General features: G+C 38.5%; 6 protein-coding genes and 1 long non-coding RNA gene across 11 annotated transcripts; 2 read left to right on the top strand and 5 right to left on the bottom strand.

The window, feature by feature from the left end:
- Positions 1-333: 333 nt before the first annotated feature.
- On the top strand, positions 334-16,028 carry LOC139145182 (15-hydroxyprostaglandin dehydrogenase [NAD(+)]-like). Its single transcript, XM_070716175.1, has 7 exons — positions 334-420; positions 10,058-10,184; positions 11,954-12,060; positions 12,477-12,573; positions 12,927-13,018; positions 15,202-15,341; positions 15,899-16,028. The coding sequence occupies exons 1-7, from the start codon at positions 334-336 to the stop codon at positions 16,026-16,028; spliced, it is 780 nt and encodes a 259-aa protein (XP_070572276.1).
- A 16,999-nt stretch (positions 16,029-33,027) lies between these two features.
- LOC139139373 (uncharacterized) lies at positions 33,028-51,130 on the bottom strand. 3 transcript variants are annotated; one of them, XR_011553790.1, is made up of 2 exons: positions 50,474-51,130; positions 33,028-33,573 (listed from the first exon to the last, which is right to left on the bottom strand). XR_011553790.1 is itself a non-coding variant. In XM_070708277.1 (2 exons), exons 1-2 carry the CDS (start codon positions 39,078-39,080, stop codon positions 33,344-33,346), a joined length of 828 nt encoding a protein of 275 aa, XP_070564378.1. In that variant the 5' UTR covers positions 39,081-39,169; the 3' UTR covers positions 33,028-33,343. The 3 variants fall into 3 exon arrangements, 1 of the variants encoding a protein (XP_070564378.1); XM_070708277.1 differs by lacking the exon at positions 50,474-51,130 and adding an exon at positions 38,483-39,169; XR_011553787.1 differs by lacking the exon at positions 33,028-33,573 and adding an exon at positions 45,845-46,261.
- A 7,932-nt stretch (positions 51,131-59,062) lies between these two features.
- Positions 59,063-108,830, bottom strand: LOC139139700 (uncharacterized). Of its 3 annotated transcripts, none has more exons than XM_070708562.1 (2): positions 63,966-64,667; positions 59,063-60,474 (listed from the first exon to the last, which is right to left on the bottom strand). In XM_070708562.1, the coding sequence occupies exons 1-2, from the start codon at positions 64,603-64,605 to the stop codon at positions 60,251-60,253; spliced, it is 864 nt and encodes a 287-aa protein (XP_070564663.1). In that variant the 5' UTR covers positions 64,606-64,667; the 3' UTR covers positions 59,063-60,250. The 3 variants fall into 3 exon arrangements, with proteins under 3 accessions (XP_070564663.1, XP_070564676.1, XP_070564669.1); XM_070708575.1 differs by lacking the exon at positions 63,966-64,667 and adding an exon at positions 107,247-107,954 and having other exon boundaries at positions 60,117-60,474; XM_070708568.1 differs by lacking the exons at positions 59,063-60,474; positions 63,966-64,667 and adding exons at positions 102,935-103,432; positions 107,247-108,830.
- Positions 89,110-94,783, bottom strand: LOC139139364 (uncharacterized). The gene is made up of 2 exons (XM_070708264.1): positions 94,019-94,783; positions 89,110-92,469 (listed from the first exon to the last, which is right to left on the bottom strand). Exons 1-2 carry the CDS (start codon positions 94,614-94,616, stop codon positions 92,339-92,341), a joined length of 729 nt encoding a protein of 242 aa, XP_070564365.1. The 5' UTR covers positions 94,617-94,783; the 3' UTR covers positions 89,110-92,338.
- Positions 108,831-111,624: 2,794 nt separating the features above from the next.
- LOC139139721 (uncharacterized) lies at positions 111,625-117,326 on the bottom strand. The gene is made up of 2 exons (XM_070708583.1): positions 116,578-117,326; positions 111,625-114,951 (listed from the first exon to the last, which is right to left on the bottom strand). The coding sequence occupies exons 1-2, from the start codon at positions 117,170-117,172 to the stop codon at positions 114,821-114,823; spliced, it is 726 nt and encodes a 241-aa protein (XP_070564684.1). The 5' UTR covers positions 117,173-117,326; the 3' UTR covers positions 111,625-114,820.
- A 12,214-nt stretch (positions 117,327-129,540) lies between these two features.
- Positions 129,541-132,756, bottom strand: LOC139139360 (uncharacterized). Its single transcript, XR_011553784.1, has 2 exons — positions 131,995-132,756; positions 129,541-130,117 (listed from the first exon to the last, which is right to left on the bottom strand). It is a non-coding gene; the product is annotated as an uncharacterized lncRNA (long non-coding RNA).
- Positions 132,757-134,217: 1,461 nt separating this feature from the next.
- Positions 134,218-141,047, top strand: LOC139139356 (uncharacterized). Its single transcript, XM_070708242.1, has 4 exons — positions 134,218-135,091; positions 137,266-137,417; positions 137,987-138,055; positions 138,797-141,047. The coding sequence occupies exons 1-4, from the start codon at positions 134,823-134,825 to the stop codon at positions 139,099-139,101; spliced, it is 795 nt and encodes a 264-aa protein (XP_070564343.1). The 5' UTR covers positions 134,218-134,822; the 3' UTR covers positions 139,102-141,047.
- Positions 141,048-144,063: the final 3,016 nt, after the last annotated feature.

The raw sequence follows: 144,063 nt of genomic DNA, 5'->3' as shown, positions 1-144,063 counted from the left end.
TCTCAGTTAGAGCAAAAAATTTTTTAGACGTTCTGTGCCAAAATTTCAATATACTGTTATTATACAATAGCAATAAATCACCCCGGCGACAGTATACTTCTCGGATTTGCAATTCGTGGCAGGTATGGTGCACCTATGAAAGTTTGAGCCTTGCCTTCATTAAAAACACACTGACCTACCCGCTATTGAGCATTTACCCCATTACGAAAGTCGAAATTGGGTGACTTCCCCTGGATCCTCGTCCCCCACGGGCTGAAGAATCTGACAAGCCCCTAAAGTTGACATACATGCCCTATATATGCTTAAATTGATTACGTAACTACTGACGGCAAAATGGACGGTAAAGTTGCGATGATAACTGGTGGCTGTGGCGGAATTGGAAGGGCACTGGCTGAAAGATTTCTCCAGGAAGGGGCAAAGGTGAGGCATGTAGAAATACACATTGCCGAACAATATTCTGTAGAAATAAGCCTTCTTGTGATCTCTTGGCATGTTTTGTAACAATTACGTATTGGAAGTAGGTCAGGGCGTCTACCGAGCCCTGCCTTTGTACAACGACCTGACAGTAGTGCAATGCGGGTCGTCGAAGCAGATTTTTCGGCACTCTACTTTGGTCGATTCCATCAGTCTCCTCTCTCACAGTTGTAAATGTTCAGTTGAGACACTGGCAAGGTGCAGGAATTGACGTTAATATTCATGAATCACAAATCTTGCAAATGGAAGGTGTCGCGTTATCTGACAGTGATCTATTGCTTCAAATATACTGACACTGCACGGGGTACCTTTCCATTGTAATGAGTCATAACATGACATGCTCTTTTCTCTCCTAACGATCTGTAAAATGTTATGAACCTTATAGTCTACATTGAGGAGACTAATTTTGAAGACTTCTCTCCTTGTTCAACCTATTGGGCCCTTTATCGAATTTGCTGTCCTTGTATTTGAGTTAATTCATATGATTTTAACTGGTTTTTAACCTCTTCAATATCACTTGCGGATTGATCTGATGTCATCATATTGTGCAGTCTTTTTTCCAACAGATTACGATGTTTCTTATTACTTCTGTTTTTCTATAAACTATACGAAATGGCCAATTCCCGAAGTTTATCCTTGCCTTTTTCCCACCAAACTGAAATGTCATCAAAAAGAGGTTTTCGAGTTTGCCAAAATTTCCAGCGGTTTTCTACTTGGTTTTTGAAATGAGAACATGACAGGTGACTGTTATTGAATTTCCATGTCCCTTTCCCACGTTTTACACCTTCTAAATATTCCATATCAACTACAACTGCTTGATGATCTGAAATAATACACGATAAAATTTCACACTTTTTAACCTCAATAAACAAGTCGCTCGTGAGCCACCGGTCCAGTCTGACCTTTGTCTGATAGTTCTTTTTGTCTTTGCAAAGTCTCTGCCACGTGTATTGGAGATGATGTGGGTGTAGTCTTCTCCAAACATCAGTCAGATTGAACTGATTCATCCTGTACACTACTATCATTACACAACCTAGCTGAGGATATCTTATCTTTGGATGTATCTACAACGCAGTTGAAATCACCGCCACATATTATGGAATCTGATACATGATCTCGTGAGGCTATTTCAATTTCCTTACTGAGTAATTGAAATAGTTTTTTCGTTCTTTAACAGAGTTTGGAGCATAGATGTTCAGAAGTAAAATATTAACATTGTCATATTTTAACATAGCAATAATAGTTCGTCCTTCGTGAGCCATTTTAATTACCTTAATGTCAAGTTCGCAATCTTTCTTCCAGAGTATGGCTGTTCCTCTGCTATTGTTTTTATAGTTGTTCCATATTCCCTCACCACCCCATTCTTTTGTCCATGCGTCAGATTCAATCTGTGATGCACAGTGTGTTTCCTGTAGAAATATGATGTCTGCTCTCTGTCTTTTTATGAATTCAAAGCATTGCTTCCTTTTTGTTGGGTTTCTTAACCCATTTGTGTTAAGTGTTATTAGTCGTTCTTCTTTAATCTTAGTAGTAGTTGTTATGTTTGTTTTTTTGGGTTTTTTTGCTTTATTCCACCATTTTCATTTTCTGTATCCACACTATTCACACTTTCGGTGTAGATGCTGGCGGTCTAGCGCCCTCTATTGGACTTGTTGAACATTTGCTTACTTCTGGGTTCTCCAATGCTTTGAGGCTGTATATATAGTTGTAATGGCGATTTACAAGCGTGGTTGATGTTGGCTGAATAAAGCAATCGGAACGAATACACTTTATGTGACACGTCATCGTTCCTTTACCGCGGGCAGGAAACTGAGATACACTCAAGGATTTCAGGCTCAGAACGTTGTGTTTGCCCTTGATGTTTTGCCCACTCTTTTCTCTCTCTTCCCGCCCACAGGTCAATTTCTTTACTACAACTTTCTAAAGTTTGTAGATTGAAAATTGGCCAGTTTAGAATCGAATAGCGGGCGGGGCCAGATATCACTGAGTTAGATGACGTAAGAAGTCAGGCAAAGTACACGACAAAATAGGAAACTCGATAATGTGTTAGACCTGAGAGACAAACAGCTGAAATTTGATGGAATCGGAAGATGAGAAAGAGAACATCATGAACATCGTGACCTTCGCCTCCGAGTGCACCGTTATCGTCTGAAGAACCACCACATGACAGTTGATGTAAAGAAATACAAAGTTAGGATATGTGCCATCCATATCCGAGTTTCTCGTTTAGGTTTACAACCACAGGGTTTGAAGAAACAGTTTGCTCGTAAGGGAACCTTAAGTTGTTATGAGGGAGTTGGCCGGAGAAAATTGAGGCTGGTTCATCACGTAAAATGACACCCTGATGCAAGTTTCTAAAACATAACCCTCCCCCTGACGGCCCTTTCTTAAATGTGACCCTCCCTCTCCCTCCAAAATGTGAGTGTAACCTTGAATAAACTGCTGACGTTGTTATATTATAAGCAAAGATATCAAAGGGAGATTTGCTATAATAATTTTTGTCATACTTTTAGTTTTCTTCTTCTGTGTATCCCATGCTGTTTCTTGTCCAACTCCCTACAGCATTTTAGAATGCCAAGTATTCTGCTTGTCAACAAACCCATGTAGGCGTAATGACTATTGCTATTGTTGACAAATTGATTCTTTTCTGGACTTGAATTCCATTTTCAACAATAACAATGCTGACTCCACAAATATGGGATGTGTTAATAGGCTACATGACTGGACTTCGGAATTTAACAAAAACTGTGGATTCACTATACATATTTGAATTTAATAGTAATTGGATAGTATTAATATTACCAAATTAGTTATAAATATGTTGACACTATTAATTGTAAGATTTGTATGGCAGGATTTGTAAATAAAATTTGTTTTTATGATTTTACATGGGTTTACATATCAAAAAATTATTTAAAATTATTTCAAATTTCAAAATGTGATTTTTCAAAAAGTGCTTCAAATACAGGAAAATTGTGCCATACATATCTTATCTGTAACCTTGTTATTAGGCTGTAAAAATTCCATGTCTATATCTCATTTCAAAGGTTGGATTAAATTGTAATATAATTATGTAGGAAAACTGTTATTCTGTCAAAATATTGAAAACAAGCCATATTTGCACCCCTCTTTTGAAGTCACAGAGCAGTCTTTTTGGTTAATCTCACTTTTGACACCTCTTTGACACTCAAAGAATCTAAAAATGCATTTACAATAGCAGTCACTCACTCTGAATGCAAGCACCGCCTTGTCAAACTTTCCTGAAAAACAGCATATAATGACTTTCCCTTTTTAAACATTTTAATAAAAGCTAGGGGACCTCGACTATAGTTAATACACTCAGAAGTTTCAACAGCCTATAACTCTGTAATGCCTTTGTGCCCAAATGTCTAGTTTTTTTATTCCACAGAGAATGTTCACTACTTTTATATTTTAATAGTTTTGTTGAAGTTTATAACTGACGCTCTAGCCTTTCCAACCACCTTAACATTTTGTCGAGTAGAAACTGACTATATCTGTGCATTTATCGACATTGGATAATGGAAATAAATGTGCTTGATGAGAGTAGGGTGATTACAAGTGTGTATGGGTACAAGAAATTTGATTTTGGAATTTTACCAAAAATGTGGATCAACTATGGGAGTCTATGAGAAAACTATGAGTTTTGTTTCAGTGTTAAACTGACAGTATCTGTGCATTTATAGACATAGGATGACAGAACAGGGAATACAAGTGTATGTATGTACAATCACGGTCCCTCCACAAAAGAGGGACCGTGAGGGACCGTGGTACAATAAATTAGATTTTGGCATTTCACTGAAAATGTGGAGCCCATATACATGACATTCTATGAGAAAATTGTGAACACTTTTTTACAATATAAAACTGGCAATATCTTTGTATTTATAGATGTTTGATAATTGGCATAAGTGTGCTTGGCTAAAATATGGTGGTTACAAATGCATATGTGTACAAGAAATTCGATTTTGGAACTTCACCGAAAAGTGTTCATTCTTGGTATGTTATACAAGGTAGTCTATGGGAAAACTTTGACTAATTTTATCGATATAAAACTAGCAATACCTGTGGAAGCGTATTCGTGCCATTTTTGTAAGAAAAAAATTTAAAAAATCTCGTAATTACGAGTTTTGATTCTCGTAATTACGAGTTTTTGATTCTCGTTATTACGATTTTAAAATCTCGTAATTACGAGTTTTGATTCTCGTAATTACGAGTTTTTGATTCTCGTAATTACGAGATTTCAATTCTCATGATTTCTAGTTTCTGACTCTCTTAAGTATGAGCCTTGATTTTACTACATATTATGAGACATAAACTATAATAACTCATAGTCTTTCTATGGTGTTTGAGCTCTTTAGTGTGAACCTCTGCTCATACGTATTGTTGATCATAATTCAACGAATACAAAGGTTAACGTGAATCTTGACTCGATCAGGTGTAGTGAGCAAGTATAGTAAACTTGTTAATGAATAAATGAATGAATAAACTTGGGGCTGTTACATGGCTTATAATTGTAGATATTCAGTAACTTATCCAGCAGATCAAAAGTCACGCAAAGCATCATGCCAAGCATGGCCTATAGATTTTGTCTGTCCGGATAGACAATACATTCAGAGTTAAAGATGCAATGCATAAGTATGCTATTATGCCAAACTTCACTCCTATAAACACCTATATTTGGGTCTTCTCCGACAAGCTGAAAAGCTCCCCTCTCAGGAGATAACACCGATACTACATGTGCCTGCCTAAGTGGTGTTAACTTTTTACATTTAGTACAGACCGTCAGTTTTTTCATTTTGTGTCTACACTAGAAATCATAATGAGAAACCAACATCTTCTGAAATATTTGAACTATCCTACTGTATTCTATGTGTCTGTCCGACATCCCCCTCATGTACGAAAAGCATATCTAAAACAGCAGTAGGCCTCAACAAGAAAGTTGGAAAGATTTCAAAGCTTCATTTCATGTAAAAATAATGTACATAGACAGATAAGAGAAGTATGACTTGTGTATGATGAGTGTCCTTTCTTTGTTTCCTCTCAACATAAAATAACACTACACGAAAAATGTGTATTATCTATTTGATGAACTAATTGACATTTACATAAAATCCCTTTCAAGAACACAGGAAAATGGCAAATAAAAGCGAAAAAGTGATGATGAAATGATAATATTTAAATGGAAATGAAAAGGAAATTTCAATTAGACAATCAGATGGAATCATATAACACAATGAAAAGTAAATTTTCACTTGACTCGTGACGTTACGACATGATCATTATGCTCACATGCTGGCTTTTTGATAACTACTACACCATTTAAAAGTTTAGGAATTTCCGATTTGCCTACTAGAAAAAAGCTTTTGATCATAAATATTCAATCATAATGACAATTACAGACTTTACATTTTCATGAAAGATAATTATAAAATATGTTTCAATATCCATATTTATGAGTTTCCGATTCTCATGATTACATGTATTAAATTCTCGTAATTACGAGTTTTTGATTCTCGTAATTACGAGTTTTTGATTCTCGTAATTACGAGTTTTTGATTCTCGTATTTACGAGTTTTTATTCTCGTCATTTCGAGATTTGAACTCTTGTAATTACGAGATTTGAAATCTCGTAATTACGAGATTTGAAATCTCGTAATTACGAGAATCAAAAACTCGTAATTACGAGTTTTTGATTCTCGTAATTACGAGTTCTTAAATCTCGTAATTACGAGATTTGAAATCTCGTAATTACGAGAAATAAAAACTCGTAATTACGAGAATCAAAAACTCGTAATTACGAGTTTTTGATTCTCGTAATTACGAGTTTTTGATTCTCGTAATTACGAGATTTTGATTCTCGTAATTATGAGATTTTAATTCTCGACATCACCTTTCTTGTGATATTTCTGCTCAGCAAATAATATTTGCGTGGGCTCCTTGGGGTTTTGTTTTATTTAACACTTCTGTGCTAAAGCGTCTATTTGTAGCCGACTTCTCCTTTTAATGACACGTGGTGAAAGAGAACGCAACATGCTTCAAAGGGACGAGTCCTTCCATGCCAGCCATTTGACCACACCAACAGTGCGACATGTTCGAAGTCAGTCAACAATTACAAACATTTTAAGAAGCAGGAACTTCATTGGGCAGTTGTTTGAGTGTTACAAAACGGAAAGGTAAGATCTGCAATTGAACGGAATTACATGAGCATACTACATCGTCGACTGTTTTCAATGACGCCATTATCAGTGAATGTAGTGTTGTCAAGGTCACTCACAGCCACAGCTAAGCTAAGGGCGGACGGAAAGTTCTTGTCGGAAACGCGGTGTAGTTGGCCTGAATTTTCACTGAAATGTTTCTTTCTAGATTGGTCAGTTTCCTGTTATGGATAAGAGACCTATGCCATCCAATGATCACCGATGTGCTAGCCACGAATGCGCGGCATAAGAGTGATTGACCTGTATGACCCCTAGTTCAACAGCAACCCACCATGCATATGCTAGCCCTGCGTACAGGTCTGTGTGTACCCGGCGTTATACGGCCTCCTGGGGGTCCTTAGGAGGTAAAGGTAGGCAGGGAAAGGATTTTGCCCTGATAGAGAAGAATTTCGGCCAAAAGACCGTTTTTTCGTTGCGATCCGGATCCGGACCGCAGTCGCCAGTTATCTCCATAGACCGTTGCAGGGCTGTGGTGGAGGCCTTATAACGCCGGGAATACACAGACCTGTACGCAGGGCTATGCATATGCATGCTGTATGAACAGCTCCATGTTTGCTGTGCGCTCACATCTAAGTTGATGCAGGGCGATCTGTTTAATGTCCCTATCAGTTGATAAGTAATAACAGGAATTAATTGAAAGAAGTCAAGTCAATTCCTCTTAAAGAGCATTGTACATATTACCTACTAATTCTGCTTAATATAGTTGCAAAATATTTTCATTGTACAGCTTGCCTTGCATTGTGCGTTCATGCGTGCAGTGTGCGTTGTATCGATGGGTTTGTTAATACATCATGTTGTGATGGAATTATGTTCTAAAATATCTTATTTTCCCATCAGTTTCAGATTGACCGGATAGTGATCCAAAATATGGATGGTGAACTTTGAGTAAATCACATGGAAACGTATTGCGATAGGCTAGACACAATTTAACAAACGCACCTGTTTGAGAATACCAATGCCATTTGCAATCAATATTTGACTGTTTTCTTCTTGTAAGTTTGTTAGTCATCAATTGTAGTTCAGTTTAATTTTATTTATTACATTTATGCTGTGAATAAATGCATTTTTTCAAATATGGTCGCGATGTATCAAACTTTTTGACATTCGGTGCAAGTGAGAACTGTAAATTTTAATTTTGATTTGCTGATCCACTAAGTACAGAGTTTACAGATTACAAGTTGCCCTTAAATTGGCAAACTAAGCAACATGGCTGAAGTGTTTTGTTTCTATACAGGCACAGACTTCCTTAACACTATTGCAACATTCTCATGTTAATGGCTATGATATATCATGCCCCCAGACTGACCAAAGTCTTGTAATAATGTTAGATAGAGGTAATAATGTAGCTGGAGGAAAACTACAATGTGTAGAGGCCATGATAGTACGCCATTTGAGTAGATAACGAGAATGAAGACACATGATTACGAGAATTAAAACCAGTAATATCGAGATTCAAAAATTCATAGTTACGAGAATTAAAACTCGTAATTACCAGAATTAAAAACTCGTAATTACGAGAATTAAAACTCGTAATTACGAGAATTAACTTGTCATGAGAATCTATAGTCCGTCATTGTCATTGCAAATAATGAATACATCGTCAAAAACTACAGTCAAGTAATCGCAAATTTCTAAAAATCTCAAAATTATGAGGTTTTCAAATTGCCAGAATGTTTGCATAATGATGATTTTGTAATTTCAATGTTTATGGAAGCATATGAAAATTTAACTATCACTGCGTTATTTCAACTCATCGTCTATTTTGAGATTTACTTATCACTTCTACTTGATAACACCTGTGATAAAAATAAACATATTTTCGCTGTTATTTGCCATTTTCAATCATTTCTTGGGTTCTTGAAATGAGTTGCACTTCAATTCGGTCATTCATCTTGATCATAATCATGTTTGTGTACTATTCTTTTACATTAGGAGGAAGCAATGCAAAGACACAGATTGCTAAACATTCTTTACTTTATCTGTCCCCATACAAACTTTGATTGTGTCAATCTTTGTCAGCAAATAATACTAATCTGGAAGTTAGAAATCTGTCCGACTTCCTCATTCACTGCTGTTTTTGATGTCTTTTTCAGACATGAAGGGGTATCAGAAGATGTCAGTTGTTCGTCATAGTTTCTAGTGCAAACCCAACATGATGACAACTGCCAATCTATGCTGGATGTAAAAAAAATAACTCACATCGGCAGGTATTCGTAGTTCGGGGATTATCTCCTTAGGCGGGGAGGGGGTGTTTATCAGGTTGTGAGACTCTAATAAAGGTGTTGACAGATGTGAAATATTTGCATAATGTCATACTATCGATATTTCACCCTAAAAAGAGTGTTTATCCAGCCAGACAAAATCTACACGCTATTATGCTTGACTTTTGATCTAATGGATAACATACTGAATATCTACAATTGTAGCTATGTAACAGTCCAAAGTTCATTCATTTATTTATTCATCTACGAGTGTATTATAATTGCTTACTACACCTTATAAATCAAGATAATACAATATTGAAAAACACCATATTGAACAATAACCAACAATATGTATGAGAAATAAGAGCTCAAATCTGTATAAGGACTGAGTAATTAAGGATTGTCTGATAACTAAGAGAATCAGGGCTTATAGTGTCGAGAATCAAAAACTCGTAATTACGAGAACAAAAACTCGTAATTACGAGATTTTAATTCTCGTAATTACGAGAATTTAAAACTCGTAATTACGAGAATCAAAAACTCGTAATTACGAGAATCAAAAACTCGTAATTACGAGATTTTTAATTTTTTTTTTCTTACAAAAAATGGCACGAATACGCTTCCGTAAATACCAGTGCATTTTTAAACGTTCGATAATTGGCATAAATTTACTTGTGATTAGGATAATTAGGCTACAAGTGCATAGTGTGTATAGGAAATTTGATTTTGGAATTTCACCAAAAATGTTGATACATGGTAGTTTTGTTTTTAAATTTCTCACAAAACTCATTTATTTGCATCTATCATAAACTTGGCAAAGTAGATTGTGACCCTCTGCCAGGCTACGTTTTGAAAATGTGACCGTTCCGACCAAATACTCTGGCCCATCCCCTCATAAATACTGAAGGCCCCCTAACGTCCACTTATGGCATGTGTCATATAATGTGTTTATTGTATAAATAGACAGTAGTAAGGCCCTTAGATTGTGTAAGCAATAACAATTAGAGCATGTTATGATTAACTCAAAGTCGCTACATGACTCCTTAACACACTCTCTCTCTCTCTCTCTCTCTCTCTCTCTCTCTCTCTCTCTCTCTCTCTCTCTCATATTACATCCTAATAATTATTTAATTTACATTGCAGGGCGTATCCATCTTAGATATCAATGATGAACTTGGTAATGACGTCGTGAAGGAGCTAACCGAAGGCCATGGTATAGACAGAGTATCCTACATTCACTGTGACGTCACGTCTGAAACGGAATTTAGAGGTGGGCAAGTTAACATTTAATCAAGTCAACGTTGCTTTCCACATAACGTAGTAGAGAAAATATTTTTTTTATATTTACGATTTTCTGTTTCTAAGATGTCTAATTGGAGAAAATATGTCATCTTTTGAAAAAAGATACATGAGTTCCAAAAACAAAACTACATAATTGTGAATGTGTCAAGAGCACTCCTAAATAACGAATGCCACTTTTCTGATAAAAACAGGGCATATAACTAGAAATAAGATAATATGAAATCTTTCACCCCTCTCCTTCACGTTTTACAAGGTTTATAAACCTCGAGATAAAATTATCAGCATATTTCACCATCTTATAAGTGAATTACAATTTATTCATGTGTGAAGAAAAAGCATTTGAGTTAATCACAGACAAATAGAGAAACAGACTAGCAACGGGTATTGTTCAAGGTGTGAAGCGGTTATATAAGCCCGCCATGTACGCCTCGCCTCCCTCAGGTCGCTCTCGACTCTCTGTTCCGAAGAGTGCGAACAATGCACCCTTCGGTAGTTTCGGGATTTTCTCCAATTTTTGAACGAAAGTATGTGTTGTTGTTATCCTGTGGCACTGAGCAGAATTGGCGTGCTGGCGAAAACAGGAAAGTTTTGAGCTTCGGGAAGGTGAGTTTTACAATTTTAAAAATTCCTTTCACATTTTTATGAATATAATAATCAATACTGTCTGATTTTACTCAATGGTTTACGGTCTCTCATAACGTCTTTCACAATTTCGTCATGGAAGTAGGTGTTAATGAAACCTCTGGCGTGTTATGTTTTGATTGGCGTGAAGCTGTCTTTCTGCCCTGAGAGCACACAAAGTAAGTACGCGACATGCAGCACGATGCAATCTCGTCGTACTTTTCGCATAATCTCGTGCAATTATCAACCACGAACGAAAAGGTTAACACCTGTGAAGCCCATTTTAATATGAAAAGGCCATAAATTACCGAGACGACCATGAAACAAACGGCGTGCCACGTTGCTAGTCTGTCTTTCTATTTGTCTGTGAGTTAATGCATAACATATACATTGTACAAAGTGTGCCATGAATGGATCAGCAGTGTAGTGCGCAACCAGCAGTTGCAAGGAGGAAAGAAAACCCAATTTTTATGTATGCGCTATCATACGTATTCTCGTATACAGGTATATACAGTGTACTAAGGGGCGACATCAAAAGTTCAATGTCTGATAAAAAACTTGATTCTTTAAGTTTTGCACACCCCGCCATGAAACTTAATTGTTGAATGTTGATTAGAGGTTACCATTTTTTCCTTACTGTGATACATCTTCAGGACGTGTGATATTGGAAAAGACAACATCATTCAAATGAAAACAGCTGTATTTCATTCATAACTTTCTTGGTCTGTTACAGTAAATATAACACCAATATCAAAGTATCAAAGGGTTCGATCGACTTTGCCAAAACAGGAGCGAAAATGCGTAATTACTACGCAATGTTTTAAAATTCTTAACGAAATAAAAGCAGGATATTGTTATTTTGTTTTTGTCGGATAGAAAACTTTTGAGGTTACCCCCCTCGCTTTACCTAAAGAATTGTCATTTTTATCAGACATCGATCTTTTAACGTTGTCCCCAACGATATCAAGTATGGACAGTATTAAATTTGATACTAGGCATTTAAGGGTTTCACCGTTCAGTATATTTTTAGTATCTTTCTGTTAAGATTTGGTCATGTACCGGCAGATTATTTTAATTACTCACATTTCTACCGCATAATCATTTTTATCGTTATAGCGGCGTTCGAGGAAACGAAGAGAAAATACGGCGCCATCAACGTCCTGTGTAATAACGCTGGGATACTGAACGAGATCGAATGGGAGAAAACCTTGGACATAAACTTGGTAGTTTCATTACCATTCAAGTTGTATGTTCATTTAATTAGAGTGTATAGGTTCATTCTCTAGCATAGCTATGGTATTCTCTCCTGAAATACTGAGTCATTATTCACACGGCCAAAACACCAAGGGCGCCGCCATCGTCGCCAGAGTGATGGGCATAGTCTATCAAGGGAATTAACACATTTTTGGAGTCTGCAAACGTATAGTAGTCCCTTTGACGCTTTCCAAAATGAAATTGTTAAAGAGGCAAGAAAAAACCTAATTAGTACATTTTCAAGGAAAGATTTCAAATAGTGACATGAAATAATAGTGGTCCGTGTGAACAAGTATAATCAAAATATGATCACCTCCAAGCATTGCGACGTTCAAACATTAAAGCATTTTATTTCCCCTTTTTCATGTATATTTTGAAAACAAAGACGTCCGTCATCAGGGGTACTCATCTTGCTCTGGAATATATGGGCGTCAAGCATGGAGGAACTGGTGGGACTGTCGTCCATACATCATCATGCGTTGGTACAGACATTTGTTTATTTGTATATTTGTTTATTTGTGTCATTATTTGTTTATTTATTTGTTTATGATTTGTCTATCTTTTTGTTCCTCTATCACTCCCTGAATCATTGTGTAGTTTGTTTACAGTTTTATTCATTGACTTTTTCCTTATTACTAGTTATTATTTATTCCTTTTTTCCTTGCTTTTTGTGCGAGATTTTTGACGACAATCCTAAAAGGCTGGCGAAAGCCATATCTATAATAATACAAGCATACCTTTCTTCAAGATGCCCGTGACCACGCTATTAAGTAAGAGGCATTTCCGTAGAAGTCACAGGAATGAAAACTAACGTAGTGTACGTCGTTGATTACAGACAGCTTAGATGGACGAACAGACAGACGAGTTGACAGAGAAGGAGAAAGCGAAAGAGACAAGGAGAGGGATTACAAATATGGCGCGATTCATGTAATCTAATAAAATCCAACATTCTATTACTTTCTAGCACTGATACCAATATTCTTGCAACCAGTTTACAACGTTACAAAAGCTGGAATTGTAACGTTGGTGCGCTCCGTCTGTGTAAGTCTTTTTGCGATCAATATATTATTAATTTGATATTAATAGTCGCCATAGTAAACTTTTCTTCTACTATCCATCTTCTATCAAATGGTAAGAAATGTTCTTGGCTGTTCGGAATCAGGAATCGGGGTCTGACCACAGTACGCGTAGATGGAGTAAATATATAGATCAGGCGACACAGGAATTAACGTTGCGCTCGAAACTTTATTTCCCCAGGTCAGCCTGATGGCTGCCTGGGGCAACTCTTCGCTCCGAGAGCCTGGAGAAATGCTCACTCCATTACACAGGACGTTGATGGCGCCGTATTTTCTCTTCCTACCTCCATGCTCATTCCAAGGCCCCCAAAGTCCGACTCTCAAATTTACAATACTTTGTCGACAAGAAAACTTGCCAACGCTTGTTTCACAATGATTAATACATAGTATGCATGAGACATGTCACAACACCATTGTTTTAAATCCAAGCTGTGAAATATGAAAAGCGATACTTAACAGCTACAGTTCTGATAAAAGTTCGACTACATTGTCTTTCTATTGTCCAACCTTGCGTGAGACATTTCATGCATAATCATAGGAATTCACGAGACATGCGGGTGCCTGGAATGGCGCTGCCATTGAATTTAAACAGAAGAGACTTGGAAATGTAAATTTGCCGCCAATTTTGAAGAATTACACCTCCGGCAAATCGTGGGAATTCAAGCCCAAGTGGCGAAATGTTGAAATTTGGCGAATCACTAGAATGAAAATTTACAGTAACCGGTACAAATTATAGAAACATGACATAACTCTCAACAGATAAAATCATCCATCTCCTCACCCTTTATTTATTCTTCATACGTTTAATTATTCAGGATCATACCATTCAAAATTTCTAGCTATGTTATATCATGTTTCCTCTGTGTCACTTGAGTTAGTCTCAGCTAATCACGATTAATAAATGATACGTTAGGCATGATAGTGTATATCGAAATGCATCTTTTCCTAATTTACCGAGTATCTCTACCGCAGTTTAAAAAGCCGGATGGTCTGACAGGTTGATCAGATCTGGTTTCGATTTCTCTTACATCAACACGCTGTTACCAAGGTCATAGCCTGAACAACTTGCCAAAGAGAACTGAGCCTTAGCTTTAATTTGGGTAATTTACATCAATTTACATAATGGCAATATGGAAAATTCAGTTTTGCGGGTGACTCCCAACCCTGCAGGCTACGGCCTTGATTACCCTTACTCTGGCTAGAAACATGATAACTGCTTACCGCTAATGCTTAAGATAGCTGTTTGAAGACAGCAAGGTTGCAACAATGGATGTCATGCGTCCTATGAGTAAGATCACCCAAAATATTTGTATTTATTATCTCATTATCGCTTAATTATCTATTCCTTTTTTTCAATTACTTGTTTTCATATTATTACATTTATTAAATGTTATCATACAAAGTATGAAATAATGCCATGATAATGAAAAAATAATCAAATAATTATAACTGTCTTTTGGCGGCAACCTCTCTCCCCTTACATACTGCATATTGTTATCAATATGATCATGATCACTGCCGATGCAGCCGCAATCATTGATGCATGTAATAATTTAAACGGTTCAGTGGTTCTGCGCGTTGTGCGTTGAGTGCACGCTGACCTGAACAGGGCGACGCCCTGTACTGCAGTCATACGTCACTGATATGATTTCTCACCAACCAGTACAACGGACTGACCATTAGCACATCGTAGAGGTTGGTGACCTTGAACATTTGAAAAAAAGCAGAATCTGCAGGAAATTATACTCACTACAAGCTAGTTATTCAAAAAAATATTCACACGAAATTCAACTATAAGAGTGTCTAAAATTCAGAAAATATAGCTTGCAATGTCGGAAGGTGAAAAATATTTGTACATCCCCATAATCAGTTGCAAGGATCTAACAATCCATCCAAGACTATCCAGCACTATTTCCACGGCTTAATCGTTATATACTATAGATAGTATATTAAATTTAACGATACAGCCGGAAACAGTTCCCATCTTCATAGTTAGCTTTAATCTAGCTCTATGATTTATTTGTTTTTCGACAGAAGGAGCCAAGGTTTCTGGAAAATGATATTTGCGTGTCAGCAATTTGTCCCGGCAAAATAGACACCGAGCTTCAAACAAACCTCGTCACGCGCTATCCAGAACTGGTTGTCAGTACCACTAAGAATATAACAAGTACACCGTGAGTATTGCTTGTTCTTGGAAGAAAATTGAAAACCTTAAGGAACGGCAGCCCGTGGCAAACTTTTAATTATTTAGCATTAATCAAGTAATGTATTTGAACTGCTAAGAGTTTAAACGATTTTGCATGGCCCATACTAGAAATACAGTCGATCGAACGGCTTACTCGGCTGTCTTTATATACATAAAATATATGATATATAATAAAAGTTATTTGCATTTTTACATCGAGCCAGACCGCTGTTGACAAAGCGTAGGTAAATAACCGAGCTAAGGTGTTGCAGTTTTCTGACCCCAAACCTTGCATACGATTTCGACTCATGCAGCACTCTCACATACATCACTCAATATCATACGGAGCAAACAAACTTGATAATTCAATAATATGACAGCAGTGAGAGAAAGTTAGCATTTTCATTTCAGCTAATTACTAACTTGAATACTTTACGATGTTTGCGGTTGAAGATACACACCGTAAATATCGCTCTTGTTGTTGATTATAACAAAATTAATGAAGTTTTCCATATTTTTCCATGTGTTATTCCATCATTTCCATAGAATGTCCTATGTCACCGATGCAGTCTGTAAGCTAATTACCAATGCCAAGGAAATGAACGGTGCTGTTTGCTTGGTCCTACCTAACAAACCAATGGAAGTAGTAGAATTCCCAGAATACGACTTGGTGTAGAAGGAGAAAAAGAAGTAGAAGGAGAAAAAGATTTTTGATTTTTCAAATAAACGTTTATTACTAAAAAATAGTCTCCTGTACAGACAAGTACATATCAAAACAATTCAAATTTTGAGACAAAAAGCAAAAATGAAATCTGACAAATGCTTTAGGGCAAATGATGGTCAATTACTGAAAATACTAAACAAAATTGGACTGTAAAAATCAGCAAAAACTGCAAAATGGCTATGATACTGATGCTGGAGCGAGACGGAGAGAACTGGTGAAAAGGCAAACAGGTAGCTATTTCACTTTCAACATGGGAAGGAAACCAATTAAATCTGAAAAAAAGCACAATTTTGTTAATGACAAAAGGCAAGATGCGAGGTGCATGAAAAATCTCCACTGAATAGGAGAAAGCGAACAAACATCCGAAACAAGAAAAAGTGACAGAAATTTGCGAGGAATAGGACAGGAACACCTTACATCTTGCAGAAAAAAGCCACCTAACCGCCAATGAGAAGGGGTATATTGAGAAAACTTTTCGTTGGCATGTGTACATGCTTACGAAGAATCCTCCCAACTGACCACCCCCTTCCATTCCGTGAGGAGTACGGTGCCCAGGACGAGATAGGATTTGGCAAAAGGGAAAGTGTGCTTAGAGGTGAAAGCATTTTCTTTACAACAAAATTGAATCAATAGTAAAAGTTCCATCAATGTCTAGAGAAGCAATGACGTTATTAATACACCAAATGTTTTTGAAAGCACTTATGTTTGAATTGAGCGTGAAGTAATTATATTCTTCTAAAATGCGAGCACAAACTCGCCTTTTAAAAACAGAAACAAGCATATTACTGATTGAGGGATCATGACCATTAATTGCATTTCGTCTTGTTACATGAATTGCAATTTTAGCTGTCGTAAAAAGGAAATTTAAAAGCGCAAAAGTATTCTTGTCCATGTATGATTTATCAAAGGGTGGGCCTAAAACAAACCACCAGAATAAAATCTTGCATTCCTGACCAAGAAAAAGGTGACAGAGTTTACGAAGGAGAATGAACAAGGGAGAAAGACGAGGGCATTCTAAAAATATGTGTAAAAGGTCATCTCTGGCACTACAGAAAATACAATCAGAGGATGAGCTATACCCAGAATGGAACATAAACGAGCCAGTTGCGCACGCACCGTGGAGAAGACGCCATTGAAGATCTCCTTCTTTTTTGGGAATTGGACTGAGATAACAAGAAGTGAATAAAGGTTTTATATTTTCCGTAAGTGAAAGCAGATCTCTCCAAACTGTATCTTGACGTTTATTGTTCCTATGAAAATTTGACATAATCAAGAATTTATAAATGCTACCCTTTTCAAATTTATACAAGGGACAATTCAAAATAATATGGTCATCAGTGCCTTTACAAATAAGTTCGAAAGAGTACGAAGGACGATGACAAGAATGAACGTCATCCAAATCAACTTCCTCTTCAAAATAACTGTGGATTTTGTTTTTCAAATCACCGGAATAGAGTCGACCAACGTCTTGACAGTATTTGTTAAAATTCTATCCCATTCCAACTTTTCCCCACACAGAAACTGGGCAGTTTGGATTATTCATACCTATCTTAATCCTACTGTTCGTAATGTTTATGTCGTATCGCACACTTTTAACACCTTTCCCGGGTTCTTGAACCCGGTTGGTCAAAATTGGCTGTTCTGGCCTTTTTGATCACCCCTCTCAAAATGCTTGGATAGTTGACTTGGAAACAATTAACATTAAAAGTTTCATTAGCAATTAAGCCAAACACCGGAGACATCGTGAGACACGAACAATCGCAACAACACCAATTCAAAGAAAAGTGAAATTGGACTCCACGAACAGCAAAAAATAACAAAAACCTGAAAGCTATCTGAAGCTGCTAAACTCGCACTTCTAGAGATACCCTTTCAAACAAGGAAACAAAACATGTCGCGTGCCCAAAGAATCGCGATAAACCAGCTTGCAAACAGTAGACAAATTACCGTAAAAAACCTTTGACAAGGGTCGGGTTTTGTCTTTGTCAACACAAAAGATTACGTACACGAATGCGAAAGGCAATTACGCAACACTAAGTATTATACACAACTAGCCAGTGACGACACAGAACAAATAGTAAACAAAGTACACGAACTATTAAACAAAATGTACGGAAACAAACACATCGATCATGATACTTGTAAGTATCTTGATCAAGAAAACATAAAATCCGTACCCCGTAATTATTGCCTAAAAATTCACAAACCTCGGCAAAATTCTAAAAGACACACTATTCAAAACAAAATTTACTGAAGTAAAGAAACATAGAACAAACAAACTGAAACACCAAACGGACTCACAACGAGACCCAAACATTAATATACTTGCCTCGCTACTCGAAGAGCAAGACCACTAAAATGCATTAAAATAATTTTTCACAAACACAAACTAAGGAAAGAATCTACACTGCGACTGATGAGAAACCACACTCGGGTTTCGAAACGCAAGCGTCAAAGGGCCACTCTATCAACTCTGTAACACAATAGGTCCGGCTGCGTCTCGCCATAAGCTTTCCCCACACAAACAAAACATTACCGTACACACTGATCCAAACTTCCCTACAAATATCCGAGGCGAAAAAAACATTTTTGTTAACACAAACAATCGGATAAGAATGTAGGAACACATTTTTGAAACGAATCAAACACAAACTCGACACAAAAACATTTTGGATAGTTAGGTGGGAGCGTCTTTCACACTTTTTACATTCATTGCTCTCGTGTGGGGGGTTGTCAACCTGATGTAATCGCAAATCCTCAGATTTCCATCTGATATAGGTATGTACGTAAACAAGAAAAGTAAACTCATGAATTTTAATAGACGGGGTGGCTGAGACCAATTTCAATAGAGATTGGTCTCAGCCACCACGTCTAAGTCTGTGTGGGGAAAAGTTGTCATGCGAATGAATAGAAACAATGTTTTTAAAATGGCTGGGGAGCGCCAAGATTTTTGGAAAGGGTCAAAAAGATCTCCAACTTTTGTAATGCCAGCATTGATAAAGTGATTAACAAGAGTACTATCAAGAGGGTTTGTAAAACTAACACAATCGTTGAAAAAAGGGCTTCATGGAAGATATCTTTGATTTAAAAGGGGTCCACCTTTTCTCAGGAAAATACATGACTTCCAGACTCTCAAAAGTTCAAGATAAAAATTAGGAAGATAATCTGGAACAGACTGATAATTCACTGTAAAAAGTTGAGAGGTGTACTTGAGATTACCAACATTCCGAAAATAAAAATCAGCAAACAAAAATGAAGGATGATCCAGACCTGAATACAAGTATCTTTGAAGATAATTTAATCTGAAAGCTTTCACACGTGAAGAGAGATCGATGAGACTTTGCCCTCCTAACTTCAATGGAGCAAAAATTGTACGACTTGGCAACCAATGTTTTCCTTGCCAGAAGAAATCAAGAAATTTGTGCTGAATTTCATCAATGATAAAAGCAGGAGGACAGAGGCAAATTAAACGGTGAAAGAGTTTAGTTGCAGCAAGTTGATTAATAACGATAACACGGCCTTGGAATGACATAGCAGGAGCATATCTATTCCACCAAGATAACTTATTGTCAATCTTTGTAACACACTTACTCCAGTTTTTTGAAAAATACTCGTTACTGTTGCCTAAATAAGTACCAAGGACTTTGAGACCTTTACTATTCCAAAGAATTTCAAGCGGATGATCAGCACGCCCACGCCATGAGCCGACCCAAAGACCTTGGGACTTACGATAGTTAATTTTTGCATTACTGGCATGCTCATAGACAGAAAACCAATATTTAAACCTCAAAAAATCAATATCACAAGTAACAAGAGTATTAACGTCATCAGCATAAGCTGAAAGTTTACATTTACGATCACTTGAATTTGGAATCATAACACCTTGAATACTGTCATCTTGTCTTATTCTGTGTAAAAGAGGTTCAATAACAATTGCATACAGCTGCCCCGATAATGAGCAACCTTGCCTTATACCACGTGAAAATTGAACTGGAGCAGTAAGGGAACTGTTAACACGAACAAGACTATCAGTTTGAGTATACAGAAGTTTAATAAAATTGATGAAATTTTCACCAAACCCGAACGCATGCAGAGTTTGAAAAAGATAATGATGACTGACACGATCAAAAGCTTTTTCCTGATCTAAAGAAAGAATACCAAGAGGAAGATTCATATCATTATGAAAATGAATGCAATCCCTAATTAAATGAATATTGTCAAAAATCTGTCTGCCTGGAACAGTATAACTTTGATCTACATGAATGATATCTTGTAAAACCTGCTTTAAGCGAAGCGATAAAGCTTTAGTGAAAATTTTATAATCAGAGCAAAGCAAACTGATAGGTCTCCAGTTCTTAAGAAGGGAGTTATCACCTTGTTTCGGAAGGAGTGTGATAACAGCTCTACGACAGGACGTTGGAAGAAGGCCATCGGAAATTGACTTTTGAAAAACCTGGTGAGAATCGTTCCCCAATAGAGACCAGAATTTTTATAAAATTCACAAGGAATGCCATCAACACCAGGTGTTTTACCATTCGCAATGTTCTTGAGTGCAAAGGTGTACTCATCAAGACTAATGGGTTCATCAAGTTGCGTAACTTTGTCAGCAGGTAATTGAGGGAGATCATGAAACAAAGTATTTTGTGCTTCAGGTGAAACAGGCTCAGCAGTAAACAGGTTTTGATAAAACTGGCGAGTAAGTTGACGAATTTCTCTCTAATTTTCAGTAATTGTATGATCTTCACGTTGGAGATGAGTAATGGATTTACGACAGCCTTTGTATTTTTCAGAGAAAAGAAAACTGTGAATTAGTATCAGAATCATTGAGCTGTTGAAAACGAAAACAAATAACTGCACCTCTGGTATATTTTTTTCAGAAAACTGTCTAATAGGTCTTTTTGCTGATGATATCTTGTTTCCAGGGAATGCTGTGTATGAGTCAAGGATACCTTAATACGAATTTCCTGAATAATAATTGTTTAGAACGTTTAAAATAATGAACTCGTTCAAAGCTCTACTGCTGACTTAGTTCTTTAATGGTTTGTTTTCCTATATCCCACCAAGACTAAAGAGACGAAAACCTATCCTTCTCATTACGCCAACCTTCCCAGAATTCCTTAATTAAAGTACAGTAATTTTCATCGTTAAGAAGACTGGTATTGAGACAACCAAACTGGATTTTTGTTGACACTCGAATTCATAGTTAAAACAAGAGAAACAAGAGAGTGATCAGATAAATCAGTAGGAGAGTCAATAGACACAGATTTAATTTTCGAAGTCAACCTCTTGTTGATGAAGAAAGTATCAATGCGACTTTTTTGCTCTCCTCTCTGCCACGTAAAATTTTGAGCCTGCTTATGAAAATAACGCCAGGCATCAGAAAGCTTACAGCGATGAACAAGAGAAGAAAAAACTTGCGAAGACTTTAAATGTGGTTCAATATGAGACGACCTATCTAAATCAGGAACAAGAGTACAATTAAAGTCGCCCCCTATGACAATATTTTCATTATCAAGATCAAAATCAAGGAGAAATTTACGAAGACTTTCAAAGAAAATACAACGATCATCTCCACTTGAAGGAGCATAAATATTAAGCAAATGAAAGGAAGTGTCATCCATTTTATTATGCAAATGAAGTAGACGACCTTGGACGACACTTTTTACAGAAACAACATCAACATTTTTGTTACGTGGAAACAGCACTGCAACCCCAGCAGAATTACTAGTACCATGTGAGAAATAAATAGGCGCGCGCCAAACTACTTGCCATTGCGCCTGATTAGCCACTGTAGAATGGGTTACTTGTAAAAAATAAAAATCAGCATAATGATTGGACTTCAACGAAGACAAAATGTTATACCGTTTCAAAGAATCATGGCAGCCATTTACGTTCCAAGAAATGAAACTTGCCATCACTAGACAAGCAAAAACAAGAACGATTTTACTTCCCATGTTTCGTAATAGCCAAGCTTTTACATTGTCTAACATGTTGTTGTAACTTTGCCACAAGTTTATGGATACGAACTTTTGTTGACTAGTGACAATATCTGACCTGCGTAAGTTAGCAAATGACTTTATGAGAACCTTAAAATCTGAGCAGTAATCTTTACATTTTTCTATCATATTTTTAGAGCCTTTAATGTCTTCTAAAAACTCAAGCAAATTAGACGGCTTGATTTGTAGCTTTTCTTGAAATTCTGATAAGTCAGAATTTCAGACGCAACAGACTCATTGTCATGATCAGACATTTCGCTGAGAACATCAAAGGAGTTTGATGTTTTCACTCCTGACCAAATAAGCTGATTTTGAGAAGCTTTTCTTGGAGACTGTGACTGAGAAATAAACAAATCCTGAGACTCATTTACATTGATATCTGAAAAAGGAGTCTAAGGAAACTCAAGCGATTGAGATTCAATAAGTGAAGATGATGACGAAGAAGGAGGGTCGAAAGATAAACGGGAGTAGAGGGGAGCCGAGAATATGAAGGCGAAGCAGGGGTTCGTACCCTGTCTTCATCGCATGGACGTTAACGTTTGCAGCAGAGTTAACACCTTTTTCTTTCTCTTGAGCGTCAGTGGGTTGACTGTTTTTACTGGTGAGAGGTCTTTGATCGACAGAATTTTCATCAACAGATGTGACTTTATGGCGGACTCTGATTGTGCCTCATTGTTTTCGACAAAGCGAGTTGACGTTGAGGCGTTACTTGAAGTTGAGGTGTTAATTTCTGTGGTATTGATATGCTGATTAACACCTTCATTTGCATTTGCTTCACTTTCGACAACATCCATTAAACCTGAGTTTTCATCCACACAATTATTGTCTTTTTGAACATTTTCAGTGTCATTATCGTTGTTTTCTGACGATCTATGATCATGATAGTTAGGACAACGTTTACGGATATGACCTTTAAGTTCACAGTGAAAACAACGCAGTTCATCTACAGATACATAAACGGAATAGAAACGGTCATCATATTTGATCTGAATTACACCACTGATGTTCTCATTGTGTAGCAAAACATGAACTTGTCGTCTAAACGACTTCACATGTTTCAGCGAAGCAGTTTTACAACCAAGAGGGGTCGCTCTTAAATGTCCAACAACTCTGCCAAGTTTCCATAAATGTTCCTCCAAAACTTCATCAGGATGAAAGGAGGAACATTTGACAGACTTAATTTTGAAGCCGGTTTCACCATGTGTTCCACATCGACTAGTTCATCAAACAAAGCAAACTTTGATTCAACAATACTTTCAACATTACCGAGTGTTGCTAAGAACACAACAACGGACTTATTCATTCTAGAAGCAGCAATAACATTTTCACTTCCGACTTTCTTTGCAATCTCTTCAACATAGCTTTCGACGGGAACACCTTCAATATTAGTACACCTGACAGCATGCTTGCGTGTCAGATTCCGAAATGGCTTGTCCTCCCGGGCGGCCATATTGCCGACCACGGGTTAACAAATGACAAAAAATAAAATCGAAGGAAATCCACCTAATCGGAGATGAAACCGGACCGGAGACAAGACCCAAAAGAACTAAATACTACTCACAACATAAACTGATGACAATTGACGAAGGATGGCACTTCTCACTTGTAGAAAAACAAAACAAATAGGAGCCCTTCTTCTGTACGTCTATCCAATATGGCGGAAGAAGAAGAAGAAGAAGAAGAAGATTTTTCAAATAAACGTTTATTACTAAAAATAGTCTCCTGTACAGACAAGTACATATCAAAACAATTCAAATTTTGAGACAAAAAGCAAAAATGAAATCTGACAAATGCTTTATGGCAAATGATGGTCAATTACTGAAAATACTAAACAAAATTGGACTGTAAAAAATCAGCAAAACTGCAAAATGGCTATGATACTGATGCTGGAGCGTAACGGAGAGAACTGGTGAAAAGGCAAACAGGTAGCTATATCACTTGCAACATGGGGAAGGAAACCAATTAAATCTGAAAAAAAGCACAATTTTGTTAATGACAAAAGGCAAGATGCGAGGTGCATGAAAAATCTCCACTGAATAGGAGAAAGCGAAACAAACATCCGAAACAAGAAAAAGTGACAGAAATTTGAGAGGAAAAAGGACAGGAACACCTTACATCTTGCAGAAAAAAGCCACCTAACCGCCAATGAGAAGGGGTATATTGAGAAAACTTTTCGTTGGCATGTACATGCTTACGAAGAATCCTCCCAACTGACCACCCCCTTCCATTCCGTGAGGAGTACGGTGCCCAGGACGAGATAGGATTTGGCAAAAGGGAAAGTGTGCTTAGAAGTGAAAGCATTTTCTTTACAACAAAATTGAATCAATAGTAAAAGTTCCATCAATCTCTAGAGAAGCAATGACGTTATTAATACACCAAATGTTTTTGAAAGCACTTATGTTTGAATTGAGCGTGAAGTAATTATATTCTTCTAAAATGCGAGCACAAACTCGCCTTTTAAAAACAGAAACAAGCATATTACTGATTGAGGGATCATGACCATTAATTGCATTTCGTCTTGTTACATGAATTGCAATTTTAGCTGTCGTAAAAAGGAAATTTAAAAGCGCAAAAGTATTCTTGTCCATGTATGATTTATCAAAGGGTGGGCCTAAAACAAACCACCAGAATAAAATCTTGCATTCCTGACCAAGAAAAAGGTGACAGAGTTTACGAAGGAGAATGAACAAGGGAGAAAGACGAGGGCATTCTAAAAATATGTGTAAAAGGTCATCTCTGGCACTACAGAAAATACAATCAGAGGATGAGCTATACCCAGAATGGAACATAAACGAGCCAGTTGCGTACGCACCGTGGAGAAGACGCCATTGAAGATCTCCTTCTTTTTTTGGAATTGGACTGAGATAACAAGAAGTGAACAAAGTTTTGATATTTTCAGTAAGTGAAAGCAGATCTCTCCAAACTGTATCTTGACGTTTATTGTTCCTATGAAAATTTGACATAATCAAGAATTTATAAATGCTACCCATTTCAAAGTTATACAAAGGACAATTCAAAATAATATGGTCATCAGTGTCTTTACAAATAAGTTCGAAAGAATACGAAGGACGATGACAAGAATGAACGTCATCCAAATCAATTTCCTCTTCAAAATAACTTTGGATTTTGTTTTTCCAATCACAGGGAATAGAATCAACCAACGTCTTGACAGTATTTGTTAAAATTCTATCTGAATGAATAGAAACAATGTTTTTAAACTGGCTTGGGGAGCGCCAAGATTTTTGGAAAGGGTCAAAAAGATCTCCAACTTTTGTAATGCCAGCATTGATAAAGTGATTAACAAGAGTACTATCAAGAGGGTTTGAAAAACTAACACAATCGTTGAAAAAAAAGGGCTTCATGGAAGATATCTTTGATTGAAAGGGGTCCACCTTTTCTCAGGAAAATACATGACTTCCAGGCTCTCAAAAGTTCAAGATAAAAATTAGGAAGATAATCTGGAACAGACTGATAATTCACTGTAAAAGTTGAGAGGTGTACTTGAGATTACCAACATTCCGAAAATAAAAATCAGCAAACAAAATGAAGGATGATCCAGACCTGAATACAAGTATCTTTGAAGATAATTTAATCTGAAAGCTTTCACACGTGAAGAGAGATCGATGAGATTTTGCCCTCCTAACTTCAATGGAGCAAAAATTGTACGACTTGGCAACCAATGTTTTCCTTGCCAGAAGAAATCAAGAAATTTGTGCTGAATTTCATCAATGATAAAAGCAGGAGGACAGAGGCAAATTAAACGGTGAAAGAGTTTAGTTGCAGCAAGTTGATTAATAACGATAACACGGCCTTGGAATGACATAGCAGGAGCATATCTATTCCACCAAGATAACTTATTGTCAATCTTTGTAACACACTCACTCCAGTTTTTTGAAAAATACTCGTTACTGTTACCCAAATAAGTACCAAGGACTTTGAGACCTATACTATTCCAAAGAATTTCAAGCGGATGATCAGCACGCCCACGCCATGAGCCGACCCAAAGACCTTGGGACTTACGATAGTTAATTTTGCATTACTGGCATGCTCATAGACAGAAAACCAATATTTAAACCTCAAAAAATCAGTATCACAAGTTACAAGAGTATTAACGTCATCAGCATAAGCTGAAAGTTTACATTTACGATCACTTGAATTTGGAATCATAACACCTTGAATACTGTCATCTTGTCTTATTCTGTGTAAAAGAGGTTCAATAACAATTGCATACAGCTGCCCCGATAATGAGCAACCTTGCCTTATACCACGTGAAAATTGAACTGGAGCAGTAAGGGAACTGTTAACACGAACAAGACTATCAGTTTGAGTATACAGAAGTTTAATAAAATTGATGAAATTTTCACCAAACCCGAACGCATGCAGAGTTTGAAAAAGATAATGATGACTGACACGATCAAAAGCTTTTTCCTGGTCTAAAGAAAGAATACCAAGAGGAAGATTCATGTCGTTATGAAAATGAATGCAATCTCTAATTAAATGAATATTGTCAAAAATCTGTCTGCCTGGAACAGTATAACTTTGATCTACATGAATGATATCTTGGAAAACTTGCTTTAAGCGAAGCGATAAAGCTTTAGTGAAAATTTTATAATCAGAGCAAAGCAAACTGATAGGTCTCCAGTTCTTAAGAAGGGAGTTATCACCTGTTTCGGAAGGAGTGTGATAACAGCTCTACGACAGGACATTGGAAGAAGGCCATCGGAAATTGACTTTTGAAAAACCTGGTGAAAATCGTTCCCCAATAGAGACCAGAATTTTTTATAAAATTCACAAGGAATGCCATCAACACCAGGTGTTTTACCATTCGCAATGTTCTTGAGTGCAAAGGTGTACTCATCAAGACTAATGGGTTCATCAAGTTGCGTAACTTTGTCAGCAGGTAATTGAGGGAGATCATGAAACAAAGTATTTTGTGCTTCAGGTGAAACAGGCTCAGCAGTAAACAGGTTTTGATAAAACTGGCGAGTAAGTTGACGAATTTCTCTCTGATTTTCAGTAATTGTTTGATCTTCACGTTGGAGATGAGTAATGGATTTACGACAGCCTTTGTATTTTTCAAGAGAAAAGAAAAACTGTGAATTAGTATCAGAATCATTGAGCTGTTGAAAACGAGAACGAATAACTGCACCTCTGGTATCAAGTTTCTGAAAACTGTCTAAAAGGTCTTTTTGCTGATGATATCTTGTTTCCAGAGAAGGCTGAGTATGAATCAATGTTTCCAAAGTACGAATTTCCTCAATAAGCTTTTGTTTTGAACGTTTAAAGTGATGAACTCGTTCAGCGCTGTACTGCTGACTCAGTTCTTTAATCTTTTGTTTTCCTATATCCCACCAAGACTGAAGAGAAGAAAACCTATCCTTCTCATTACGCCAACCTTCCCAGAATTCCTTAATTAAAGTACAGTAATTTTCATCGTTAAGAAGACTGGTATTGAGACACCAAACTGGATTTTTGTTGACACTCGAATTCATAGTTAAAACAAGAGAAACAAGAGAGTGATCAGATAAATCAGTAGGAGAGTCAATAGACACAGATTTAATTTTCGAAGTCAACCTCTTGTTGATGAAGAAAGTATCAATGCGACTTTTTTGCTCTCCTCTCTGCCACGTAATATTTTGAGCCTGCTTATGAAAATAACGCCAGGCATCAGAAAGCTTACAGCGATGAACAAGAGAAGAAAAAACTTGCGAAGACTTTAAATGTGGTTCAATATGAGACGACCTATCTAAATCAGGAACAAGAGTACAATTAAAGTCGCCCCCTATGACAATATTTTCATTATCAAGATCAAAATCAAGGAGAAATTTACGAAGACTTTCAAAGAAAATACAACGATCATCTCCACTTGAAGGAGCATAAATATTAAGCAAATGAAAGGAAGTGTCATCCATTTTAATATGCAAATGAAGTAGACGACCTTGGACGACACTTTTTACAGAAACAACATCAACATTTTTGTTACGTGGAAACAGCACTGCAACCCCAGCAGAATACTAGTACCATGTGAGAAATAAATAGGCGCGCGCCAAACTACTTGCCATTGCGCCTGATTAGCCACTGTAGAATGAGTTTCTTGTAAAAAATAAAAATCAGCAAATGATTGGACTTCAACGAAGACAAAATGTTATACCGTTTCAAAGAATCATGGCAACCATTTACGTTCCAAGAAATGAAACTTGCCATCACTAGACAAGCAAAAACAAGAACGATTTTACTTCCCATGTTTCGTAATAGCCAAGCTTTTACATTGTCTAACATGTTGTTGTAACTTTGCCACAAGTTTATGGATACGAACTTTTTGTGACTAGTGACAATATCTGACCTGCGTAAGTTAGCAAATGACTTTATGAGAACCTTAAAATCTGAGCAGTAATCTTTACATTTTTCTATCATATTTTCAGAGCCTTAATGTCTTCTAAAATCTCAAGCAAATTAGACGGCTTGATTTGTAGCTTTTCTAGAAATTCTGATAAGTCAGAAATTTCAGACGCAACAGACTCATTGTCATGATCAGACATTTCGCTGAGAACATCAAAGGAGTTTGATGTTTTCACTCCTGACCAAATAAGCTGATTTTGAGAAGCTTTTCTTGGAGACTGTGACTGAGAAATAAACAAATCCTGAGACTCATTTACATTGATATCTGAAAAAGGAGTCTCAGGAAACTCAAGCGATTGAGATTCAATAAGTGAAGATGATGACGAAGAAGGAGGGTCGAATGATAAAACGGGAGTAGAGGGGAGCGGAGAATATGAAGGCGAAGCATTGATTCGTACCCTGTCTTCATCGGCATGGACGTTAACGTTTGCAGCAGAGTTAACACCTTTTTCTTTCTCTTGAGCGTCAGTGGGTTGACTGTTTTTACTGGTGAGAGGTCTTTGATCGACAGAATTTTCATCAACAGATGTGACTTTGTGAGCGGACTCTGATTGTGCTCATTGTTTTCGACAAAGCGAGTTGACGTTGAGGCGTTACTTGAAGTTGAGGTGTTAATTTCTGTCGTATTGATATGCTGATTAACACCTTCATTTGCATTTGCTTCACTTTCGACAACATCCATTAAACCTGAGTTTTCATCCACACAATTATTGTCTTTTTGAACATTTTCAGTGTCATTATCGTTGTTTTCTGACGATCTATGATCATGATAGTTAGGACAACGTTTACGGATATGACCTTTAAGTCCACAGTGAAAACAACGCAGTTCATCTACAGATACATAAACGGAATAGAAACGGTCATCATATTTGATCTGAATTACACACTGATGTTCTCATTGTGTAGCAAAACATGAACTTGTCGTCTAAACGACTTCACATGTTTCAGCGAAGCATTTTTACAACCAAGAGGGATTGCTCTTAAATGTCCAACAACTCTGCCAAGTTTCCATAAATGTTCCTCCAAAACTTCATCAGGAATGAAAGGAGGAACATTTGACAGACTTAATTTTGAAGCCGGTTTCACCATGTGTTCCACGTCGACTAGTTAATCACACAAAGCAAACATCGATTCAACAATATTTCAACATTACCGAGTGTTGCTAAAAACACAACAACGGACTTATTCATTCTAGAAGCAGCAATAACATTTTCACTTCCGACTTTCTTTGCAATCTCTTCAACATAGCTTTCAACGGGAACACCTTCAATATTAGTACACCTGACAGCATGCTTGCGTGTCAGATTCCGAAATGGCTTGTCCTCCCGGGCGGCCATATTGCCGACCACGGGTTAACAAATGACAAAAAATAAAATCGAAGGAAATCCACCTAATCGAAGATGAAACCGGACCGGAGACAAGACCCAAAAGAACTAAATACTACTCACAACATAAACTGATGACAATTGACGAAGGATGGCACTTCTCACTTGTAGAAAAACAAAACAAATAGGAGCCCTTCTTCTGTACGTCTATCCAATATGGCGGAAGAAGAAGAAGAAAAAGAAAAGAAAAAGAAAAAGAAGACGACGATTTGATTTTTCAAATAAACATTCCTAGATATCAAATCAATTCAGTTCGATTCAATGTTAGACAAAACAGGAACAAGGAAATAGGACAAAAAGATGAAAACTTATGATGATTAATCACTGAAGAATTGAAAAAAAATGGGAAACTAGAAAAAATGAACAGCAATAACTGAAAAAAGCATACGCCTTGGTATCACCATTCAGAGCGTTTCCGCCATTTTGTCGAATTGGTCGTTCCTCACAAATGCTCTTAAATTTTATTCTTAGATTTGAAAATCATTTATTGTCATGTGTCGTAATTGTCTCGCCAATGTTTTAACATAATGTTATATTTCTGAATACAAATGAAGAGATGTTAAATGCGAAAATGACAAGCTCCAAGTTGACGAATAAAGTCAAGATGATATGTTCTGTCTTTGCCAGTTGTACTGTATGACTTTGTTAGGATTGGGTTATAAAAGTAGTCTAGACTACGAGCGGAGCAAACATAAAGCGACCTAGCCAGCTTTTGCATGTGTATATTACAACTTATTTTAATCAGATTGGTACAAACCAGATTTGTCTCAAAATCAAGGAGCAAGAAAAACACTAAGTACCATTCCAATTAACTTAAGGTAGAGACACACGTTAGATGATACTTATTTTAAACTCACTTTTTCTCAATAAATTTCACTTTTGGACCCTACACATTATATATGTTCTTTTAGCCCTATATCTCAACATTATGAAAAATGTTTATTTTCCAAAATCACTGTGTCTGTGTCCATTTCTCTCAAAAATATGCGTTTTTGAGTTTTTTTACTTCAAAAAATTAGCTGTTCAAGGATTATGGCGACTTGAGATCTTTGAACAGAAATCAGCAATTGAGTACTCTGGGAAAAACGGTGTCCCAGATTTTTTTTATTCCCTTTATTTTCAGCACAATAAGGTGTGAAAGTAACAACTCTGGGTTTTTGAATAAATTACCGGGTTTCATTCACTTCAGCAAGAATTTCTCTTGTTCCAGAAATATTACCGAAAATCTGAGATACTGTTTTACAGATATGTATTGCTACTGTGATCTGGTAAAAAATCAGACCGATCTGTGCACCCTACTCCAACCTCATTTTTTTTGGAGTTACGCTTGTCAGGCCAAAATCGGAAGAGAGATAATCAAAGAATGGTGTAAACACCACTATACGTTCAAAACCGATCGTGATAGGACTTTCCGGGCGATTTTTATTCATGTTGACGAACTTGCATCAAGCAGGAGACTAGATGTTTTGTATTTACATCAAATACTCTTCCGAAGATCATAAATGGCGAGAAAATCGGGAGAAACACACACAAACTGTTGAGATGTACGAGTAATGAGCGTTTTATTTACATAACGAACACTGCCACAGCTAATCTGTTTTTTCTCAAATTAGAGTCTAAGCTTGTTACCGTAACTGGCAATATACTAAGGGACCGTTCAGTTTTTTACGGCCGGAGGGGGGCGGCAAAATCCAGGGGGGTCATTGTAATTTTGGAATCCGCGAAGGGGGGTCATCGCTTTTTCACTGGTAGGAAAGGGGGGTTACCACATTTTCAAAAACATAATACCTACAATAAAGTTCAATTTATGCCATGGCCATGATCGACCCTCTTTACCGGCGGGCCGCCTTCGGCGGCCCACTACAATAAATTGACTTTATGTAATGGCCCATGACCCTCTTAACAGGCGCCCGCCTTTGGCGGCCCACTCCAATAAAGTTTACTTTACGTAATGGCCCATGACACTCTTTACAAGCTAGAATAAAGTTGGCTTTACATAATGGCCCATGACATTCTTAACCGGAGGGTTGCCTTTGGCGAACCATTCCAATAAGTTCACTTTATACAATGTCCATGGACATAAGTTGTCTATGGAAATGAAGTTAAAAATTGCCTTACAGTTGTCCTAATTAACAGACGTTTGCATGGATGTGGCTGAGAAGTTTGTGCACTGGCATCTCTGCTACAGGTATAAAGTGCGCCGCGTACCGGAGTTCAAATCTGAACCGTGCGGGTAAATATGGGTTTTGGTTATTTTTCAGCGAAGGGGGGTCATCAATTTTTTTCGTCTGACAAAGAGGGGGGTCATCTTTTTTCACGAAAATTGCAGGGGGGTCTATATTTTTTTGAACACCGGAGACAAGATTTTGCCGCCCCCCCCCCAGGCCGTAAAAACTGAACGGTCCCTGAGCATAATTGTTGCGGTATTATAGTTTTAATAAACTATTGTAGTTAAAATAAACTAAAATATTTCCACTATACAATCGGGTGATCAGTAATAGCCATTCGCTCGGTATTCGCTCTAAATGTTAACCTGTCAACTTTAAGAAATCACAAACGAACATATTCAATGCATCGAGTGCCCTGGCACGATGTCCGCCGAATTCACTTCAGATCGTTCGATTTTTCGGAAAGTATTGTGTTATGACTCTGCAGTCGTTACTCGGGAGGGGGAGGGTTGAGGGCGGTCCTGGCGAGAAATACACGTGTGATTTTTATTTGACAAGTGTTCTGAATCGATCGAGCCTCTATTTACTTGATGAGAGGAAACTCTAAAGACAGTCCCTCCATCACGCCATGAAATACGAAAGCCCGCAATTTATATGTCTAAAGTGCTAACGACAGATGGCTATCTCATTATCGCACGGAGTACAAGTAAGCTTATATATGAAATAAAGGCAACGGCGCAGTGTCCCCATCAATACCGCCTTGATATTTTGCCGACCCTATAGTGTTCTGCAGTGCGGGTGAAAAACCAGTAAAAATTGCATAACTATAACAGCTTGTCTTTGTCAAATATCTCAGTCTGGAGATGATAGCTTTATCGATTTCAGCCCGATTACACGAACCATCTCACCGTACCGCTGATTGTAGTTATCAATATTAACGCCATGGATCAAAGCATCAAAACACAAAACTACCAATAGATACATATCAATATTATACAAACACTTAACTTGGTCAAGCATTGATAGAAATATACAATGATTTACCATTTATTTAATTTACTAGTATTGAAGTTTTGCCATACATTTATATAACACTCAAATTCACATCTATCAAAGAAATATTTATCCTTCAATAAATTTATCCAGTTTCTGTTTTGCAACGTTGAAATGAACATTCAAGCAGATTTAGAACAGTGGTTCTACATTGTTCGGAGAGATGTGGCAGTGACTATATGACTATTGACTTGGGAAAGCTAGTCTTTGTTTATTTGAGAAGTCCTTCATATTATGCATTGGTAGATGTACGCATGCCCTATAGCTTATACATTATTGAGACACTCGCCATGTTCAGAACCCGTTTTCACGTCGTCCGAGGTAGCCGATTTGTGACGGCGATCAGTATTCCCCGGACACGACGTCGACTGTTTACGACATTGTTGCTCCTCGTCGTCTCCAGTGTTGACGAGAGTTTTGTACCCCTTCATTTCATCGACTTTGTCCTTGACCGCGTCGACTAGGAGATTCGGGATTGTGGTCGGCAAATTTCGCCCTGAAAGGAAAGCGAGAGTATACGTCATCAGTGGTTTGTGTTTTTTATGTCAAATTTCAAAGAATGAACGTTTTGTTTCTAATAGTCGAAGAGTGTTGTTTAAAGGAATCGGAAAGTTCCATTACATCATATATCGAAACTTTCAACTCTAGCCTGTACTGGCTGCATATTATCGAAACAAATATTGCATCTGTATCTCGTCTGGACATGCAAAGTGGAAAGTACGGAGTGGCGTATTTATCCGAATCGTGACTGAGTTTACCCAATCGCTACACCGGACATAGACTTGGTTCAAGTCGGTGAATTTTAAAAAAATAAAATCATTTATAATAGTTTCTCTTGTGTCTCTCCTATTTCGTACAAACCTATCCGGACTTTGGCAGCTCACGCCAGGTTTTCCAAGCGATTGAATGCGTCACGTTTGAGTCTGCGCAGTAGTGAGTTAGTTTCTGCCGGACCCACCGACTTGGACTTCTTGCAAAGTACAGGCGGTGAGACGGACTGTGTACACAGTGACGTAGAGCAAATATAAAATGATTGACAGCCCCCGCCGTTATTCTGGCCAATAAGAAGAACGCATTGCTAATAAGCTCTGCATGCATTAAAAGTTTGTTGTGATCTCCGTGCAAAGCTAGACATCGAGTACTATACGTTTTATATCTGGGCGAATAATGGCATCAAGTTCGTACATCAACCGCGTTTTACTACTGATCGGTCGACCATCGCTAATCATGCGAGATTACCAAAGAAAGCTTGTTGAGAGTTACATTGAGGGAAAAGATGTGTTCGTCTGCGCACCAACCGGCAGGGGAAAATCACTGACATACGAAGTCGCCCCACATTGTTTTGGAGTGAACGAGTCACTCACTCAGCTCCTGGCGTGATGTGTGCGTTAAATGCGAGAAAGCAATCCCATGAGGTCATAAAATGCTTCACACGATACGTTATTAGTAATTCTAAGCTGTGTTTAATCTATGAGACAGAAGACCCGGTGAAATTTGATCATTCATACATTTGTAAATTGGCGATTATATGTTTTACATGTAATTTTTCATGAACAGATGAAGGCAACCCCTATTGGCGTTGTTCCAAAAATGCATGCTGTGACCCAGAGCCGGGAACGCCCTTGTTTCAATCGTTACATGCTGTCTGTTAAATAAGTGACATTTTCGACTGTGAAAAGTAATTTCGTCTCCGAATTTAAACAAAACGCAACTGTTTTACCTATTTGTTTTACTCATTTTTAGTCATCTGTTCTTTGACATCACGGGGTAGCGATTTAAGGGGAAGCAAGCCAGACATTTATAGTCTCAAGTTACTAAATATCAGTGTACGGGATAAAGTGAATTGCACCTGTTACAGCGGCCATGTGGTTGAGTTCTTTCGAAATTAACTCCAAATTTCGGAGCTTTTTTGTGAGTGTTTGTCTTTGGGCGTCAAGAGTAATATCGTTTCGGCAGTTCTTGTCATATATCGGCGAACTTTGTGATGAAGAAACGTTTTAAGATCGCGTAGGCGTAACTTTGCATATTTCAATCATACGAAACAAATAACATGTTCAACTGATAATTTGTTTATAGTACCAATATGACATTGCTTGGCCTAGTAGAAAATGTGTTGGTGAATAAATAATGGGAGTTTTCGAGAGTTTACGGAAAACTCGCGTGCGGTTTTAACAAATAAATGACCTACAGGGTACCAACACCACTGCTACTGCTGTCTCTTTGATATTTATAACAGCTATGTAGCACACATTAAGATGACATCATCGTGAAAAAATGCAAAGTTATCTCAATCCTTACAAGGTAGCTAAATCCGTCGTTGTTTGCATTGCAGAATATCAAGGAGAACAGTTCAGTACTTCGACACCTCATGATAAAATGTTATAGATTTTCAGATTTTCCAGATTCACCATATTTATCGCTGTAGAGAGTTTTAAACACTGCAGTGTGGATGAAGCCCCAGTAGCTGTTACTTCAGGCGCATTTCTAGTAATTTTGTATGTTCCGTTTGTCAAATTCAGTTTCTTCTCCTTCGCCTACAATCACTTCGAAATGCCCAGCGTTCAACTCGTTATAATAACATTTACTGTTGACATATCAATTTCAGCCAGGGTCAGCATTCATTTGCTCGATACGACATTTCACTCTAAACACGAAGCACCGTACTCATAATAAAATCACCATCAAATGTTCAGCTGCTATCCCTTGGAGTGTCTAATACTGTAGTCTCCTGTAATACCAAGCGATAGAGAAGATCGCCGGGTATATGGACGAGAAGAAATTTTGACCTCATATTGTTTCAACTAACAGCCCTATTGTATTGACACTAGCGCGATAGTCTTGGACAAATCCAGAGATCGTATAATTTCCATAAGCTGTATCTTTTGGCTATTTTTTCAGAACTTTTTTTGTGGTTTCCCTACACTTTTTGCATTGAATCACTAAACTGTAATTAATGCCAAGTATTTAGCATATCAACACATCCTATATGAGTATAATCTCTATTGTTATTGTTGCAAATTGTATTCAAGTCCGGAATTTCAGCATGACAAACGGATTAGGGTCAGACACGGTAGTTGATATACAGGAGCAGAGTACTGAAAAACTTGCCACAAGTTACAGCTTATGTCCCTTTAATGCAATGCTTAGTGTGAGGCGAATTAACCTATTGCGCTCAATATTTGGTATATTGTAGAAACGGTAATTTTATGTAAAATTCTCAAATTACTATACGTGATACATTGGATATTCAACACTTAGTAATATTGATAAAACTTATGATATAATGATGAGAAATTGTTGTACCATAACAATAAGCACACTGAAATGACTATGGGGAAATAATTGTGACATTTGCTCTCGGTAGGAGATCTCGCAAGAATTTGGTATTCTCCAGGAAAATATGGTCGCAGGCGACACAAATTAAGTCAAATTTCGGATCGCAGTGGACGGATTGTGTATGATAAGTTGATTTAGCTGAAATGTGTATTTTGACCTCTTAATCTCTATGACCGTTGTTAGAGAATTTCATCACAGCCACGCGAAAGACCTCCATTGTGTATGGTGAATACAGGTCAAGTGACACTCATGTCATAGTCACAGGGGGATAGGGGCGTTCTTTTTGTTTATTTTATTGCAACCTTATCGACCTTCCCAAATACGTCCGATAAGGTCAGGCACCCTACTAACCCTCACAGGGGGTGGCCTACGTGTCCGTCCCCAGGGGTGGGTAGGTGTTTCGTTGTATTACTAATAAAGATATATTCTACCAACCTTTGGTATTTTGGTCTTAACTTAGCACTGCCCTTGACAATCTTGCGTAAACGTTTTATCAACATACTGCGTCTATTAAGGTGCGTTCGTTGTTGACTTTGTCAAAGTTAATCCGGTGATAATCTGGTGACAGCGTCCACAGATTAGTAATTTACCTTGCTTACTTTGGCGAATTAGGCACTCAAACTCATCAGATAATTGACTAAATTTCTACAACCTTTGCTTGCCTTGGCTAATTAGGCAATCAAACTGGTAAGATAATAGACGCAACACAGTGACAAAACTTCGCTAAAGATTGTCAAAGGACGTAAAAACGAAAAAGAAATCGTTACAAAACCAGCGCTAACATAAGACAAAGACACCAAAGCTGCAAAGAAAGGTTGGTAGTATAACTCTTTATTGGCAATAAATAAAATAAACATAGCAAGAAGAACGTTGTCCTGAGACAAGACACCCCTACCCCTGGGGCGGACCTTTGGTGCAGTTCCCTATGCTAACCCTATGATCGTCTATGAATAGATAAAATTTGCATCCGCGTTAGTGGGACTCCGAGTACACCATCAGAGGTGCAATCATATTCGTCGTAATAATCACAACTGAACTCTCCGAAAGAGCACAGAATACTAGCTTCCTTATTAACGCAAACTCCTGAACATGATATCTGCGCATGCTCATCTCTATATGACAATTCGCTAGCCTATCACACGGCGCAGCGGAACTTCCCTGTCATTCTCCTTTCATGTCGCAAAACCGTGATCGTCCTGACACTGCTGACAGTTCATGAACTATTTGTCGTTGCGTTCAAAATTGTTTTTCAGCGACACACAGACTTGTGAATGAAGGTCCCCGGCAGCCCTTTTTTGGCGTGCGTGTGTTGGGAAACAATGCAGAGCGAAAGGTCATCACGTGAGTGACTCAAACTCTCCCTCCATTATGTGCAAAGCATTGAGTGCACTACCTGTGAGGTAACTCGTTGTCTAGTTCCTGAGGTCATAAACGCTGATTTTGAAATTTGACACCGTCTCTTTATCATCTTGTTATCGGTGGGTCGGGACGCCCACCTGGCTATTTTTAACTACATTCTTTAAATTGACACACGTGCCTTAAAATAGACAGGTTTATGGTAGACGCCCTACTTTTTGACTCACTGTTGGCAAAAAGGCTCAATAAGTGTGAACTAGCCATTGTAACACATGCCTAAATCGTTACGCAGGTGAAATAATCAATGTGTATTGTCTTATGTTGGATTGCTGACTGATTTTCTTGTTGTACAACTCACTACTGCAGTACATTTCCGTGAAAGTTGTGTCTGGATGTCAACACACAAATAAAATTACCATACAAAGCGTTGCTTACGGAAAAAAGACGAATTGCATAATTAACTGAAGACGCAAGAAATCTATGACTATGATGTCACACTCCACAATACTGCGGATTAAAGCTTTGAGCTTAATTATTTTCTTTTTGTGTGTGAACCGGGGTAAAACTAATTAAATGCGATTGACAGCTCGTTAAAATAGTCGGCACACTTCTGTTTTTTCCTGTTTTAGTACCCTGGTAATTGGGACTTCCCCTGCTGAATCAAAATGACTGAATTTTATATTTTTAACTTTCCATACGGAAAAATTATTCACCTTTCTTTACTGCTTCTTCTTCTTCCCCTTTAGAATTTATTATCTTTTCTGTTCGTCTCGCTACTGCGCTCATGCACGCCACGATCACCAAGACAACGGCGGAGAACAGCACGATGGCGAAGAGCGTTGCAGCAACGACAAACAGCACTTCAACTTGTTTTGTAGAGACATCCAGCCTTCCATCATTAATTCCATTACCACACTCTGGCGATGTTCTAGGTGTTGTCTTCCCAGTCACCGATTTTAATCTCTCTTCCGTATAGCTTTGCAATCTCCCTTCAACGATATACAGCGGTTGGCAAGATTTCGTCCCCTCGTCAAACACATGCCCCTCTTTAATACACCCTCCACATATGGTGTCAGCAAACATCGAGCATTTGGCGATGACCTTTGCCCCGATCGGACATATTCGGCACTGACGACAGGCATAGCCGGGGTCAATCGCTTGGTCAACTCCATCGTCATTTCTGTATCTTCCAGATGGAATCTTGAACACAAACTGTCCGGGCAGGCAGTCGAGAGTCGGAATTTCGGAACCGGTCGTGACGTGTGCTGCTAGGGCTATAGCACATATCGAAAAAATAATCTTCGGGCACATCGAAATCCTCAGATATAATACGTTTGTCCAAGAAAGCCATATAACCTAGCTCGGTTGAGCTTTGGTACGTACTAGACCAGTCACAAGACAATCTATGCCAAAAATAAAATGTTGAATTACATTTTACCTGACCAGTTGGGTAATCCCCTAATATATAAATGTTTATATATGTAGCTGATTGGGCACTGTATCCTGAAGGGTAATCCCGCCCATTATCTATAGAAACGCAGTCTCTACATGATGAGAAAGTATTGGTGTCAGAAATTGATGTATCTGCCCTGGCACTTGTTTCAAAATATTGAGGCCAACGAGTCAAGCACAATAATTACAATAATTCACATGCAATAATTCGCCAAACAAACAAACATTATAAGAAGGAAGTGTATTGTAGGCCCACCATGTTATTATACATGGAGTGCGGTTATACATCTGTTGACCCATATACAGCGATGTCCAATGACCTTTAAAACACACCATCTGTAGGCCTACACGTATGCGTCAGGAAGCGTCCGTGATGTGAAACAAATATTGCCCGATACATGTTCGATGAACTAAACCGTTATCAGGAAAGCTAAGGGAGACCTCGGGAAAGATTTTATACGGTAAGCGTAACTCTCAGTAAACGTCATCAAAATGGAAACCGAGAGAATCAGTCTGAGTAGGTAGAGTCATGTTTGCACATGTCTCAATGGCTCAGTGTCGCAATTGCAGCGTTTGACCTAATTTGTTACTTTTTTACGTTGCGCGGTATTCTATTCTTGCACAATGCTGAACATGCTCGGACTCTCTACGTCACAGCCCTCGCTGGCTACACACTATAGTGTAGTGTGGTCTGGCTCAGTCGGCATTGCCGGCTCAGCGAGCTGGCGAGGTCTGCGCGTACCGTGACTGAGCTTGAGCAGCCACATTTTGTAGCCAGCGAGGGTCTATGAGAGAGTCGAGAAACATGCATGTGCATTTGTTTGCGTCGTGTTTTACATTTCGCAAGCATGGACATTACTCTTAACAATACAAATTATTCTTATGCTCAGAAACATTTTTGATTCTTATCTTGAATTGCTGAAGAGGTTTTGGGGACGTTAAGATCTATCAATGATCTATCTCTTTGGGCAAAACACAAAGCAGGGGATGTACGTATTTTCCTCTTACGAAATGTGGATTTAACCAGCAGGACAGGGAGAAGATTACTCGCAAAAAAAAAAACAAGTTAAGTCTCAAATCCGTCACGTGACACTGGTCTACTATTAAAAATTGGTTTTCCATCGCATAGTATGGTCTTGAATTATCGTACAACTACGATTCATCTTGTTTTTCATTAATTTGCAAGCCTTCAGAAGTATAAACATTTGACCGATCCACAAGTTACAAAAACACCAACCAGCACAATTAGACTTTGGAAAACGGTTTAGCAAATCGTTTATTTTAAAAAATTAAGTAAAGTCACTAAAAGTAAATTTCAAACATTATAGAATTATAGAATACGTCATAGAATGAATAGAAACTGACAAAACCTTCATAAATTAAGTCCTCAATGTTTTATTTCCAAATGCCCCCTTTCGATAGGTTGTTGTATATTACACGTAGAACGAAATTTAAAGTTTTGCTCATACTTTGCTCAAGGAAACTAAGTCATGTAAGGGCTCTCAGGCCGCGCCAAAATTCCAAGCAACCATTTTTTAAAGACTAGATTTATTCCACTGCAAAGTGACAAATAAAACAACTTTAGATACCTATGAATGTGTCTAGCTAATGAACAAAATTACAAAGCAACGTGTCTGAAAAAATAAGGTATTCAACTTAAAAGAAAAGAAAGAGAAATATCAGGGAAAAACATATCAACATGTAAATTCGTTCACGACGCATCCTTCTTCAAGTCTTACAAGGCTGCCAACTCGGCAATCTTGTGCATGTCGCGGGGGCTGGGACTAGCGCCGCACACGACAGACTCTCCTCAGTCTGTGTGATTGCATGTCTGAATTTATTTTCGGCCATTTAAAGTGCGATCCCGCAAGAAATGTTCAGCCGAGGCGATAAGCATGTAATCTGACATAATCTAAATTAGAAAGTCTGCTTTTTATTGGTGTTCCTTGAACTTCGTATCCGAAAAACGCACTCATACGTATATGCTGAGGAATACAACTTCCATTCGACTGCGCGGCCCCTGAACACCAGGGGTCGTCCATGTAGTCCATCGATGGATCTATACCTAGTAATTTAAAGCTACATTAATTTGTAAACGCAGCCTGAGTATGTGTGTTAAGTCTACTGCAACAAATACATACCTTGGTGCGAACTGGAAAATCATCATCATCATCATCATCATCTGCGATCAACAAAAATATCGCATATTGTACACTAATCGTTGAAGAGATGTTAAATGCGAAAAATGACAAGCTTCAAGTTGACAAATAAAGTCAAGATAATATGCTGTCTTTGCCAGTTTTTGCTGTATGACTTTCCGTACTAGTAGGACTCACTAACGATGAAAATAGTCTTAGAACGGAACAAACATAAAGCGACCTAGCCAGCTTTTACATGTGTATATTACAACTTATTTTAATCAGATTAGTACAAATCAGACTTGTCTCAAAATCAGGGAGCAAGAAAAACACGATGTGTATCATTCCAATGAACTTAAACCTTATGCTTTATGCAATATACTGAGCATAATTGTTGCTGTATTGCACTTGCTATAAACTGAAAAGATTTCAACTACACATTTGGGTGATCGGTTTCCTTTGTACAGTCTACACAGCAACTAACAGCCACATTCGCTTGGTATTCTCTCTATCTGTTAACTTGTCGATTTTAAGAAAGCACAAACGTACATAGTACGTGTATATGTATAGAATGCCCGGCACGATGTCCGCCGAATACACTTCAGATCGTTCGATTTTCGGAAAGTGTTGTGTGATAACTCTGCAGTCGTTACTCGGGGAGAAGGGTTGAGGGCGGTCCCAGCGAGAAATAGCTGCATGGTTTTTTATTTGACAAGTATTTGTGAATCAATCGAGTCATTATTTACTCCATGGAAGGAAACTGTGAAGAGACCCTCCACACGCCACAAAATACGAAAAAATTCAAAATTTATGTAAAATGGTAACGTCAGATAGCTGTCGCATTTTAGGACGGAGTATCAGCATGTATAGGCAACGGCGTAGAGTCTTCACCAATATTTGGCGGACCTTATGAGTGTCCTGCTCGGTGGGTTAAATGTTAGGTGTCGCACAACTATAGAATTAAGTTAATCTTTGTCAAAAATCCAGGTGATACCTCTATTTCAGCCCCAAATACGGGAAACATCTTCTCTTGTCTCTGATTTTGGTTATTTACATCGACGCTATGGATCGAAACAGCAATATACGCCCAAAAATATTTCATTTTATTATATTATTTTTATTTTATTAAACTTTATTTAACGAGGGTATCCTGGTAAGCTTCAGTAAAGATGCGTATCTTCTCTAGGGTCCTCAGATTGATATACAAACTGATACAAAGCAGAACAACATGAAACATGACAAACAAAGCTAGCACAAAACAATGCACAAAAATACAATGTGAGTGAAGCAGCGAAAACTGAGATAAATGAAAGCACACGCTAAACGACAACAACAAACCGACAAGACAACTAAAAATTAAGAACACAAAAATTATTTCCAATAAGATGTTTTAAAAATTACTGAATGGGTTAATAGATCTTATCTGTCATCATGGGGACATGTCACATCAGGTGTACCCCAAGGGTCTATTTTGGGTCCGCTCCTTTTTGTACTTTATATCAATGACATGTCTGAATGCATGAACCATACAAATTTATCTTTGTATACTGACGATTCCAAGTTATTTATGGCCATTACTGATATGTCCGATTGCATCAAACTACAACAAGATATCAACCAGGTTGTGAAGTGGACGAGCAAATGGAAGTTGTCATTAAATGTAAAAAAATGTTCATGTATTTCATTCACTTTGAAAAAAACGTCAAAATATTTCCTTACAGATGTGCTAAGCAAACTATCTTGACTCGCACCAACTTTGTAAAAGACCTTTGTGTATTTTTAACAAGTAAACTTAACTGGAGTATGCACATTAACCATGTTGTTTCAAAGGCTTTTAAAATGCTTGGATTTATCAAGCGTTCTTGTAAATATTTTAATAGCATCAAAGTTTTAAAAACATTGTATGTCTCCTACGTCAGAAGCCACGTTGAATACTGCTCACCCATCTGGTCCCCTAATCAATTATATTTAAATTAGAAAGAGTCCAAATAAAATTTATCAAGTATCTTTGTTTCCGTTCATCGATGGCTTACTCAAGGGCTCTGTATAGTAACCTATGTTATGAATTTCGCCTTCCCACATTGGAGAACAGGCGAAAATTTTTAGACACTCTTTTTCTTTATAAAATCCTTCACTCAGTTTATAGTGTACCAGATGTTCTTGCACAGATTCATTTTAACGTTCCTGCTTTTACATTGCGTCGTGCTGTTGTTTTTAGACCAGTGTCAGCACGTACGAATATCTTGAAAGACTCATTTTTATCACGATCTCAGACATATTTTAATTCTATCTGTAACAAGCAAAATTTAGATATTTTTAATAACTTCAGTAATTTTCGTTATGGATTATGTAAGATCCTTTTTTCTGAATAATTACTTTTATCTGGATGTATTTCTGTGTATCTTTCGCTTTATTGCTGTTTTTTGGCTTTTTCTTATGTGAATTCTCCTGTCTGTTTGTTTACGTTGTAACTGTTATATACTTTTCGTTTTTAGCTACTATAGACTATAGTCTATAGAAGCTATTGGGATGGGTATCCGTCCGGCGTCCGTCGTCAGTCTGTATGTATGTATGTATGTATGTATGTATGTATGTATGTATGTCCGTTTGTGAGGCGTCCGTCCACTCAAATATCTTGAGAACCCCAGTACTTACTGATTTGATATTTGTTGTGTAGATGACAAATATGATTTTGAGAAACTATTTTTTTTAATTTTTTGATATTGTTGAAAATAGGCAAATTAATGCCAAAAAAGGTGTTTTTGGTAAAAAATCTTCTTCTTCATAACCGCTGGTCAGACAGCTTTGTTATTTGGTATACAGGTCCCTAGGGGTAACCCAACTTAGATTTGTTCAAATTGTGATGAAATATGCAAATCTGTATTTTTAAGGAATTTTTTTGTCATTTTTGGTCAAAATTTGACTTACATTGTATGTAATTCTTGTACTGTATAAACTCTATCAATTCACCCAGAAAAAAATAATTAATATAATTTTAAATAATTGAATTAATTAGGAAATCATCAAAGCCAAAATAATTTTAGTGTAGAATTATCAGAAAGTTCAACTTTTTTTGACAGTACATAGTGAAATGCTTACCATCTTGGAGGATTAAACATGTAAAGGCAACTTTCCTGAATCCCAACTTTGACATATTCTGAACCGTCATTTATTGTGCCCTGTATGTTATCTAAAAGAAATTGCTCAAAATAGTCAATAGAGATAAAGATAGAGATAGAGAAAGTTCTAATTTCCATTTATGGTTGACTTGGTAAGGATAAAATAAAATTACTTTTTGAGGAAAGAAATAGAGTGGTCAATTAAAAGAGTGGTCAAAGTGATAGGGTTTTTATGGTAAAGCTGGGCTGTTGAAGATTCCTCATGTGCTATTTATAGCAATTATGCAATCTGTGTAAACAGTGTAAGGAAAGTTACATGATTCCTTATAATGCTTTTAATGACCTTGAACTTCTTAAGTTTCAAACATTTGTCTCTTCAGTGTGCTTTCTCTGAGTATGTACAGTCTCAACTTATTCAACAGAATTCACTTACAATGTTAATCAAAGATATCCACCTTCTTCATCAATTCATGTGTCACAAAAGGTTATTCTCTACATAACACAGCAGAGCTCTGTCAACTGTTGAGTTGCTTGTTCTTCAAAAACGCCGGTCAGACAGCTTTAATATTTGGTTTACAAGTCCATAGGATGACCTAAGTGAGATAATTTCATACAGTCAGGAAATACTTAATTTTGTATCCATGTCTATAGTAGCTTCAGGGACTTTGGCCCTATGTTTGTATTATATTTTTATTTTCAAACGAACCTGTTATTGAGGCAACCTGTTGGTTCGAGATTAAATTAAAAAAAATATTTAAATCAATATTATTCCACTGATTGGCACTATTTATAATATATCCTCTTACAGAACCACTAACAATTTTGCATCTTAGATCTTGTAACTCTTTTATAATCAATTTCGGTAAAAAGACTTTTCATATATTGTGGCGCAAGATAAACATTTAAAAACCACTCTTATAAACTATTCTATAATCATTGTTTTAAATAAATCCTTGGTCGAGGCATTATACCTTGCATCACACATCACTCTGATAGCACGTTTGTGAATCATGTGCAACCCTTTCATAAACGGTGCTGCTCCCCATAACTGACAACAGTGATCCAAGTCTGGTAGAATATTGTTATTATAAAACGTTTTCGTGTATTCATATGTTAAAGCTGTCGCATTCTCCTGAGCAAAGCAATATTACTATTTACTTTTTTAAAAGTCTTGTAACAGTAGTGTTTCCATGGAAGATTTTCATCGACAAGTGTACCAAGAATCTTATCTTTTCATAATGAACTGCTCGCAATACCAATAGTTACATATCAATAAAACACAAACACTCAATATTGTCAAGATTCAATAGACATATGCAATGATTTACCATTATCGAAGTTTTGTCATATATTTATTGAACAGTGACTTAAGTTCGCATCTACAAAAGAAATAGCTTCAGTTGTGCAAAGTTGAAGTGAATATTCAAGCAGATTTATAACACTGGTTCTATATAAAACGGGGAGATGTGGCAGTGACTATATGACTGTTGACTTAGGAAAGCAAGTCTTTATCTACTTGAGAAGTCCTTCACATTATGCATTGGTAGGCGTACGCATGCCCTATAGCTTACACATTATTCGCCATGTTCAGAACCCGTTTTCAAATTGCCCAGAGTGGCTGTTTTAACACTGCTATTAGTATTCCCCGGACATGACTGTCTACGACATTGTTGCTCCTCATCGTCTCCAGTGTTGAAGAGAGTTTTGTACCCCTTCATTTGATCGACTCTGTCCTTGACGGCGTAGACTAGAAGATTTGGGATTGTAGTAGGCAAATTTCGTCCTGAAAGGAAAGTGAGAGTATACGTTGTGAGCTGTTTGTGTTTGTATGTCAAATTTGAGGATTGTACGTTTTTTACCTGATAGTTGAAGAGTTTTTTAAAGGTACCGAAAAATTCCATTACATCATCTATCGAAACTTTCAACTTTGACCTGTACTGATTGCAATATTATCGAAACAAATATTGCATCTGTATCTCGTCTGGAGATGCAAAGTAGAATAGAAGGGCGTGACGTAATTATTTGAATCATGACTAATACTTCAAGTATGAGTTTACCCAGTCGCTACCGTATATAGCTTAAACACATTCTCAAGTATCGAAAGGTAATCTCTAAAATGAGTGCTGGTTAACGGATAAAAGCCATACCACAGTATAATAAATATATTACAACCATTTTCAGTAATAGAGCGCGAAGCCACTGCAGTGAACTGCAATAAAACTGCTCACACTAATTAGTTTCAGCTGTAGCCAGCTGGCAAAGTCGACAACATTGTATGTCCCATGCAGACAGTTTGTCTGGGGAAGTTGAAATAAAAAAGATTTGTACATGGACCAGTGCATGGTAATGTTACATTGTATCTTAATCTTGAACACAGGATGCCAATCGTAAACTTTCATTTACAACTCGAGCCTCAGACAGAGCTAGTTTTGCCTTTGTACAAGCAGACTTTTTGTATGTATCAAGTAGCCTTGTTCAACACCAAAGTGGCCACGGCTACAGCTGAAACTAATTAGTGTAAGCAGTTTTATTGCAGTTCACTGCAGTGGCTTCGCGCTCTATTACTGAAAATGGTTGTAAATAAAACCTGAAATAGATTAAAGTGCGCGATTGGTAAAAATGACAAGGCCAGTTGAAAGACGAGACAATTAAAATGCTTGAATCTTTGTTGCAATTGATATCATCAAGACCATCACCACCACCACCCTCTCCCTCCCTCGCTCCCTCCCTCCCTCTCTCTCTCTCTCTCTCTCTCCTCTCTCTCTCTCTCTCTCTCTCTCTCTCTCTCTCTCTCTCTCTCTCTCTCTCTCTCTCTCCCCTACCGGTGTCATTGATGTTGCAATTGAAAGGGGTGAACAAGTCACTTCCACTTGTAGTAACTCACACTACTTCTTGCGTGATGTGTGCGTTAAATGCGAGAAAGCAATCCCATGAGGTCGTGCATAAAATCCTAACACGATACGTTATTTGTAATTCTCAGCTGTGTTTAATCTATGAGACAAAAGATACGGTGAAATTTAATCAAACAGAGAAATCCTGCCTGTTCATATTTTTGTAAATTAGGGTTGACATGTTTTACATGTAATTTTTCATGAACAGGTGAAGGCAAGCCCTATTGGCGTTGTTCCAAAAATGCATGCTGTGACGTAGAGCCGGGAACGCCTTCTTTTCAATCGGTACATGCTGTCAGTTAAATATGTGATATTTTCTTCTTTGAAAAGTAATTTTGTCTCCAAATTAAAACGAAAACGCAACTGTTTTACTCATTTGTTTTGCCAATTTTAGTCATCTGTTCGCTGACATCACGAGTTGGACGATTCAAAGGGAAGCAAGACATAGTCTCAAGTACTGGTTACTAAATAGCTGTATGGAATACAGAGAAGTGCAACTGTTACAGCGGCCATTTGGTCGAGTTCTTTTAACATTAACTCCAAATTTCGGAGTTTTTTGTCAGTGTTTATCTTGAGGGCTTCAAGAGTAATAGTCTCGGCAGTTCTTGTCACATATTGGCTAACATTTTGATCATGAAACTTTTTCTAAGATCACATAGGCGTATCCTTGCATTTTAATATGATGAAACATTATAGTACCGACATGACATTGCAGGGCTTAGAACAAATTGTGTTAATAAATAAATGATGTGATATTCCGAGAGTTTACGGAAAAATAGTGGGCGATTTTAGGAAATTAATGACCTAAAAGGTACCGCTACTGCCGCTGTCTCTTTGATATCTATAACAACTATGTTGCAAAAATAAAGATGACATCATCGTGATAGTATGCAAAGTTATTTTATCTCAATCCTTAAGTAGCAAAATCTGTCGATGTTTGCATTGCAGAATATCAAAGAGAACAACAGTTCAGTCATTCGACATTTCATCATCAAATGTTTTAGATCATCAGATTTTCCAGGTGTCATCATCTTTATCGCTATAGAGAGTTTGAATACTGGGATGTGGATAAAGCCCCACTATCTGTAGTACTATTGGTGAATTTCTAGTAATGTTTGTCAAATTCAGTTTCTTCTCCTTGGCCCAAAATCACGTCAAAATACCCAGCGTTCACTCATTAAGATAGCATTTACTGTTGGCATGTCAATTTCAGTCGGAGTCAGAATTCATTTCATTGATATGACATTTCACACTGCACTCAATAATCACCTGCTTTCCCATAAAGGGCATCTAATATTGTAGTCTCCTGTGACGCCCAGCTGTAGAGTAGTTCGCAATCTATAAGAACGTTAACGCAGCGAAATTTTGATCCCACATTGTTCAAAGCCGTAGCCCGATTATCGTGACACCAGCGCGATAATCTTGGACAAGTCAGAGATCGTTAACTACATTCTGCGTTTTGAGGCGAATGAACCTATTGCGTATAATATTTGATATGTTGCAGAAACAGAAATCTTATGTAAAATTATCAACTTTACACGTGATACATTGGATATCTAATACGTAGTAAGATTGATAAAAGTTATGACTTAATGATGCGAAATCAATGTACCACAACGATAAATACACTTAACGGACTGCCAGAAAATAAAATTTGTTATGTTCCTTTCGATAATTCTCACGAGAATTTGGTGTTCTCTGGGAACTGTTGGTCGCCGACCATACAAAATAAGTCAAATTCTGTATTGCGTTGGAGTAATTGTGTATGGTTTTGCTGATTTAGCTGAAATCGGTGTTTCTGTGACCCCCTCACTTCTGTAGATGACTATTGTCAAAGAATTTCATCACAGGCGCGCAAGACCTCTATTTTTTGTATATGCTGAATATAGGTCAGGTGACTCACAGGTCATATATATAGCCACTGGGGCGCCCTTTGTTTATTTATGGCAACCTTATGGCAACCTTATCAAACTTCCCAAATAAAGAATAGATAAAATTTACATCGGCGTCAGTATGAGTCAAATACGCCATTGAAGGTGCAATCATATTTATTGTATTATTAAAACTGTACCCTCCAGAAGAGCATAGAATACTTATTATACAAGCTTCCCGATCGGTAACTCCTGAACATATCTGCGCATGCTCATACAGGCTGCTCATGTTCGCCAGCCAATCGTTCGGAGCAGAGAAACTTCCCTAGCATTCGCCCTTCATGTCGCAAAACCGTGATTGTACTGACAGCTTATGGACTGTTTTTCGCTGCGTTCAATTTTTTTTTCAGCTACACACAGACTTGTGAATGTAGGTCTCCGTCAGAGCATTGCGAGCTTGCGTTGGTGGGAAACAATTTTAATGCAGAGCGAAAGGCCATCACGTGAGTGATTCAAGCTCTCCATACCTTCATGAGATATAAAAACATCTGCACTACGCTGTGAGGTAGCTTTTTGTCACGTCGCTGAGGTAATAAACGCGCCCATTTTTAGACATGACAGCGTTTTTCATCACTTGACAGCGTTTTTTCATCACCTTGATACCTGTGGCCCAGTAAGCTTATACCTGGCTATTCTTAGCTCATCCATTGCAAAATTACTTAAAATAGACAAGTTTTGTGGTTGACTCACTGTTTGACAACATGGGTAAACAAAAGTGAGCTAGCCCTCGTAACTCAAAACCTGAAGCGATACGTCGGTGAAATCATGAAAATGTGCATTCTTTTATGTTGGAATGCTGGCTGATTTCTTGTTGTGCAACTCACTATAGTAGATTTCCGTGACGTTTGTGTCTCGTTACCTATCAACTAAAATTACTATACAAAACGTTGTTTAATATTGAAATATGGATTGCGTCACTAACACGTAGATATCTATGACTATGATGTCACAGTTTCCGAGCACTGAAATTAAAACTTTCGAGTTCAGTAAATTTCCTTTTGGCGTTACCAAGCTAAAATACGACTATGGTGATTAATATCTCATTAAACTGGGCCGTACTCTTCAGTTGATGTGTAGTTTTAGCTACCCCTGGTGATTTGGAATTTCCCTACCGATTCAAAATTATTGCATTTTATATTACAACTTTCCACATGGAAAACGAATTTACTTCACCTTTCGTTATTTCTTCTTCCCCTTTGGATTTATTTTGCTTTCCTGATCGGTTGACCATTGCGTTCACGCAAGCTATAATCACCAAGACAACGGCGGAGAAGAGAACGATGGCGAAGAGTGTTGCCGCAGCGACAAAAAGTGCGTTAACCGTATGTGATGAGACGTCCAGCCTTCCATCATGACTTCCATTACCACACTCTGGCGATGTTCCAGGTGTTGTCTTCCCAGTCACCGATTTTAATGTCTTCTCTTCCTTATCGCTTGACAACCTGCCCTCCACGATATACAGCGGTTGGCATGATTTCGTCCCCTCGTCAAATACATGCCCCTCTTTAATGCACCCTCCGCAAACGGTGTCAGCAAACAAAGAGCATTTGGCGATGACCTTTGCCCCCATCGGACATATTCGACACTGACGACAGACATAGCCAGGGTCAATGGTTTGGTCAACTCCATCGTCATTTTTGTATCTTCCAAATGGGATCTTGTACACAAACTGTCCGGGCAGGCAGTCGATGGCCGGAATTTCATCGGAATCGGCTGGTAGGGCTACAGCACTTATCGTAAAAATAATTTTTGGGCCCATCAAAATCATGAGAAATGATATTTTTTTCTGAGAAAGCCATATACGCTGGCTCAGTTGAGCTTTGGTACACACAAGACTAGTCACAAGATTATTTGTGCTCAAATGAAATGTTTGAATTACATTTAACAGACCTGTGGGTAATTCCCCCACTATGTTTATTGCTGACCGAGCATTATAGCCTGTAAGGTAATTCCCGCCCACTTTTTTTAGAAACGCTGACATGTGTCTAAATGTGGTGAATGTATTGGAGTCAGCGATTTCTATATCTAATTAGCACTCATTTCAAAAGTTTGACTCCAACGAGTCAAGCACAAAAAATAAAATAATTCACATGTAATAGTGGACCGAACAAACGAACATGAAAAGAATGGTGTCACATTTCAATGAAAGTAAGGCCTATGCATCTGTTGACCAATATACAGTGATGTCTGATGGCCTCTTATTTTTAGATATTCAATACATCTTGAATATCTGTACATTTATGCGAGTGTGTGACTCATCGATATAGGGATCACTTCATAAGGAGGCCTCAGAATAGACGGTATATCCAAATTTTGATTCCATAGTGACTGTGTTACTAATATATTATTATGGTTGTACCTCGTTTCGCTTTAGCTCGCTGTCTGATATTTTATCGGGCTTTTAATTTTTAAAATACACTAAATGTATGGCTTACTAGCAGTATATCGAATGAGCAAATATATTTTTGACTTGCGAAATATCGCTTAGAAGATCCTCGACATCAAACAGATCTAGATATGTGTTCGATACATGATCGATGACATAAACGACGGACCTCGTGAAAAGACAGTGTACTCGGACATAAATTTCGGTATTTTGTGAATAACGTTATATTCTACAAGTATATTGATAATATCTGAAGAAGTCAAAAGCATCATTACACTTTTTCACGATTCTATCGTCTCTAAGAGTTACATTTAATGGTACGGGGTGGTAGTTCTTTGCGCCTAAACAATTTTATGTTATTAATGGCGATTCTCCTCTGACGTTTTTCCCATGGAATGTTTTATGTGTCTTGCAATATTTTAAGGAGAGTTACGGCCAAAATAGTTACTATTTGGAAATACTTGCCGATGTCGATGTAATAGACACAATTAAGCGATGTAGGTGTCAGTACAAAGCCGGGCGATGAGATACAAGGCACATGACCCAAATTTAAACGACAGACATCACTGGTTCAAAATAGCGACATTCTTTTTTCCCCTATTGTTCCCACTTGTTTGCGAATGACCTATTGTTTGACTCATTGTTGTAACAGCGGAGGTAAACAAATACCAGCTTTACCGCATTCTCTCTGTGGGTAACCTACGGTCCACTTGTTCTACTTCAAAAAATTCTGACGTCGAAATGCTTAATGTTCAACTTTTTAACATAGCCTGTAAGTGTGTAATTCCGAATAGCCATTATTGCTAGCCGAGAATTCTTTTGTCATAAACAACTTTGCATTTGGTGCGTAACTTATTGTGTTTGCAAGGTTGATATACTTTTGGGGAGAAGAGGAATAAAAATGCGCTTGCTTTGTAGGACCAAAAATAAAATATTATATGAAAAATTACATGTATTATACCTTAACGTGGAAATGTTAATGTAGAGACACTGGTATATTTTCGCCATGAACGACCCTTGGTATAGTGTCACACTTCTCTTTATTCATAACAATGAAACAAGTGGTAATATCGCCGTGACAAAAAAGCGTAGTTTTACGGAAAACGGTATAGATTACATCATCAAACGATACGGGTTACATCATCAAACGCTATGTATGACTATGATGTCAGAGCTTGGACATCACTCTTCAAATTTTACTATTACCATTGTCCTGGTTTACCTAGAGTAAGATACACGGTTATCATGGTTATTGTCACCAAAGTTCCTGCACGATGCGCAATAAGACAGAGAGGTTTACACATCTCTAAATACGGTCTTATCATCCTGGTTATGGGGTTTCCCACGAGATAACTTTGTTTCAGATCTGACAAAACTAGATATCTCAATTTACCACAAAGGAGCAAAATTCCACTTCACCATTTCTGAGTTCCTCTTCCCTTTTCGAATTCTTCTTCTTTTCTGCTCGTCTCGCCACTGCGCTAACGCACATCACGATCACCAAGACAACGGCGGAGAAGAGCACGATGACGAAGAGCGTTGCAGCAGCGACAAACAGCACTTCAACTTGTTTTGCGGACACGTCCAATCTTCCATCATAATGACCTCCATTAACAGGTGCAGCCAACGGAGCTATTCATCGAAAAAGCTTTCCAGGAGCAATTTTTGAGGGCAGGAAAATTTTAATTTTGCTAGGGCAGGGGACATATTTTAGGTGGCAGGGGAGCAAATTTTAAGGGTTTTTTTGTCGGGCAGGGCAGCTATCGGTTGATTGTCCTGGGGACAGGGCTTGGCGAAAACGAGGAGAGGGGAAGCTACTTTTAAAACGGGGACAGGGGAAGTTGAGCCATGGTGTTTCCGGGGATGGGGACACAGGGTAAGTACTTATACCTTTTACAGGTTACCCAGACTACTTAGCCTTGTAATAAAGGGAAAGTGGCTTCACACATCACCCAGCTTGTCTTGTATGTGCTTTAGTGTGTTTTTATGTCTAAATTGTGTTTTGGCTGTTGGTGTGAAGATTAACAAACTGGTCGTTAATTTTAAAGTAAGACATGGCGAAAAAATCGACAGGTCTTTTCATCACAGGGTAGGGTAGCTTCATGTCTGCAGGGGAAATGGAATGACAAAATTTTGAGAGGAATCTTTTCCAGGGCTGGGGAAATCGGCAAGTTTTTTTTTTCGCCACAGGGCAGGGGAGCTTCAAAAATTCACAGTGGGGAGGGGAAACAGGCAAAAATAAGTGGGGAGTGGGTAAAAATGAAATTTGAGTGCGGGAGGGTGAGTCGAAAAATTTCAGTGGGAGGGCAAATTATGAACAGCTAATTAATTACCCTCATAACTTAAAATTAGTCAGTTCACATTACTGTTCATGCACAATATATCTTATCATAGTAAGGACCCATTTAAAAGTGCATTGTTCGTTGACTGCACCTGCATTAACACAGTCTGGCGATGTTCCCGGTGCTGTCTTTCCAGTCACCAATTTCAATCTCTCCTCTTCGTTATTGCTTGGCAACCTCCCTTCAACGATATACAGCGGTTGGCAAGATTTCGTCCCCTCGTCAAACACATCTCTAATACACCCTCGGCAAATAACGAGCATTTGGCGATGGTCTTTGCCCCGATCGGACATATTCGGCACTGACGACAGGCATAGCCAGGGTCAATGGCTTGGTCAACTCCATCGTCATTTCTGTATATGCAAAATGTGATCTTGAACACAAACTGTCCGGGCGGGCAGTCGAGAGCCGGAATTTCGGAACCGATCGTGACGTGTGCTGCTGGTAGGGCCGCTGTTGCACATCATCTTAAAAGTAATCTTCGGGCTTATCAAAATCCTCAGAAATGATACTTTTCTAAGAAAGCCATGTATACTGGCTTAGTTGAGCTTTTGTACATACCAAACAAGTCATAAGACAATCTATGCAAAAAATAAAATGTTGAATTACATTTATCTGACCAGTTGGATAATCCCCTACTTTAATGTTCATATATGTAGCTGACTGGGCACGACAGCATGAAGGGTAATTCCCGCCCATTATCTATAGAAACGCAATGTCTATTATTACATGCCTCGTATATCGAACGTCGCGCGCTCCATAGGATTCAATGGTAACTCGCCGATGACGTCGCGGGCCGCATAGTCATCACTGGACTGAAAGTGAACCGGAACTATTTTCAATTTGAAAACTTTTCGACATAAAGTCTTGAAATTGCATGTTTTGCACAGAAAATATGGTTTTTGGAAAATTTCGCATAAAATATTGATAAACCGCATAACAGTAGTTTAAATATATCAATGCGCCATTCGATGATGAAAATCGTTCTATTTTTAACCGTTTTTCGTCTAAAATGAAAATAAAGCATTTGACTATAATTTGCCAATAAACGTAAATATTTTTGGTGCAAACTGAGTTAGAGAGGCATGTAATAAAAACATTATAGCCCAAACAAGGGACTATGTACCCTCGGGGCAGGAGACCATTTGCCCTCCTTACGTCGGGCAAATGGTCACCTACCCTCGGGCACATAGTCCCATGTTTGGGCTATAATATATACGATTATTATGTCTAACGTGGCACTCAGTGCAAAATATCGAGGTCAACGAGTCAAGCGCAAAACTTACAATAATTCACATACATGTATAATAATTCACCAAACAAACGAACATGAAAAGAATGGCCCCGGCCACCATGTCATTAAATGTAAGGTACACACGGAGTGCCGTTATACATCTGTTGACCCATATACAGCGATGTCTGATGGCCTAGGATTATAAAATTCTCAATGTGTCTCAATATACATCATCTGTACATGTATGCGAGTATGCGACTCAGGGAATCACTTGATATATATGGAGGCCCTTGTCAGTATCCAAACACACTTTGGTTCCATTGTGTTTAGCTTTTTATGGTTGTGCCTCGTTTAGCTGTAAGTCACTGTCCAATAATTTATCGTGCTTTTAATTTTCAAAACGCACTAAATGTGTGGCTTAATGGCAGTAAACCGAATGAGCAAACGTATTTTCTGACTTAGGAAATATATCGTTGAAGAAAGATCTTTTAGTGGCTTATTAGGGTTTAGGAAGCGTCCGTGTTACGAAACAAATATTTACCCGATACATGTTCGATGAACTAAACCGTTATCAAGAAAGCATCTTATTAGACAGACCTCGTGAAACATTTTGTACGCTAAGCGTAACTTTCCGCAAACGTCATCAAACTAGAAACCGAGAGAATCAGTCTGAGTGGTAGAGTCATGTTTGCACATGTCTCAATGACTCGGTGTCGCAATTGCAGCAATTGACCTAATTCGTAACCTTTTTACGTTGCGCGGTATTGTATTGCGCAATGCTGGCCAGACCAAGAACCATGCTGAACATGCTCAGACTCTTTACGTCACAGCCCCTCGCTGGCAGTGGCTATGCACTAGTGTTGTGCGGTCTGGCCGAGTCGGCACCGCCAGTTCAGCGAGCTGGAGAAGCCTGCGCGTACCGTGAATGAGTTAGAGCAGTCACATTGTGTAGCCATCGAGGGCCTATGAGAGAGTCTAGAAACATACAAAGCTGTGCATTTGTTTGCATCGTGGTTTTCATTTCTCAAGTATGCGCATTACTCTTAACTCAATACAAAATATTCCTATGCTTAGAAACATTTTGGATTCATAACTTGAATTGCTGAAGAGGTTTTGGGACATCTAGATCTATCAATGATCTAGTTCTGTGGGCAAGACTCAATGCCAAGGGACGTAAGCTTACGTATTTTCTTCTTACGAAATGTGAATTTAACCAGCAGGACTGTAGGGAGAAGATTACTCGCAAAAAAACCGGAGTTAAGTCTCGAATCCGTCACGTGACACTGGTCTACTATTAAAAATTGGTTTTCCATCGCATAGTATGGTCTTGAATTATCGTACACCTATGATTCCTCTTGTTGTTCATTAATTTGCAAGCCTTCACAAGTGTAAACATTTGACCGATACACAAGTTACAAAAACACCAACCAACACAATTAGACTTTGGAAAACGGTTTAGCAAATAGTTCATTTTTTAAAAATACGTTAAGTCACTAAAAGTAAATTCCAAAAATTATAGAATTATAGAAATTCATTATAGAGTGCATAGAAAGTGACAAAACCTACATTGATTCAGTCCTCAATGTTTTAGTCCAAATGTCCGTCTTCGAAAGGTTGTGGTGTATTACACGTAGAACGAAACTCAACCTTTTGCTCATACTTTGCTCATGGAAACTAAATCGTGTAAGGGATCTCTAGCCTTGCCTAAATTCCAAGCGACCATTTTTTTGAAAAACTTTTAAAGATAGATTTATTCCACTGCAAAGTGGCAAATAAAACAAATTTACATAACTAAGAATGTGTCTAGCGAATGAACAGAATTACAAAGTAACTTGTCTGAAAAAAATTAGTCATTCAACTTAAAAGAAAAGACTGAGAAATATCAGGGAAAAAACCACAACATAATCGTTCAGGACGCATCCTTCAAGTTTTACAAGGCTCGGCAACCTAGTGCGAGTCGTAGGGACTGGGACTAGCGCCGCACACGACATACTCTCTCAGTCTGTGTGATTGCATGTCTGAATTTATTTTCGGCCATTTAAAGTACGATCCCGCAAGAAATGTTCAGCCGAGGCGATAAGCATGTAATCTGTGCGAGTCTAAATTAAAAAGCCTACTTTTTATTGCTGTTCCTTGAACTTCGTCTCCGAAAGACGCAAGCACACATTTTTGCTGAGGAATGCAACTTCCATTCGACTGCGCGACACCTGAACACCATGGGCCGTCCATGTAGTCCATCAATAGACCTATACCTAGCAACTCTAAAGCTACATTAACTTGTAAACGCAGCCTGAGTATGTGTGTTAAGTCTACTGAAGCTGTTGTCAAAATGCACAACTTGGTGCGAACTGGAAAATCATCATCATCATCATTACCACCACAATCACCATCATCATCATCATCATCATCATCATCATCATCATCATCATTACTACCACAATCACCATCATCATCATCATTATCATCAAACACGATTGGAACTAATTTGGGATAATTGGATCTTTATATTTTTCAAATTTCTCAAAAGTGTTATGTGCCCTATAGCTGCATGTTGCGATATTACAAATTACTCATAAAAACAAGTGTGTAACTTATTCTGAAAAGCAGATGAGCTTAGATTTGAAGATTAAATCGACATTACTTCAGCATCCAATTATCTCAAATTAGTTCCAATCATGTTATCATCATCATCATCATCATCATCTATGATCAACAAAAAAATTGCATATTGTACACTTATCATTGAAGAGATGTTAAATGCGAAAAATGACAAGTTCCAAGTTGACAAATAAAGTCAAGATAATATGCTCTGTCTTTCAAGTTTGCCAGTTTTTGCTGTATGACTTTCCGTACTAGTAGGACTTAACTATGAAAATATTCTACGAACGGAACAAACATAAAGCGACCTAGCCAGCTTTTACATGTGTATATTACAACTATTTTAATCAGATTAGTACAAACCCGACGTGTCTCAAAATCAGGGAGCAGGAAAAGCACTATGTGTATCATTCCAATGAACTTAAACCTTATGCTTTATGCAATATACTGAGCATAATTGTTGTTGTATTGTGCTTGTAATAAACTGAAAAGATTTCCACCATACATTTGGGTGATCGATTTCCTCAGTATAGGCTACAAAGCAACTAACTGTCATTCCCTTGGTATTCGTCTATATGTTAACCCGTCGACTTTGAGAAAGCATAAACGTACATATGTAATGCATGTATGTGTATAGAGTGCCCTGGCACGATGTCCGCCGAATACACTTCAGATCGTTCGATTTTCGGAAAGTATTGTGTGATGACTCTGCAGTCGTTACTCGGGGGAGGAGGGTTGAGGACGGTCCCAGCGAGAAATAGATGCATGATTTCTATTTGGCAAGTATTTGGGAATCGATCGAGTTATTATTTACTCCATGGGAGGAAACCGTGAAGGCAGTCCCTCCACACCCCACAAAATACTGAAAATACCAAATGCAAGCTTACATACAAAAATGTAAAATGGTAACGTCATTTTCGGACGGAGTATACAGCATGTATAGGCGACGGCGTAGAGTCTGCACCAATATTTGGCAAGCCTTTTGAGTGTCCTGCACAGTGGCTTAAATGTTAGGAGAAATCTCACAACTATAGAAGCCAGTCTTTGTCAAAAATCCAGGTGATACCTTTATCTATTTCAGCCCCAAATAAGGAAAACATTTCTCTTGTCTCTGATTTTAGTTATTTATATCGACGCTATAGATCAAAACAGCAATATGCGCCCAAAAATATTTCATTTTATTATCTTATTTTTATTTTATTAAACTTTTAAACGAGGGTAGCCTTATAAGCTTCAGTAAAGATGCTTATCTTCCCAAAGGCCGTCAATTGAACATACAACCTTATACAAAGCAGAACTACATGAAACATTACAAACAAAGCTAACACAATACAATGCACAAAAATACAATATGGCCAGGAGTGAAGCAGCGCACACTGAGATAAATGAAAGCACACGCTAAACGACAACAACAAACCGACAAGACACACAAATTCAGAACACAAAAATTATTTCCAATATATTAAAGCTTTAAGGTAAGAAGTTTGAAAATTACTGAATGAGTTACTAGATCTTATATTTAAATCAACATTATTCCACTGAGTGGCACTATTTATAATAAATCCTCTCACAGAACCACTAACAATTTTGCATCTTAGATCTTGTAACTCTTTTATGGTCAATTTCGGTAAAAAGACTTGTCATATATTGTGGCGCAAGATTATTTAAATATTTAATACCATACAAATATTCTTATAAACTATTATATATACATTGTTTTAAATAAATCCTTGGTCGAGACATTATACCTTGCATCACACATCACTCTGAAAGCACGTTTCTGAATCATATGCAACCCTTTCATAAACGGTGCTGCTCCCCATAACTGACAACAGTGATGCAGTCTGGTAAAATAGTGTTATTATAAAACGTTTTCGTGTATTCATAGGTTAAAGCTGTCGCATTCTCCTGAGCAAAGCAATATTACTATTTACTTTTCTAAAAGTCATGTGTAGTAAAAATGCTGTTTTCCTTGGCAGATTTTCATCGTCAATTGTACCAAGAATCTTTTCACAGTGAACTGCTTAATTTACCAATAGTTACATATCAATAAAATACAAACACTTAATATTGTCAAGATTCAATAGACATATGCAACGGTTTACCATTATTGAAGTTTTGTCATACATTTATTGAACACAATAACTTAAGTTCACATCTACCAAAGAAATACTCTTCAAAATTGATCCTTCATTAAATTATCCAGCTTCTGTTGTGCAAAGTTGAAGTTAACATTCAAGCAGATTCATAACACTGGTTCTACATAGAACGGAGAGATATGGCAGTGACTATATTACTAGTGGATTATTATATCAAAGCACGTCTTTGTCTACTTTTCGATGAGAAGTCTTTCATATGATATATTTGTTGGCGTACGCATGCCCTCCAGCTTACACATTATTAAGACACTCGCCATGTTTACAACCCGTTTTCACATTGCCCAAAGTGGCCGTTTTGTCACTGCGATCAGTATTCCCCGGACACGACTGCTTACGACATTGTTGCTCCTCATCGTCTCCAGTGTTGACGAGAGTTTTGTACCCCTTCATTTGATCGACTTTGTCCTTGACCGCGTCGACTAGGAGATTCGGGATTGTGGTCGGCAAATTTCGTCCTGAAAGGAAAGCGAGAGTATACGTCGTGAGCTGTTTGTGTTTGTATGTCGAATTTGATGAATGTTTTTTACCTGATAGTCGAAGAGTTTATCTTAAAGGAACCGAAAAGTTCCATTACATCATCTATCGAAACTTCCAACTTCAAACATTGCATCTGTATCTCGTCTGGACATGCAAAGTGGAATAGAAAGGCGTGGCGTATTTATCTGAACAATGACTAATCCTTTAGCATGAGTTTACCCAATTGCTATACTGTATATAGCTATAGAACATTATAAAGTATGGAAAAGTAATCTGTAAATTGAGTGCTGGTAAACGGATGATGGCCATACCAGGTACCATAGCCTTAAATAGATTAAAGCGCGCGTGTTCCCAATGTCAAGAACATGTGATAGAGAACACAGTTTAAAATACATATGCTAGGGAATCTTTGTTACAATCATCACCATCATCATCATCGTCATCTCTCTCTCTCTCTCTCTCTCTCTCTCTCTCTCTCTCTCTCTCTCTCTCTCTCTCTCTCTCTCCGAGTCTCTCGTCTACTCTCTCTCCTGTATAGGTCTCATTGGCATCGTAAATGAGACAGGACGTAATCGAGTCACTGCACTTGTAGCAAATTGCTGTACTTCCGGCATGATGTATACGTTGAATGCGATAAAACGATCCCATTATGTCATAAAATGCTTCACACGATATTCCTAGCTCTGTTTAATCTATGAGACAAAAGATCCAGTAAAATTCGATCATTGTTCATATTTTTGTAAATTGGCGATTGCATGTCATTTTTCTTCAAAAGGTGAAGGCAACCGTTACTGCCGTTGTTCCAAAAACGCGTGCTGCGACCTAGAACGGGAAACGCCCTGGTTTCAATCGGCACATGTTGCCAATTAAATTTATGACATTTTCTTCTGTGAAAAGCAATTTCGTCTCCAACTTGAAACGAAAGCATCTAGTTTACTTATTTGTATTACTCATTTTCAGTCATCTGTTCGTTGACATCACGGCGTAGCGATTTAAGGGGAAGCAAGCCAGACATTTATAGTCTCAAGTTACTAAATATCAGTGTACGGGATAAAGTGAAATGCACCTGTTACAACGGCCATGTGGTCGAGTTCTTTCGACATTAACTCAAAATCTTGGAGTTATTTTTGCCAGTGCTTGTCTTCGGGGCGTTAAAAGAAATATCTTCTCGGCAATTCTTGTCATGAAACTTTTTCTAAGTATCCTTGTATTTCAATCCGATGAAATGACGTGCTCAACTGAGAATTTATTTATAGTATCAATATGACATCATCGCGCTTGGCTCTGTACAAATTGTGTCGATAAAAATGGTGGGAGTTTTCGAGAGTTTACGAAAAAAGTGACCTAAAAGGTTCCACACTACTGCTGCTGTCTCTTTGATATCTACAACAACTATGTAGCAAATAAAAGGTGACATCATCGCGAAAATATGCAAAGTAATCTCAATCCTTAACAGGGTGTAATCAGGTAGCTGAATCCGTCGATGTTTGCATTGCAGAATCAAAGAGAACAGATCAGTCATTCGACATTTTACCATCAATTGTTTATCAGAATTTCCGAATTTCACCATCTTTATCACTACAGAGAGTTTTGAACACTGGGGTGTGGATGAAGCCCCAGTACCTGTTACTTCTGGTGCATTTCTAGTAATTTTGTTCTGTTTGTCAAATTCAGTTTCGTCGAATTGATCGCTATCATGTTGGCCCATATACTTTACGGAGAAATTTGATCGCACATTGTTCAAAGCCGTAGCCCTACTATCGCAACACCAGCGCGCTAGTCTTGGGGACAAGTCAGAGATCGTATACAACATTCTGCGTTTTGAGGCGAATTACCCTATTGCGCTCAATATTTGGTATGTTGCAGAAACAGAAATCTTACATAAAATTATCGACTTATCCGTGATACATTGGATATTTACGTAGCAAGTAGTAAGATTGATGTAAATTATGATTTATTGATGAGAAATTATTGTACAATATTATTATTGTACTATAATAATAAACAAACTAGAGACCGTGAGAAAATAAAATGTGCTATGTTCCTCTTTGTAAATCTCGCGAGACTTGAGCGCTGTTTTGTATGGTCGCCAACCATACCGTAAAACAGGTCAAATTTTGTATTGCTGTAAAGTAATTGTTTGTTACTGAGCTGTTTTAGCTGAAATTGGTATTTTATGACCTCTAAATGTCTGTAGATGACTATTTGTCCGAGAATTTCACCACCGCCACGCCAAGACCTCCATTGTATACAGTGGATATAGGTCAGGTGACTCACGGGTCACGGTATCAGGGGCGTCCTTTTTGTGTATTTTATAGTAACCTTACCGACTTTCAGGTCGACACCTTGCGGTGACTGTCTATAAGAACAGGTAAAGGCTGCATCGGTGTTTGTATGACTCCAATCCTCCATCAAAGGTGCAATCATATTGGTTGTAATAATCGCAACTGTACTGTCCGCAAGTGTACAGAACAGTCCAAACGCCAACCTGAAAAGCATGATGACTGCGCATGCCAATCCCTACAATACCGTAACTGTGCGCCTGCAGCAGAGCATAGGATGGCACAGCGAAACCTCATTGCCATTCGTCTTTCACGTCGCAAAACCATGATCCTGACAGCTCATAAGCTATTTTCAGTGTATTGTTCGTAGATTTCATAACTGTTTTTGTTTTTGTTTTTTGTTTGTTGTTTTTTTTTCTAGCTGTACACGGACTTGTTAATATAGGTCTCTGGCACGGCGTTGTGGGTGTGCGTGTTTGGGAAACAATGCAGTGCTAAAGGTCATGTTAGTGATTCAAAATTTCCACCCCTCCATGACGGGTATAGGCATGTGTGCACCACCTCGCGAGGTAACTTGTTCTCTCGTTGCTGAGGTAATATGCACCCATTTTAAGACATGACAGCGTCTTTTTATCGCCTTGCTTTTTGTTGCCCTGGCAGCTTATACCTGTATTAATTCAGTTCATCTTTTTTGACTCGCTGTTTGACGACAAGGGTAAACAAATGGGGGCTAGCGTTCATAACTCAAGCCTAAAGAGATACATAGGTGAAATAATGAATTAATGTGCGCTCTCTTATATTGAAATGCAGACTGGTTTTCTTGTTGTGCAACTCACTATAGTACATTTCCGTGACGTACATGTAGTGGTTTGACCATAGAATAAAATTACAATACAAAGCGTTGTTTACGGAAAACTATATGGATTTCAACATTAGAAAAACGCAGACATATATTACTATGATGTCACAGTTTCAGAGCACTGCAATTAAAGCTTTGAACTTCGTCAATTTTCCTTGTAGTGTTACCAAGCTGAGATAAACGTATGGTGATTACTATCTCATTAAAATGGGCTGTACACTTCTGTTTATGTTTTAGCAACCCCGGCGATTGGGAATCCCCTAAAGATTAAAATGGCTGACTTTTATATTTCAACGTACTTTCCATACGGAAAACAAATTTACTTCACCTTTCCTGATTTTTCCTTCTCCTTTGGGCTTATTTTGCTTTCCTGATCGGTTTGCCACTGCACTCATGCCCGCGATGATCACCAAGACAACGGCGGAGAAGAGAACGATGGCGAAGAGTGTTGCCGCAGCGACAAAAAGAGCGTTAACCGTCTGTGTGGAGACGCTCAGATCACCATCATGCTGACTTCTATTACCACTCTCTGGCGAGGTTCCCGCTATTGTCTTTCCAGTCATCAATTTCAATCTCTCCTCTTCCTTATCGCATGGCAACCTCCCCTCAACGATATACAGCGGTTGGCAAGATTTCGTCCCCTCATCAAACACATGCCCCTCTTTAATACACTCTCCACATACAGTGTCGGCAAACAACGAGCATTTGGCGATGACCTCGGCCCCGATCGGACATATTCGGCACTGACGACAGACATAGCCAGGGTCAATGGCTTGGTCAACTCCATCGTCATTTCTATATCTTCCAGATGGGATCTTGAACACAAACTGCCCGGGCGGGCAGTCAAGGGTCGGAATGTCATCGGAACCGGACGTGACGTGTCTTAATAAAGCCATAGCAGATATCGTATAAATAATATTCGAGCCCAGCAAAATAATGACAAAAGATACCTTTTCTGAGAAAGCCATGCTATCCTGCCGGGTTGAGGTTGGGTATGTACCAAACAAGTCACAAGACGATTTGTGATTGAAGTAAATGCAACTGTTTTATATTTACCTGACACACTGGGTAATCCCCCCGCTCTATGTTTATAGGTATTTGCCACTACATGAAGCCTGTCGGGTAATTCCAGTTCATTATTAGAAACGCTATTTCTAAGCGTGTTGTAACATGGACTCTGGACCTGTTATACAAGTATTCTATAATTACTTGCAAAAATTTGAAGCTTATAAGCACAGAAGTTACAATATCACTTGGTAATGTCATCACAATAGTTCACCAAACAAACGAACATGAAAACAATAGCAAGTAGGCCCCCGCCCAATATCTGAAGTAAGAAATGTGGAGTGCATGCTTATCTGTTGACTCATGTACAGCTGTATCTAATAGTTGCAAATTGCAAAGATATAAAATACGTAACTTATGTTGAGTACACACCATGTATAACACGATTGGAACTAATTTGGGATAATTAGATGGTAAATTAATGTAGATTTAATTTAATCTACAAATGTTATCTCATATGCTTTTCTTTTTTTCTTACGTTACACACTTGTTTTTATGAGTAATTTGCGATATTGCAACATTCAGCTATATGGCATCTAACACTTTGGAGAAATTTGCAAAATATGAAAACCCATAATCCCGAATTAGTTCCAATCGTGTTGTATGTAAAGAATCCGATTGAGTCTCATCGAAATAGGAATCACTTTGTGGAGGCCCATATCCACAAAATAAATCCGGATACATTTCAAAAACTTGGTTCCAAAGTATTATGGCTGTACATAGTTTCAATTGAACTCACAGCCAATATTTTACGTACATTTCAGTTTTTTCAGATGCGTTTATTGCGTTTCAAGGCCTCCGGCCCATATGCAAGGGGGTTACAGAGATTTTAAATACATGGGATAACAAAATAATATCTCAGAATCAAATACAAAAAAGTGGACAATACATAAATATATACAGTACACTAGTAGTGTTTCAATCATGAATTAACTGCATGAAAGCATAGAACGTACACGCTCCAAGAATACAACAATTTTGACATGAAATCGAGTGAGTAAACGTTTCTGAGGTCTTGAAAGGCGTCAACCACAAAAAACAACAATGTGCCAGATACATTCGATTATCTGAACTCAATGAAGCAAACAATAGCAAGGGACCTCGTAAAACACTTATTGCAAACGTCACGAAACAAGTGACCGGGAAACTCCCAAGTGGTTGCGTCATGATGTTTGCGCATATCACTGCCGTAATAGCCCAGTGTGTCGCAATTTGTTATTATCGATATTCGTCATCTTCTTTTGCGGTGTGTATTATTGTAATACACAGTTGCCAAAATGAGAACATACTTAGCCTTGCATTTGTTTGCATATGCGTTTTTCCCCTCATCAGCGTATGCGCTGAAGGCGATTGCCCTTGGTTACAGTGTCACTTTATGATGCAAATGTTTTATCTAAGATTTTACAATTATTTTTACGAACATGCGTTTTGCAAATATTTCAATAAGTAAGATTTACAAATATTTGAAAGTCAAAATGGTTGCGATAGCCCCATTGATAAGAAAAATATAAAATCATCAAAACTGTGAAACGTTATTTTTTCGCTTTGAGACAAAGCGAGCCATCAAAACGTTTTAAGGATGCAGGTAGACCAGAAAAATTACAATATTGAACGAAATCTGTACCAGAGGTACGTACGTTCTACTCATCTGGAATGTGCAGAAGTAGATGTTACATACGTTGCAAAATACGTGAATTTAGACTTCATTTTATCCGCCAGACTATAAAGGAATATTGCGCGAGCGCCCGCACACGACGGAAGGCTCTGAGTCTGTATGCCCGCATGCCTTCACATAGACCCTTGAAAAAAGATCCTTCGTTCATTTTGTGCGCGACCTCGCAAGATTTCTTCAGCCGATTCGATAATCATGGAATCTATGAGAGTCTTCATTTAAACAAGTCTGGCTGATGTTCTGTCTACTTTGTCTCCGCGGGCCGAAGGACTCATGTACGTGTATTTGTTGAGAAATGAAACTAATATTCGACTTTGCGACATCTGGAAACAAGGTACGATTTCAATCAATGGATCTGTACCTAACAACGCTAAAGCTACATTAACTTGTCAACGCAGCCGTACTATATGTCTTATGTATACTGCAATTATTGACAAATACACATCTTGTTGCGGACTGGAAAATCATCATCATCATCATCATCATCATTTACGATTAACAAAAAAACAGTGCATATTGTCGGCAAGCATCGTGTTTGCATACTCACACCTATTCATCGTGTCTTCTTTCAAAATTTATGACATTGACCATTCAGCGCTCAAACTGTCGAAACCTATGATAGTCTAAGGACAGCTTTGCTTCTATATAAATCCAGTTATTATATATCCTCTTCGGAGTTTAATCATACAGTAAGTTTTGGTATCAGTGGATGGTATATAATGGGCGCTAGTTGACCTTTTATCTCACAAGTTTTATGTAAACACTGGAAAAAAACAAGTCAAATCACAAATTTCCCTAAAATCCCATGATAGCTAAGTCACGCAGTAAACGAAGACTTGTCTAGACTTTACACTTTTCTACAAAAATTCGACTTGAAATTGTGTATACATTATGTTATTCACAAAATCAAAGGATGTATGTCCTTATACATCGTACACTTAGGTAAGGTCTGATCACGGGCACTCTGTTGTTCTGATTTGATAGTCTGAATAAACTAAGCTGCTTATATGTAAATACCAACTTTGATGATAACTGTGTAAGAAATTATAACAGAATGCCGTTCAGATTGAAATGACTACTTAGCTACAAAACCAGATCAAGGTCGGACGTGTCTACGGGAACGTCACAAGCGACCACATCGACCGTATTCTTTCGATGCTAAACGTCGCGGCGGAACGACGCACGCATATATACGCGTACTATAGGTACGCGCGCGACGTTTCACATAATCATATACATCTCTGACAGTGCGGACGCACATAGGCGATTTCTCCGTTGTTGCTAGGCGTGTCTATTCCAGATTCTGTCGTCGCTAAGGCGAGACGACGGGCGCCACCGAGTCGAAGCTGACTGACAGGGCGACACATCAGGTAAGCTGAGCTCTCCAAATTTCATTAAATTTTGACCGTTAAATTAGATAAATATGTTTTAAGTGCGTTGGTTCTAGTAGATTGATGGCCCGACAGTTGTTTTGATGGCTTTTCCCCAAATATTTGACATTTTTTCTGAAATACGGCAAAAACTTTCAATGTCAATTGTGGATGGGTTGTGACATATCTGGCAGAAACTTGCGAAATTAATACCGTCGTTTGAGAAGTTAACATTTCCGTCTCATGGGTTTAATTTGTAAAGTTTTGGTAAATTTATTATCCTTACTCATCATTTAATGTGCTGGAGCAAAATCGGACTTGGGGAGATCGGATGGCATTCTGAGAGCGATTTATTTTCAGCTATGTACAAACCGGAAGTGAGCCAAGGAGGCCGTACAACATGGCCGGTAATCGATTGCAACTAAAATAATATTGCAGGGTATAACGGAACTGTTATTTTGCAGAACATCTATTTGGGATGAGCGAAAAATCTTCCTCCGTATCTGACAGTTTCATTAGTTTCCATCGCAACATTCTGTGTAGAGAAATGATATTTCTTCCCTTTTCATCAAAAAAATATATACACAGATCTGATGACAAGCTCTCTGTTTGATATGCTAAAAGCTGCATTCTAAAATATAAAAGCATCTGTTTATGTGTAGGATAAAAATACTTGTGTCAATAATATGTACATGATTCATAAAACTCGTAAGGTTGCCTTCACAAAAAACGGTTAAGGGGGCTGGAGGAATTCAGGGGGATTCGAAAATTTTTGGGTAGTAGAGGGGAGGGGGACTTGAAAATTTTGCTCCACCTGTAGGGGGAACTTGAAAATTTTTGGTTCCCTTTTATGTTTTACATTTTCAAATTCAAAGTTTTTGTAGGTAATTCAACGAAAAATGAATACAATTTTTATGTCATGGAATTGTTGTAATGTTAGTAATAATTTAACAAAATCTAGAACCATTTTTGTTACATTTCATGACATTTATTTCGAACAAATCTAAACGTGTGATTTGTCGTAAAAAGCCAAATGAGCCTAGTTACACAGGGCAGAAGCTGCAAATGTTGATGATTTTTGCAATATTTCTGTGTGACATATCAACTACAGTTTCTTGTTGTCTCCCTACAGCATGCTCAAACACACAATATTCAGTTTGTCGACAAAACCTGTATATACAAATATGTATTTGGTGACAATTTAATTAGAGTTCAGACTGACAGTCAGTGATACAAATGCATGGTACACATACACAGGCTGTGATAGCAATCTGAATATTGGACAGTTCAAGATGCTGTAGGGAGTAGAACAAGAACTCAGTTGTATAAACTGAACAAAAATATTGTCAAAATTATCAAAGTATCACTATCAGATTCTGCCCTGCTACTGCAGTGTCACTGTTACTGCATACGTGAGCAGTGCAGAGATAGTTATGACTCTGATGTACACGGTAGTTGAAGAAGGGTTTCGGTCAAATGACGATCATGACAGTGAAACATACAGGCCAGGGAGCAACATATGGAAGACCAGGAGACTTGAAAAGTTATCGTGAATTTTTGAATTGTGGCATATGAGAATAAATCAAATATTAAAGAAAAAGATGAGGTCACCATGCTTGATTTTCTATATTTTCATATTCTTGTCATAAAATAATACGAAAGTAAAACTTTGAACAGTGAGGACTAAATGAAAAAAATATGTGACTAAATGGCATTATTTATTTTTTAACCAAATTTGCCATTATTACACCCAAAATTTCAGAGATTAAAACATTTATTTGATAGAACTTTTAGCCATCCAGTATTGTCCATTTCGAGTAGCATCTACTTCATATATGTCTTGGACTTAAACAAATTTTGGTAAGTCACTGTGCTCAGTTTTGACAACATGGCAATGAGCCAGAATTCACAACTTTCCTACTCTCTGATGATCGTCATTTTTTTGTGCTCTTCGGCAGCAACAATTGACCTGGACAGAGTTGGATGAACTCAAGATGGCTTAGACCGATAAATTCAAAAGTTTACTGATGCCTTTAAGATGAATCAATTTAAGAACTTGTCTCAGGAATATGACTTTACAAAGTGCTAATAGCAGGTAGTGTTGAACACCTGTGAGCGGAACGCCGCAATACGTGATTTTTTCTGCATACACATCCTTTACAAATATGTGGGATTGTGATAGTTGGGGGAACTTGAAAAATTTTGATCATATAGAGGGGGCATTTGAAAATTATTTAGGGTATTGAGGGGGGATCTGAAAAAAATAAGATTATAATCGCGATTCCTTCAGCCCCCAGAGTAAATGACTAGGTGTTGGAACAGCTGATGATGTGAGAGCTCTATGTGATCTATGCATGTACATTAAGAAGGCCCAAGGTGTATTTTTTTTTAATTGGATACATACCTTAAAATGTTATTTATAATTCCCATTTAATGTATTGTCATTACATTTGTTTTCTACTTTCAGATCACGGAACATCTATACAGTGAAAGAACTGACACAGAAAGTGCAGGAAGAATGTTTTGATTTTTTATTTATTTTGCAATAAAATGTTGACCTTAACAATATTCCTGACTGTCTGGCAATTAGTTGTGGCAATATGGAAGCTTGGAATAAGTGTTGAATGTGTTTCAAAAATTGTCTGGGTGTAGTACCCTTTGATAAATTACAAAATGCATGACACAGAAATATTTTATTCTATCTGAAATGAATACCAAGATGACTAAACCAAAGTCTCAGCAGTCCTGCAATCATTTTTGAAGGCAATATATGTCTGGATGTGCGCTTAGACATAAGAGCAAATAATACCTGAAATATACAGTAAAGCCCCATTAGCTGTATCTTTTCTACACATGCACTTTGCAATGCTCTCCATGATCCAAAATATATTATCTGATTTTCAAAGATAGCTTTTGCATTCCCTGTCATTACTCGAATCCATATTTGGAAGCCAAAAATTATTGTATTGTTAAAAAATCTAAATTGTACACTCTTCACCAAATTTGGAAACTTTTTTATCGCATTTTGGGAATAACTTTGGCTTTAGTCACTTTTGATTGGAAACATATTTAAAAATCATCCTAAAATACAGCTAATGTGCCTTAAAACAAAACACCTTGTTCCTAAAAAAAAGGATGTAGGTTGTGTTACAATGATCAGACGTAGGCTTACTTTGTTAAAAGAAAGGAAAAAATCATTTATAACAAGTTACAAAATGGATACGAAGCATTATTTCTGAACAAAAAGGCAATGATGATGAAAAATGAAATTCTAAAAAAACAACAGAGATGGCAAAGGTCATCGGTAGAGGGCGGCTTTATTTACTCGCTAGGTCATGGTCGATGGTGTTTTAGGCACATTTTAAGTTAACATTTCCGTCTCACGGCTTTAATACAAAAACCGAATACGTAGTCTCAAAACTTAGTATCTGCGCTATCGATCACTGGCCAAATCTAACTTGGGGACGACAAGGTGACGGAGTAAAACGCTAAAATTTAGGGCGGTGTGAGTAATTTTGAGGGTAGGAACGCACGCGACGACTTTGTTTTTCACCATATTTTTTCACAAAATGGACAATTTTGTGTCAAATGTCTGTTCCACCCTATAGGTTACGTTGATATCTTCCATAGTATTTAGTTTTTACGGCACACGGAACACGGGTAGACAGACCCTAAGCGAAAAATCTCCATGGTTTCAATTGCAGAATGCGGCGATATAAATTTGAATTTTTTCGTTCCATACCCCCCACGTAGAGAAGTTCGATTTGGTGCGTTCCGACTATGTGCGTCGCCACTGTAAGGCCGGGGAAAGCAGACGACAGTTCAGAGGCGCTCGCGTGCATTGGCTGGTCCCCGCCTCAGTGACAAGCACAAAGAGGCAGGTAACGGGAAACCGCCATGTTTAGAATTACGAAACGTGATTGGTGGAACCATGGCGCGCTTCCATTGGCTGTTCGATTTTACTTTGAAGTAAAGCTAAAATTATCACAGTTTCATGATGCGAACGTGGCTAGAATTTAACCAAGGATTTAATTACATTCTTACAAGTTTTGAAATATTGTCAGCCACAAGAGTACACTAAAACGCACGCGATAAAAAATGATGCACTATGTGCGGGCATGCGCAATTAACAACTTCCGGGAGACCAAAACTGTCTCATTTCAAAATGGCGGTTTGCCGGTATCTGCGTCTTACTACGTGCTGCGTCTAGTCAAGTCACGTGAGACGCAGTGATCAGCGAATCGCGTGCATAGCTGTCGTCGCGTGCACGTTCCAGTCACCGCGCTCATGTACACGGCAGTCATAGCAACGTACCGTTGTCATTCTACGCGCTTCATGATTGCGGTAAATACGCGCTGGTAAGAACTCTGCCGTGCATGCCGCGGTGCAGAGAGACCGAGACCGGGCGTGAGAAAAAATAATCAGTTAGGTGAACAAGCAGAATGCGACTGTTTCTTTTATATTAATAATACCTCATTTTTTTAGGCTTTTGTTTTTTTAAATCACGATGTAAGTTCTCCAGCGGCAAACGGAAACTAAAATACGAAATCATGTTTACACGCTTATACACCATCATTTAAGAACAACAGAATGCCCGTGGCCTGATACGCCAATACCACTGCTGTACGATGTTCTCGGGTATAAATCCCGGTATTTTGTGAATTATTTATATTCTGTAAGTATGATGATAATCGCTGAAAGCGAACATTCCATCATAGTTTATATTACATTTTTCACAATTTCTATCGTCTCTACAGATTTACATAGGGAGGTAACTTCACAAATCTAAAAAATGTTGATGTCAACTTGGATTCTCCTATGATGCATTCACTTTGTATTGGATACTTTATGAGTCTTGCAATATTTTGGGGAGTGCTATGGCGAAAATACTTACAATTTGGAAATACTTGCCAATATCGACATCATGAAATATACACAATAAAGCGATGTAGGTGTTCCTACAAAGCTGGGCGATGGGATGTAAAGGCACATGACTGAAATTTACCATACCGGCATTATATGTAAAGTATTTCTAATTATAGCGGACCCATTCAAACCTACCCCGCGTGATATGATACGACGACCCACATTAATAGGCCCAGTTTAGCCATGACAAAGTGTCACCACTTGCTATTTGTTAAAAGAGACAAACATCTGCTTCAAAATACCGACAAGTGTTCCACTTGCCTTAAAATAGCTACGTTATGTGGCAAACGACCTACATGTATTGTTAGACTCCGAGTTGCTGTATAGCGACTGAAGTAAACAAATACCAGCTTGATCGCCTTCCCTCTATGGGTGACCTTCGTCCAATTGTTCTACTTCAAAAAATTCCGAAGTCGAAATGCTTAATGTTCAACTTGTCAACATAAGCCTGTAAGCGTATAATAATTCCGAATTGCAATTATTGCTAGCCGAGTTAAATCCGCACTAGAATTAATTTGTCATTAAAAAAGCTTGTTGTGTTGCAAGGCTAATAAACTTTGGGGGGAACATGTTGAACATGCACTTGCTTTGTAAGACAGAAATAAATTATATTATGAAAATACACCTGTTACCTTTATTTTCATGTAGAGATACATTTTCGCCATAACGACCCTTAGTAGAGTCACATTATCAGTGTCACACTTCTGTTTACTCATGAAGTTAGATCGCTCCTCGGGAACAGATATTCAGACTCTCAAACTTTTATCACTCTTTTCTAATCTGTCACTTGTGGCGGGGAGGGGGTTAATTTAATGCTCTTGGCGTACGAATTTTTTTTACCGTCTCAGTTTTTCGAAAATCGAAAATTTTATTTTTTCTTCATTGAGTTTAACACAGGGTTGGCGGCCAATTTTGAATTTCAAAAACACGGTAATTATAACTCTTGGGTTATTCGTTTCTCTAGTACACAAATTTCCAGGTGACCCCTGATTTTTATGCTTGATTTGAAAGAGAATGGTTGAAATATTCCTTGAGGAAAGTTTGAGCAAAAGTTTAAGTCTTTTACTTTCGAGGCGGATACCACCTTAACGAAACAAGTGATAAAATCACAAAAAAGCGTCGACATATGGAAAACGCGTAGATTACATCATCAAACGCTATGTAAGTATGATGTCAGCGTTTTAACACCACGTGGCGAAAGCTTCAAATTTACTATTGCCTTGTCCTGGCAAACCAAGAGTAAGATACGATTATTGTCACCAAAGTCCCTGTGCAGTACATTGAGACAGGGGTTTACATTTCTCTAAATACGGTCTTACCACCCTGGTTACGGGGAATCCCGCGAGATAATTTTGTTTCAAATCTGGCAAAACTAGATATCTCAAATTACCATAAAGGAGCAAAATTTCACTTCACCTTTTCTGATTTCCTCTTCCCTTTTCGAATTCTTCTTCTTTCCTGATCGGCTCGCCACTACGCTCATGCAAGCGACGATCGCCAAGACAACGGCGGAGAAGAGAACGATGGCGAAGAGCGTTGCCGCGGCAACAAACAGCACTTCAACTTGTTTTGTGGAGATATCCAGCTCGTCATCAAGATAACTTCCATTTTCACACTCTGGCGAGGTTCCCGGTGTAGTGTTTCCAGTCACCAATTTCAATCTCTCTTCGTATCGCTTGGCAACCTCCCCTCCACGATATACAGCGGCTGACAAGATTTCGTCCCCTCATCAAACACATGCCCCTCTTTAATACACCCTCCGCATTCGGTGTCAGCAAACAACGAGCATTTGGCTATGACCTTTGCCCCGATCGGACATATTCGGCACTGGCGACAGACATAGCCGGGGTCAATCGCTTGGTCAACTCCATTGGCATTTCTGTATCTTCCAGATGGGATCTTGAACACAAACTGTCCGGGCAGGCAGTCGAGAGTCGGAATGTCATCGGAACCGGACGTGACGTGTCTTAATAGAGCCATAGCAGATATCGTATAAATACTATTCGAGCCCAGCAAAATAATGACAAACGATACCTTTTCTGAGAAAATCATATTGGTAGACCCGTTTGATGTGTACGCGATAAGAGTTGTGCGTGAAGGCGACGTTGCATTCTAGATCAGTTGACGTTTTAGGGTAAATCCCTTCTATTTATAGACACGCATAATCATTGTTTACTAAAACTGGCCATATTTATTCACAGGGCAAAATGCTTGATATACAACAGTATATACACATATACTGATTCTGTACATGTGTCAAATACGTTAAGTATACACGTACGTATACTAATAAAATGCAAAACTACATTGTACACTTAGTGTGCAAAGATCTGCATTACGTATGATCTGCATAGAAATACGCTACGCATATCAACGTATTGGAATGTTCCATATACAAAGATATACGTTGCGTATGCAATTAATATTGTGTTCCGTATACGTCAATATACGTAATGCTATGCGCATATCAAGCATTTTGTCCAGCATGGCACAATTTGGGAATAACGATAACGGTATCATGGCGATTCTTGTGTGTCAATATTAGAAGAAACAAAAATGAAAATCACGATGACTGAGAAATGGATAATCTACAAATTTAGAAAATATTTGATCGATTAAAGAGTCGAATCGGAAAGCTGTGTCATAAGAAGTATTCAACGTTCAGCATTATACTGTAGTGTCCATATACACCTACGTCAGTTCACCGTTTGTAGAAGGGCCGTAGTCAGGTGGATATCAATGACATGGGGGTATGATATCAGTAATTCATCTAGTGGGTCAAAAAGTAATCATTTTAATTTTGTGAAGGTTCATTTGGGTAAAAATACACAAATTTGCTTGCTGTCGCGTAGTAGCGATTTCAGTCGTGATTTCTTTTCGCTTCGGCTGAAACTTTCCAGTAATTATACATTGATACGTTTATAACTCAAAAATGCACCTATATATAAAAATCAATTTCATTTCTGCATAATTAATAATGTCAGTTCTCAATTTCTGTCGGTACGTTTCAGTCGGGAATTTTTGATGATGATTCAAAACGTATACACACTGTCACTGACACCAACTGATCCAAGAAGCAAATGGAAATATAGATTAAGGGAAATACAACACGAAATAATGAACAGAGAAAATATTGGCAAATATCGATTATTGACTCATTCAACCACAAATTCCCCTTGGGGCTAATATTACTTCTGCTTAACTAGGCCCTTTAGTCTTTAATCGGTCACATTGCTCCAGTAATTCAATTTACATGGTTTACCCGGGAATTCAAGCAAGATAACGGCCCTTAGCGTCTGCTTTGGCCAAAACATCAATGAGTGGCGAGACTCTGCAAGTGCAAACACTTCACAGATTCATAGCTTATATAAACGTCAACCTGCGGTAGGTGTATGCATAGTAAACCGACATACTGTCTATGGTGTAGGTCCCGGTTGACTTATTTCTGAATGTTCTCTGCACATAACATTTTTATATCGTGAAACGCGTAGAACGAAAATGAAACTTTACCTTTTGGACATAGTTTGCACACGGCAACGTGAGATATCGACGTTCATTACCACCTCTTTATGCAATTAAAATTTGCCCGATGTTCGACCTCTACATGTAATCTTGTCAACATGTCCTCCTGTTTTGATATCAAAATGTTATTAATGAGAAATTAATTTTATTCTGAACTTGAATTTATTTGTCAACGATAACATTGTACAGCTGATAAGTTTCATTTCAACATACCTGGGGGTGCATAACAAGAAAATACTTGTTTTATTGAGTAAAAACAATGAATATATCGTCAACTGTTATAGATATTAACTCTTAAACATGGCGATAAAATACAATTTTTATAAGGAATGTTCAAAATATAAACAATACCCTTGTACCACAGTCTTAATTGTAATATTTTGTACCCTCTGTTACTGTTTGTTTTTTATTCCATATAAAAGCTCCATCGTCATTTTTTTTATCTTCCAGGTCGCATCTTCAGCACAACACGATTGAAACTAATTTGGGATAATTGGATAGTGAAGTAATGTTTGTTTAATCTTCAAATGTAAGCTCATCTGCTTTCTTTTTAAGTTATACACTTGTTTTATGAGTAATTTGTTATATTGCAATATTCAGCTATAGAGCACCTAACACTTTTGAGAAATTTGAAAAATATGAAGATTCAATTATCCCAAATTAGTTCCAATCGTGTTAACACACAAACTGTCCGGGAAGGCAGTCGAGAGTCGGAATTTCATTGGAACCGGACGTGACGTGTCTTGATACAATCATGGCAGATATCGTACAAATACTGTTTTCCAGCCCAGCCAAATAATGACAAACGGTACCTTGTCTGAGAAAGCCATATTGGTAGACCCGTTTGATGTGTACACGATAACCACAAGACGAGTTGAGTGTCGAAATATGTTTGCAGTCTGGTTATTTTCGCTGGTAGGGCAATTCCCCTCGCATTAAGGATATTTTAAGAAACATTCAAACAAGATAATCACATTTCTTCTATTTATGTGTCAGTTGAGATTAATAACATCAGTATCAGGGCGATTCTCATTTAAAATGTTAAAAAAATTAGTCAGCCAGCCAGACAAATTATATGGTATGTGGTATCAAACTAACGATCCATTTGAGAGTGCATCACGGAGTCAGCCAGAGTGACTAATCGAATGCCAGTAATTTTGTGATGGCCCAGTGAGGTAAAATGTACACGTGCCATACAACCAGTAGGGCTGTCGTGTTGAGATTTCATTTCATTGGGGCCTATCGTAGGACTTAAAATTTTGATATTTTAAAAAATATGCTACGATTGTCGAAGAGTAATGCATTTCTGCATAAAAATACACATAGAAGATTAACGAAATATTTCCAATTCAGCACTGTTTTGAAGAAACGGTCCGGAGAGGAGCTGCCTGCTCGTTCTTGATAAATTCCTTCCTTAAACAGAAATTGACAAAAAAGTGCTCGTTATCGAGTTACCATGACTACTTTAACCACAAAATTCCCTTTCAGGCTAACATTACGTGTTTCCGGGGCCCTCGAGGAATATTTGACTAACAAACACTAATTTCAAGCGACATATGAGCAAACGTCGTGCAACAATTCACGTGATGACCCTGAGTGGCGCATGCGGTTCTGGCACGTGACGGGCCCGAGGTTCAATGAATGGTCAGGAAGGTCACCATGACGTCATTGTTTCGCAATGTCTTGAAACCGCTTTCTTTGCACACTGTCACCATTTTACCACTGGCAAACAACCAACCAGTGCTTGCTGCTCATGCCATAAACGAGTAGCAACCATTACAACGGCATCAACGAGTTTTCCGGATTTTTTTTACCTTTTTACGTGCCGCTGCCTTACACATAGTTTATTATTAAACACATAACTTCCCTCTGAAGGGAAGAAAAGGGTTACAAAAACAAAAGAGGAAGTTACTCAAACGAAACCAAAAGTGTTTCGAAGTAATAATACGAAAAGAAATAAATTCAAACCAAACAAAACCCAAATCAAATGATGATTACATTTCTGATAGGCGTTCCATTCTCAATTTCATACATGTAGATATGTATTGTGCTAGAGGAATTGATATGCTAGTATTTTTCATTATGAATTCAAATTTGTTAGGCATATCATAAAATGCGGTATTATATTTTGCAGCTGCAGCAAACAAGAGATTTCTTTGGCTGGTGTAAAATTTGCAAGAAATGATGAAATGTTGTTCATCTTCTACAAATTTACTATCGCAAAGTTCGCAGATTCTTTCATGTACCGGAATTTTATTGTGGCGTCCTGTTTCAATTTTTAATGAATGATTACTTAATCTAAATTTGACAAGACTGTCTCGGAGATCAATATTATTGATAGTAGTAATGTAATTTTCAAGCTCGATACTTTGTTTAAATATTCTGTGTGTTCTCAATTTATTTTTGCATCTTTATTCGTTCTTTTATCATCTTGGATTTCTCTTTCCCACAATTCATCGTATGTGCCTTTAAGTTTGCCATAAATTTTGGTCGATTCAGACCTAGTGATAATTTGATCGGAATTAACAAGTTGCATTTCCCCGATATTAGTACAGATTGACTCAATCTTACAATCTTGCTTTTCAGAGTTTTGTTAACAAGGAATGCTTCCTTTAACAGACAGTGTTCGCTATTATTAAGTCTATTAAAGTATTTGATCATCTGTTTTGAATAAAAATTTCGATGGGATAACGACCAAGTTCACTGTATGTTGCAAGTTTTGATGTGTTTCTTGAAATTCCCAATAAGAATCGGCAAAAGCTGAGGTGAACGTCTTCTATAGCTGATTTGGAGGTACACTCGTGTCCCATACCTCACAACCATACACAAGAATGGGTCTGATAAGTTTATCAAATAATGATTGTGCTAATGGGACATTTAGATTTCTACCAATTTTTCTTTTAAAAGGTACACTGCTTTCATACCCTTTTTCTTCAGATTTTCCTGCCCTGTTTTAAATTTTCCATTTGCACTTAAGACCAAACCAAGGTAGTTAAATTGTTTAACTATTTTAAGCTCCTTGCCCCCAATAAAGAATACGTGATTATCCAAATATCTGTTAGACTTATTAAATATCATAATATTTGATTTATCCGTGTTGACCGTTAAGTGCCATTTTGTAGTGTACATGGCTAATTTGTCCAAACAATTTTGTAGTCCTTTTTTGGACTTTGACAGAATGACGATGTCGTCAGCGTAGAGAAGACAGCTGATGCTAGTCTTATCAAGGGTTGGTGGGTCACACTTTTCATTATCAAAGATGTTTGGAAGGTCATTAATGAACAGGTTGAAGAGTGTTGGACTTAGGTTACATCCCTGTTTTACCCCTACGGTAGATTGGAATTGTTTGGTTAGACCCCCATTAGTTTAATCTTGTACGTCATATGCTATACATGGATTTTATAATACTATACATTTTGCCTGTTATATTGTTTCTCAAGAGTTTAACGTAGAGGCCACCATGCCAAACACTGTCAAATGCTTTTTTTAAATCGATGAAGCACGCATATATTTTAGTACATTTTTTACTTTGTTTGTATTCGAACATTCACTATGATACAGATACTTATTGACAATGGTTTGTAATATAAACATGTTATCGGAGGTACGGCAGTTTTTCCGAAAGCCAAATTGTTGTTCAGTCAGTTTCTTGTTTTCATTCAGGTATTCTGTCAATCTATGATTTAATATACTAGTGAATAATTTTCCTAAACAGCTTGAAATAGCGATTCCTCTATAATTTGAAGGGTTGTTTTGAGCCTGATTTATATATTGGGACAATTAGACTAGTATTCCATGATTTGGGCATTACTCCAGAATTAAGGACAACATTAAACAGTTTTCCAAGAGCACTTGTGAGATAGTATCCTCCACATTTAAACATTTCATTGCACAATTTATCTTCTGCAGATGATTTATTGTATTTGAGTTGCCCTATAGCGCGTTGAATTTCATGGTTTAGAATAGGACCGTTTAAGAAGTCGTTTTGTTTATCATAATCTGATTCAAGATTCTCAAGTTCTTCCATAATGTTAGCTTCATTTGTGTTGTAATGAATAATATCTGGATTATAATCGTTGTTAAGCAGCATTTTGAAGTGGTTTAACCAATCAGAAGGAGTTATAGACTCAATTGCAGAATTACTGTCACAATCTTCATTCATTTCGCGTAATAACTTCCAAAAGTGTGATGAATACCTTTAGAATGTTCTAAATTAAATATTTTCAATCTTTTCATGTCATTTTTCTTACTTTTGATGAGTTTCTTCCATTGTTTTTTCAGGGTAAATGCTCGTCCTCGAATCGAAGGGTCATTAGGGTATTTCTGTAGCAACTTTAATGCGTTTTTAAGCTGGTCACGAAGCTTGAAACAATTATGATCAAACCAGTTATTATTACGTACTTTATTCCTTTTTTCTTAGGTTTAGGGGTGATCTTTCTAACGCATTTATCAGTAAGCGACGTAAGTAACTTTTCAAAGCTACACACCGCTTTATCTGGATCGCTATCATTATTTTCAGATATGATATTGTTTATATAGCTATTTTCTGCTTGTAAAAATTGGGTGAACGTACGTTTTGCATGACTATTCCATATGTATCTTGCCGGTAGAGGGTCAAGCTCCTCTCTAAATTTACTCTGCTTGTCTATAATATCGTCAAGGCATTGCGTGTTGACAGAAAACGATAACGATATGGGGCAATGATCGGAGATACTTGTCAAGTTATTGACTTTGAAATAATGGACTGAATCATAAATGGGCTTAGATATTATACCAAAATCAACGACACTACATCCATTAGGGGTAAAACATGTATATCTTCCCATGGTATCCCCTATGGTGCGACCATTTAGAATAATTAGATTACAGTTCAAACACAATTCAATTAATTTCTTGCCGAATTTGTTAACACTGCATTTTGATGCTATGTCGGAATTGTTTCTTATCCTGAAATCATCATTTGTGTAAATATCCGGAATCGGTATATACCGATTATTGACTTCGTCAATCACATCATTAATCGAACCTATTCTGGCATTGAAATCGCCCAATAACATGATATCTCCTCTTGAGGAAAATTTGATGATATCTTTTTCTAGAATATCGAACAGATCCACATTGTTGTATCTGTAACTTGTCGAATTTTCAGGTGGTATGTAAATACAACAAATATATACGTCACTGGTGCTGTTCAATAACTTTTTGTCAATTTTGCACCATATGAAATCTTTTGTATTGCTTTGTGCTACTGTTATATATCTTTTAAACTTACTTTTGTACATAACAGCAACACCCCCTCTCTGTCGTTTCGATCTTACACCTACTAATTTTCTGTCACTCCGAATAAATTCATACTTATCCAAGTTACTAATCAAATTAACACTTGTACTTTCATTGAGCCAGGTTTCTTGTAGACAGATGAAATCCATGGATGAGATGAAATTAGTGAAACATTCGTCTTGCTGTTTCTTGTACAAACCATTTATGTTCCAACTGCCTATTTTAAATGACGGCATAAAACTCAATGAACGATTTCTTTGTCTCATGATCAGATGCAAAAGCAAAAATAGAAATCGAATGAAATCAACCGTGAACAAAAAGGAAAAAGTAGTTACCAATATAGTAAGATGGCAATAAAAAATAATGAGGATGTGCGATTAACAATTAGAACGCCAAAATGGAGTAACAACAAATATTAAGGGAAAAAGCAAATGGAAAAAAAAAAACAATGTCTGGTAACTTTGGATTTGAGAATAACGAATATAACTGAATATATCTGTAAAACGAACAAGCGTAAGCTTAATACTATTACCAACTGTATGCGTTTACACTTATCACAGTAACTAATTCATTACGGTAATTTCAAAAGCTTCAGAATGAGTTCATAAAATTAAGGAATTTAACAAATTTTGCAAACATGTCAGGTGAATTTACCATCGGCGAGCTATCCTCACGCCACTGGTCTCTAAGACGAGAGCGCTGTCCATTCTGATAATCTGTACTCTGCCCATATCGGTAGCGTTTGTTGTCGGAGATGACTGCCATATTTTCTATCACCGTTGCAGTAGTTAGGGTTGTAAGCACGTCGTCCTTGCTCTCTTCATTGATCACCCAGGTAGTACTTCATGTCGGTAGATCTCGATGAACGGAGATACGATGTATTAGTGATGTTGTTTGGGTTCCTCAGTCGTAGTTCCTGCTTGATATCTCGCACAAGGCTAGATGTACCCTTGGCGTTGACATGAACGCAGTCTTCTTCGTAATGGTTGGCTGAATTCTGGATCTCAGAGTGGTGTACAATCACGATGTCATTGCTCTCGCTCGTAGTTCCAGCAAGTGCTTTGTTGAATTCATCTGTCTTCTTGTTAAAGGCGCTGTCATTAAGGCAACGCAAGACGTCCGAGAAGACGATTACCGCATGCGGCATATTCGTATTCACGATATTGACAAGTTCGTTAACTTTACTTTGGCAGTATGCTGGTGACGAACCGTTTTTCAAGTCATTACTTCCAAGGTGGAAAACAATTGTATCTACCGTGGTAGACCGGATTCCTGACATCGTACTGACAGCTTCATCGAGTGTTGAAATTCTGATATGATCAACTGGCATTCGAGGAAACATGCGTCGGATAGATAATCGACGTGTGATCGAGTCGCCTACAACAAGTTTCTTCGCTTCTGTTTGGTAATGCAGCGGTTGGCGTGTCTTCTCTTGGCATTTGGAGGATGACATTGAGATAGTTGAAGGTATGTCAGCAGTATCTTGTGCTCTGACGTTGTCTGAGTAACCCCCGTTTTGTTGTTCGGCAAAGTCATTGGGAAATCTGTTTGACATTTTGATTCCTTGCTTATCGTTATGAAATCCGGAATCTCGTTGTTTGACTGTGTGTCTTCGTTTAGGTGTTAAAAAGACAGGTGGTGCACCATCTTCATTCGGTAATTCTTCACAATGATCATATTTATCGCTCAGGTCTTTTAGTTGACATTTCATTGCTTCGATTTTCTGGTTCTGTTCTCTTTTTAGGCACTCTATTTGCGATTGGAAGTTGTTTTCAATTTCATCGAGCTTTGCATTAAAGTCGTCCCTCAGTTTTTCTTCCACCTTTATCACTCTCTCGTTTACAAGCCGATCGATGCTTGAAAAACAGTCTTTCAGTTGAATATCTAACGCAGTTTGAGTAGCCAGGATTTTATTGTCAAGCATTTCGGATAAGTTGACCACTGATTTGTTTATTTTTTCACTTTCCTTTTTCATTTTATCGCTATCTGTTTTCAGAACATGGACTGTCTCTTAATATATTTAAGATCGAGCATGTTCTGCGCTATTATACGTTTGTCTTCGCTGTACAGATCAACAATCTCAGTATATTTTCTTCTAGGAGCTGAATACTAGTATCGTAGATCTGCGTTTTCTGCTGCGCGTTTTTCAGGTGATCTGCTATCACAGACTGCGGCGAAGGTAGCTTCTTGCCTACCGGTGTAACATTGTTAAGTGTTTCTACAAGCGATTTCTCAAAAGCGGTTTTATCAGAATTCTGCTCACAAAAGTCATCATGAACACCAGAATGCAACTGACTTGTTTTTGTTTCAGCTTCAGTGTCTGAACTGTGATTGCCGTTGGCGATAGGTAAAAAATCGTCAACATGGTGCTCTTCATTTTGTTCATCTGGATGGATTACGGAATTTAGAGAGCCAAAAAACCTCTCAGCGTCTTCCCTGGTTTGAAAACCTTTGATAGTGCACTTGGGTACCTATCAACGCTTTTATAACACTCTTCCCATGATTCAAAAACGCCTACGGATCTGCCTTTGACTACGGCGTAGAACTTGGACTTACTGTTCTGTTTTCGTTGTCTTTGTTTCCTTTGTTCTGTGTTTATCGGTTTCACTTCGTCTTCACAGGCCAAGTCACGGTCACGGTCACGTAGTCTGCGAGTTCGTTTTTCTTCAGCCATTCTTGATCAGATAGTTCTTGAGTTCTTTACAATCAGGTGTATGTACATTCAGTCATGAAATATTCCAAAGTTACCAAGACAATCGATAAAATTATCGAGCGCTCGACACACGCGTCATTTCAGATGGCGTCGATGATAAATAAGCAAAACTGAAAACAAAATAGTCAGGTTGCCCCATTGCATTGCGTGGTAGTTTGTTTTAAATCAACTATGTTAAATAAACATTAGGACTAGGTACTCTAAACTTGAGACATAATTTGTTGCAATATTCACAAATACAACGACAAATGTAGCGGCTGACATAAGTGGTAGGGGCAACGTCGATCTACTATGTATAAGAAATTTACACGAAAAAAATTATGAGAATTTTCCTTTATATATGTAAAAACTTTTCAATGAGATAACTACCTTACCGGCCAGGTTTCACAAACAAGACGCAAGGGTTCATTGGTTACAAAACCATCAATCTCCAACACACAATTAGACTTTAGGTGACGGTTTAATTCAATAAAACACGTATAGTCACTACAAAGTAAGACCAAACATTAGTACCATTAAATAACACGTGATTTATGCATAGAAACGGGCAAAAATTCCCCGCGGTTTAGACCCCGGATGTTTTGTTCAAGAATGTCCCCTGTTTCGATTAGTCTGTGGGCCGACCCGGTCTATCGTTTCAAAAATGTTTTATAGTAGAGGTGACGTTATTTTATCAACTTCATGCATAAATCATTGCTTAGGAGCTACAGAAAAGTCAATTTTCAATCCCGTTTGCTGGGGCGGAGCGCTAAATTTGACCGAAAAGTCTCAAAATACGAAGCAGATCCAAATAGGGGTTAAAGGTCAGGAGCTTTGTTATACAGCATCAAACGCTTTGTCACTTTGATAGGGAAGGTCGACACTGCAACGAAACGGAAACAATTTGGAGGGCTCAGATAAGATTTGAAATTCAAAATGGTTTCGATAGCTCTATCGGAAACACGTAGTAAAAAAACTAGACGGGAAAACGGTATTTTCCCTTCGCTTTAACACGAGTCCGCGCTTCTTTAAAAAGGCACAACATGAAGATTTCGGGTGTCCACAAATCAGTATCAGAGACAAGTTCTATATATTCGTAAGTTACTGATGCGAATATTATACATGTGACTTGCGAAAAAGGGTAATTTAGAATTTTATGCCTCCGCTAGACTGAAAGATTCGGTCCTGCATGCTGGCACTCCGGGGCCCACAACCTTCAACCCACGATATTGGAACTGAGACGAGGAAAGGGGAGCCCCTGCGCACGATGGAATTTTTCAATCTTTACGCCCGCGCGTCTGAAATATCTCACGGCCATTTAGTGTGCGATCTTGCAAGAAAACAGCAGCCAAAGCGATATGTTTGGAATCTGTACAACTATTCAGTCCGGGTCATTTCCAAAATTGGCGACTCGTTATGATAATGTATTCCGGCTTTTAGCCAATCATCGACCAGATTTCATCATTTATAAAGTAAAGGTCACGCTGGGTCACAAATTACCCACCGAGTGTGATCGGCAGTTTTGGGCCGCTTATTAAGCCTCTGCCTTGTGAATTTCGACGCATTTCGACTGTCAACATAATCCACGTGTTATGCAGAAGGTCATGTCCAACATTAACGAGTCTGATGAGTGAAGAAATATTCGAAAAATTGACGATTCATTTTATCCCCAGTTTATCGATTTCGTTCAAGTACCGAGAATCATTTTGTAGATGTTCGTCATCTCTATTAGAAATACTGTTATAAAGGTTATTTGTGTAGGTACGCGTATGGCGTTTTGCAAGGAAGAGCGATGTCAGAGCTTTAAAATGATACCTGTTTTGTAGTTGTCCTACGCAGACTGAAAATGGTACGCGATTTTGAAAATGCGTTTACAGAGTGGACCCACAACTGTTCGACATACGGTAGAATTTGTGATCGCTGCCATCTCCGATCATGTATGTAAAGAAATTATTACATCCCATGCTCCGAAACAATGTACAAATGGGGTTTTCTGAACGATCTGTGTATATTTCGCAGGACTTCAGGCTAGAGGCCAGGAATCACAGCGATATATAGGGTTTGGTTGTCTAAGCCAGAATAAAAATGGTACGCGATTTTGAAAATGTGTTTTGACAGAGTGGCCACACAACTGTTCGACATTATGACAGAATACGGCGCGAGAGTTCGACACAGTATGGCGTACGTAACCAAGGACGCATGTGGAGGTTGCCAGGAAATACAATTTTTACTGATGGCGCGCTGGCCGCTGATTGGCTAATGATAGAGGAAAATATTATGGTATAGCGTCGCCAATTTTGGAAATGACCCGGACTGCTATTAGCTCTGCTGTTGCTTTAAAGCCCCAACTCCCGTATAAAAGCGCGAGAACCTACGAGAGTGGTCATAATGGTGGGATATTCAAACGTACTCGGTACGCTCTGGACGCCGTCCATAAAAACCGTTAATTTAGAAATCTACCGATTAATTTTTTTCTTGGAAATTGAGGGATATGTGTATAAGTATTTGGAGCACAATATACTTGGTTTCTGACGAAATTAAATTTGAAATGACGTCTGGAACCAGAAAAAGGATAAAATATTTGCCGGTAATATCGCCGGTATAACGTTCGATGTTCAGTTTGAATCTGCATGATTGACATGATATGCAAATTGCAAATGAGTCATTAGCGATACGTTGTTTACTTTTTCCGTACGTAGCGTTGATTGTTCAAGGCGGGGAAAAACACCAAATACTGGGAGCGTACCGAAAGATACAAACGCACACACACTGTATAACAAATGCATGCAAACACATTTGATTCTGTAGTTCTCTTTTTGGAAAATTTGTTTGTCCTGAAAAGGACCGTTTTCATTTATGTTGGCCTACCTGAGCCGTACATTTTACAGACAGGAACTGAGGAAGGCCTATACTGTCATTCATGCCCGGCATAAAGTACGTCTGGTATGTTCGGGTTGAGACCACGGACAAGTACCAGCACAAATTCTGGCATGATCTTTCACTTTGTCTACACTGTCTGTATATCTTCTGTCTTCTTTTCAAATTTCAAGTTTTACCCTCTAGTCAACGTACTGTTGAAAGCGCAATGCGATATGCGTAACTATCGCTCAGCTGTTTCCAAAAGTGATATACATTTTCTTTCCCGATCTAAGCCGTGCATGCCTATGTAACACAAAGCGAACAAAGTCAAAATTCAAAAATCAAGTAGCCTCCAATGTGCTGACAAAACCAGGATTTTTTTGACGCCTGCAATCGCCTTCGGCATATTCGGTCGTCACTGCTGGGTCACTTATGGTGATCTCAGTGATCAGACGTCGAGCTGACAAACGTCGCCGGCGGCAGCTGAGGTCACCGTACTAATCAGTCCCATAAGTTGCACTCAAATGTCCGCGCTCGATCCCCATCACAGCTAGCTCCAATTCATTCCTGGCAAAGAAAATTCCCGAGGCTACCTCTAGTGCTCATCAGTGACCGCTATCTTCATAAAGCCAGCTGACATAGTGTGATTAGCAGTCTGACTCTGACTACCACGCGTTTGTAATGAACAAGTATCGCGACTGCGTGGAGAGTGTAGAAGTGCAGTGCACTCGATTTTGGCGGGATCGTTCAAAGTAGCGAAATACTAGAACTCACCATTTTATAAGGAGGGATGAACATTGAAACGAATGCTCCGAGAATTCATGAAATCACTTTATTCTGATTTTATTTTTGGTGATTAAATATTAACAGGTTTGATTTCTAAAATAAGTATTTTTCAGAAGCTTTTTGAAATAATCATAAGACAACAAATCGACACCACATTTCATTTCGGTCACCATAAAACTTGTAATCGAAGCCGGGGGAATAGTCGTCGGTACCCTCCCATCCGACAGCGCCGAGTTCATGAGACAACGAAATTTTTGAAAAGGAAACTACAACTACCATCCAAGAACTATGGAAACTACTTTTTATAATGGAGACACAGCCCTGCCTCGCTGAACTAAGGTCGAATGAGGAAAGGATTGTTTGTAAGACAAAAGCTCTACAAAATTTGGTAGACGACTTGGCCGTTTAGCATTATGGTAAATGTCCTTCGTCCATTGAAATAACCACACTCGATAAATATATAATTGGACATCTAGTATGAAGGCGAATTTGCTGTTCTTTCAGAACTGTTTTGATTTTTTCCCGTTCTTTCCTGAAATGCGGCATTTCTAGGACGGCGTTTGGACAAAACGGTGCTTCATTATTATCTTCAATCAAGACTCCCTGCAAGAGTGATGTACACTATATACTATGACTGAGCCGAGGAAAACCGGGATAATAGACCCGTGGCAGAAAAACTACATTTTCTACGATTTCTGCATCGTTTACCCGCATACAAAGATGCGGATAGCTATTGCCACTGTCGATATGCATAATGTTGAATCATTCAAAAACGCGCTGAATACAATGACAAACGCTTCGTTTTCGGACGAGAAACGTATACCATGAAGCATGAGAACTAAGGAGTGTCGATCGATCGCCTGGCAACGTCATCACGGTTTGTACAAATCCGAGGCGACGCCGCGCCGAACCTCTGCTCCAGTAAGACTTCGAAAAGTCTATGTTCAAGACAAACCTATTGGGGAAATGAGTGGATGTATCGTATGGAAAGTAAACCGTAAATTGGGTGAAAATAGTATACGTAAAGTCACCGTGCAGTCAATGTTTACATTATGTGGCGTGCACGTTCTATTTTTGGAGGTGTTCAACCAGCTGTTTTAATTTGCTACTTTTTGTTCACAAAGAAACCATATTAGTTATGTTTTGCTCCGCTCATTTTTATCGATTTTTCTCGGTAGGGCCCTACCGAGAGTTACCGGTTTAAAGTTCAGACATTCTGATGTTATTTCAAGCTTGCCTCCTGATAAGGACGCGCACCATGCATTTTGCTCAGAAAGTAAAAAATTTTGACTGTGAGAAGTGAGCATGAAGTCGGTCAATATATCTTTACAAAACACTGTTGAAGCAGCTCCTTTATGCATAACTTGTGACGAGTTTTCATCGACTCTCGCCCTTCGTGTAAAATACGGGATCGTGTTGCCTAGTGATCTACTTTTCAACACAGTCTGCAGTATCGGCTTAATGTCTAATGCAATATCAGTCCGGACTGCAGTATATTTTGCAATTTTCAACAATTATAACAGGATTGTAAACTGAACACAAAGTAGTGTTTGCAGGTTTGATGAAGACATGGTGTAGAAGAGCAAGGAAATGATATACTTTCTGAAACGAAACGAGTACAATAATATTTAACTGAGTGCCTCAGAAGCGCAATGTTTGTTGTATTTGTTCATCACATTTGTAACAAGCAGCGACGTCATAAGACTGAAGAATCTGTCAAAGCTCGAGGGCGCTCTCTACGCTCCCGGGGAGGGGGTGGGGGTTACAGAGCGCCCTCAAACGACGAATTTTTCAGTCCGCTTTGCTTGTGCAAAGAATAGCAACGTTTTAAAAGTTCAATCAGGAAAATACAAAACCATTTCGAACAAACTACATAAGTAAGTAATTGTCAATAATCGGAACAAGATCAAACAACACCAACAGAACGCTTTAACACGCATGAATACCAGCGCTAGGAGAAATCTGATGAATCATAAGATTTCTACTAACGCTGATATTATTACTGTTTTAGATATATATCAGATAGATATTCAGTACGCGTATGTCTGTATATTCCTCCTTTCCTTTCGACTGTGTCAGGATTATAAAGATTCCCGACGTGTATGCCTCAACACTGGTGCTCAAATATCACCGTCAATAGCCGAATAAGTCCCCTTTTGCCCGTGCTTTGTCGTACAGCTGTTTTGTACTGTTATAAAAATAAAGGATATTCTAAACATTTCTGCTATGTGTTTTTATTGTGTCAACGTGGCCTACGTTTGTATGTAGCTAATTTACTGTATATCGAGAAGGGTAACTGAAAACTACAAATCGTATGTGGACATTTGATTTTTATACCTACTTGCGCTTGTCTTTTTAGTGTGGAGTTTCAGGGTTTGGCACACACGGATTTTTGTTTGGCACAGCCAAGGTTTACAGTTCGACACAAAGAAATACCAGACGGAAATGCAACATTTTATCCAAGACAGACGACATGTTTTCATTTCTGTCTTCGTCTGAGAATGCCGCACAGTGCAGTGTTGTTGAGTTGTTTTAACGGTCACAACTGTCGGTCTGAACAGAAAAGGACCCACGTTTGATCGTCGTATCTTCGTATAGCTATCGCCTTGGAGTAATCTATCGAAATAATGCAAAATACACCGGGAAGAACCTTCACCCGTGGAAAGGCAACCAGCAGTGATCTCCGGCAATAAGTAGATCACGAAATAGAGGAGATAGGTGGTGATCAGGCGACTGGTTTTGTACCTCGTGGATCATATGTACAAACAGCGAAGAAATTGCGATTGGCAGCAACGACCGTATTAAAAGAAGATTTGGGTACATTTTTGCAAGACCGGTTCAGTAAATCCCCTAGAAACTATCGCCGTGGTCGACAAAGAGTGTTACTGGACGTTGAAGTTGAGTTCATAGAAGCCATCAAATCTGAGAAGCCCTCCGTAAGGGACCGTTCAGTTTTTACGGCCTTGGGGCCGGCAAAATCTTGTGCCGGTGTCCAAAAAAAATATAGAACCCCTGCATTTTTCGTGAAAAAAGATGACCCCCCCCCTTTGTCAGACGAAAAAATTTGATGACACCCCCCCCCCCCCATGAAAAATAACCAAAACACATATGTCAAATTTACCCGCACGGTTTGGATTTGAACTCCGGTACGCGGCGCACTTTATTCGTGTAGCAGAGATGCCAGTGCACAAACTTCTTAGCCACATCCATGCAAACGTCTGTTAATTAGGACTCGTGGTACGAGTCCAAAGGGTTGTGTAAAATTGTCTGCGTTTTCCCCTGTATTGGACTTGGACTTGGTACTAGACTCATGTATGTTTATTGCAATGAGTTCAATTTGTGCCTGCCTATCTGCGCCGCTGCTCTCAGAGAGCAAAGTTGGCGGAAACAAGTTTTCATGTGCAAGTTTTGATGAACACTGAATACACAGGTGGTTTCCGTTATGGAAGTCAAACCTGGCTACACTGAGTGAGTGTTACCCTTCAGGGTACAAATGTTTCGTCAATTTCATAACAAATAGTTTCAATTTTTGCATTTATTTTAATATTCCCGGTAAAAATCACGCCCTTTAGTGCAAATCACATCCCTTGATGTTAGGCCTAAATGGAATAGTTCTTCCGGTGTGTTTGACCGAGACTGCGAAGGTTTGAACCAATCATACGCCTGTATCGGGAAAGATTACTGTCACTCTTAGGTAAAAGTTCTGCTACAGTGTTATAGCTCCGTAACATTCTGCATGATAAGAGAACGTGCGGCAATCGACGCATCCTTTGATGTTATGTGTCGGAGTACAACAACTTGTACGTTACAGTCAAGAAACCCGTGTGTGCCAAACCCTGAAACTCCACACTAAAAAGACAAGCGCTGTACTTAAATGCATGGCTCACCACTTGAACATGTGCGAGATGCAAGCTCCATGCATCTTAAATTATTGTGTACAGTATGCGATTCAGTCATTGCAATGGGTTGTGTCTGTAAAACTAATAATTCATATTTCTTTTCACACTTTGGAAATAAGAAGAAAACGTGTTTGGTGTTCAACTTATGAGGGCAAAAGTTGAAAATATCAAAAGTTAGTTATACTAACAGTATCTACTGTGACATTTGAGCACCCACGGTGCTTGCAGCATTAGATTGGTCGCTTCTTTGACCACTGCAGTGCAAGACTGCAAATTTGTTGACATCGCAAAGGATATGTCTGGTATCACTCTATGTATCAGTGAATGAGAGGCTGAGCTTGTATTTACGCGCCATTTTTGTACTGGGAATATTCATGGTACTTATCATGAAATGTATAGATAGTATTTGAATAAGCAACATCATACAAGTGATGCTGAGTAACGGGGATTTGTATGACTAACAGGTGTAAACAATATGTGAAACCTATATATAGCCAATATGAACCCTATAAAATAATAAGGTGAATGAGGCCATGGTACATGAACCCCTCGTTGCATGCATTTATCGTCGACACATTTTTAGCCTTAGTCTTTTATATATAATGGTATTTCTTCGCCCGTTCAAACTCTTCAGATGAGTGATAAGTCTTCATCGTCTTTGTAACATGCATTCACGTGACCTGTTTTCTTGTTTTCTGAACTCTTTATTCCTTCCTTGTGACTTGATGATAGGGCGGGAATCTTCTTCGGCAGATTTCGGCCTTACGAAGAAAATAAAAGTCGTTAGTCAGTGAACATTTGTATTTATGATGACAAGATGTAACAAAGTTAGGGAAAATCGAAGTAAACAATTTTCACAAATTACGGTGGCGTTTTGATAAGGCGGGAAAATGGTCAGCATGTCGTCTGCTCACGATAACCATAGCGCCAGAAGTACGTGGTCACGAGAGCAGCCGACACTTGTTAAAAGGTGTTAGCGAGCGACTTCGGGGTGTGCAATTTTCTCTCGTATTCAGCAGAAGAAGACATTTAGACTTTCCTCCTCGTACTTTACAATTGAGGGGTGGTGCAAACGCAAGATGCAAACAGAGGGTAGTGGGGAGCTTCAGTAATACAGAAAGGACAGTGGGCATTTTTTGAGGGGGGGCCCGAGGCAAAATTAAAATTGGATGAGGGAAAACTGGAGGGCGGCAGTTAAATTTGTTTAAATCGTAGCGGGACTGGTAGTACAAACACCTTTTGCCTTCCCTCCTCTTTGTTCTGTAAGCTTACACGTTATGAATAGCATATTTACGTATAAACGATGACTCTGGTCACTGTCAAAACATCGGCCGACTGGCAGCCCCTGGAGAAAGAACAGCTGTTTCTTTGCACGTGATGTTTTGAATTCGTTTCTCTCTCCATTGTGTTAAAAGTTCATGCAAAGCAAGGTAAGTCACGCGCCCGTTACAATAGGGACTCTGACATCATAACTACATATAAAGGTCATATCAATAGGGGAAAGGTGAAAACACGCCCTCAGTCACTCGATTCATTTAGTTTACTTTGTCGGTCAATAATTTTGGCATGATACCGCCTTGTTCAAGAGTAACCGAAGGAGGAAAAGTTGGCTCATTTTCTTCTAACATGAATGAGTGGATGAGTTAAAGGTTACCTTAAGACGGCTTGTAAAGTATTCGGGTAAACAACTTTATTTGGCGCACAGTTATTTTTATGGGGCAGAGTAACCGTGTTTTCAAGTTTTAAGAAAAAATTCAAATCGCGACGTTAGGAATGTATTCAACATCGCATATTCAGAATCTTACAAGTTACTACAACCAGGACAAGTGTTGGCACCATTGCCACCTACTGTTTTCGAAAATGTCAATCCATCGTCACGGTGCTTGGCCTGCGGGAGGCAGGGACAGCCGTCTCTCTCCGTCTCTCTGAATAATATTCCTATACTACACCCATCCTTATCCTTGCCTCGTTCCTGGCACCTTCCCCTGGTACATTGGGCAGGTAACTGCACCTTCCAATACCCTCTCCCGCCATGGAAGGACCGTTACCCGTCTAACATCATTAACGCCCGATCGGTGCTCACCTGAGAAGAGACACCAAACCCTGGAGCCTGGGAGAATCTCCTTTCGAAAGACGTGGACACGCAGTGCTTATTGCAGAACAATACGACTAGACACACACGTGATATTGAATTCCCGGAAATGCATGACATTAAACTGGGAAATCAATGTGGTGATGAACCTACTGCTGATGATGTTGCTTTTGACCATGAAACCCAGCTGATCGATGCTGATTGGGTGGTAAACATACCTGTTGTATTCTTTTTCACCTTTGGATATTTCAACTTTGCAACAAGAGCGACGATGACCAATACGACCGAAACGGCGAGTACTACAGCAAACAGCGTTGCGGATGCGATGAACAAAGCATCCACGCTGGTTTCCGAGACCTGAAAAGCTTCATCTTTGTCATGGTGCCCGCAACCGTCTGCTTCGCCATGTTGGTTCAGTTGTGAACTTGGCGCTCTGCCCGCAGTCTCGTCTTGTTTACCCTCGGATATCGCTGACCTAGGATGGCAGGTGTTCGATTCCACATCGACCACGTAATCTTTCAGCTCACAGTCTCCGCAGACCGTGTCTGCGTCAGACGTGCAGGGAGACAGGACTACGGCACCTATTGCGCAGAGGCTGCACGGCCGGCAAACATACGCACCGCGGGGGACGGGAGCCGCTGTTCCCACAGCTTGGCCATAGCTACCGTAGTCTTTCCTGGTATTGGTCGCACCTTCGACTTTTGAAAAGTAGTATGACCCCCTTGGACAGAGAAGCAGGTCATCAACGGTTGGCCATGGTGCGGCTGCAGCTATTACATGTACCACGCAAGCTGTCAAGATCAAGAACACACTCATCGTTCAAGTATTCACGTCGCTGAACTGAATATTTCCAAAGAACTAGAATCAGGAACTCTTAGCTCGAATTACGACGTTAAATTAGCCCCTGGTTTCTTCTTTCGTTTTCTCAGTACTGCGACACGACCGGGATGTAATAAACAGCTGCTGTGTGCAGTTTATGGCTTAGTCACATGATGATCGCGTTCGTCCAATGAATGGTCTGCGCGCTTGTAAATGAAAACCTTCTATGCGGCGCAGATGAGATCAAATGTTTGTATTTCTGTATTTCTCTGGCTGCAGTCCTTCACATCGCAAAAAATAAACGAATATGAATTTTACCTATAATCCCATCACTTCATCAAAGACACTGAAGTAAAATGAGCTTCGGGAACAGAGTTTCCGATACTCAATTTTGTTCTCATCCGCTGCTCACGTTGATTTATCGGTATGGAATAAATAAAGATTCACTGTCTTATTTCTCAGAAAATCGAAAATTTAATTTTTCCTGTGGAGTTAAAAGGCCAGAAGCTGTAGTTTATGATGTTTTCCCGCTATTTTAAACGGTGACCTTGTTCTATTCCCCAAAGCATTTTGAGATACACAGAATTCGGCTTGTCAGCCCAGTCTGTGCATGTGCAGACTGCATTGTCATTGTTCACTAGAATTCAAATGTAATCAATGACAGTACAGTTTACACGTGTAGAGATGATGTTGACGAGCTAACGAGTTTCAACAAGCTTTGTGGAGTAGAACAAAAAAAAATGGGACAGGCAAGACAAAACAAAAAGAGTTCCAAATATTAGCCATTTAATATATACATGGTATAGTGGCCATTCTGAATTTCAAAGATACTGGGTTAAGTTTAGGTGACCGCCGCTTCTCTAATTCCAAACTTTGCAGGTGACCGTGACGGTCGTATCTTTGCGAGACCATAAATGAGATTCTTTTTTTTCAAATTCTGTTCGACGCGTGTATTACCTTGTAGGTGTCAACTAAAAAGCCGGTGGCATGCGCCTTGAAAATGAAAGTAACAAGGTAGGAGTCATTCGACCATAGGGAATTGAGTAATCTTGTTGTTGTTGTTGTTGTTGTTGTTGTTGTTGTTATTGTTGTTGTTGATGGTGATGATGATGATGATGATGATGATGACGATAATAAAAAATATTAAAAAACCATGTGTCATTCCTTGCTGTTGTTTGTCGATGTTGTAGATAATTGTAAAAGAAAACTGTAATCGTGACAAAAAAACGACGTAGGTCGCCCAACGTCACTCCCGTCCTATTATACAACCGGTTGTATAATAGGACGGGAGTGACGTTGGGCGACCTACGTCGTTTTTTTGTCACGATTACAGTTTTCTTTTACAATTATCTACAACATCGACAAACAACAGCAAGGAATGACACATTGTTTTTTAATATTTTTTATTATCGTCATCATCATCATCATCATCATCATCATCACCATCAACAACAACAACAACAACAACAACAACAACAACAACAACAACAACAAGATTACTCAATTCCCTGTGATTCGACATGGTTAGTATCGATACAAACGAGTGCCTGACACTTCTTCTTGCTTTCAAACGTTAGGGACTCGTAATGTACCGATATGTTGCTTGTCAAATAACCACATACATGTACTCAGTGTTAGGGCCAAATGAAGAATTAATTCGATGACTGGTTTTTCACGAAAAGAAGTCCTTTGACACCCCACTTTCGGTTTAGTTTTCAAACTCAAACCTGCAAACCCTAAATAAAGGTTCCATACAAATTTCAACATTGGACCATAGACCCTCGAGATGATTGGACTACAATGCTATAAATTGTAGTCGCTAATTGCATACTATGACCTGCAGTGTTTAAACTGTATACAGTATGCTGGGAATTCGACCCTTACGCGGCTCATTGCACCATAAAATATCACGTCAATTATTTGGTACCCTTGACAAAGTGACATAGTCCGTTGATTTACCTAGCCTGTATATAGACGGACCGTAGTCTTCACTCAACTGCTCAACGGTACGGTATCACAACCGGGATCGACGCGAGCTTTACAATGCTGATTCAGTTACCCAGCAACAGGCGTGCCTCTTGAACACATCCGCCACAACAGCGTCTAAGGGGGCATTCTTTACCGGGAGGGGGTTGGTGGAATTCAAGCTACAAATGAAATGCAAAAAGTGACCACCTCCAAACTAAATTTCAAACGTTTGACCCTCCCTCCCCACAATTCATCAATTGACGGTAAAATGTGACACCCCACACCAAAAAAATCACCTGATTTAATTCATTAAGCCTTTTCACCCCAAGGCCCTCGGGTGAAAAATAGTGAGCTTCAAAAGTGTTTGCAAGAAAAAGAGTGACCTTCCCTAATTTTCATGCACAAAAACAGTGACCCTCCCCCGGATGTCACAGTCCGTATAAATAATATCTTAATTGACACATAATTTCTCATTTGACCTTTGAACTTTCAAATATTCATTTTTGATCTTTAAAAATAATCATTTGTTTGAAATTCAAATATCATATTTGTTGTTCACATCTGTTCTTTCAAACACCGTATTCACATTACGTACATTTACATCAAATTGTACTTAAAACATTTATAAAAGCACATATTTTGCTAGTTCTGTATTGTAAATGTTATTCATAGTTTCCTCATAGACTAAAATGCATAGTGAATCAACATTTCGGTGAAATTTCAAAATAAAATTTCTGGCACGCACATGCACTCGTAACCGCACCCTAGTCTGATCAAGTATATTAATATCAATTATAAAGTGTCTATAAATACACACATATTTAGCTAGCTTTATATCGGATAAATATTGTTCATAGTCTCCTCATAGAGTACAATGAATAGTGAATCAACATTTCAGTAAAATTTCAAAATCAAATTTCTTGTATAAATGTATGTAATTACAAAGTCCAAAAATATTTGCAAACACTTCATATAACATTATATTTTCAAAACTTTGAGCTATTTTCCCAAATATTCAAAGTGTTATAAAAGTAATACCGTGAACATGGCATGACACCTATTTCTCTTCGTCAACATGAAAATCTTATTTTTGTGAACAAAAGTAATGCGTGTACGTAGCGTCCAACCAATTTATTAAAAATTGAAAATTGAAATCACCTTCAAAATGCTATTTTCATTTTAATGAAATAGCAACCAATTTTTCATATTCGTTTTTTCAGACAAAATATTTATTTTACCGATTTTTGGCACGGTTTTTGTGGCCAATCATTTCTCAAAAATATTAAAATGCATTTTAGCACAAAAAGCGTTATTTAAATGATTGAAATAGAATTTTATTTTTCATATTCATCTTAATTGAAAATACCAATTGACAGACCAATTTTATATAAAGTTTCTATTATTTGGTTATTAATGAAACATAACTCTGTTTCGCCTTGTTCATATTTTGAATCCAAAATGCAATTATCAGTGAAACAAAATGAAATTTAATCTATTAATTCTATTTTATTTCTTAAATTTCAAATCACGTGTTCTGGATTATTTATAAGGAAAGTTGCTTGTTTTCATATTATAATTAGTATCCTAAAATGATGTTTTCATTTTCAACAAAACAAACAAAATCATTACAAGTATCAAAATATTACCTAATCTTAAAATAAAAAATAGTACCATTTTCAAGATTCGTAAAATTTATTACGGGACATTGTACGTATTTGATGAAAAACGAAATGAAGAGAAAGGAAACTCTTTGAAATAAAATCATGTCTTACCGATTTAAGAGGAATTTGCAATTTTACTTTGCGAAAATTAGAAATTGAAAATTGAAAATTGTAAGTTTCAACCTTTTTCATTTTTTTGGAAATGGTCGAAAGACGACTCATTTGAATTGCTGTTCCCGGCCCTCTACCGGCCAGTGGGCGAGCAGCATCAATGCATACGAGACTTCCGGTTTCGGCAACGCATACTTGTTCCTGCGCTTACTACTGCATGTGCTGCGGAAGACTGGCCACCGAAGACGATATAAAGGATATTGAGGGCAACTCCACACATAAGCCCTACGAGTATGGCGAGAGTGTCCGGCTTTTGCTACGCCGCCTCCCACGCCGTAGCCAAGCAGGACACTCTCGCCATACTCGTAGGACCACGGTCGGAGGGACCGTGGTAGGACTAAGTCCACACATCGGCTCTACCAAGATTGTTTAGTATTATGATGTGGTGAATAAAAGGATCATTGCATTTATTTTGTGTGGAATACATGGCGAGACACCGGTGAATCGATAGTGCTTTGACCCTAGTCATGTGATCTGGGTCCCCGGTAAACCGGTTTGTTGATTGAGTGATTCGTCTTAACGGTGTTTCGGAACCAAAAATGGGGTTCCTTCATCAGTCGCTCTCTTGTTTTGTATCCCCTCCGCTTGGTTGTGTGATGAAGTCATCTTCGTCCTCGAGGAGGAGAAGCCAGATTCGTTATTGAGAGAGTTCAGAGAGTTAGCCACTCTATTGACTGACTATAGTGATCACGGTGAGCGATCCGGTGTGTGGTGTCGTATTATAATTAACCTACAGAGGTGTTTCTCGTTTCTGTACACTCGTCTATGGGTCGAATAGTCACAGAGCTGAATAGCCCACCAAGAGACTGTGCTTAATCCTGACAGATTATGATCAGGAAACAAGTCTTTCAAAGTACTACATGCTATCTCGCGGTGTGTTTTACCTTCAAAAACAACCATTTGCCGCATAAACTCTTCAGAGACTAAGGAAGGCAACTCCATTTTAAATTTACGGCAGTTCTTGCGTTGACGGAAGCCGGAAATCTCGCACGCATCGCTGCTCGCCCACTGGCCGGTAGAGGGCCAGGAACAGCAAAGAAATTGAAATAACATGTAAGTCGTTTTTCGACCATTTTCAAAAAAATGAAAATGGTTGAAACTTACCATTTTCAATTTTCAATTATCGCAAGTAACAAAATGAACAACGAATTCATTTTAAATTAGTTGTACATGATTTAGTATTAACGAGTTTCGATTCTCATCATTTTTGTTCTCCTTAAAATGTCAAAATCATCCTATATTTTACAAAAATCGGAAGAAATACCATTTTTGTTATGTTAAGATAGAATAAAGTTGAAGACTTGAAATTATTTTTATGCTTTGTTGAGAATGGCAACATCATTTTAATAAATGAATTAAAATCAAAATATGAAACAAGGAACATTCAATAAAAGTAAACCCGAACTTGTGTCTTCAAATCTTATGAATGAAACAGAATTAATTGATTAAAGCTTAATTTGTGTTTACTGAAAATTGCTTTTCGGATTCAAAATATAAAGAAGGCGAAACAGAATTATGTTTCATTAATAATGAAATAGCAGAAGCTTTATTTAAAACGGGCCGTCAATCGTTTTTTTTTTTCCAACGAAGATAAAAATGAAATTAATTTTCGATTTGAAACATTTCAAATGTTGCTTTCTATGCCAAAAGGCTGTTTAATATTTTTGGGAATTGATTGGCCGCGAAAACCGTAAAAAAAAATCGGTAAAATAAAAATTTTGTCTGCAAAAACCAATATTAAAAATTGGTTGTTATTTCATTCAAATGAAAATTGCACTTTGAAGGTGATTTCAATTTTCAATTTTTAATAAATTGGTTGGACGCTACGTACACGCATTAAAAGTGCTCTTTTCTGATTGTTATCACCTGTTCAGACAGAATAAAGCAATTCTCGTATTCTGCTTTTTTATAGACTTTTCGGTCAGTTCTGGTGTTTTTGGTTTTTTGATTTTTTGGGTTTTTTGCCATAACTCCATATAAACATTCGTAAAATTTGACTCCCCAATCATTGATTGTAAAATTTGACCCCTCCCTAAAAACGGTTTTGTAAGTCAACCCCCCCCCCGATTCCCATCGACCACCCCCTCCCCGTATAAACGAATGCTCCCTAAGATGACCTACATTTTGCAGTGACCTTGAGTGATAATTAGACACAGTCGCAGCCGGTATTTATTACTTGTTTCATTTCATTTCCGTCATATTGACCCCCATAAACTCATTTATGGACTGATTGACCTGGCGAACAGCTGAATATCAACCTTTCATATGGGGTCGAATGAAACACGTGCGATGGCACATTACACATAGAATGTGCCCTCCACATTTACTCACCGCCGACTCACTAGGGTGTTTTACAGAATATTTTTCGTCACCCATTTATTGGTGTAGGATGACCCTTTGAGCACATTTCATGATATTTCTCAATTGATCAAAATTGTTCATAAACTTAAACATGGGAGTGAGATTGAAAAATATGCAACGTTTTCTAAACTAATAACCATGTATACACAGTGGAACAGAGCAAGTAGTGCTGTGCAAATGCAGGGCGGAACAACTGAACGAAATATGCATGATGTAAGCGCTAAACATTTCGGGATTCCCCTATGCGGCAGAAATTAGTATGATTAGGCGGAATAACGCTGAGGGCGCACGCACACGGAGACGAAGCTTCACCATGTGACTCGACCCTTGTACTTCGACCTTCGAAATACTTAAGCTTGATTCAGAACAATAATAATGATAATATTATGATTATCATAAAAGGTTGTCGAATTTCTCCGTGATCAGTGATGAGGTTTGAATCCGCACCACTGTATCGAATTATGTAGTTATACTTTGTCACATTCAGCAAAACACAGAAAATAGGAAAGTCCCAACGTCCTACCTTATTTTTTCGGAAGCATATTATAGGAACAGACAAAATGTTTTCGGCTGTTTGAATTTCAGTCTGGATTAATTTTTGCGTCAAAGACAGCATTTGAAATTCAAAGAAAGCATGTGAAAGTCAAACCCCGAAAGAGAGCCAAGAGCAAGCTACCATATCATGACATTAGTCGACTTCGAAGTTCACTGTAAACTATCACTTTAGATCAGCTAGTGTATATCATTGTTGGTCGATGACTTTTATCATTTTATTATCCCTTTGATGAGAAAGATAATACACGACATTTAATTTCGATGCTTTGTAGGTAATATTGTATCAAAAAATCAAAATGTCTCGCAGAGAAATACGATAGGCAAGAATATCAGGCGATATGTCTAGACCAGAGACAAATTACCCATTTGTACAGTGCTAAGCTATACAAACGGTACATTGTTCACAACGCAAAAGGAAATCACGTGATCAGAATTTTTCGAACATCTCTGAAATACTTTTTTTTTTCTTTTCATGATATGGTTATTTATTGAAGTCTCGAGGAGATTGGCCTATTTGCACAAACATCGTCACCTACGAAATTTATAAGGCTTTCTCTGTAGAATGCCACACACACAAAAAAGCCACAGCAAGAAGTGACTGAGCATGAGTTGTTGATCTTTATCTCGAATATTCGAAGGTACAAAATACGATTGTGTAATTTGTAGACAAGTGACGTTTATTCAACATAACATATTTATATGCAGTGTATGTGTTTTCGCTTCTATGTGTCTTTCATTGACTCGTTTTCTGTGTTACTTTTTAAGAATATGCGCCCGTTTGATTGCTCAATATTACGTCGCCAGTGAGGGCTTTGGGCAGAATCGCGCATCACACCTAGTTGATCACACCGCCATCTAGTAGTATACTCCAGTGAAGTCTAAAAGTGCGGCCAGTGTCCAGTGCGAAGACCGAATTCAAAGTGTAAGGCCGTCTTCCAAGGCACCGTCTTCCAAGTCGTCAAAATCTGACTCAACAACGACACCAGCCACCAGCCATAATCGTTAAATTTGTCAGGAGATCGGTACGAAACAGTATATTCTATGCGAGAAAGAATCTGCGCGGGACAAACTCCAATTCAAAGTCGTGCAGGGACAACAACACCAATAACATTTGCATAAACAAAACCTGACACAACGATGGAGCGTCTTTTCCACCAAGTAAACCAAAGGAGAAATGAGTTCTGAATCGGTTGAGCTTCTATTTACTCCATGAGCACAACCTGTAGTCCCACCATCACGTCGTGAAATACGAAAACCCAAAATTTATGCAAGTCTGAAGTGGTAACGTCATACGGCTGTCTCATGCTCATTATGTGTCATATAGACAATGTAGAGTCTCCACCAATAGCGCCATGGCATTTTGAGGACTCCGCGCCGGGACTCCGCGAGTGTTCTGCCGAGTGGATCATAGAAGAAATTGCAAAACTATAAGAGCTCGTCTTTGTCAAACAACATCCTTTTCATAGCTTCATCTATTTTAGCCTGAACACTGGAAAAATCTCATCGTGTCTTTGATTTTAGTTTATGATCGGAGCGGCAATACGCGCCTAAAGCACGATCAAAAATTACATCTCAATATACTTCAAATATTTACCATAATTTAAGTTTTTTCATACATTTATTGAAAACTCAAGTTCATATCTAGCAACAAATGGCTCTTCAAAATTGATTCTTCAATAAATTCACTGAGCTTCTCACTGTTGTGCAACTTCAAGTTTAAGCTAAACAAGCAGATTGTAATACTGGTTCTATATTGTTCGGAGATATGTGGCAGTGACTCCATTACTATTGAGCTCGGAATGGTGCCTCAGAGCAAATCTTTATCTCCTTGAGAAGTCCTCCTCATTATGTAAGCGTGCGCGTGCTCTCCAATTTACACATTATTAAGACACACGCCAGATCCCGTTTTCACATTATCCGAAGTGGCCGATTTGTGACGGCGATCAGTATTCTCCGGACATGACATCGACTGTCTACGACATTGTTGCTCCTCATCGTCTCCAGTGTTGACGAGAGTTTTGTACCCCTTTATTTGATCGACTTTGTCCTTGACGGCGTCAACTAGGAGATTCGGGATTGTGGTCGGCAAATTTCGTCCTGAAAGGAAAGCGAGAGTATACGTCATGAGTTGTTTGTGTTTGTATGTCAAATTTGATGAGTGAGCGTTTGGTACCTGATAGTCGAAGACCTTTTTTAAAGCAACCGAAAAGTTCCATTACATCGTCTATCGAAACTTTCAACTCTGACCTGTACTGATTGCAATATTATTGAAACAGATATTGCATCTGTATCTCGTCTGGACATGTGCAAAGTGAAATAGCAGGGAGTGGCGTAATTATCTGAATCATGACTAATACATCAAGTATGATTTACCCAGTCGCTACCGTATACAGCTTTACCGCATTCTAAAGTATCGAATACTATTATGTAAAATGAGTGCTAGCAATACCATGGTAGTAAAATAAAGAGCATGTAGTACCAATATCAAGACCAGTTGAGAAAGAAGACTGATTAACGTATGTATGCTAGTGTATCTTTGTTGCAAGTATCATCATCATCATCATCATCGACTCTCTCTCTCTCTCTCTCTCTCTCTCTCTCTCTCTCTCTCTCTCTCTCTCTCTCTAACTGGCAATGAGTACGGGAAAGGAGGTGAAACATCCCCACTTGTACTAAAATTACATTACTTCTGACGTCAGGTACTATGCATTGTTGGATGCGATGAGTAATCCTATTAGGTTATAAAATACTTGAGCGTGTAGTAATTCTTAGCTGTGTTTAATCCATGAGACAAAATATCCTGTGAAATTTGAATAAATATGGAAATTCTGTTCTGTAAATTTGCGATAACTTTCATAAACAGGTGAAGGCACCTCGATCTGCTGTTCCCAATACATGTTGTGACCATAGGCCAGGAACACCATGTTTTTATTCGTTTTACAAGTATTACACATGCTGTCTGTGAAAAGTACTGTCTACTTCAAATGTACAAAAAACGCAACAGTATTACTCATTTGTACGCGTACTATACTCTTTAAATATCAAAAGCTGAGTGACTCAATATGTTGTACGCAAGTCAGACATTTATCGATACGGAGTAAATAACATCTGTCTAAGTGCAGCTGTCAGGACACCCATGTGGTCGCTCTTTCGGTCGAACTTTCATCCAAATTTTTATTTTTGTTAGTTTTATGTTTGGAGAAGATTGGCGAAATGGCGAATTTCGCGATGACGTTTGTCAATAGAATTTTGTACACCGCAGTGTTGTCTAAACTTCATTGAGTTTTAATTTTCATGTATTTCTACAATCGAATTTCAGTCGGAGATGAAATTTATCTGTTTTCTACAAGTTAAATTTCATACTGTACAGAATGCAAATTACTCCGCAATAAAATGGTACCAAACGTTCAGTCCTGTTGAGGCGTCAGATGTTTTGTCACCTGGATGTGGTGTAAGCAATATGGAAGGTCAACAGATGGAAGAGTAACCATGACGGGACGCTTGCATCTAAAAAACAGTGCACTTTTTTTGGCTCTTTCTGCACTGATAATATGCAATCTAAAGTAGTTATATCAGATATAATCAGACATTACATAACGCTTAGTCAACAACTTCAGATACCAATAGCTTGGCCGGTACTACTTTATGCCAAGGTATTGTACAGTGAAGCGGCACAAACTCAGTCTCGTGTAAACCTTGACAACAGTATTATCATTTCAGGACATCGGAATTTGTTCCTACTTTTATTAATTTGAACTAACATATGGCTTGTAGTATATTTATAGGTCTTATTCTGTGAAAATTAGGGTACAATGTTCAAAGAAGTTCAAGGCGAATGATTATCTGTATGAGTGAAGTGTGTAAGGCAGAGATGTCTTCCCTGTACACCCACTTAATCGCTATCTCTAATCACATATTGCAAACAGCTTACGAGATGGCAAATAAATTTAATTAGGAGCTCCATACCCCTTGAAACCCCTATTTCAAGGGGTGAATGTGCATTGAATATGCACTGCTTTTTACATGGAAACGTCCCCTAATGGGGAGCCTCGGAATAATGTGATCCTACATTGTTCTAACCAACAGTCCGATGATCATGACGAAAGTGAAACAAGGAGTCTCTGAAAAGTCAAGTTTGTATAACGTACTCGGCATTTGACCCTGAGTACTAATCTGAATCGATCCTGAATCTGAATCATGCTACACTAACTAGAGACAAAATATTGATACCTTTTAGGAACAGTATCCTTCACTGGATTTCCAAAGGGAGACCTGAAACTTTGGATATTTAACGATATCAGTCACAAGAAAACTTGTAACACAACCACAAACTTATGAAGTACATGATTAGCACAAGATCCTGCGAGATTCTGGTATGCCTTGTACAAGTCGGTTGCCGATTGGGAAAAAATCCAAGTTTGTATTGCCTGTAAATATGACCGGCTGTCCCGTCATAGTGTAGTCCACTAGTAGCTCAGACTTTTGTTGTGTTTCGACAAGGATTTCCAACTCATTCAGTGATGTCCCTCTCTTGTTCGTATATTATTCTCACCTTTTTAATTTGCTACGTTGAATGTTTTCTTTTGGCCAGGAACGTGATCAGAACACCAATCTGAATCTGAATCATGCTACAGTAACTCGAGACAAATTTTGCTGACATAGTAATTAAGACATTATTAACAATGTTAATATTGAGACATAATTATAAGCACTATTTGGGGCAAATCTAGTCTCTTGAGCCAATTGCATCATAACTACAAAATAGCTCTATTGTTTGTGGGAGTGACGTTGAATGACTCACAGGTCACCGGGCATGTAGCTTTTCCTCAGCGTGTATCAACCGTAGCGAATAAAGGCATCAATTGATCATGCGGGATAGGCAAATCTTTTAAAGCTTTATTGTGAAACGAACATTGACAAACATTCAATCGTATTTGTAGAAACAGTGTACTCTCCGAACGTTCACGCAATACTCCTTAGGAATATTTGCCTCTTGGAGGCGTTGCCTCACCCTAATGAACTTTGCTTGTCTTACTTCGCACAACTGTGATCGATTTTCCTTACATTTATCAACTGTTTACGATTGTCAATCTTTGCCTAAAATTGTTTTGATCTATGTTGTGATGATAATTCTGTATAAGAATATACTACTATGGATCATGCTGCAATGAATTAGGGCTAAAGTGTAGGATCAATGAGCAGCGATGTGTCATGTGAGTGATTCATAATTTCCATAACAGCATTGTGTGTAAAGTGTTTGAGCTTGTTGACATGATACAGTAGCTTATTTTCGTTGCTGAGGTCATAAAATGACCCCGTTTTAGAAATGAAATCACTTTGTTGTTCGTTTGAACTAGACAACAACAACCCTGGGCCCCAAAGCGTACTGTGTTAATTAACTAAATTCATTGCGGCACTGTTTTAATAGGTGGTAGACGCCCTACTTTTCGTCTCACTGTTGGCAATCGGGGTCAGTAAATGTCAGCTTGCCTCTATGCTAAAGCAATAATTGGCGAATTGATGAAATTCGGACTGATTTCTCGCTGTGTTGCAACTCGCTGGAAATCATTTCTGTGTTTATCTTCGGTTGCTTATCAACGACTATTCACCTGACATTACCATACAAAGCGTTGTTTATTACCAATAAAGTGAATTGCATCATTATATTAAACCACTGCCATACATGACTATGATGTCACTGTTTTGGAACACTGCGATGAAAGCTTTAAAGTGTATCATTACTTTTACATGTACAATACCAAAATAAAGCCTGTGGTGATTAAAATCTCATTAAAAACGTGTGCACTTCTCTTTCTGCATAACAACTACCCTGGAAATGGGGAATTCCTATAACATATTAAAATTTGAACAAAGTGAGCAAAGAAACTTTCGTGGGAAAACATTACTTCACCTTTCCTCGCTTCGTCTTCCCGTTTTGAATTGTGTTGCTTTCCTGATCGGTTTGCCACTGCGCTCACGCCCGCGACGATCACCAAGACAACGGCGAAGAAGAGGACGATGGCGAAGAGTGTTGCTGCAGCAACAAAAAGCGCATCAACCGTCTGTGTGGAGACGCTCAGATCACCATCATGTTGACTTCCATTACCACACTCTGGCGAGGTTCCCGGCGTTATCTTTCCAGCTACCAATTTTAGTCTTTCTTCTTCTCTATCGCTTGGCAACCTCCCCTCCACGATATAAAGCGGTTGGCAAGATTTCGTACCCTCATCAAAAACATACCCCTCTTTAATACACCCTCCGCATACGGTGTCAGCAAACAACGAGCATTTGGCGATGACCTTTGCCCCGATGGGACATATACGACATTGACGACAGTCGTAGCCGGGATTTATAGCTTCATCGATTCCGTCGCTGTTCCTGTAGATCCCTGGCGGGATCTTGTAAACAAACTGACCAAGTGGACAGTCGAGAGGCGGAATTTCATTAGAACCGGACGTGACGTGTGTTGGTAGGACGGCGGCAGATACCGTGCAGATACTCTTCGAGCCCAGCAAAATCACGAAAAATACATTTTCTGAGAAAGCCATGTTCGTTAGCCTAGGCGAGGTTTGGCTTGTATTCGACAGGTCACAAGGCGAGTTGTGTTGCGAACAAATCGTTGCACTTATACATGTATATATACCATACCAAAAAGGGTAATCCCCGGCAACGTTGAGCTATTAATAGCATTCGTCGTATGCAAACTTTTATGAGCATGCCAGTAAGGTTTGGATCTATGGCATTCCTCGTAGTTCTTAAAGCTGACAAATGAAACATTTATAATTATCATAATTTTATCCTGCAAAATATAGACGGTAGAAAAAGGGATCTGCAGTCTATCTGCCAATAAACCAAACAGAAATAGTGTGAACGCCCACTATATTCTAAGTACATTATATGTTGCGTCTATCTGGGCCCGTCTAACGGTAGCTATGAATCACGGTTGCAATACTAAAACGCATGCTAAGTTTGTAACTACACCACCCATATATCGTGTTCAAGCACATGAGTGTCTTAGCGAACAGCGGTCATATTCGGGGAGGCTCATTCGAATATTAAAGCCTGGCTCAAGTCAATTCTCGAGGTAAAATAGCCTCGTTCGCGAGAGCGTATGGTGATATATTTCTATTGATCTTTTCATGACTCAGAAATATGTTTTATGTATTTATTCTGTTCTGCATTAAAAGAGCTAAAAAGGTCCGACATACATGTAGTTCTAGAACAAAACAATTTACGATAGTACAACATGTGATATTCAGTTCTGCTTAAAATTTCAGAATTCTAGCTCTGCAAAAATGCTCTGCAAAAAAAAGGTCTGATAGAATAAAAATAATTGACGATGAACAGAGCTAAAATTTTCAGAATAAAGAACACCGCATAAAAATACGAAAGAACCTTTGATAAGGTCTTTGCAAAAGTCTAAGGAAAGAAAACGAGAAAATTCAATTGACAGACAAATATTCAATTAAGCGTGAATAGGCCTGTACTTGAAGCACGATGTTACGGCAATGAACGTTATACCTATTAACAGTAAGTCATTTTCAGTCACTTACTAAAACAATGCTTATTGACTAGAATTTGAGTAATTGTATACATTTTTCAAGACATCATGATTGCGTGTGGAGTTCTTCGTTGAGTGTGACTCATCGTCTCAAAATTTCCGTCACATTTCAAAAATGATCTCAAAATTATTTCAGCTAACCTTTGCTTCAAATAGTAGGGACTCTTGTGAAATACATGACTCACCGTACATGATGGTGAAATCACTCATTGATAATGTTATCATTAGATGACAATGTCACGTGATTGCGTGTTGCATGTTTGCTCGCGGCAACAGAAGGCCAAAACAAATGACATATTAGTTTCGAAATATTTAGAAACCAAATGTTGTCGCTACCTGTGCCGTTAAAGAGGTAGTTTACGGTACGCTATGTCTTGATTAACTGACTCAATTTATTGCCTTTTTATGTGTCGTTGCTGATTTGCACAGTTTCACTGGGTCTTGTTACTCTGAACCCGAAACAATTTATTGCAATACTTACAAATGCAGAGGGTATCTGCCCTGCCCTGCGATCAACTGTCTGGCTAAACCTTCAACGATTGGGCGAGTTTTTACAATGATTGTAAACATCCCGTGGGTTCATAGCTTACAAACACATCAGCATTTGGTATGTTTAAGCATCGAAACCGACGCAATACCCATGGGCTGGTGTAGAGCCCGCTTGACTTATTTCCGAATGTTTCTCTTCCGATGGTATCCCTATCGTGTAACACATTGAACGAAAATGAAACTTCGCCATTTGCTCATACTTTGCACATGGAAACTTGAAGCTATGGCCGTTAATAACATTTTATAGCAAGTGTTTAGCTTAGATTAGATTTGACATGTATTTGAAAGTCAAAATGACCGCGACAGCCCAATTGCAAAAAAAATTAAGACAGAACGGCTAGACGACACTTCGATTTTTTTAGGTCAACTTGATGAAAAGATTCAGTCGTGGACACTTGCGGATACTTTGGGATCGGCAACCGTAATTGTAGTGGTTGATCCTTGAATAAGCGCCCGCACGCGACAAAGTCTTGCAGCATGAGAGAAAATGCCAAGAGAGTTTGACCGGTTGACCTCGCTGTTAATTTTATGCAGGAAATTACAATAACAATGCTTGGTCGAATGACGCAGTGCCTTGAGGGTGGGATCACCAGTGGTATATGGGGAGGAGTACCTTCCCGATGGTGATAAGTGGTGCAGATTACCGTCGCCTAGGTGACTGGCGTATACGCGTGCCAAAAGACACCTATTGTTGATTTCCTGTTGACCAGTCGGATGGCAGAGTTGCAAATACCTGGACTGAACCATTTGGTTTTTTGTGGGTGTCGGTGGTACTTTGACAATATAAGTAAAGATGCACATATATTGAGTTTATTGTCTTGTTTATGAGCGGCCAGTATTTCCAACAGCATAAATTATGTGCATTTGCCCTTGAAGGAATAAATAATTTTCGAATAAAACATCGCGAATGTAACTACATTCCTTAAGCTCGACGTACACTTAAGTGCCCCAAAGAACCATGAAATCGCCCGACTTTCGATTGAAGAGATGAGTTTTGCCAAACCGCGTATACAGAAAAAGTGGCAGATGACTTTATTTTTAGAATCATAGACAGTATAGCGAGATGTAAAAAATGTGAAACAGGCTCCCCACCTAACTATCCTAAATGTTTTTGTGTCGAGTTTGTGTTTGATTCGTTTCGAAAATGTGTTCCTACATTCTTATCCGATTGTTTGTGTTAATGAAATGTTTGTTTCGCTTTGGATATTTGTAGAGAAGTTTGGATTAGTGTGTACGGCACGGTCCCTCCTCCTTGTGGAGGAACCGTGTGTACGGTAATGTTTTGTTTGTGTGGGGAAAGCTTATGGCGAGACGCAGCCGGACCTATGTTGTTACAAAAGTTGATAGAGTCGCCCTTTGACGCTTGCGTTTCGAAACCCGAGTGTGGTTTCTCATCAGTCGCAGTGTAGATTCTTTCCTTAGTTTGTGTTTGTGAAAATTTATTTTAATGCATTTTAATGGTCTTGCTTTCCGATTAGCGAGGCAAGTATATTAATTTTGGTCACGTTGTGAGTCCGTTTGGTGGTTCGGTTTGTTTGTTCTATATTTCTTTACTTCGGTAAATTTTGTTTTGACTGGTGTGTCTTTTAGATTTTTGCGGAGGTTTGTGAATTTTTAGGCAATAAGTACCACTGCGGGGTACGGATTTTATGTTTATTGGATCAAGATACTTACAAGTATCCTGGTTGATGTGCTTGTTCTCGTACATTTTAATTGATAGTTCGTTTACTTTGTTTACTGTTTGTTCTGGCTTGTTGTGTATAATACTGAGTGTTACGTAATTGCCTTTCGCATTCGAGTACGTAATCGTTTGTGTTGACAATAACGAAAAACCGACCCTTGTCGAAGGGTTATTTTCCCAAAATTTGTCCAATGTTTGCAAGCTGGTTTATCGCGATTCTTTTGGCACGCGACATGTTTTGTTTCCTTGTTTGAAAGGGTATCTCTAGAAGTGCGAGTTTAGAAGCTTCAGATAGCTTTCAAGTTTTTGTTTTTTTGTTGTTCGTGGAGTCCAATTTGACTTTTCTTTGAATTGGTGTTGCGATTGTTTGTGTCTCACGATGTAGCGTAGTCACATTATACGACTTTATTTGTTGAAATCCTGAGGTGGTTTTATTCTGTTTGGTTTGGTGGTGTCCGAATGAATTTTAAGGCTTTTGCCTAGTACTATTTTTCGGAGTTTCATAGTTTGAGCGATGATAGGTTGTTGTTGAATTTCATGTTGTTGTCGGCTTTTCTTTGGAAATAGCTGATTTATTTCCACGGCCATGTTTTCTGTTACGTTACTGTGATTGTTTATTTTGTATTTAATGTTGTGTTTCAGTTGTTTGTTATGTGTACGATTTTTGTTATTTCTTTTAAGTGTTTGTGTGTTCTATGTCATTTTATCGTATTTTTTGGTAGTTCCCTTTTTGGAGTATTTGGTGGCCCTGAAAAGGGCCGCTTGGTATGGGTTTTTGTTAGCGCTTGGCGCGTTTGTTTTGGCGTAAGCCTAGCTTTTTATGCTTCTTTTCGCCGATTCGATGTGCTTGGTGAGTAGGTGTTTGCCGCCTTCTTGTCACTGTGTGTGCGTACATGGACAGTCTGCATAGCCCTTGAATGTGGTCTCGATTTTGATCAAACTTACAATTCAGGAGTATATATCAGAACTGATAAATGATGTATGTGATTACTGTAGCTATAGATAGGCTACATTCAGGACGGGCAGCGACGGGCAGTAATTAGTAGGCAAACAGGTGGTTTTCACCGTGGGCAGAACTCGGTGCAATGATACTGAACATTAATAGTAAGCCTGTCACCTTGAAGGTAATTCTGAAGGTGAAACAAGGACTTCAAACACACGATGGTACAAACAACACCACAAGTGAAACGTACACATAGAAATACACGCGTTCCTACGTTGTGCCCACCCGGGCCACGCGATTAAAATATGACTGATACTGCTGGATAGTGTTAATTGGGTCGGTAAACAGTCAATTAATAGTTTAATTGACTACCTGGGTGATTGGCAGGTCGTGTCCAACGACGCATATGCAAAGCAGGCCAAAAGACAAAAGCCCCCAAAGATATTGACAGCTGGCCAGGGGTCACCATGAATACGTAATGAAGCTTCACTACGCAGAAACTGCGTAGTCAAGCCCTTCTTAACCGGTCAAACTCTCTTGGCATTTTCCGGCATGGTCTGTATATACTTGTACGAGTGTTTGAAATACCTCTCGGTCATTTAACAGTAAAAGTAATCTTAGGAGAATACTTCAGCCGAGGCAATATGTGTGGGATCATCTTTGCACAAATACATTCAAAGTCCAGCTTTTCACTGATAGTTTGTCAACTATATCTTCGGCTTTGCAAAACGTTTACAGCGCGCGTGACATCATTGCGTCGCGTGCACTACTCATTGACAGAACAAACACAGCTGAGTAGCTTCGTCGGGTCGTGTTGAAAGATACGATCATTATTTCCTCCATGGAACCAGTTAACATGCTAAACATTAACAATTTTGAGCGTGTTGTACGATCCGGTTGCAGAGAAAGTTTGACTGAATTCGAAGGCAGTGAAGGTGAGAAAAGATTTCGTATCCATACTGAAGATGATAGAAATACAATGAGGTCGCATGCACACAGCGCAGCACGTCACTGTTCAGTGACTTGTGCCCGTGGTCTTTCGCGTGGGAAATGTTCGTAAATTGTGATGGCTTTCTCTGGTGAGTCAATAATATAATGGAAATAACATACTCCGCCCTGACCATTAGCGTGTATTTATGGGCGCGGGCTCGAGGAAAGCAACAAGTAATTTTTGGCTTTCCTTTCGCCAAACGTTAATGGTCAGGGCGTTGCCCGTTACTTCTATAATAACTGTTGCATCAAAAGTGCCAAACCAGCATTGTTAGGAATACAAAGAGAAAAGAAAAAAATCACACCATCGCATCATTTTTGCTGAATGTCAAAGACATGAAACCATATTTTTTGGCCGAATACTTTCATTCACCGTAACTTTTGATAGATATTCATTCACTACTGCTTGTAAATACAGTAAGTATACAGCTTCTTGTTCTACGTAATCATTTAAACACGGTCTGCATGTCCTAAGGTCAAAATGTCATTGTTGAAAATGAATTTTAGTTCAAATTAGGATTCATTTGTCTATTGTTAACTGTGTATACTGTAAGCTTATATAATGTATTGTGTTTACAGGGCTGGTACTTCGTAGTTCACCATACCTAGGGATACTAACAAAAACATGGACTTGTTTTCTGGAACTGAGGCACTGAATAATATTGTCAATAGGAACAGACATCCCTTAAACATGGCGATAAAAACTCAATTCTTATCGCGATTATTCAAAATATGAACAATAACGTGTACCGCTGTACAAGCTACAATAAAATGTACTCTTTGTTAATACTTACTCTTTCAGCACGAGAAAGATTGTACAATGAACTGAGCGGTCTGAAGATCAGAAAAAAAGCAAAGTTCATAAACCCTGTCTAAACGTTATTGTGTCATATCTTCATGCCAGCGTTGGTATTTTGACCCACGCCACTTTGATATCAATCTACGTTTCAAAAGACCCTCAAAGGTTTGATCATAAAAATGGTATGTGAAACTTAAACAAACAATAACCTGGCACAATAAAATAAATGAAATGGGACACTATTAGTAACGCATGAATGTTAGCGATGGTAGAGATCTGACGACTGCATGTATTAACGACAGTTGAAATTGTCTGTGTGTCTCATAGTCTGCTCTTTACTTTTGTCGAATTTTACAATTTTTCCAATTCGAAGTATTCAGGCCGTCACTTGAGCAAGAGAGAATTGAGAATCCCTCACCTGTAACACAGAAGCGTCGGTAGCAACATTGGTTTCTATTTTACAAGGGTAAATATACGGTTAAAGGGGCTCGTCGAAACTGCGCTTGCGCAACTTTCTTGTTTACAAACAATATATTTCATGCACGGTATCTAGATGAATCACGTCAAAATAGCCGCAACAACGTTTAAATTTGTTGCAGCTATGTATTAACTTTCATCAATCACCAACGTACCTTAAGCTTGGATACAAATTTTACATTGTCGCGTGGGTCCAGAACGACCTTTGAGTGCAGTTCTGACGACCCCATCCTTTAAATGAATTGAAATAACGTTGTAAGTGCTGTAGGTTTTCATAACAATGGTGGTAACTTACTGCATGTTGTAACAGACGGGTGTAAGCCAGTAACATGAAACAAACTAATAGCTATTATGAATCGCGGAAAGTACGACTGATAGTGAAAACGTGCGATAGACAGACATAAATCGGCGATTCGTCCAATTGTTGACGTTTTTATTTTTCGTCTTGCCGCCTTTGTATGAAACTTTTCGCTCTTTATCGCCCGTCAGATTAGTTTTACATCTTCATCATCTTTGTAACATTCATTCACGTGACCTGTCTTCTCGTTTCCTGAATTCTTGACGCTGTCTTTGTGACTTGTTGTTAGGGCGGGAATCTTCTTAGGCAGATTTCGGCCTGTCAAGAAAATAGAAGTCGTTGGTCAATGAACATTTGTAACTTATGTTAATTATAACACGAGATGCAACAAACCTAGGATAGTCGAAGCAAGTAGTTTGCATAAATTACTGCGGTTGTTGGATTAAGCGGGAAAATCCTGTCGTCTGCTGACAGCTCCGAACAAATATGGCGCTGAAAGGATGAAATTTTAAAATAATTTATTTTTTCATATAAGCAATTGTTCATGTTCTGCTCACTGAAACATGCTAAACTAAGTTGTCAGATCTCAATTCCTACATACTTGTAGATTTACCAATAAATGCTCAGACGACGTAATTTAAGTTAGTAACGTACCAGGAATTACATCATCAGCATTTTACATGTGTATATATGCAAGGTGTGAGTTGAGCTCTGATAATTGATAATTCAACATGTTTTCGTAAGCAGAACGGGATAACAGCTTCCATGAAATGAAAATAACCGATAGAACTTGACAATTTTGCAACTTTGTCCCTTTAACATTCTAGGGCATGAAAGAGGGATGGCCAACAAAGCTGTTGTGTGGTCAAAATATTGTTCGCAAGAGATTTATTCTTGCCGGTTGGGCGGACAAGATTTTATTCTGTCACTGGTACATTTATACTCTTGCCTAAAAAAACAGCATAGTTAACTGTCAAGGAGTACGGCTACGTTGTTTTGGGGTTACCGATGGGGAGGACGCACATGCAAAGAGAGCAGGTGGGGGTTGTTATCCAGAGGGGGCAGTGAGCATTTTTCCAGGTGAAAGAGGGGAAGCGGTGGTTGCTTGTTGAGAGTAAGGAGGAAAAAACTGATCGAAGAAAGGGTAGTTGCGAACAGCTTTCTCTCTCTTCCAAATTGTAATTTTGTTCAGGAGACGTTGTAGTTGTATTTGCATATCAAAACTCCTCTGGTCAGACGTTCTGAAAATCGGCCGGTCGGCTGCCCCGGGTGAAAGAACAATGGCTTCATTTGGCTGTGGGTCCATTCAATTTTCACGTGATGTTTATGTCTTCATTTTTTTCTCTCTCACGTGAAGGGTTGATGATCATGAAATAAGGGTAACACTCTGACCTCAAAATGTACAAGTTCAAAGTGCACAATTGAGGTACGTGGATACATGTATCTATTGCATTCCAAAACAATGCTAAGTAATAGACATATTGGTAAAATGAATACTGAGTATTATAGTATTAGATGCCTGAATGTGTAAGTCTATCCAACATCTGTCATGCTAGATGATCAATGCCTGTTGGAGGAATAGGATAGCTTTCAAGTCTGCTCAAATTGTACTACGCCAATTCGTCAATTTCATGCCACTGTAGACGATAACCTCTCCAACCTCTGCATCGCGTCCACTACATCACTCAGACTTCGCTTGCGAGTTGTGGAATACTGAACGAAAACATGCGAAAACGGCTGCAGGAAGACATACTGTTTCATCAGATAGCACGATGCTTCACTTGCCTACAACAGCATGGCAATGGCAGTGTGGTCACGTGATTGGAATTCTTGGAAATGACCGCGTGTCATGTCACTGTGGATATGTTTTCGACAAAGTAAAAAATGAGACGCCATATTTTTACCTTACTATTGAACAGATCGATCTAGGGATGGTAGGCATACCTGTATTCCGTTTCACCTTCGGATATTTCAATTTTGCAACAAGAGCGACGGTGGCCAGAATAACCGAAACAGCAAGCACTACAGCAAACAGCGTTGCGGATGCGATGAACAAAGCATCCACGCTGGTTTCGGAGACATGAAAAGCTGCATCCTGATCGTGGTGCTGGCAATCGTCTGCTTCGCCATGTTTGTGCGGTTGTGAACTTGGCGCTCTGTCCGCCTCGTCGTCTTGTTTACCCTCGGATATCGCTGACCTGGGACGGCAGGTGTTCGATTCCACATCTACGACGTGATCTCTCAGCTCGCAGTCTCCGCAGACCGTGTCTGCGTCAGACGTGCAGGGAGACAGGACGACGGCGCCGATCGCGCAGAAGCTGCACGGCCGGCAGACATACGCGCCACGGGGGACGGGAGTCGCTGTTCCCACAGCCTGGCCAGGACTACTGTAGTCTTTCCCAGTATCGGTTCCGCCTACCAGTTTTGAGAGGTATGATCCCCGTGGACAGAGAACCACGTCATCGCGGACATATTGCTCGGTTGTTAAGGCGGCAGCCATCGCCAGGCAAGAGGTCAACACCAAGTACACGACCATCATTCTGGTATTTACGTCGACGATGCACTTCGTCCGCTCAATGGTTCAGAAACTGTCGCACCAAGTTCAAAACGCAATTCACTCACAGGACCCACTTCTTTCGCTTTGCAGCTTTGTTTATTAATACTGCGACAGATACAATAGTGGTCACATGATCGAGTACACCCAGGGGATTGGATGGCAGTGTGTGTAACGCGCCAAAGATGAAACATTTTGCAGCTGCTGTCGATACTATCATTACAGTATATGAGCATATTTATTACATACATTTAAAACCTCAGATGCTCATTTTTATTTTTAAATAAGGCCAAAGTAATTAAATTCTTTGTTTTGCGGAAAAGGTACGCGTCTAAGCGGCTGAAAAACACACAAAGAAAATTAACACAATGTAATTTGATTGCAGCAAATAAAAAATTGTAACAAATTTTAGTTCAGAAGAGCTAAGCGGTCATGTCCTAAAATTTCCTATTCAAATACATGTGTGTGTTTTTCATGAAAACCTTAAAAACCTACGCGGGTGGGGACGCAAAACAAAGAATTTAATTACTTTGGCCTAAAATGAAAATGAAAGAAATTATTGTTGGACGATCTGAAATCAGAATTTACCGAGATAACGAGATTATTGATTGACAACTATCTTCGTCTTAGTTTTCCATGACATTTCTCTAAGCTGTAAGAGTGGTGTAAAGAGTGGTGAGATTTTCAAAACTTTGAAGTAAGTAAAATAAAGCAGGGCTTAAAGAATTATACAAATTTGACTATGGGGCTGCATGTAAATTAGTATGCAATTTGCATCATATACATTGCGCTGTTTAAGTGTTTTCTAGGAATATGTCGTTAAAGTACACCCAACCCAAAATACTGAGAATTACAAATCGTTGTCATTAAGGAGTTGTTAAATCATCTGTCTCCATGATTGCTGGCCCAGCTTTCGTGTGGTCGTTCCTCTACCCCTAAGTAGGAGTGCCATCGTCACGCAAAACACTGTGGTGTTGACATAATCTGCGTCTCATCCCCTCCGAAAATTCAACTAACCTCCTCAGTCCAGCCTCGACAAGCAACTTTTATTTAGCTATTGCCGACCTGCATTTGTACGCGATGACCTATGAACTCCCACTTTCGGCACTGATATATGACGTCGACATTTGTAGACGCAGGGTCTGCCCCCCGGTCAACTCAATTTCCGCTCTTCTATTAACCTCGATGGATTTTGCTCTGACATAAAGCGACCTCAGGAGTAGCTGAATTTTAATCGTTTGATCTGTGTCGAACGAACACGTGCAGTCTTAGTGTAACACATGCATCTTAATCTACCCTCAAATCATTGGGAAATCATGAATACCGTCAATATCCTTTTGTTTATTTATTTATTTATTTATTTACTTATTTATTAATTATTTATTTATTTATTTATTTATTTATCTTGTTTTTTGTCTTTTTCACGATTTTATCCAAATAAAGCATAAATACACCTTTTTCAGTTCCTATCATAAACTGCTCATCCACTCTACAAGCTGTCGAGTTGTCGATGAGGAGCCTACCAATTTACTAATCAGTAGACAACATTGACGGTTTGAAAAAGTCGACACTGGGGAAACAAGTATTTAAGTGAGAGTCCCATTTTTACAACCACTTACTGGCGCACAGTACTAGAGATTTCCCATAATGCATCATGATTGTACCAACGTAGATTCCCCTGTGAAGTCTACCATGGCTCCCATGTGTAGACAATTCCTGGACTAGTTGTAAAAATTTTGAAAACGTACTTTTAAGGACATCTTCTTCTCAATTCCAATTTTAAGGATTAAGAAAATTTTGCTTGATTGAGAGAGGGGTTAGCATTTTCGTAAAATTTCCACTGATTGTGTCCTCAGCCATACAAAATAAAGTGATGGAAAGTAGGGAGACCAGTTGCACCTGTTTTATGAAACAAAAGGATATTGATTTTATTCTACTTAGAAAAGAAATTTACATGCTAACATTTTTCAGAGAATGACCCCTTCAGTTTGTCATAACTTGCTTCCCAAAACTGTGACATTTGTAGTACCTGCAGAATGTGACTTTTGTGGACGGTTTTCTTAGAAATTTATACTACAATATTTCAACGTACTTTTAATAAATATAATTAATTAATTAATTATCGAGAGACTTACATTATTGCTTTCATGCACTACTGAAAAGTTATAAGAAAACTAATGTCGTTGGTACAAATCAACACCATTGTGAGTAATTTATTGTACTGTGCAAGCCCGAAACACCCACTGCACAGAATGTGTATAGTATGTGTCGAGTGTTCACTCGGAATATTTGTAATTTTGGCCGAACAATATTCTATTTGTACACTGGCGAACAGGGTAAGCGGGAAGACCTGTTATATCGACTCTACATGCCAAGCAGAATTGAAGCAATACGAATGTGCTACACAGTCTGGAATTCTCTATGTGACATACATACATACACTCCATTGGTGGAATACCAGTGAGGGCGCACACACACATCAAGGCGAAACTGCATGGATTATTTCGCTGCTGTCCCTTGCTAGTATGGAAATAAGTGAGAGCTTTTCCTGTACAATTTAACGATAATATATTGCACCGAAGGCCCGCTGGTCATGAAAACAAGCACACGACAGGGTTAGTATCAACAGTTCATGTGAACGTTTTATACCACAAATCAGTTCGATTTGTTTTCGAATATCTCTCATTGTATGTTTTTGTCTTTTAGAATGGTCTACCTTTTGAGAATCTGGCAAACTTAACCGTGTACAAACAGTGATACTCAGAACATGTGTATACTGTATCTGTATTGATTCTCTACAGAGTTGTCCAAGTATGCGCGGGTACAAAGGCTGACCAGTGAAAAAAGACGTATCGACGATTTGTATAATCATGTAGACGCAGCTTATTTATTTATTTATTTATTTATTTATTTATTTATTTCACATTAAAGGATTTCCCATTTACATACTCAAACAGGGGTAAAGACTCCTATAAGGTTGTAATCTACCATGGGGTCCGACATAAAGTATAAAATATTAAAGTTTTAAACGTGAAAATAAATATAAAAAAATCAAATAAAAAATAAAATCAGTACAAGTAAAATGTAAGAGCGGTGACTACAGATAGAAACATACATAAAAAAACTGCTAAAATGCGAATAGTCTATCTGCTTACATTGTCTCTGATGTAAGAGTTCAACTGGGATTTGAAATTATTCATGTTCGTACTGCATCTAACCACATCAGGCAGAGAATTCCAAGCTCGAGCTGCACGCATGGCAAAAGTCCTTTGACCCGTTTCAGTACGAAATCGAGGCAGTAATAATTTACAAGTTGAGGCTCCTCGTGTTTGATAAGCATGAACGTCATTCAGCGTAACAATTTTTTCGATAAGATAACTTGGAGCAGTATTGCTGAAACATTTGTACACCATGATACAGGTAAAGTAAAAAATACGTTGTCTAACAGATAGCACATTGAACCTTTCAAAAAGTACTTCAGTTGGGGTATCAAAATCAGCATTAAGTATCACTCTTAAGGCACGCTTCTGCATTTTATAAACCTTATCTATATTTTTAGAAGTCGTATTTCCCCAAACAATAGAGCAATAATCAATGGCAGATTGAATCAAACCGTAATATAAAACTTTTCTAAGGTGCAAAGGAATAAAATTACACAGGCGCCTAAGTAGACCAACTCTCCGACTCAAAGTAAGACACAAATTATCAATATGTTTGTCCCAAGAAATAAAACTGTCTAATGTTAGTCCTAGTATCTTTTCAGAGGAGACACATGAAATTTGTTTGTCATTAATAGAGATGTCTAATTGTTCACCAGAAATATTAGCGTCTTTTATTTTTTTGACGAGATCCGACTAACATGGCTTTCGTTTTGCCCTCATTTATGATCATTCCATTACTACGAATCCAGTTATTTGACAACATTACATCATTTTGAAGGGATTCATTAACATGCGGAGAAATACCAGAGGTAAGAAGGGTCTGGTCATCAGCGTACATATCAAGTTGTGAATTATGCAAAGTAAATGGTAAATCATTGATAAAAATAGTAAATAGTAGTGGTCCAACAATGATCCCTGAGGCACACCTACAGTCACCTTTTGAATATTCGAAATTTTACCCATGTAAGTAACTACTTGAGAACGATTTGATAAAAACGATTTAAACCAGTTTAACCCATTAATTTCTAGTCCATATAAAGATAACTTTTTAAGAAGGGTTTGGTGATCAACTAGATCAAATGCTTTTGACAAATCCAAAAATAGAATACCAGAAATTTGACCATTGTCAATTTTCTAACAGTTCATCACACATTCTTAATAAAGCTGTTTGACAGGAATGGTGTCTTCTAAATCCAGATTGTGTCTTATGAAGTAAATCCTTACTAGACAAAAACTCATAAAAACTACAATGTACATGTCTTTCAATAACTTTAGAAATAGCAGGTAAAATTGAAATCGGTCTATAATTGGACATTTCGGTGACACAGCCAGAACCTTTATAAATAGGAACAACTCTTGCACATTTTAAAATATCAGGGACGACTGCACTGTCAATACTTAAATTTAACACCTTTGTCAACGAATCTGAAATTACCGAAGCACCTATGCGCAGTAGTTTTGCGCTTACATTATCGGTGCCCGTAGATTTACAATCTGATAAAGCTTTCTTTACAAAGTCAACAGAAAGAGTAGGAATTGCGAATGAAGATCCGTCAAGTTTCTCATCGAGATACTCCGTCAAGAAAGAAAAGTCGGGATTGTCATCGACAGAAACGTTGAGTTTTTTAGGAATGCTAGAAAAATAATTGTTGAAAGCATTAGCAAGCACAGTGGAATCGGTAACAAGAGTGCCATTAACCTCCATCGGAGTGTGTTTTTGTTCCCTGGGTTTCGTGATATTATTATAAATATTCCACACTGCTTTACAATTTGAACCATTATCATTAAGCTCTTTGATAAAGTAGTCCTTTTTAGCTTTGTCGATCAAATGAACTACTTTATTTCTAGCAGTCTATAAAGACCAGTTTAGTAATGTCCCCTTTAGCCTGATTTAACAAAGCATCCCTCTCATGCATAGCATTCAAAATGTACTGATTCATCCATGCTGGCTGTTTTACACACGCTTTTCAATATAAGGAGCATGTATATCACAAATCTTATTGAAAATAGTAACCCAAAGTCTGGTAGCAATCATTTACATTACTCGTGAGATTAATTAAAAACCATGGCGCATGAGCTAAGTCATCAAGAAAAGAGTCTTGTTTAAAATGCGTCAGTGAGCGAAATTTAACAGACAAATGAGAGGAAACACGTGTAAAATTTGAGTTCTTTTTGCGGACGCAAATAATAGGGTAGTGATCAGACATACCGATCCCAGGAATTTGAACGTTAGCGATATTTTCATTGTTAGAGACATAGATGTGATCAATACAAGTTTTCGAAACGGGTCTTGTTGTTTCGGAGATTATTTGATCCAAATTCATATTACTTGGTTGGTTACCTTGAAGAAAGAAAAGACAAAAATGATTACGCAATTTGTTATGGTGATAGCATTGACTGAAACACGATGTAGTTAAACTTATTTTATGTCGGTTTCACTTATTCGAATGTATACCGTCAAGATCAATATTTATCGGTCGATATAAGCACGCCGGCGCTGACTCTGAACAATTACAGACAGTAGAGACGTTGTCTTTAAACTGTAAAAGGAAGAACGCATCACATACGGATCTGAAATCAGATGGTCACGCCGCCATCTAGAGGTCAACTGCAGAGAAGTTAAGATGATTCGGCGAATGACCCGCCGCAATACATGTAGAGACTTAAAATTGGGTATAGATCAGGGGATGTCGGGCCTACCAATAATTTCGCGTATACATTTTTACCGTCCAGTCTCATTGATGGTTTGCAGATACATGTAATGGAAGTAAGCTTTATGCTTAATAGACATGGTATGACATCAGAAAAAAACATGATTAGAAAGCGTCTGAAAAGCGATTAAAACCTGGATACATGAAATTAACTGATTTGGATGAATATCTGTGATTTCATAAGAAATGAAAACAAGTAAAAGCAACGTAACCGTTACGTTGATCCAATATAACTCCGTTTCCCGAAAGTTTCGCGGTGACTGAAACTAAGAGAATGTGTGATTTGGGTACCATACAACAGATTTCATTTCAGTCTATTTTTTTGGTTTCAGGTATATCTTTTAATTGTTGACAGGGAATGTTTTCCATCATTTAACACATAATTTTGGCAAAAGTAAATGCCCCTTTTGAGCTTACAAACAAATATACTATTTATCGATTTCTTTACAAATGGTATGTTGATGGCAATAGTGTGTATACTTTTTCAGACATTTGTATGGTCTAAAATGAAACTGCAATTTAAGGGCAATAGGAGACGGTACCGGTTGTTATGGCTCGAAAGACGATGTCAGTTGTTCCATGAAGTATATTTAACTTAGCAACCAAAAGACACACAAACGCACACACAAACGAGTCTTGTGAAACCCTAACTTCAGTTTAGTTTTGCAAGCCCTAAATAAAAGTTTCATACAATTTTCAACATGGGACTGCATGCTATAAATTGTAGTTGCTAATTTGCATAGTATGACCTGCATTGTTGAAACTGTATATATTATTCTAGGAATACGATACTTACGCGGCTCATTGCACCATAAAAATATTACGTGAATTATTGGATACCCTTGATAAAGTGATATAGTCTGTTGATTTACCCAGCCTGTACATAGACCGGCCGCAGTCTTCTCTCGACTGTTCATGATCTCTCATCCAGGATTGGCATGATCTCTTCAAGGCTGATTCGGTTCCCCAGCAACAGGAGTAAATTGACACGTACCCTAGCCTCTTCGAAGACCGTAACAACTCGAGCAGCGTCCAAGATGACCTACATCTTGACGTGACCTTTAGTGGTAATGAGACACAATTGCTCCCGGTATATTTATAGCTTGTTTCGTTTCATTTCTGTCATTTTAATTCCTCATCTGGAACATTGACTTGGCGAACAGCTGAATTTAAATCTTTGATTTGGGGTCAAATGAAACATGTGCGATGACACATTACACACACAATGTGCCATCCACATTTACTCACCGCTGACCCATGTGCGTCTTTTAAAGAATATTTTTCGTGACACATTTATTGGTATGGGGATGTTTCTTCAGGCCCATTTCATGAAATTTCCAAACGGGTTCAAAAACCTGAACATTTAGATAGTATTAGGCTCGGAGTAGCTCAAAGCAACATCGAAAAATGTGCAACGTGAAAAACAAAAGTCCTGCAGCTATACACGATCCCGGTACACGATGGTGCCGAGCAAGTAGGCTCCAATATCTGTTTTATATAGCTGTGTAAATTCAGGGCAGAACAACTAAACGAAATGTCCATGATGTAAGCGCTAAGTATTTCGGAATTATGGTATTCCCCTTAGCAGCACGGCACTATTATGAATGTGCTCGATAACGCTGAGGGCGCACTCACGCTAAGACGAAGGGTCACCACATGACTCAATTTAAGTGATGGGAAGTGCCATATTTGTGGCCGAGAAGAAACACTGGAACATATCTTATTTGAGTGTAAATATGTAAAAGAAATTTGGCAGAAATTATTTCTTTCTTTTTCAGAAACACAACTTTGATATCAATATCAATATCAAAAGATTAGCAATTGCAGGAATCGAAAATGATAATAACGCAACATCTGACATTATTTATTGTATTACTTCCTTTGTAAAATACACAGTTTGGAATATTCGAAATTCAGTTACTCTTGATGGGATTAAAGTTTCCCTTCAATCATATGTTATTCAATTAAAATGCTATCTTTCCTCATGGATGAATACATTATATTTCACTTATAAAATTAATGAACAAAACTGAGGATTTTATCGCAAGTTTTCAAGCCTTGTTAAACTTGAAGGAGAAGAATGCATCTTGAATGCATTCATATGATGATCTTTGTAATTAAACACTAAATTGGGTTTTTTTTCAGACAATTCGCGTTGTAATTTTATCGTATTCACCGTTATGTAGATTTGTTTTATTTGCGACCATGTTGAAATAAATTTATCTTTTTCAAAAAAAACCATAACTCAACCCATTTGCTACGAGCCTCGAAATACTTGATTCATAATAATGATAATATTATGATTACCATAATTTGGTAAAAGTTGTCTATTTTCTTCATGATTGAATAATGATGTTTCACACCAATGCACCGAATTACTAGTTATGTTTTTGTCACATTCAGCAAAACACGGAAGAATAAAAAGATCTACACACCGTCCTACCCTATTTGTTCGGAGTCAATATTATACGTAAAGGCTAACATCTTCGGCTGTTTGAATTTCAGTCTTGATTTGGTTTGATTATCGCGTCCTTGACAGTATGTAAAAGTCAAACCCGTGAGAGCAACTAGAGCAAGTGATTATATCACGACTTCAAAAAACAGAAGTTCATTGTAAACTATCACTTTAGATCAGGTAGTAAATATCATTGTTGGTCGATGACTTCTATTATTTTATTATCACCTTTGCGGGAAAGATAACACACTAATTTTCGATTCGATACTTTTGTACAGTACTACTCTAGCCCGATACAAAAGGTACATTGTTTACGATGGAAATGAAAGCAGTCTAGTAACCATGAAAATTTTTCGAAAATCTCTTAAATGTGTTTTTGGCATCAAAAATTAAGGCTATTGTTGTACTCATTAAGAATGTGCGCCTGTCTGAATGCTCGATGTAATGTCACCGGTGAGGGCTTTGGACGGATTCACACATCACACCCAGATCTGATCAGTTGATCACACCGCCGCCTAGTGGTCAACTCCAGTGAAATATTAGGAAGATAATCGTGACAATGTATCCATGTGCAGCGGACCCGTACAAATCTCATTTTAAAGCTCTTAAAGTAAAAAAAATCCGTTTTAGTTTCCCGAAAATTTCATTTTTCCTGATAAAGTTAATGGATGTTGGCCATTTTGAATTTCAAATATCGCCAACTATTGATTTGTTTCTCTAGTACACAAATTTTTCACGTCACGGTTGACCCCTGATTTTTATTCTTGATTTGAGAATTGTTGAAATTTTCCATTGAGGAGGTTTAAGTCTTTCACTTTCAGGGCGCGTACTAAAATCAAGGATCTGCAGCGAGAATATGTGTTACGCAATATAACGATGTGATGCGTCTGTTTATGTGGATATGATCCCTAACCTTTGTTTACGTGGGCAAACTTATTGCAGAAAACATGAAAATACAGGGTTTACTCCTTCTGTGTGTAAAGTCTAGTGTGAGAAGCCTGCAACTACAGCCGTCAAAGGCCATGGAGTGGCCTGTAATTCCGAATAAGTAGGAAATTGCAACAATTGCCAACTACCGTATTAAATCACAAGGTGTAAATTACAGCCTACTAGTAGTTTTTCATGTCAGAAACTTGTGCATAAGTTTTATTTAATAACTGTGGCTGAAGTGCATGGTAAAAACCTTTTTTGCTTAATGTAGAAGAAGAAGCGTTTGTAACTTACTGTTACAGTAAAATACGATATTGAAAAACATTGTCCATTACTGTATCTCTTTCGATATTTAAATTTAGAGCCACAACGCGTAACATTATAAGCGACTTTCACTTTCTCTTTTAAGAAAGCTTAGACATTCACAACGCAAACGATAATTCATCTTACCTTATCAATGCATTTTTCTGGCAAAATTCCAAGCATACATAGATTTACGAGGAAAGAAAGACGATCAGTGCTGACGACACAAGTCTTACAGTAGAAATAGCCGGCAAGTTACCTTCGACGAGTGGTTGTTTACTTATTTGTTTGTCTGTTAGTTTTCTCGAAAAGGGGATACTGCAATATGGAATTACATGGTTTTTAATGTCTTCGCAAAGTTTGACATATAAGACATTTAAATTTTGGAATATTTTGGTTTGTTTTCGTTTTTGGTGTTTCCATAGGCGTAGCCGCGTTCACTGATAAGAATGCATTTTAACGTCACGTGATTGCTAACAAGATGGCATCACGCCAAGGCTTTGTCTCGTCTAGCAGCTGTAACAAAGGATTTCATAAACCGCCATTTTTGTCGGTAGTCTACATACAGCGATCTCTTGAAGCTCGTCGACAATGGTGGATAAGGAATTCAAAACTGAATAAGGCAAAACTTGACAGTAATTTTACTGACAATTTGTTGGGTTTTTTTGCAAATATCTAAATCAGAAAATGTTGACATGCTTTTGAGTTGATATCATTTAGCATCTTACTGGAGGACCCGGTGTCGTGTGAATGTAAAATGAAGTTCAAGGTAGATTGGAAAGCAGATATGAAAAGAGAGAACGAAATTGTAAGTGCCAGAAAGTTTAATTATCACAAACAAAATAAAAGTAAAAAAGTAAAAAACACAAGTTTTTATACAAGTATAAAAATACGCTCGTCGAATACAAAAATACAATGGCTGAAGTTTTCACAATTACCGTTTGATCAAGCTCAATAACATACATTATAGTATCTATTATAAATGATTTCTGATAGGTTTAAAGGAAATGATATTGGAATGTATTTTTATCGGATTACCTTCACAGGAAAATACCGCGACAAATGTCTCATTACGAACCTAAAACCGATGTACTTTAGGTTGTGAACTTTCACTTTCACTTTGAAAAGCTTGAGCATGATTTTAAATACATAGAGTCGTCGGCACAATCTTTCCGCCAAAATTTTGTACATTCTAACGACACTTTCCATTGAACCATAGGCCCTATGGGGTTTATTGGGCACGAGGTCATGCCGCGTTGAAACTATTTGAAATTGTAAATGCTTTTGTGTGGTTAATGTCTGAAAGTGGAATGCTACGGCTAAAATAACAAATTAAGCGCGCTAAGATATAGTATGCCCTTACGACGCAGACAACTTTGCTCTCATTTGACATTATTTTTGCTGATTTTGTTCTTAGTTAGAAGCTTTCAGTTCAGTTTTAACACACTGACAGTCCTTTGTAACATAATGTATGAATATACGGTTTTAAATATTTTCTTTATTTGTTCATTATTTTAGAAAAGTCTTTAAAATACAGTTTACAGATAAACATATTTGTTAACAATAAAATTACATACGATTCATTGTGTTACCGAGGGTAATACTTAGTATTTTACATTATTTAGGAAAAACGTTTCAACATGACTGGAAAGGCCTTCGTCACACACATGCAAGCGAATAATAATAGGTACTGCATTTGTCGATGATGTCATTTCTATTGTATTCTAGCAATTGTGTCATCAAGGCAATGTTGTTTATTTCACAATCAGCTTCAATTAGGGCGGACATTTTCATGACTCTGCGGTTATTTTACAGGGTTTTCTCTCGACTACGCAATTGCGCATTTTTCTGCCCCCTAAAAGTTACGGACAGCGAGAAAACACAGCAGGCAAATACGCCCATATAGCGACCCAGCCTGTGAATTTGCTGTTGTTTCTGCCCCCTAAAATATCAAGTCTGCCCCCCCCCCCCCCATTTTGATGAATGGGGCAGAAATTGCCCCTTCAGAGAAAACAATAATTTTAGTAACTAAAATTAATATTCTCACACTAATAAACGCATCAAAATACTGTCGAACGAGAGCAAAATTGTCGTTTGATAAAGTTATTTTAAAAACATCCCAAAATTACACAATTTGCCTTGTTGGTTTGTGCATTAATTTGGTTAAATTGAAAACATTGAACTGTGATAAAGCAAAATTATACGATTTGTTTCTTTCTGAAGGCCTTGCCTTGTTAGTTTGCGTGTTAATTTGGATACCTCACAAACGCTTTCTGATAAGCGACTCGGCTTTAAATCAAGAAATCATCCGAGTCGTTGAAATCTTGAACAACGTCTTTTAATGTATGCAAACCCTCAGTGTAAGTCAAAGACTACGGCGGGTAAGGCATACCTTCGACCTCCACTGCAGCTTTCGTGTTGGTCGCCTGAGGGCATATCGAGGAATCGACAAAGTGTATGTACGACATACGTGCACATATCACTGAAGTTATACTGGCCTAAAATAAATGTCAGGGACATTTTCTTAATGGGATTGTGCAAATTGATGATGAAGTAATATTTTGTACATCGCATATATTGTATATATCTTTCGGTTTCCATAGATTGCGACAAGGCAACAGTAGCCTATACTCTGTTCTCGGAGGACATAAGATAACTATGACGTCTACTCCGGATATTTCAACTTAGAGTCATCCTTTTGAGAGTCGAGCAAAGTCATGATTTTGAGGAAACAACAGAGACAACCACATTTCAAAAAAGAACCAAGTATCGCAAATAATATCACTTCCCCTCTTCGATGAAAGTAAGGGTCCAGCAACACGGTACCCTTAAATAAATTTTATTTCAATCATATTACATTCACTAATATGAACGCCTCTGTAGCAACACGGTACCCTTAAATAAATTTTATTTCAATCATATTACATTCACTAATATGTACGCCTCTGTAGCTCTTTTATAAAGTTATGGTATAAGGTTAGTTATTTGCTTATCACAAAAAAAAATCATTTTCACTTCAACGGGTCATCAACGACAAATTGTTAGTTTCGAGTTTTTCAGTTTATGTAAACATAGAATGATTAAAACACATTGGCAAGTGGAATATAATCAAAATATCGGGCATATGTACTACATAAAATGTTCACATCATTATGTCTCGTTGTCACTATATGATACCAGCTGCTTTAGATCATACCCTGTTTATCCGTAACCCGTTTACTACCGTCTCCCTCTTGGTCGAGAGTACGTTAACTGTGATTCGTCGTTTTATAAGCGGCGTTCACATGCCCTGACTTGTCAATATTCGCTTTCTTCGTGTCTTTTTCAGAGTTCCCTATCATGGCTGGGATCTTGGAAGGAAGATTGCGGCCTGAGGAGGAAAACACAGAAAATAATTTGATGTAAATTATTACAACTGTCACTAATACACCGCGACTGGCGATGTCGAAGTCAGTTTCAAAACGAGCTGTATCATAAGGAAAAATTATAGGTAAACGCATCTGTACGTCACGTACAAAAAGAAGCTCCAAGAGTCAATTATCCGATATCATTTCGTGAACCACTTTACTCGGTGTTTTATTAGCCTAAGTACGACTCCTTGGCGCAGTCGATAGGCAGTTCTATTTATTATTATACTATTTATACATGTTGATGACACAGTTGAGCTTTCGAATAACCGGTTTCGCAGACTTATTTCGCGAAGAACTGGCTTCAAAAACTGCTGATGTTTGTTAGGAAGGCGTATTTGCATTATATAGTGAAACGCATTCCTTGCAAATGCTAACCACGTGATTCAATTGTTTGCGTGTTATATTGGTCGATTAACCAATGTAAAATCAAGGCTATATATGACCATGACTAATATAAGGAACAATCAAAGTCCTACATGCGTGATCTTGTATCATGTTGCAGTCCTCATTCCAAAGTTTATCAACACTCCGATCGTACCTATTCGTTTAAATCTTTTGTCGGGCGAATTTATACTTAATTTGAAAGTCGGTCGACTTTCGTTTTACCCTACAAAAGCGCCAAAAGCTCCTTACAGTAACACAAAACAGGAGTGCTGCCAAGCTGGTCCAGACCCCATACTGCGTAAAGCTTATTCAGTTACTACCCATATCCGTAAATGTCAGACCACTACCTATTGCTAATTTTCCGAGACAAAGCTAATGTTGTTATGGACTGAAATAGTCGGGTACGTACAGCGTGTGCGGTGTGAAAACAGGAGTCCGGACACAAAACGGAGATGCGGGGCAGCACAAATATGGCTGAATGCGGGAACAGGGAAATAGATTTATTTAATTCAAAGAGGGAAGTGTTTCAGACAAAAATGACATAGGGAACTGATTGGTCGCGGCCACTTCTCAAAATGCTTCTTGATCAACGACTGTACAGCTTCCACCTCTTATGGGAACTTAACAAATCATGGTAGACGTACGATGTGCAGGGAGTTATGAAAATACACTTGGTGGGGTGTGCTGAATTTTTAAATTGCTTTCCTCTGACTAATTCCCTCAAGCATTCCCAAAACATTTTTTTTTACGGTCCGGGTTTTATTTCCGTCATTGTTCTGTTGTATACGCCATGCACCACACAGACAACAGTCCCGGAAAGATGTCGAGGAGAAAAACCCACACATTTTCGCTTTTACAAAATTATTTCGGTCGAAAATGTTTGTCACCTGACACTCTGTAGCGCTAGCCTAGAATTCTATTCGTCCGCTTGCCTCCGTACCTCCGGCCCCTTAACCGTATATTTGCCAGTATTCACGATTAGAAAGTCCATTATGAAAACAGTTACTTCGTTTATATTAATTTCCCTTGCCTTCGTCTCTGTCCGTCTGTCGCAATGCTTGTCCATATTTCTGTGATGTACGTCGTTGTGTCTGTCATAGTCGTTCAAATTGATCTTTGTTCCATGTCGTCTCATCTATCATGACCAGCTGCAAAGATAATATAAATGAGTGCATGGCGGGCTCTTTTCTCACTAGCATTTGTATAAGCAGCTTAGAAATTAGGTATTTATCGTGCGAAAACGACGTAGCGACTAGATGACTATGACTAATATACCAGCAATATGTGCGGTTCAAACATCGCCCTATTCAAAGCATTGGACAAAGACAGCTATACTGACATAGACGCAATGAAATAGACGCAAAGAAAACAAGCTTTGTGAGAGCAAGAACGGGACGGTCGCTAAGTTCTCCTATGAAGAAGTTCACCATTTTTTCTAAAACAACAAATATACCTTTCTGGATTGTGCATGTTTCCCTCTTCAGTTTCACCACTACTGCGATGAAAACCAATACAATGGACACCACCAGCACCACAGCAAATAGTGTCGCAGATGCTATGAACAACGCGTCGACGTCAGTTGATGTGACCTGAAAAGTTGCGTCGCCAAGTCCGTTTTGACATTCACTTTGTGGCGTTGACGCTTTCCTTGCATCGGTGAGGTCCTGTGTACCATCGATGACTGCCTGTGGTTGACAAGATTTGGTGCCATTGTCGAAAATTAGCCCCTCAGCACACTCTCCGCAAACAGTGTCAGTGGTCGGTGTACACGGCGACAGTATAACCGCCCCGTCTGGGCAAATCTGGCAGTGCCTGCAGATGACACTCGGGCTCCTCCGTCCACTTCTACCTCTATGCCGAACAAGTCACCGTACTCTAACTTGAACAAGAATGAACCCTCCTGACACGCGTACCCAAATAGACCGGTGCTGACAGATTTCTTAGTTGGCATGGCAGCAGCAGATGATATAATGTAAGCCATCATAACAATAAGCGGTAACGCCGACACGAACAGCACTCGGATAACAAACATGATGATGCGATTGAATTTGACTTAGAATTTGCTCCTGGTCGCTACAGTAAAATCAGTATGCTTTGGTTCACAGATGAATGTTTTTAGGTCTGATAAACACTAAACTACTCTTTGGCGGTTTCATAGAATAGCGGGAATTCCCGAAGCGATAAAGATTTGCATATGCAAATTTTGAGTCGATATACTATAGGCTGATTGAAGTCAAGCGAAGGAACCGAAAGCAGTCGCATGGCAGTTAACAAACATAAATTGTGATTCCAAAGATAAAAATATACATGACAATTTTACGATGTTATTGTTCATTATTCAGAAAGCAAGCGTTGTCTGTTTATATGTCGACCGAAACAGTACAGCTACGTGTCAGTATTACTAGACCATATACGCCACGAATCTATAAATAGTAACAGGGGATTTCTTTCAAACAGCCGTGATTCGTGTGATTGCCGCTCACGCCATCTTGCGACGGCTCCGACAATTGAATTTTGTTCCATTAAGTTCCATGTAACTCTCTCTCGTTTCTCTCTCGTGCTCACTTCTCTCTCTCTCCTCTCTCTCTCTGTTCTCTCTCCTCTCTCTCTCTCCTCTCTCTCCCCTATTATTAGTCCCATAAAAGTCAAACACCGTTACACTGCGACCCATTGTAATTCCCCATAATATTTGTTTTTATCTCGTTCTTCAGGTACCGAAACCAAAACTAGGAGAGATTCTTTGTGTAAAATTTTCTCGGCTAAGCAATTTTTTTTTTTCACAGCAAAAGAAAACGTTTAAGGAAAATGTTTCCACCGATCATCAGAATTAATTTCATAGCCGGTAGCCAAACTACTAGTATGCGTTCGTAACTTGGCACAGAGCCAGCTGTGTCGTCACGGGAATTTCCACAAACAAAACAATGGATGGATCGAACCACTGGACCTCTGTACTGTAAAGTGAAAACAACTGCACACGTGATAACTCTGTCAGGTCAACAAAACAGGGGGTCGGCTGGACTCTTTATGTCAAATATTAAGATGCAACAACGAAGAATAAAGATCAACGATAAATTCACACTGCTTGTATAACGATGGAGGAAATATCTATATTTAACCGCTATGGTGTTAAATTAAAGTTGCTGAGACTCAGAAACGGTGTCAAAAGAGTTTAGGCGGATGAGTCCATCTTGATGGACCCTTAAAGATGGAACTCGCTTACGTTTTGCTGAAGTTTACGAGTTTATCTTCACGAGGACGTCAAGTATGGTCATGCGACTCGGCTCATTCGAGATAAGCGTATTATTCTTTTGCAGCTTCACCATCCGTGTTACGCATGCGCCCAATACGAGTGCTATTTTTAGCTGGGGATTTCCCGGGTTTCACCATACGTAATCGGTCAAACAGCTTGGCTGAGATCAGACTGACCGCAAATACGTAATTCGTCAGTGTCAATTTACTGCGTGTTATGAGTTCATGATCAATGAAAAAAAAGAACGCTTCGGCTGTGAAACCAAGAGACGAATTTAACATGCACCATGGGTGACTCGAGTAGAGGGAGTCCCGTCCATTGCCTGATCGATTGCCCACGTGACATGAACCCATCCCAGCCCAGTCCAATTATAACCCTTGAGCCCTACCACACATTCCTGGTATTGAATCTTTTCTGATTCCCTGCGCGTCCGTCGCCTTTGAGCGATCCCATACAAATGGCCTTACGAAGGCTGCAGTATTCTTGCAACGTCGTTCGATCATTGATATGGCATTCGTTTGTGACGTCACTTGTTGGCCACGGTAACCGAGGTCGATTGACGTCAATAGTCACATGATGCTTGTCATGTAGCTGTCCCAGTGAGTGGTGTGTACAAAGTTTTGCTCGCCCTAAAGTTTGCTTTCTGAGTGAATTAAGTCGGGGTGTTTACACCTTTTTCGTGTTTGCTGAAATCCAACGGCTACAAGACAATGAGCTAGTTTTTGATTCTGAGGACGTAATAACTCGGAATCGGAGGGTGGAACGCCGACGGTCTGATCGGGGCCGGGCACGGACAGTGCATTGACTATCGGAGTTGTAGCCGGTCCTAATTAATATCGTCCTTCTTGGAACTGACATTTACGGTGGCACAACAGGCACCTGTAGAACGGGCACCAGAGCTACAACTGCGTCCTGCTGGCGGGACCGCTAACTGTACGCTCTGTCGCAAGAACCAAGGTAACTGTCAACGCAAATAGCTGTATCATTTTCTCAACCACCTGTGAAGAGCTACCGCCAATAGAAGACACGCCATGCAGAACTGTTCAGCACATCTGACCAACCTGGCTGCCATTCTCTCGCCGTTGACCTGGTGTACGTTGATCATGATCATCACGTTCGTCGGACCGGTCACGCTAACGGAGATAGACTTTTGCGACGGCAAAGAGTATTACGACAAGTACACTGGTTGTCTTTGCGGCAAGCAGTTCGCCAAGAGAATCAAATTAAAGGACTCCGAGCTAAAGGCGCAATCGGACAATGCTACTCCACATTTTGAGATTATAAAGGCAAGGAAAACAAGGTAGGTTTTTAATGAAAGTGTAAACCATCCTCACTATATTTTTGTCATCCACATTCAAGAAGTAAAAGCCGGTCATATTTATTCGTAAAATGTTCTCCATTCGACAAAAGTACGCATGCGCACTGAGCTTGTCACGTTCTGTCCTTTTGAACAAAAGTTATTTTGTTTTTACGGTTTAAATGACTGCTAAGAGTTTTACAGTCCATTTCACACACCGGGTGAGATTTTCAACACAAATAATACGATAAGGTTATTCGTTGTGTCAGTGAGCACATCAGGTGTTTTGACCTCAACACTTTCAGTGGACTACTATGTTAAGGTGACCTCTTGAAATTCTTCGGTGATTATATCACCACGGAAGAATGCTACCCACCCACGCATCGAAACAAACTGTACTGCCAGTTTACCCCTTTCAAGGTCACCGATTCGGCAATCTTCAGCCACTGTTTTGAAATAATCGAAGGAAAAATGTGTATTTGAAGCCATACAATTGCCGGTCCGATCTTCAAGTTACCTCGCACATGTAGTATAAAAACAACTAAACGACCTACCTATTCATATCAGTTTCAAAAGCAGGAAAATTTTTAAAGACATGTTTAAGATAGGGCATGGCAAACCCTGCCTAACATGGTTTCTTCCACCACTGTGAAGCAAAGTGCTTCTGTCCGACTCTACTTACTTTTGATCAGATCAGGCTACCTGTCCCACTATAAAAAATATAATCTCACTTATACGGACTTGTAATGAAAGTAATATTTTTTTTTCACTGATACGTACAAAATCGAAGAAATATTATAAATATTTACACTTACAAAATGCATCAAATATCAGTTGACAAAGTGACCTTTTGAGGAAGGCGTTGGGACTGCAAAGATAGCATAGTTAAAAATATCTTGCGTTATGAAAGTCGTTAATATTGCCTTAACATTAAAAAAGGAATTTTGTGGTTGAAAAAGATGAATCACTGACAGATTTGAAAGTGAAAACGAAAAACAAATTTCATGTTTACACGTTGTCAAAACAATGAATCCAAAGACCCGTCGAGGCGTGTAAAAATAGTCATTTGGCCTTCAAGTTTGCACGTTCCAACCAACAAACAAGGAAACAAACATAATCAGTCCCTAAAAACCTTTGGAACAGGTTATAACCTAGCATCGATTTCTCTAATCATTGTAAAATAATATATATTTTTTTCAGTGAAGTTTTATCCTTTGAAATTAAACTTTGTCCAACTCTGTACCCGTGATTTATTGAAAAGCTAATGTTCCAAGTCAAACTGACGAGAAAATAACCCATAAATTAATCACATTGATTCGCAAGATATGCTTTTGTTTATGCAAACTTATTGTACACAGTGCTTGACTATATCGACCTTTATGATAACTATGGAAAATCAAGTGAACAAAAATGTAGTCATAAAATGCATTATTTCTTAGTCAACTACTGTCAGGGAAATTTGGGGTGCGAGTTCTGTGGAGACATGCGCACTGGTTTATGCGCATCACGTTTTCGTAATCCCTTTGTTGTTTTGTCAGTTTGCGCTGATTTTGTTTCGATTGCTGTGTGGTTTAGAACCTCGCCTAAGCGCTTCAAAACCTATAGCATTGTATAATCTATATGACGTTCTCTTTTCTTGGCTGCTTTTGTTCTTAAATTCCTTACATTCACCTTTAAGGTACGCGCCTCGAAAGTGAAAGACCAAACTTTTGCTCAAACTTTCCGTAAGAACTTAAAACAATTCAAGAAAAACACTCAGGGATCACAGTGCAAATTCGGTTTTAGAATTACTCAATATTAGCCGACACTTGGAAATCAAAATGGCCGCCATGTTAGATGTATGAGAAAAAATTAATTTTCGATTTTCACAAAAAACAAGGCAGTATTTACTCTATGTGCATCAAAATGAGCCCACACAAGTGGTATATAGATAGACACAGAATTGTAATTATCCGAATATTTGTTCCCGAAACGCATTTTACCTTAATTCAGTTTTCCAGTTTGCTGGGATTTTGTTTGTTTGTCGCCGTTTTTGCCTGTTTTCATGTTGTTTCGTCATACCATATCATATCACATCATAGACCAGTGCCAAGCACCTGACAGTATTCGAAATTGTCAAACAATCAGCTTATCACGATGTGAATATAATTATCCGTTTTTCTTCTCTTTGACTACAGACGCTATGTGTGCGTACCCTGCACTATCTGCGAGGACGGGGTGATCAAGGTGGCACCGTGCTGGGAAAACCAGGATACCATGTGCCGTTCTGAACACTGCGCTGACCCGAATATGTACTATGATGTGGGTACAAGGTCCTGTCAACCCAAAGGTAAAAAACAACGGCGTTGTCTTATAAACATTCTAGCCACTGGTAAAGAGAGTGCATCGATCGTCACGTGACGATGGTATTATCTCGTCTGTGCAGTACAGTATAGAGTGTTGTTGTGGTTGTTCTATTTCAACGAATTTGTAGTAATCGGTATAGGGCGAAGTGCTCGTCAACGCTTCAGGTACCATACTTCTACACAGAACAAATATATGCACATGAAAGCGAAAAATGATGAAATTCTAGTTTGAAAACATGAAACAATCTTAAACTATAGTCACCGTTTCCTGTAAAGAAAAACGACCAACGACATAAACGTTTTGTGTGGAAGATAACACTTGTACAATGTTATCAGAAAAGGCGCAAATGCTTCACTATATTGTGCACGCGGAAACTAGAAAAGGACAGTTTAGGTGGCTTCAACTTTTTAAAAGCTTCAGTATACTAGCACGTAAACCGATAGACCGTGTATTTAATAGAGACAGAGTGTATCTCAAAATATGTACACCTGAAATGTTAGAGTGCGATATTTGTTCAACTGAAGTGACCCCGTCTGAATTCTCTTCCCACAGAAAATTTAACTCCCGAGCCGTCGGACAAGAAGGGGACGGAAAATGTTCTAACACCTACAAATCGGACAGGTAAGACTTGACAAGATAGTTGTTAGGAAAATGGCGGGAAGAGTTGGGATTAGTCCATTACGTTTTTATAGTTGAATAGTGGCCACGCTGACGTCATACTTCAACTTGGTAACCAAACAAGTTTCCCGAGAGATGTCAAATTAAATATTCTGAATCTGTTGGTCGATCTGTAGGAAAAAACTGCCCATTTTGACATTCCTGACGCAGTAAAAAAAGCGCACGCGCATGAATATTCATAAGAATAAAGAAAAGTGGTAAATGAAGGCATATGCAGATATATAGATTTGTCAGTCACTGACGGATATGAAACTGCACTGAGTGAGGTTTGCGGAGTACTAAATCACGTGAGTGGTTGATCACATGACTGATTTGATTCATCTAGCACAGTCACTGTTATGACACAAACCAGTTGAGAGTCACTATGAATGTGTGACACCAAACAAGATAAACACATTTATTTTTCCATTATAAAAATTCCTCGAATTACAGAGGATATCAACTGCCAGGTACTCCTTTATTTGCAAAGCAATCCTGGTCAGTGAGTGAATGACAAATCGATCGAAATGACTCATCTGAACATCGGACAAGGGCCGACCCAGTGCTAGTACGACAACCTCGTTACAGCACACTGCTCGTTGATAGGTCAACGTTGCAGTTTGAGAGCCTCGAAGTGAAGTTTGAACGCAGAGCGTTTGTTATAATCAATTTAAAACTGATTATAACTTTCTTTTATTCTTTCAGCATTTCAGCCTGAGGCTGAAGTCGGTCAAGCCTACGAGGGACCCGAAACGACCTTTCCTTTGTTTAAGGTGTTGATCGTCGTAGTCTGCGTTTGTTCGATCGTGATAACGGGAGTCGTCTCGGCCCTGGCTGCCATTGGACTGTGGAAGTGTCTGTCTCGTCGTCGCCACAGCTCTGGATATGCAGATGGACGATCTACTGCTACTTTGAATAGCAATGGCATGGAAATGGCGGATTTCTCCGGGTCAAGGACCTACAAATTCGAAGACGGTGAAAAATTAAGTACTAAGAGTGACAACGTGTGACTGAATCCTGTGCTTGAACTTCAATTGGAGTTAATTTGTAGCGGTGTCATCATTACGCATAATGGCATTTGATCATGACCTTGACATGAACCTGAGAATTTGTTGGTCAGGTGGTATGCTGATCATACAAAATATGTCCATCGAATTGTGGAGCATATTTAGGGACACCAAATTTTTGTGAATAAAGCAGTGGTAGTTATGTAGATCGTTACGCTTGAGTTGGCGAGAATTATTCTCAAATCACGTCAGCTGCACAAATAGGTCAATTAGGGTAGAACGCGCCCCGGGGACAGGTTTTCGGACTCTGAAATTTTACAATTCTTTTCTGATCTACCACTTGTGGGGGCATCATTTTAAAGCTCTTGGAGTAAGAAAAATGTTCACCTTATTAGTTTTCGAAAATCGAAAATTTATATTTTCCCCATACAGTTAACACAGGATATGGCGGCCATTTTGAATTTCAAATATTGGTGAAGGTTAAGTAATTTGTGTCTTTTGGAAAAAAAACTTTGCACCGTGATGTTTAGTTTGGTTAGAGCATGGTTGATAGTTTTCATAAAAGAAAGTTTGAGCTAAAGTTTAAACTTTTTTTCATTTTCGAGGCGAGTACTATCTTAAGAGATATTTATGAAAGCGCAACTTGTAAACTGACAATTCCAATTCATAGACCCATAAAATATTGCCGCTAACTCTGTTTTTCAATTAATGAAAGGAGACTTATGTGAAATAGTATATTCGCATCTGTAACGTTTTGAAACTTTTTAGATCTGTAGTTATTGTAAGCGATGCCTTTCGTCTGTTGTTTTGTCATTATGTAATCCTCGTTCTGCAAGGACCATTAAAAGTTGGGTTCCTGCTAGTTTGTATTGTACATTTTGATACGATAAGACATCGCGTATACTCTATGAAACAAAAAGAGCACTATTTTGTGGCAATTTTACCTTTCATCTCCAGACGAACAGACAGGCACAATATGTAGTATTTTCTTTAAAGGGGCAGTGGCTTTAACTTTTGACTTTCTTACTACTGTTTCATTTTTTTGACGATAAAGCATCAAAGTTTGGGACACCGTTTAGTAGAACTTGGGAAAACAAGTTTTGTTCCACGGCGGATCTAAATTTCCTTGTTAGCGAATTTGATAACACATCATCGAACCCTTTACACCATTCTGTTTGTGAAGAGAAAACGAAAATTAGTTGACACAGCCTGGGAAGTATCCAGAGCTAGGGTTAGGAATGGAGTGCTAATTCATAAGTCGCCTAGAATTACAATTTAGGTCGTATCCAAAAGTCTGTTTCTATTAATCTTCACACAGATTGGTTGTGTTAACGAGCCTGCCATGTGATCTCGATGTTCACCTTGCTTTACAAATTTTCTGAACGAGAAAATACGACAAAGAATATAAAAAAAAATTGCCAAAGTTAAGAGCTACTGTCCCTTTAACAATCGAGTAAATATGTAAATAAAAAAAAACCAACCGACCCTATAAAAAGATGCAATGCATCTTCACGTCGGCATAAATAAATGTGGTCCAATTATTGGATACATTGTCTTTATGGTCAAGGCCATTAACAGTAAAGATGGGTCACTGTCTTCAAGTTGTCTGTCGTACAGACTTAAAGCGCTTTTATTCATTTTCGATGGTATTATTTTTCTTATTTGTGTCCGCAAGACAAGGAATGCTTTTTTCTTCTCTCTAAATGTTGAAATAAAAATAGCATTGCTTCGTCAATAAATGGTGTTCACTATAGTTTTATCGTAAACAAATACATTGTAATCGAGATTAAGAATTCAGATGTAAATAATAATAATTGAGATTTTGTTACAGGCTTGGTTAGCAAGTTTACATGATTTATCGCAGCACAAGGAACTGCACCATATAAAAAAGAACAAGAGTTCTTGTCTTTCTTGCATTTTATACAATAAAATTTTTATTTGCTAATTTACTTTACGTGTAAACGTTTCCATCTGTAGTTGTGAATGTCGGAATGTTAGGAATGCAGTCGGACTCTGAGCTATAAAGATAATGGACTCAATCGCCGTCACCAAGTAAAATCAAAGGATCACACTCAGATACGTATAGAGATTAGAATTAAGGTAGAATGCACCTTGAGTAAATACATAGGGATTCTCACGTTTTTAGGTATTATACTTCTCTGACTTAGAGCTTGTAAAAGAAATGAAGTTTTACCCGTCTCCGTGTTGTGTAAATCGAAAATGTTATTGTCCCCAAAGAGTTAACATGAGGATAGCGGCCATTTTGAATTTCAAATATCGCTTAAAATGCTGTTTCCCTTGTACAAAAATGTCCTCTGTAACCCTTTATATTTTATTTTGAAAGATAATGGTTCAACGTTTTTAAGGAATGTTTCGGCCATCTCCGATGTGGACTTGTGTTCCTGCAGATATACGCAATACAAAATATGCGCAATGAGGGGCATCCCCAAATCTTACCTGTGCCTGGTACCGATTGAAGTCGGACACGCAGCAACCTGTAAACACATAACTCCCTTACACGGCACAACTTTGTTTCCTTCGCGCCCGATTTGTCCTCGAGTGGACCTTACATGACTTTTTTGATACAAGTGCCGTACAATGTGAGTTTCACAACCCGATCGATAATTTATTGAATTTTCCACCCTGGGTTGATATCTCAGTCTGCTGGTGGATGGAATCGTTCCCGAGGCTCTCTTTCGCCCAATTAGGCGATTTTTTATTGCTTTTATAAACTTTTTTTTCAGGATGGGGATTTAGCCTAGCGGTTTTTAGCGCTGGTTGACTTGCTACTGTACGTTGTGAGTTCGACTCCGATCGAGAATTCACTGAATTTTGAACATTGTCTACATACAAATCTTTCAATCGACCAACTTGGTGTGCCTTGGTTGGCAATACAGCGCTATCGCACATATTAGTGCCTGATGTCGGACCTCCCCCACATTATATATTAGTAAGTGTTTGACAACTTCCATGTACACGCCTGATTGGTTGGTTTGATTTATTCAGGCATGAAGCTATGCCTTCGTGATTTGAGTGGCATTTCACGATACCCGCCGGCGGAGCTACCTTTGTACCGATGGTATACGGTCTTACTCAGGTCACCTCCGTTGAATGCTATTGTTGTCAATTGTATAAATGACTATGGTGGCTGTAGTAAAAACCCGTCACGGGACCTGTATTAAAATGTAAGAACTGGTCTAGGCCGGTAACAAAACCTTACATCACCTTCCAAGTACTCGTTGGTTTTTAATGTTCAGTTGAATGACGATAGTCGCGCGTAAACACAGCATGGGGTCCGAGAGCGGCACGTACATGTAAGACACCTGTAAACGGTTGACCGTAACATGAAAAGCGAATGAAGTTGGCCTAAGCTGAAGTGAGACAGAAAAAAGACAGATCTGTGAATTCTGGTGTTGCCCGGACGAAGTCTTTCGTGGGCCTGTGGTAGGTTTTTTCCAGCGTAACGAAGATAGGTGTCATATCGTCTTCTCAGTACAGAGAAACAACCGTACTATCCCCAACGCTGGCCGTCCTCAGGCTGTACTGAGGAACACATTGAAGACTTTGTCTCGCACGTAACATCTAATTGATTAGGACTGTTTCGAAGGAACTGTACAGCAATGTGCTTTCATAGACACTTCTCGAACTTCAGTCTGTTGTTGATTTGTCTTGTCGTTGTTGTGACTCATACGGCCAAAGTTTCAAATGCTGACCAACAGTGCGTCGACAAATACCACGAAAAATACAGGTTGTGTGAATGTGGACGTGAGTACGCGGACATTTTAACAGTAAGACACTTTACACGAACAGAACGTCATGGACTGCACAAGTACACAGATCCCCATGGAAACATAGAGTGAGTAAGATAGATTATTATTCTTTCTGTGTCTGTCTGTCTGTCTGTCTGTCTGTCTGTCTGTCTGTCTGTCTGTCTCTCTCTCTCTCTCTCTCTCTCTCTCTCTCTCTCTCTCTCTCTCTCTCTCTCTCTCTCTCTCTGTTTATGTATGCAAAGCAAGAACAATGTTAGAAATCATGGTGTAGGGGTTTATCACATACGCAATGAAAAAAAGATCTACATTTCAATTACGCAATTTTGTTCACCACATGGATAGTCCGACCTCGTGATTTCACGTGGCGTTTGTTTACAAACATTAAAGGGTAGTTAGATCACTGTGTCCACGCAGAAACTGCGTGATACTCCCAAAACATGAACCTTGTTTCATTCAGTGTCAACCAAAACTCTGAAGAAAAAGACTTGTGACCGCCTAGGGTCAATCGATTTGATTTGCATACTGTTGGTGTTCGGCGAATGAGAACGACATTATCGTGGAGGTTATTCATGCATAATGATATCGATGGTTCAGTTTGTTGGCTTACTGCCAAAGCTATTCCCGCGCGGACGACAGATATGATAATGAGACAATTTCATTGGCTAATAAAGTTGCATGATGTATTTGGGTTAAAGATCGACAAGGTTGTCCCATCTAATTGGAATTCAAAATCCGCTGAAAACAACCACCTGTTGCTGATGGAATTCCTGTTCCCTATAGGAATCTTGGATCATTACAGCTAAAACGCACAAGAAACGTTCTTCATTAATTAAATGTCGACCCCCTCCCCTCAAAGCGAAATCTTAATGCAATATTGGTTTCAGGAAACTGGTATTGTTTAGCATACCAACCCGTCTTCAACACACACGTTGTGCAAAATCTACACAATAATAAACAAACTTTACGTGTACACTTTTTCAACATTCCAAGTAGTCTATATTCTTCTGTCAGAGTTCAAATTACGGATTTGGTTTTTTGTCGTTATTAATGTCTGACTCATTTTTTCTCGATGAACGCGGGGATGGCTCTGCGTCGGGGTCGTATAGTCACACATATGGTCGAGTCCACACGTTGAAACCGCACACGAAAACGTGTGTCCCGTGTCTGTTTTGCCAGCATTATTTCTCTTCTGTCG

The sequence above is a fragment of the Ptychodera flava genome, chromosome 1, assembly GCF_041260155.1.
Source record: "Ptychodera flava strain L36383 chromosome 1, AS_Pfla_20210202, whole genome shotgun sequence".
Taxonomy (NCBI): domain Eukaryota; kingdom Metazoa; phylum Hemichordata; class Enteropneusta; family Ptychoderidae; genus Ptychodera; species Ptychodera flava.
This window is presented reverse-complemented; position numbering and strand designations above follow the sequence as displayed.

Coding starts and splice junctions, on each gene's coding strand:
- LOC139145182 (XM_070716175.1), top strand. CDS start 334: ATGGACGGTAAAGTTGCGATGATAACTGGTGGCTGTGGCGGAATTGGA. Junction 421..10,057: donor TTCTCCAGGAAGGGGCAAAG/GTGAGGCATGTA, acceptor TTTACATTGCAG/GGCGTATCCATCTTAGATAT. Junction 12,574..12,926: donor CCATACATCATCATGCGTTG/GTACAGACATTT, acceptor CGTTGATTACAG/ACAGCTTAGATGGACGAACA.
- LOC139139373 (XM_070708277.1), bottom strand. CDS start 39,080: ATGTGCCCGAAGATTATTTTTTCGATATGTGCTATAGCCCTAGCAGCA. Junction 33,574..38,482: donor AGAAGAAGCAGTAAAGAAAG/GTGAATAATTTT, acceptor CTTTCCTTTCAG/GGCGAAATTTGCCGACCACA.
- LOC139139700 (XM_070708562.1), bottom strand. CDS start 64,605: ATGGCTTTCTCAGAAAAGGTATCTTTTGTCATTATTTTGCTGGGCTCG. Junction 60,475..63,965: donor AGAAGGAAAAATCAGGAAAG/GTGAAGTAAATT, acceptor CTTTCCTTTCAG/GACGAAATTTGCCGACCACA.
- LOC139139364 (XM_070708264.1), bottom strand. CDS start 94,616: ATGAGTGTGTTCTTGATCTTGACAGCTTGCGTGGTACATGTAATAGCT. Junction 92,470..94,018: donor GGTGAAAAAGAATACAACAG/GTATGTTTACCA, acceptor TTTCTTCGTAAG/GCCGAAATCTGCCGAAGAAG.
- LOC139139721 (XM_070708583.1), bottom strand. CDS start 117,172: ATGATGGTCGTGTACTTGGTGTTGACCTCTTGCCTGGCGATGGCTGCC. Junction 114,952..116,577: donor GAAGGTGAAACGGAATACAG/GTATGCCTACCA, acceptor TTTTCTTGACAG/GCCGAAATCTGCCTAAGAAG.
- LOC139139356 (XM_070708242.1), top strand. CDS start 134,823: ATGCAGAACTGTTCAGCACATCTGACCAACCTGGCTGCCATTCTCTCG. Junction 135,092..137,265: donor ATAAAGGCAAGGAAAACAAG/GTAGGTTTTTAA, acceptor CTTTGACTACAG/ACGCTATGTGTGCGTACCCT. Junction 138,056..138,796: donor AACACCTACAAATCGGACAG/GTAAGACTTGAC, acceptor TTATTCTTTCAG/CATTTCAGCCTGAGGCTGAA.